This window comes from Panthera uncia (genome assembly GCF_023721935.1).
Source record: "Panthera uncia isolate 11264 chromosome C1 unlocalized genomic scaffold, Puncia_PCG_1.0 HiC_scaffold_3, whole genome shotgun sequence".
NCBI classification, from domain to species: Eukaryota; Metazoa; Chordata; class Mammalia; order Carnivora; family Felidae; genus Panthera; species Panthera uncia.
In genome coordinates, this window is record NW_026057584.1 from 107,921,990 (window position 1) to 108,054,052 (window position 132,063).

The 132,063-nt window shown below is 49.6% G+C and overlaps 1 protein-coding gene and 1 long non-coding RNA gene across 8 annotated transcripts; one reads left to right on the plus strand and one right to left on the minus strand.

The window, feature by feature from the left end:
• Positions 1 to 55,351: 55,351 nt before the first annotated feature.
• BIN1 (bridging integrator 1) lies at positions 55,352 to 110,924 on the minus strand. 7 transcript variants are annotated; one of them, XM_049615770.1, is made up of 19 exons: positions 110,713 to 110,924; positions 83,793 to 83,873; positions 77,704 to 77,758; positions 77,376 to 77,470; positions 76,904 to 76,999; positions 75,707 to 75,814; positions 74,753 to 74,845; positions 70,380 to 70,465; positions 70,104 to 70,179; positions 68,689 to 68,771; positions 65,428 to 65,572; positions 63,963 to 64,091; positions 61,024 to 61,131; positions 60,498 to 60,521; positions 59,427 to 59,534; positions 58,415 to 58,504; positions 58,051 to 58,161; positions 57,647 to 57,748; positions 55,352 to 56,097 (listed from the first exon to the last, which is right to left on the minus strand). In XM_049615770.1, the coding sequence occupies exons 1-19, from the start codon at positions 110,794 to 110,796 to the stop codon at positions 55,990 to 55,992; spliced, it is 1,782 nt and encodes a 593-aa protein (XP_049471727.1). In that variant the 5' UTR covers positions 110,797 to 110,924; the 3' UTR covers positions 55,352 to 55,989. The 7 variants fall into 7 exon arrangements, with proteins under 7 accessions (XP_049471727.1, XP_049471728.1, XP_049471722.1 ...); XM_049615771.1 differs by lacking the exon at positions 74,753 to 74,845 and having other exon boundaries at positions 110,713 to 110,923; XM_049615765.1 differs by lacking the exons at positions 59,427 to 59,534; positions 60,498 to 60,521; positions 61,024 to 61,131; positions 63,963 to 64,091 and having other exon boundaries at positions 110,713 to 110,920.
• A 147-nt stretch (positions 110,925 to 111,071) lies between these two features.
• LOC125911699 (uncharacterized) lies at positions 111,072 to 112,487 on the plus strand. Its single transcript, XR_007454417.1, has 2 exons — positions 111,072 to 111,228; positions 112,274 to 112,487. It is a non-coding gene; the product is annotated as an uncharacterized LOC125911699 (long non-coding RNA).
• The last annotated feature ends 19,576 nt before the right edge of the window (positions 112,488 to 132,063 follow it).

The following is a 132,063-nucleotide window of genomic DNA, read 5'->3' on the forward strand; positions in this document are numbered from 1 at the left end:
AGTGCTTCCCTTATTATCCTTTTATTGGTTATAGGCTCTGTATTTATATCCCATTTCATTCCTGATATTGATTACTTGTGTCTTCACTCTGTTAATTTTATTTTTAATCTGTCTTGCTACAGGTTTATCAATTCTATTAATTTTTTTCAAACAGCTTTTGCTGTTTCATTGATTTTCTCTACTGGTTTCCTGGTTTGTTTGTTTTTCTGCTTTTATATTTATTATTTCCTTCCTACTGCTTACTTGACATTTATTTTGCTCTTCTTTTTCTATTTTCTTCAGGTAGGTACTTAAATTATTGATTTAAAACTGTTTCTCTTTTCTTAGGAAAGCATTTACATACAGTAAGCTATAAATTTTCCTCTCAGAATTGCCTTAGCTATGTCCCACATATGTTAATATCTTATATTTTCATTTCATTTTGTCTTTTATATTTATTTATTTGGACTTATCTTTTGACTCATGTTTTATTTAGAAGAGTGGTTTTAATTTCCAAGTGTCTAAAATTTTTTCTGTGGTCTTTGTATTATTGATTTCTAGTGTGATTCCATTACGGTCAGGAAAAAAAAATTTATGATTCCAACTCTTAAATTTTTGGAGATTGTTTTATAACCCAGGATATAATCTATCTTGATAAATAATCCATGGGTGCTCAAGGAAATGTTTATTTTGCTGTTGGGTGGAAAGTTCTATACATATCTATTAGGTCTTGGCTTAATATTGTTCAAGTCTTCTATTTCCCCAAGTTTTCTGGTTCTGTCCTCTGCCATTCCCACTCCACTACTGAGCCCATGCAGAGAGTTTTCTATTTTAGTTATTTTTATTTTGAGTCCTATAATTTCCATTTGATTCTTTTTTCTGTAACTTCTTTCTCCTTACTGATATTTTCTATTCTTTCATTTCCAGGGAAACCATGCTTGTTTGTTGAAGTATTTCACGATGGCTACCCTAAAATCCATGTCAGATGGACCCGACCTGATCCATCTCAGTGCTACTATCTGTTCATTATTTATTCTCATTCCTGTTGTGATTTTCTTGTTTTTTGGTATGATTTTCAATTGTGATCTGGGCATTTTTGAAGTTATAGTATGAGATTCTGGATCTTATTTAATCTTCCTTTTGTTAGGCAGAAAATCTCCCTGTTGAAATATAGCCTAAGAGCCAGTGGTTGTGTATGCTCGGCTTCCCCGTGGGCTTGCTGACAGCACTTTTGGAAAAGCAGGACAGTGACTCACACTGCACCTTTGCAGGTGAGTAGGGTGGCAGTTTAACTCCCCCCTCAACCCCCACTAACACTTTCCTGGGAAAATGGGGTGCTCCCAGTACAGACTCCTTGCTTCCATGTGGGGATGTAAGATCAGCTCCCTGCTGGGCACCACAGCCACCAGAAAGGGGGAGAAGTGCTGACTCACATGCTTTACTGCTGCAGGATGCCATCAGAAGGATCGCTGAGCCTGCTGACACCTGGGAAGAGACAGGGAAGCTGAGCACAGATGCACCCCATTGTTATCGTCTTGTTCCACTTTTTTGACACCAGGTAAGAGCAAAGGCTTGTCTTGCTCCCACTGCCTCATCAATTTTTGTAGGGAAGGAAAAAGCTCCTCTACTGTCTTAGGTTCAGTGGCTGGGGTCCAAGAATCAAACTAATAAAAGACAAATTAATAAGAGAAAAAATGCAGTTTATTTATGTGTGTAGTGTGCATTCATGCAGGAGAACTAAGTGATGACTAATTCAAATAGGTAGTTAGAATTTGGGACTTATATACCATCTAAAAGGAGTAATAAATTTGTGAAGAAGTTCTAAGACAAAGGAAAAGGAATTTGAACTTCTAAAGGCAGTATTTTATAGAAAGGTGAGCATATGGGGAAAACTAATAGAAAATAAGTGTTATTTTATTAAGGTTTGTTTGTTCAGACCCAACCTGGGGTCAAAGACAATTCTGAAGTAGGAAATCTAAAAAAACAAAGCAAACAAACAAAAAGAAAGAAAGAAATACACTCAAATACAGGGAACAACCTGGTGGCTTCGAGAGAGAAAGGGAGGTATGGATGGGGCAAAGTAGTTGAGGAGGATTAAGAGGTACAAACTTCCGGTTATAAAATAAATAAATCACAGGGATGAAAAGTACGGCATAGAAAATACAGTCAGTAATACAGTAACGATGTTGTATGGTGACAGATCATAACTACACTTATCATGGTGAGGACTGCATAATGTATAAACTTGTCACATCACTATGTTGTATGCCTGAAACTAATATAACATTTTATGTCAACTATACTTCAATTAAAAAAAAAAAAAGAACAAAGTGAAGAGACTACCAAATTTCAAGATGTATATAAAACCACAGTAAAGACTGTGTAGCACTGGCATGGGGTGAGGATATAAACCAATAGAACAGAATTTTTTTAATCCCAGAAAAAGACTCACACATATATAGTCACTTTATTTATGGCACAGGCAGCTACCATTCAGTGGGGGAAAGAATGGTCTTTTCAATATATGATACTGGAACAATTTGATACTCATATGGGAAAAAATAAACTTCAACTCTTTTCCCTACAAAAAGGAATTTGTGAAAGATAATAGACCTAAATGTGAAAGGTAAAACACTAAAGATTCTAAAGAAAAATATAGGAGAATATCTTCACAAACTTAGGGTAGACAAAGATTTTCTTAAACAGAGCACGTTAAAAAATGAAAGTTAACATTGACTAAAATTAAGAGCTTCTGTTCACTAGAAGACATCGTTAAAACAGTAGGAATATGAACCACAGATGAGAAGATATTTGCATTACATAAATTCAGCATAAGACTTGTATCCAGAGTATGGAAAGAACTCTTACAAATGAACAGGGTTTTTTTAAGTTTTTTTTTTTTTTATTTTGAGAGAAAGTGAAGAAGAATGTGCATACTCACACGCGTGAGCAAGGGAGGAGCAGAGAGCAAGAATCCCAAGCAGGCTCTGCACTGACAAGGGCTCAGACTCCAGAACAGTGAGATCATGACCTGACCTGAAATCAAGCATCGGACACTTAACCACTAAGCCACTCAGGTGCCCCAAATGCATTATTTTTTAAGACAGTCAGCCTCATAGAAACATAAGCGAAAGACTTGTACTTTCTAAAAAAATAGATCTGAATGACCAATAGGTATATGAAAAGGTGTCAACATCTTTACTCCTCAGAACTATCACAAGATACCACTATATTCCTAGAAAAGCTAAAATTCAATATACTGGCAAGGAGATGTGTTACTGAAACTCCCATACATTGCTGGTGGCAATACAATTAGACAACCACATATATGCTATCACTTGGCAATTCCACTCTTGAGTGTGTTCACTAATAAGAATATAATAGAATTTTTTAATGGCATTTTATTTTTTGTTGTTAATGAATAACTTTTGAGTCTACTAGAAGAGTGTAATAATTATAGCAGATAAAAAACTGTACATTATAGGATAAAAATATTAGGTTATACAAAGTTAACCTGTACAGTTGTCATTCTGTACAGAAGTTTGTATATATGATAGCTCTTAGAAGTTAAGTTTTAATTTTTTGGTCCTTCCATTTATTGTAGTAGGCACTTACAAATGATTCTCAACATATGTTCTTAATTTTTAACTGCTGGAAGTGTAGAAAAACACAAATTAAGTTTATTGATTGTTTTTTTCTAAGCTCCAAAGTCCTGAAAATGTTAATGGACAATGATTTAAAAAGATAGTAATAGAATCTTCTTTGTGGCTTTACGTACAAATGGAAGCCAACTCAATTATCCACCAGCAGTAGACTGGATATATAATTTATAGTGTGTTCATACAATGAAATACTTCTTGGCAATGAACAAAAATAAACTACAGCCACACACAAGTGAATTATTCACATATAATGATGAGTGAAAGCAAACACAAAAGAGTATATAAAGTCTAATCCCATTTATATGAAATTCAAGAAGAGGCAAAGTAATCCTTTTACATATATCAAAGGCATTTGGGGGATAATTAGGGAAACATAAATAAGTACTGGATATCTGGCAGCATTAGATATTTATTTTTTCTTAAGAATGACGAAGGTATTGTTACCTTTCATCTGAAATAATTTCAAGTGTCATGATATTTGCAACTTGCTCTTAAATAGCTCTTGTGAGTGTGTGTGTGAGTGTGCGCAAAGCAAATACTCGGGTCATCTATTATTTTCACTATCAGAAAAAAATAAAGCTATTTCATTTTGAAAAAAAAAATGGGAAAGAACTACAATTTTTTCATAAAAATACAATATAAACACTTCATTTTAGAATAAATTTTTAATCAGGGCATAAAGGGAAAGATTGATCATATTTGACTGTATTAGAGTTAAGAATTTCTTTCATCAAAAGACATTGCAAAGAAAGAGAAAGGATGAAAGAAAGCCACAAAATGGGAGAAGATATCCAAGAGTGCTTGTTTTGTAATAACTCATTTGCCTGCATATTTATATTTTTTATGTACTTCTACATATGGTTTTTGTATTCCACAAAAGCAAATAAGGTAAGAAAAGAAATCGGGCTGTAGAGGACCAGGTGGGTTTGACTCGTCAGTAGTGGCCCTAAGGGGGTTTTTATCATGATTGTTAAATGGGTCATTTAGCTGCAAGGAGGGGTAGCATTGTGGTCTGTGGAGGCATTGAAAATAAACAAATAAATAATAAAACAAACAAGCAATCTTCTCCAAAGTGCTGGGGAAGAAAGAGCCCGAGGCTCCAGGCTCAGAAGAGGTGGGAGCCAAGCCTGGGGAGCCCCACCTGGAAAATTTGACACATCATGAAGCCAATTAATTTTCCCTGATTGGCATGAAAATTAATTTGCCTAGAATTATTCACGCTAGAGGGTTCTAATTATTCATCTCCATCAAGATGCAAATTGAGTTTTGCGCAAAAAGAGAACAAGAGGGAGGCCAGAGGGAAATGGTGGGGTGTGGTGGGCAGGCCTCCATTGAGGGAAAAGCTGTTACCTGGTGGTGCTGGAGCCATAGGACTGCTGAGCTACAGCTTTGGTAGGGGAGACTCAGGGCCAGCTAGCTTGCCTTCTACCAGAAATCTTCTCCCCTGGGAGGAGAAACAGACCCAAACCGCACATTGTGCACCAGCCCTATTACATCATGCTCCTTATGCTGGGAACAGAGAGATGCCTGGTGCTGGGGAGACCCTAGAGATGCTCTCTCAGCTGGTGCTGGTGCTGGAGACAGTTACATAACAAAATAAAAGGGATGTGCTTTCTATGCACCGTGGCCTGATATGGTGTCCAATAAGTGTTTGATTACTCACTGCTACATTATTAATCTTTTGGCAGACCGCTAAAAAAAGTCACGCTCTGTGTGAATAATAAAATGTATTAAATTATGCAAGAAATATTTGTTACACAGCTACTCCAGGCCAGCCTGTGTTAGGTGCCAGGGATGCAGAGGGGGGAAGTCAGCATCTACACCCTCAGGGAACCCACTGTCTGGTACTGAGACCTCAAAGGACACGTCAAGTGCCTGGGGATGCCCTTAGGGAGGAAAGGTGTGCAAGTCCTCTTACTTCTGGTGGAAAACAAAGCACTGTTGAGGAAAAATGAAGAAGGCCTATATTTATGGAAATTCAAAGGACCCAGATTAACCAGGGCATCCTTTAAAAGAAAATAATAAATACAAGTTTACAACAGAACATGACTCAGACAAAGAAATGAGATGTCATTTGTAGCAACATGGATGGGTCTAGAGGGTATTATGCTAAGTGAAATAAGTCAGAGGAAGACATACACCATGTAATTTCACTTACGTGTGGAATTTAAAAAACAAATGAACAAAGCAAAAAGAGACAAACAAAAAACAGACTCTTAAATACAGAGAACAAACTGGTGGTTGCCAGAGGACAGGTGGGTGGGGGGATGGATAAATAGGTAAAGGGGATTAAAGGGATTAAGAGTACACTTATCTTGGTGAGCTCTGAGAAATGTATAGAACTGTGGATTCATTAAATTTTACACTTGAAACTAATATAACACCATATGTTAATTACACTTCAATTTAAAAAAAAAAAGAATTTAAAAAGTGGGTCAACTTCCTGTACTGGTTATCAAAACATTATATGATGGTGTATTAGTCAGATTTCTTAAAACAGAATCAACAGGATGTGTACTTGTACAGACTTGTTTCAAGGAATTGCCCCACATGATTATGAATTTGGTAAGTCCTCAATCTACAGGGTAGACTGGCAGACTGGAGACCCAGAGAAGAGTTGTAGTTTGAATCCAAAGATGGTTTGTTGTCATGATGTATGAAAGTGTTGAATCACTATATTGTACACCTGAAACTAATATAACACTGCATTTTTAATTATACTGGAACTAAAGTTTTTTTAAAAAGTCTGACGGCAGAATTCCTTCTTGCTTAGAGAAGGCCAGTCTTTGCTCTATTAAAGCCTTAACTTATTGGATAAGATTCACCCACATTATGGAGGGCAATCTGCTTTATTCAAAGTCCCTCAATTTAAATGTCAATCTCATCCCAAAAGCATCTTCATAGAAACACCCAGAATAATGTTTGAGCAAATATTTGGGCACCATGACTCAGCCAAGTTAAATCAGCCATCACATGGGAATTAAGAAAGCATAGTATGGCACAAGGACAGACTAATAGGCCAATGGAAAATATTAGAAATTCCAAGAAAAAATCCATAAATATATAAACACTTGATTTATCACAAGTGTGATACTGCAGAGCATTAAAGACAGGTTGGCTTTGCATCAAATGGTGCTAGGACAATTGGAAATCCATATGAAAAAAATAAACTTGGATCTTTACATAGCCCATTCCCAAAAATCAGGTAGATCATAGATATAAAGTGAAAAGTGAAACAATATATATTTGAGAAGAAAATCCAGGACAATATCTTCCATGACTTCAAGGCAGAGAAAGACATCTTAAATAGGACACAGTAAGCCTTAGACAGAGTAGAAAGATTCATAAGTTTACATTAAAATTAAAAACATTCTTTTATAAAAAGACAGTATAATAGTACCAAAAGCAAGCCACTGAGTGAAAGTGATGAATGACAAAAAGCCTGTTACTTAGCAAATGTAAAGAATTACCCCAAACCATATGGTATTGGTCTTTCTCTAACTGACTTATTTCATTTAGCATTACACTCCCTAGATCTACCCATGTCTTTGCAAAAACCAAGAAAGAGACACTTAACCATAGAGAACAAATTGATGGTTACCAGAGGGGAGGGGAGAGGGAAATGGGTGAGGGATATTGTGGCTGCTAACTGCCAGAGCCTGGCAAAGCTCTTATTTTCTCCCTTGGTGCAATTACACAGGTGTTTGCCACAGTTAACTAAGCTGTTATGTTTGTGTTTTACAGACTTTTCTGTGTTTATTATTATTAAACAATATAAAATGTAAACACATTTAAACTTTTATATTGTGCCATAAAAAACAAAACACTCACTGGATGGGTTCAACAGCATATCATACACAACTGGAAAATTGATACACTAGAAGAAAGATTTGAAAAATAAATAAATAAATAAATTAGAACACAATTCTGAAAGCCCAAGTCAAGGTCAATCAGAGAACAGAGGTTAAGATTGAGATTAGTGTGGAAGGGACTGGCTTACACGTAATTGCGTTTCCAGAGTGAGACAAGAGAGAAAAAGTTTAAGAAAGGATATTCAAAAAGATAATGGCATAGAGTTTTTTTCCAGAATTGATGAAAGGCACACATCCTCAGATTCAGTAGTCAAATAAATCCCAAACAAAATAAATGTAACAAAATCCAAACCCAGGCATTTCATAGTAAAAGTGCAGGTAGCTGGAGACAAAGAAGACCTTAAAACGAATGAAGAAGAAAAGAGAGATTGGTTACAAAGGAACAACAGATCAACAGTGAACTTCAAACAAAGGCAATCAGAAAGACTAGAATAACATTCTTCTTAGGTTCAGAACAAAATAGCTGTTGACATGGACTTGTATACTCAGCGCACTCATTTCCTAGGGCTGCTAGACAAATTAGTACAAACTGGGTTGTTGAATATAACAGAAACCCATTCTTCTAACAGTTCTGGAGGTCAAACATCAAGGTGTCAACAGGGCCATGTTCCCTCTAAGGCTCTAGGGAGGAATCCTTCTTTGCCTTGTCCTAGCTTCTAGCAGTTGCCAGCAGCCCTTGGCATTCCTTAGCGGAGCCTACTTGAGATTATCTCTCTCTCCCTCTCCCTCTGGCCCTCCCCCACTCATGTTCTCTCTCTAAAATAAATAAACTTAAAAGAAAAAAAAAAGGAATGAAGTACTGACACATGCTATAACATGGATAAACTTTGTAAACATTATGTTAAGTGAAACAAACCAGTCACAAAGATCACACATGTGATTCCATTTACATGAAATGTCCCTAATAGGCAGTGAATGATTGCCAGGAACTAGGAGAACGGAAAACAAGGAGTGACAGCTAATGGGTATGGGGTTTCTTTGGGAGTTGATAGAAACACTGTAAAATCCGATTGCATTGATGGTTGCACAACTATAAATACATAAAGGCCGAGGAAATAGACATTTTAAATGAGCGAACTTTACAAAATGCAAATTTAATCCCGATACAGCTGTTTTTTAAAGGGCAAGAGAGATCAAGATACTGCCAAGCAATGGCAGCTAGCAGCTAGAGCTTCAGCCATCACATATGTGTTCCCAAAAGCAAGACAGAGCAAAGGGAAGAAAACAAGCATGGCCACACTTTTAGAGATTTCCTGAGAGGACCGCAAAATGTTCTTGTACGTCTCATCATCCAGAATTTTCCCCACATTTATAGAGAGATTTCTTGAAAGGACCACAAAACATCCTTGTACGTCTCATCATCCAGAACTTTCCCCACACTTATAGAGAGATTTCTTGAAAGAACCACAAAACGTCCTTGTATGTCTCATCATCCAGAACTTTCCCCACACTTATAGAGAGATTTCTTGAAAGGACCACAAAACATCCTTGTATGTCTCATCATCCAGAACTTTCCCAAGATGTCACACAGTGAGCAAGGAAAATTGAGAAATTTAGTTTATAACTGGGCACCTTACACCCCAAATTCCTCTGTTACAAAAGAGAAAGAGTAGAATGGATGTCAGGGAAGATGAACAGCAGCGCGTTCACATCCTCTTACCTTTGAAGCCACCCAACAGACAGCTCTCAGAGGGGGCTGCCTCTAATTTGTTTTGACTGAGTGCTCAGAATCTGAGCTGTGGGAGAAAGTCTGGGGCCCACGGTCCACGGTCTGCTAAGGCTGCCACTCACAGCCATGTCTGTTTGAAGCTTTCAACCTTGCAACGCTCCAACTCGCAAGACACTTAGCCAATTTACCCTTCAGGCTGCAAGCAGAGAACGTTCTCTCAGTACAACACAGTCCCTCACATCTGCTTGCAGCCTGGCTCCCTCCAGTCTGTTTATCCTTTTTCCAGTCATTACTGAAAGCCTCATACGCCAACATTTCACAGGCGGCGCATGCGGCCTGCACGTGAAGGCTGTAACAGACAGTCTGCTCCCATGCTCCCACTGCTGCGGAAAGGGCAGTCCGCTCTCCCACCCACCACGTCTGTGCGCCCAGTGACAGAAGACAGACCTCCTCCACTCTTCGATTCTGTTTCTTACAGCCTTCACAGTCAGTGAAGAATAGATTTGGAAGGTCATTTCAAAATATTTCGCCCTAGGAGATAACAACTTTACTTAACAACATAGCTAAATCATACAAAGCAAAAGTTGGCAGAATTACGATAACAAAATGAAGAGTCACAGTCCTAATGGGAGGCTACCTACCTTGGGTAAGTCAAGCTAATGCGGGGAGAGAAAGGAAGGATATGGAATCATTAACAATATAATAACGATTTTGATTTAGTGAATATAGTCATATAAATCCTGTTACTCAAAAATTACAGATTACATATTCTTTTCAAAACCTGATCATTGAAGAGACCGAAAAAAAAAAAAAAATAGAAAAATCCCTGACAAGAACGACTAAGGGAGAAAAAGAGCAAGTGCAGAATAAACAATACTGGGTTGGAAAGGGGGAAGGGACCTAATTACAAGTATGATAAAAACAATCTTTAAATCCTAAGAGATTACATGCAATTTTATATCAAAAATTTGAAATTTAGGTGTAGGGGGCAGTTCTCCAGAAATAATATAAATCACCAAACATGGCTCAAGAAGAAAATTAAAACCTTGAACGTGTTCTAGCAATCCTACTTCTGGGTATATACCCAAAGGACACAAAAATAGGATATCAAAGAGATAAGTGCACACCCACATTCACTGCAGCATTAATCACCATAGCCAAGATATGGAAACAACCTAGTGGCTGTGAATGAATAGATAAGGAAGATATGGTACACACACACACTGGAATATTACTCCACCACAAGGAAAAAGGAAGTCCCACCATTTGCAACATGGATGGACCTTGAGGACAGTCTACTAAGTGAGCTAAGTCTGAGAGAGATCTAATGCATAGTATAGTGAACATAGACAACAATATTGTATTATAATCATCAAACTTGTTAAGAAAATAGATCGTCATTATTCCCACCACAAAAAAGAAACAATAGTTATGTGCCATGACAGAGGGGTCCGTCATCACTATAATGGCTATCATATTATACCAATGTATTAATTCAACATGTTGTACACCTTAGATTTACACAATATTATGTGTCAAATACATTTCAATTTAAAAAAATGAATGAGTTTCTCATTGTTAAAGACATTGAATTTGTGGGGTGCCTGGGTGGCTCAGTCAGTTGAGCGTCCAACTTCATCTCAACTCATGATTTCATGAGTTTGAGTTTGATTCCAGCATCAGGAGTTTGAGTTCGTGAGTCTGAGCCCAGCATCTGGCTCACTGCTGTCACCCTGTCACCGCAGAGCCTGCTTCGGATCCTCTGTCCCTCTCTCTCTCTGCCCTTCACATACTCATGCTCTCTCTCTCAAAAAATAAATAAAACATTTTTTAAATAGACGTTGAATTTGTATTTAAAATTTAATTCACAAACTAAACTAAGTCCAGAAAGTTTTTACTAGTGAGTTCTGTCCAATTCATTTTACAGACTAGTAAAATCTTCAATACAAGACAGGAAAATAACAGTATAAGGAAGGAAAATTATAGCCAATCTTACCTTTGAATATACAGAGAAAAATACAAAAAAAAAAACAGATCCAGGAATAAATATTATAAGTATTCAAATTCAGACACACACATGTGTGCACATACATGATAAAGGAGAAAAGCAGCAAAATAATATCAGTAAGTACAGAAGAATCATTTTATGAAATTTGACACTCTTGTGATTTAAGAAAAAAATGTGTAGGAAACTAGAAATAAAAACAAACTTCTTTGACATGAAAAAGTGCGTTTCAAAAGCCTACTGCAGCAAATGTTGTCAATAGTGCAGCAGGGGGGGTCATCCCTTTGGAAACCTAGAACAAGACCAGGATGGCTGGCTATCCTATCTGTGGGCTCAATGCCACCATCGCTTCCATTTACCCTCGTCCTGGAGTTCCTGACTATCGAAATAACATAAGAAGGATAAATGTAAGGATTACAAAGGAAGTTTTTAAAAAATCACCATTTGCCAATGATGATTTGCAAACGTCTCAGAGATCGACAGAAAGAATATGTAACAAATGACAGCACTCAGCAGGTTGCCAGAGCAACCCTTCCCAACAGCATCGATGCATTACAACACCAAATCCTTAAAAGGACAGATTTCACCTTAGCAACACAACAGTCAGGTACCTGGGAGTTCATCTAACAAAACATATGCAAGGCCTTTACCGGTAAGAATTTCAAAAACGTTATTAAAAGGGAAAGATTTAAATGAATGGAGAGAGAAAGGACATTTGTGTATGGCAAGACTCAAAATCAAAAAGATGGTAAATCTCTAAATTAGTCTATCACTTCCCTGTAGTCCCAGCTAAAATTCCAAATGATTATAGATGTGCGGTGTAATGACCTTTATTTAATTATCCTGTGCCTTCACATTTCTTTTCCATTTTGCAAGTTGCAGGCCCCTGTCCTCTCTTTCCCTCCTCTGTGCTAAACAAAGAGTTCTAGTACTTAGCCTTAGAATGATGGCATCTTATAAAATGCTGATTAAAAAAATCTCAATGAGATAAGAAGCGAATTTTGCCTCTTTCCCAACAGGTGCAGAAAAGTGTCATTAAATACCCTTACTTTTTCTTCTTTTTAGCATAGTATAACTGGACTTCAGAAATTATCGCTATAATCTATGAAACTAACTTTGCCTCCCAAATATGTGATTATGATCCCTTGTCTTTTTTAATAATTTATTTTCCCTGGTAATAATATTTAAATATTCAAAATCTTTATTTCTAAAAGATAAATATTTGTTTTTTTTTAATTAAGGCAGAAAATGACCATTTCTACTTTCTCCTTCTTTTGCTTACATAATTTTTTTAAAATAAAATCTTTAAGTCCACAGAATTTCTTATCTATACATAAAAAAATGTGAAAGTTTTGCCTCATTTAAACTAGTAGAGTGAGTCATGGAATCTGACACAAAAAGCCCTAAAATTCACACGGAAAAGTAAGGGAACAACATAGCCAAAACAAGTGTAAATAAGAAGAAAGGAGTGGTCTCTGCCTATCACCCATGAAGGCTTCCTAAGCCACACAAATTATGACAACGGGGTATTTGGATGGTACGACAGGCTAGAAACAGAGCAGGCTGTACCTGCCCAGATGCTTCCATACCTGAGAACACCCTGAATTGATGCCTTCCTTTCCCTACCTCTCCATCTCCCTATTCTGCTTCAAGGTACAATCTCACCTCACTTATTAAATACTTACATGTTTATATAGGGTTTTTTTTTATATCTTTCCGTTGGGTATAAGAATTACCAGAAATAAAGATTATTCATAATAATAAAAGAGACAACTTATCAACAAAGCATAATAATCATAAACTTGTCTACACTTAGTAACAGAGCATCAAAATACAGGACGCAAAAATGGACAGAATAAATGGAGAAATAGACGAATCTACAATGGTAGTTGTAGATCTTAACACTTCTCACAATTGATAAAACTATTAGACAAAATAGCAAAAAAAGCATGTAGAGATTTAAACAGTACTTCAACAATGTAACCCAGAGTTTCTCAACCTCAGCACTATTAACATTGTGGACCAGGTAATTCTTTGTTGTGGGGGCTGTCCTGTACATGATAGGATGTTTAGTAACATTCCTGGCTTCTACCCACTAAATACCAGCAGGACTCTTTCTCAGGTATGACACCAAAAATGTCTCCTGACATCACCAAATGTCCCCTGCTAAGAATGACTTTCTTACCTAGTTGACCTTTATAGAACACTACAACCAACACACTACATTGTCAAGTATACTTGGAACTTTTGCCAGAATAGACCATATGTCCCAAGAGATTTCAAAAAGATCGAAATCATACAAAGTATGTATGCTGACCGAAATTTTGTTCCTCTTTTCCAAGATTGTTTTGGTTATTCATGGTACCTTGAGGTTCCATTTGAATTTTATTTTTTTTATTTTTTTAATCAATAAAATATTTTCTGGAAAATCTCTAATTAAGCCAATTAATAATAAAAATATGAAATATCAATATTTATGGAACACAGCTTATGACCTTATCCTAGAAAAGAAAAAATACTTAAAATCAATGAGCTAAGATTCCATTCTTAAAACTAAAAAGGAAGTATAAATTAAACTCAAAATAAGTGGACACAACAAAATAACAAATGTAAACATAAAACCAATAGGAACAGAAAAATGAATAACCAAAAGAGAAAATAAATACAACTATAAGTTGATTCTTCAAAAAGATTAAGAAAATCAGTAAGCCCTTGGCTAGGCTAATCAAGATGAAGAAAGGAAAGAAAACACAATATATGGACATCAGTAATAGAAGAGTAGATACCACTACTGATGCTACAGACATAGAGAGGATAGTAAAGAAATACTATAGTGGCACCTGGATGACTCAGGTTAAGTGTCCAACTATTGGTTTCAGCTCAGGTCATGATCTCACAGTTTGTGAGTCCAAGCTCTGCGTCAGGCTCTGCACTGACATCGTGGAGTCTGCTTGGGATTCTCTGTCTCCCCCTCTCTCTCTGCCCCTCCCCTGCTCACTCTCTATCTCTCTCAAAAAATAAATAAACTTTAACAAAATATTTTTAAAAAAGAAATACTAAAAAAACCTCCATGACAATAAATTTGACAACTTAGATTAAGTGTTGAATTCCTAGAAAGATACAAACCATCATAACCAACTAAGAAAGAAAAAAAAAAAGAAAATCTGAATAGATTTATTTCTGTTTTTAACAATGTTTTGTCATTAAAAACCTTTCCAAAAAGAAAACTCCAGACCTAGATGGCTTCCCTGGTGAATTCTATCAAATCTTACAAAAGCTATTTCAGAAAAGAGAAGAAATACTTTCCAACCCATTTCACAAAGTCAGCATAATTCACAGACATATTTTAACAACCACAAACAAGTACAGTTTAGCACAGGAATACAAATTTGGGTTAACATTAAAAAATAAATCACCATAGGGGTGCCTGGGTGGCTCAGTCGGTTAAGTTTCCAACTTCGGCTCAGGTCATGATCTCATGGTTTGTGAGTTTGAGCCCCACGTTGGGCTCTGTGCTGGCAGCTTGGAGACTGGAGCCTGCTTCAGATTCTATGTCTCCCTCTCTCTCTGCCCCTCCCACACTCATGCTCTGTCTCTCTCTCTCAATAATAAATAAACGTTAAAAAATTTTTTTAAAATAAATCACCATATTAACACAACAAAGGAGGAAAAAACACACTGTCAAAAATCATTTGATCATATGCAAGGATTTATTTCTGGGCTCTCTATTCTATTCCATTGGTCTGTATATATCTGTCTTTTATGTCAGTACTGCACAGTTTTGATTATTGTAGCTTTGTAATAGGTTTTCAAATCAAAAAGTGTGAGTATTCCAAATTTGTTCCTCTTTTTCAAGATTGTTTTCGCTATTCATGGTCCCTTGAGATGCCACTTGAATTTTTTTTTAAATTTTTTAGAAAGAGAGCCCATGAGCTGGGGAGAGGGGCAGAGGGAGAGAGAGAGAGAGAGAGAGAGAGAGAGAGAAAGAGAGAGAGAGAGAATCTTAAGTGGACTCCATGCTCAGCATGGAACCAATGTAGGGCTTGACCCCACAACCCTGGGATCATGACCTGAGCCAAAATCAAAGAGTCAGGTGCTCACATGACTGAACCACCCAGATGCCCCCCATTTGAAGTCTAAGATGCATTTTTTTTATTTCCGCCAAAAACATCATTGAGAATTTGATAGAGATTACATTGAGTCTATATATCGCTTTGGAAAGTATTGACACCTTAGCAATATTAAGTCTTCCAATCCATGAACATATGATGTTTTTCCATTTATTCAAGCCTTCTTTAATTTCTGTCAGCAATATTTTGTGATGTACATTGTACAAGTTTTTCACTTCCTTGAGTATTTTATTATTTTTGATGCTATTGTAAATGGAACTGACTTAATTTTCTTTTAAAATTGTTCACGTCAGTGTATAACAATGCCACTGATTTTTGCATGTTCATTTTGTACCTCTTACTTTGTTGGATTTGTGTGTTTTTTCTAATCGTTTTTTATAAGGTCTTTGGAGTTTTCCACTACCTAATTACATACTCTGGAGACAGAAATAATTTTATTTCTTCCTTTCCATGTGGATGTCCTTTAGTTCTTCTTCTTGCCTAATTTCTCTGGCTAGAACTTTCAGTACTATGTTGAATAAAAGTGGTAATAGTGGACTTCCTTGTCTTGACTCCTGATCTTAGAGGAAAAGCTTTCTGTCTTTCACCATTGAATATGATGTTAGCGAAGGGGTTTTCATATATGGATTTTATTATGTTCAGATAGTTTCTTTCTATTCCTGGTTTTTTGAGTGTTTTATCATGAAAGAATGTTGGATTTTGTCAAGTGCTTTTTCTGATTCAGTTGAGGTGGTCATGTGTTTCTCTTTGCTTCATTCTGTTAATGTGGCATATTATATTGGTCAAGCTAATCCGCTAAAGCATCTTTGAATAAATCCCATTTAATCATGGTGTGTATTCCTTTCAATATGCAACTAAATTCAATTTGCTAGTATTTTCTTGAGGATTTTTGCATCAGTGCTCATAAGGATATTGGTCTGTACTTTTCTTTCTCGTGGTGTCTTTGTCAACTTTGTCATCAGCAAAATTCTGGCCTAGAATAAATTAGGAAGTGTTTTCTCCTTTACAATTTGTTGAGAAATTGGAGAAGTGTTGCTACTATTTATTCTTTAAATGTTTGGTAGAATTTGCCAATAAAGCCATCAGATCCAAAGACTTTTCTTTGCTAGGAGGCTTTTGATTACTAATATAATGTTCTTATGAGTTATAGGTTTATTCAGATATTCTGTTTCTTCATAATTCCATCTAGGTAGGTTCTGTGTTTCTAGAAATCTGTCCATTTCATCTAGGTGATCCAATATTTTGGCTTACCATTGTTCATAACACACTCTCACAATCCTTTTTATATCTATAGAATTGGCAATAGTAGTCCCATTTTCATTTCTGATTTTAGTAATTTGAGTCCTCTATCTTTTTTTTCTTATTTAATAAGCTTATTTAATAAGCTTATAAGCTTATTTTCAAAGTGTCAGTTTGCTTAAATTCAGCTCCGACAGTAGGTGAGCGAATGTATCACATAATTCCCCTCTTAATGTCCCAGTGCCCCCACCCACCATGTATGGACATTGAAAAAAAAGAACGAGGCTCAGAAAAGAATAAGGTTCTGAATAAGGTTCTGAAAGCCAGTTTTTCTTAGAGACTCATTCAGAAAATCCACACCAAGCTCTGGACCTAGACTCTCAGCCTTATCGTCTTCTTTCTAGCTCTTTGAAAAGTTGCTCACAATTCTGAGCCAGTTTCCCATGGGTAGTGGAAAAGCAAGCACCTCCAATTCAGCACAGACTGGACAGCTGACTTGAGAAGAAAGTAACTTGCCTCCACACCCCTGGGGCTCATTCTTGCCTTGGCATGGCCAGGGTCCTTTTCTACCTGGTGCAGCCTCACACTGTAGTCTTCCCTTCTCTCCTCCAAGCATAAGTTTCTGTGTCCCAGGCTGGGGTACTGCTTCAGGGACTGACTAATCCAATGAAGTTATCCAGGCTAACACTCTAATGAGCCATAACAGCTTAATGGACTCTGTCTTCCATAAAACACTTGAATTTTAATTCAGTCTGAGTGCATTAAACCAAAGGAGGAAATAATCGAGTTTCATGTGCCATGGCAGGTCAGAGGAAGGAGAGGCTTGGGATGTAGGAAACACCTTCTTAGTAATGGCCATGATATTGAGCAACAGCTAAGAAACTGGGAGCATTGGAAAATCTAAGGGACATCAGTGGCCAGCAAGGGGCAGGGCTGGAAAGTGGGAAGGCAGAGGGATGATGAAAGCAAACTTTGGGAGCAATCCAGACAAATCACAAAATATTTCCAAAACTGCCTCATCTATCTTTTCAGAAGAGCATCTCCAAAGATTTCGGAAGAGGGTCTCAACACATATCATGCTGGGTACATTGCCCCCACCTGAGAGTCACTGAAATCAGTTCTGACTTATAGGATGACCAACCTTCCTGGTCTGCTTAGGACCTTTGTAATTTTAGCACTGAAAGTCTCATTTCCCAGAAAACCACCCAATTCCAGGCAAATGGGGATGGGTGGTCACCCTAGATTTGAGAGAAACCTTTAGAATGCCCATCAAGACACTCCTGTTTTCCAGAGGTCCACCTGTCTTCCTTGCCCCTTCCCATCCTCATTGATGGCACCCCAGCACAGGCTTTTGCACAGCCAATTGGACCAATTATACCAAATATACAGGCCAACATAAGTTGGGCCAGTCAAAGTCTGGTTCCCAGAAACTCTCACTGGAATTCAGAGAGAGCAACAATGACAAGAAGTGGAAGGAGATTCATTAACACTACTCAAATACTTGCCATGTGCCAGGTTCTAAGTGTTCTGAATGGAGTAACTTGTTTACTCCTCACAATGACCCTGTGAGTGAATGCTGCCATCTTCATCATTTTGTCAGAGAAGTGACATAACATGCTCAAGTGGTACAGCTAGTAAATGGTAGCCCTGAGTTTGAAATCCAAGTAAAGTGGTTCCAGAATTCTCTAACTCAAATATTTTATTTAGTACACAGCTTAACCTCTCTACTCGGTTTCCATGAGGAGCATTCCTAGGAGAAGAGTCAAATTTGGGCTCAGCAGCCATGTTTTTCTGTGTCTGGAGGAGTAGAGAAAGCCGGGGGGGGGGGGGGGCGCAAGGTGGGGGTAGAAGGAGGAAAGCCATGTGCTGCTCCAGGGTTGGCAGGTGGGGCCCTGGTGCCTGACTACATCCAGACTCAGTTCCAGGTGTACTGAGGCTTGGGTACACTTCCTGCCCCATAGCTCTGTGGAGCATCCCTGAACCCTTACATTTGTGGGGAAGTTGGTTGGACTTGGTTTCTGGTTCTAAAAAACAAACAGCCCCAATCCAATGAGACTAGGAGTTGGTGAGGCATGGTAATTAAGAGCAGGCTAAAAAAAAAAAAAAACACTGTCTGTGCTCACATCCCAGCTTCCCACTGCCTAGCTGAATGTCCCTGGACAAGTATTGTGACTGCTTGAAACTTCACTTTACCCCTCTGTAAAGAGAAGCCCAATTCCACCCTCACACTGGTCCTTAAGAAGACTGAATGAGATAAAGTCTGCAGAAGAGATATTCGCCTCTTTATGAGCCCACTCCTTTCTCCCCTCAGGAGTGGGGAGTTGTCCCTCTCTATCTTGCATGGGGACAGCGGGGAGAGGCCAAGCTTTTCCATGCAGCACTCTCTGAATAAGGGATTCACGTGGGGTTGGTCATCATCTCTGCCAGACATCTCTTAGGAAAGCAGTTGCCCAGGGGCAGCACAGGACCAGAGTTCTCTAATTTGAAGCCTGCAGGACTGCAAAAGATGAATTCTTTGTCTCAGGTGGAAATGGAGAAAGGCTTATTCACACAAGACAAAGGAGAAAGGCTTATTCGCAGGAGACAAAGCTGGGGCAAAGACCATCCTGTGCCCTGCCCCTTGGTGCACCCCCAATGAGCATTTCCAGCCAGATCACAGGAAGTTTCACTGGAAAGTTGTCTCTGGGATGCAGCAGGGGAGTACAGGACACACACACACACACACACACACACACACACACACACAAAACCTAGAGACCACGACGAAGGTACAAGCCTTCAAAGTTAGATCCAACTTGGTTCTCAAAGTATGTCCCTGGACCATCAGCATCAACAGCTCTAAGAAATTCTCAGGTTCCTACTCCACACCTACTGGATCTGAAACCTGTGTTCTAATAAGCTCTCCAGACAACTGTGATACAGGCTCAAGTCTAAAAAGCTCTGGTCCAAGGACAATGGCTTGTCATGAGGAGGCAGAAACTGCCAGACTCAAAGATTATAACCAGACAAGATCTCTGACTGTGAGAACAGCCCAAAAAAATAGATGAGAGACTGCACCTGGCTGACCACAACCTGTGACCACTTATGCCCCATGTAATCTCCAAGCCAGCAGGAAGTGGGCAGCATTGCAGCCTGCTGATGGAGTCCCACAGAGCCTGGACCCCGGACTTCACAGAAGTTAGTGGCCACAGAGACCCTCAGGGGGCACTGAACAGGAGCCTTACCATCCCTCTCCATTCCTGTGTACACTGTGGACCCGTGACAGCTGTGAGCACATTCCTATGCTCCCCTTCACCAACAGGTGGTTTTTGTTCTTAACAGACATCCTGTCCTTACTCTGCCATTGCACACCAGGTGTTCCAGGGCTGGAAGACATAGTGGCTGCACCAGAAGGCATTCCATTTAAACCCAGTGGATGAGTGTCCAGATACTGAAGTTCTGGCACAGGGTGCCGGAGGTGACATCTCAGCCTTGACTCCCTTTGGGGAGTCTCCCCTGGGTATGAATGTATTTGAAGGCATAGGTGTGAGGGGTGTTGGTAGCAGAGAAACAGATCCCGGTGGACACTAACAGCTCCCTCCTCTGTATCCATCTTACCCTTCTTGACTGGCTTTCATTCAGATATCCACCATCCAACCCCCATGATTCAAGGGAAGCTGACCTGCTCCCTGGTTCCAGGAGTGGAGCCTTAAGTGGTGTAAAGGTACCCCAACCACCTTCTTCAATAACTGGCTCAGGAATATGGTCCTAAACAAATATAGCCTCCACACCACAAAGCATAGACGTATGGCCCAACTGTGAGAGGCTACTAGAGCTTTCTGGGCTAGTTTTCTTATTCTTAAGAAAGAGCCACCATAATTCTTTCTCTCTTACACCAAAAATTTCCCTCTTCTGGATTAATCCCATCAGCTAAGAATCTCTCATCCCAGCTCTCTCTTTTCCCCTCCCTCTTACACCCATTCATTAGGGTTTCTGAGCCCACCACCCCACTCACGCTGCCTTTGTCAATGTCACAACACCTGATGTGCTAAATCTGACTTCCATCCTCCTCCTCCCTGTCTGCTGGGCAGCACCAGACACATCAGGTAATTCCTCCTTTGTATTTTCTCTTCACTGGCTTCCAGAACATCCTTCTTCCTTCTGAAAACTTCTCAATGAAGCCTAATTACCCTGCAGAGTCCCACACCTTGTCATCCCTTTCTCTTGTCTTCTTCTTATCACTTTCTGACACCCACATAATAGATTGACTTACCCCAGTTACTGCCATCTGCCCCACCCCTGCCAGCTAGAATAAGAGCTTCATGGGCAAGCCTTCCTTACCTGTTTTGTTCACTGATTTAACTCCAACACCTAGAATAGTATAGTTCATGCAGTAGGTACCCAATAAATACCTGTTGGAGGAAGGAAGGAAGGAAGGAAGGAAGGAAGGAAGGAAGGAAGGAAGCAAAACGGTCTCTCTTCCTCTAGACACTGTGAGCACAGACACAAAGGCTGAAATGTGCTCCCAGCCTGAGGGCGGTCCCCACACGAAGAAGTCAGAGTCGAGAGAATAGCACAGGATGGATGTGGGGCTGAGGATCTGAGCCTATGCCTGAGCCAATCAGACCCCCATGCTAGGTAAGCTGCTTGACCAGACATTTTTGCTACTAGCAGCAAAACACCTTCCTCCAGCAGTTGTTCATGAAGACCTCAAGAAGTCACTCCACACCGGTAGAATATTAAAGCTGGGATGGACAGATTCTCCAGGGTTGGGGGGTGGGCTCAGGGTTGGTGGGGCTCAGATTTGCCCACCACATCAGCCTGTGGACCCCCAAACTTTGTTATCCTTTCAGCTGATTCCTCCTCTGGGCCACACTGCAAGCCCCGTGTGGGATTTATTCTAATATCATCCCATGTGAACAGTGGCCTGTCTAGCATTCATCGCAGTTAACAACTAGGCAGGCAGCTGAAAGTAAACCCATGCTTGCAGTTCAGAAGTACCAGCTGTCAGAGGACTCAGCTCCCTCATGAGAAAGGGCACAGGCGGGCAGGCACTTGGGGACTAACTGGCATGTTTGCGGGACGGTATGAAAACATTAGGGTCTTTGTGAAAGCCCTCATTAGAGCCTCTCTCCTCTTCGTCCCACGTTCTGAGCAGTGCTTTCAGCATGCCTGTCCACCTTCAGCCTCTACAGTGCCTCTGCTCTGCCCTGATAGGCCTCCTGGGCTTCCTCCAGTTCTCTGGCTCTCTCCTGACCGTGCACCCTGCCATAAGGCGGGTCTTCCCACACTCACACAGGGACTGGGGAGGCAGCTCACATAGCAGTTAAGGCACAGCTCTGTGCCCAGAGATCTGACCCCCAGTTTGGGCTCCTTCATCTCCTCCTGGATGACCTGAGGTGAACCCAAGCATTTCTCTGAGCTTCAGTTTCTCCCCTGGGAAATGGGCATAAACCAAGACTTTTGTCTGCAATCTATAAGCCCCTTATCTGAGCAGGACAGCCCCCAGGAATGGTTAGACTGTTCCGCTGTCCTGCTCTGCAGCTTTCTGTGGCCTTCTACAGCTCATGCTTCTGGTCTAAGCCCCTCTACCACCTTCAGGCCACCACTGACCTGGTCCTCCCTGGCACCCATGTGATTCTTTACTTACCCCAGGCTGGCCCTCTTCCAGAATGCTCATCCCCTACTCTCTTCCTATCCAAACACCAACCACCTTTCCCCTTCCAGGGTTCTCCTCATGCTCTGCTTCCTCCAGGAAGCCCTCTCTGATAACCAGCTCAGCCTGAGCTCTTCTTTCTCTTGGCCCCTGTAGGGCTTGGGTCTATCTCCTCATATTTAGAACACTGTGTATGACAGAGTAACCCTCCACTTATGCTCCTTAGACTGTTGACCAGTCTCATGCCTGTAGCTTGCAGAAGTTTGCCAGTAAGACCAATCAGTGATGTGACCAGAATATAGACTGCATAACCATGTGGCCTTAGGGAAGCTACTCAATGTCTCTCTGAGTCTCAGATTGGTTGTCAAGCGAAACGGGAATAAAAAAAAAAAAAAAACAGTGCTTATGTACAATGGAATATTACTCTCCCATGAAAAAGAATGAGATTGTGCCACTTGCAACAATGTGGATGGACCTACAGGTTATTATGCTAAGTGAAATAAGTCAGACAAAGACAAATACCATATGATTCCACTTTTATGTGGAATCTAAAAAACAAAACAAACAAAAGGCAGAAATAGACCCATAAATAGAACAAACTGATTGCCAGAGGGGAAAGAGGTAGGGAGATGGACAAAATGGGTGAGGAGGAGTGGAAGGCACAGGCTTCCAGTTATGGAATGAATGTCACAGGAATAAAGGGCACAGCATTGGGAATACAGTCAATGTATTGTAATAGTGTTGTATGGTGACAGGTGATAGCTACACTTGTAGGGAGCACAGCATGACATATAGACTTGTCCAATCACTATATTGCACACCTGAAACGAATAAACATTGTGTGCCAACTATAATTTAATTTTTAAAAAAAAGATGTTTACAGGGACACTATGAGGATTAAATGAGAGAACATATATAAGGCACCTATCAGTTTCTGGAACCAGGCGCTTAAAAGATGGAAACCAACATTGTTGTCACCATTGAAAAGGGCTTCTCTCCTCTCTGTTGCAAAACTCTACATCCAAGTGTTTCCTCCAGTCTGTATTAACCAACTATTTAGATAAATTATAAAGTATTTCAGTGTCTACAAAACTGCCTCTCTTTCTGAAAACGCTAACTATGCAGGGATGTCAAAGAGAGGATATAAGTGCTCCCACTGTCTTCATCCACCGTGCCACTCTCCTCTACTGAACCTGAATCTAACCTCAGAATCTTTCTTAACACAATTCTCAGTGCAGTCACCACTAACAAATCAGAATTGGCATATGTGGAATAATAAAGAATTTGACTGGTCTTTGTCTTTGGTTCTTGGGAGGTAACCTCTAAATCCTTGGGATTTCCTGAGCACTAGTTGTATCTTGACTATTCGTGGTAGGCCCTGATAGTTTATGCTGACAAGTTAACTCCTGGTGGCCACAAGATAGTTTTGGGATGGGGGCTAGCCACCCCGAAAGACCAATCATGATAAGAGAGATGGATGCTTTGAGCCACATGATATCATGTCTTTGAAGGTATGGTGCTAAGTGAAATAAGTCAGAAAGAAAAACAAAAACTATGATTTCACTCATATGTGGACTCTAACAAAACAAATGAACAAACTAAACAATATGAAAACAAACTCATAGATACAGAGAACAGATGGACAGTTACCAGAAAGGAAAAGGATTGGAGATGAGCAGAATGAGTGAAGGGGGTGATGAAAATGACTGAAGTATGGTGACAGACGGTAACTGGACTTTTGGTGGCAATCACTTAATAATGTATACAGATGGATGTCAAATTATGTCGTATACTTGAAACATAATTTTTATACCAGTTTTACTTCAAATAAAAGAGAAAAGAAAAAGTGAGCAGGAGCCACTCTGTGTTTGTCCACCTTTGCAAAAATCCATTATTAATGCCCCTGGGGACCCCAACCAGTGGGGGACAGAAGTAGCAAATGTCCTTTCCAGCTCCTAATCTTCCAGTGGATAATCCTTAGAAGGGACCCAATTACATCCAATGGCAACCCCCAGATCATACCTGATATTAGTTTTGTCTCTTTCCCTGTCTCACTCTGCCCTATCCCCTCTCTCCTGCTTCCCTTTGGGACCTGTTCCCAAATAAATGTCCTGTACCGGCATACTTTCTCAGAGTCTGTTTCCAGTGGAACAGGAGCTACAGCTGAAGGCTGGGCTCTGCAGTGCTGTGCTCTGTAGTATGGCTGGGGAGGTCCAGAGTTCTCTGCCGGCCTCCAGGTATGAGAGTCGGGAGGGAAAGACAATGGTGGGGTGGCCTTCCCAGGGACAACAAAGGAACTCTGAGGACCTGTGGGGACAGAGTCTTTGAGTGGGTCACAAGCACAGGGGGAGCTGCCTCAGTCCCTCCCAGCACAAAGCCAGGGCCGGACAAGAGGACCCCATAGGAGCAGACCCCACTTAGACTCAGGGCAGGCTGCTCTGTCCTGAGCCCATTGGACACCACTCCCGACTGTACCGACCTACTGACCTGGGGACCTTTGTCAACCCATCTGCAGGCAGTCTCCAACCCATGTCAGGGCCGTTTTCCTGTGTGTGCAGATCACACTCTGTCCAAAAGTAGCTTCCAAGGCGTGAGGGGTGGGCATCCGCCCTGCTCAACATCAGCCACAGTGATAGGGGGCTCTCCCGAGCCCTCTACCTGAGGACTTCCTGTCGTAATTCACAGACCCACCCTGCACATGCCAGCAAAGGCTCTATTTATCCGAGAGGGCTCCAGAGGGAAAGACCCCCAGAAGAGGCCTCCAGGAGCAAGCACACCACCATCGACTTCATTCTCTGTGCCCTCTCCAGGGTTTGCTGCCAGTCTCAGACAGGAAGAAAATCCCAGCAGAGATTTTAGTGGTTGAGGGAGAGTGTGGGAGAGGACAGCTCTCTAGCCTCCCAAAAGAGGGCTGTGGAGTGGATGCTTCCCCAGACCCTACCTCCCCAGCTACCTTGTGGGCTCCTGATAGACCAGAGGGTCCTGTCCTCTGGATGCAGGGTCCCCAGGGGGCTTGGCACAGAGCAGGTGCTCCCAAAACGATGACAGCCAAACACCTCGAGACATTCACTCTCCACTGTCACGAAGTGAAAGCCAAGTTTGTCCACACATGGTCTGCACCTCTCAGCCCTGAGCAAATGCCGAGCACCACCCACCCCCCAACACACACACGGGGAGGATGCCCACCTTCAGCTCCCCTTCTCACCGCCCATCTTTAAAGGCCAGGCTTCTCTTGCCTCCACCACCCCAGCAGCCCTTGTGTCTTGACCTTGTTCTCCCTCTGCCATTGTAGCGTGAAATGCATGGTTTATTCTGGGATCCAGCTCTTTTACCGAAACACATCCAATAGTAATGGGATGGGAGTCCTCATGGAATTTCAGCTCTAGCTACTCCCTGTGGCAGATTTAATGCAAAAAGAAAGAAAAAAACACAAAAATCATGATAGACAAAATACCAAAATTTTCATTAGAAACAACAGATCAATAATACTGATTTTTTTTTTTTTTTTGCCTTAGAGGCCAATATGATTCGGCCCCAATCCTGTCTTTATTTAAAATTTATTATTTAAAATTATTTAAAGTGATATTTTGCTCATGATGGAAATTTTGCCCCTGTTTTCTTTTTTTAAATATTGCATTAAAATATTCTGTATCTTGATTTCTCGGGGTTTTTTGGGGGCGCCCTTCTAAATTTTGCAGCCAAGGCAATGCCCTCACTCCCCTCACCTGAGTGCCAGATAAGCATTTCCTGCTGAGTTGTATTGTGCAAATCAACCGGAACCCAAAGAAATTAAGTCAGCCTTGGGAGAGCAGACAGGACGGGAGAGAAAGGGAGAAAAGAGACAATGACTTAAAAGCTGAGAGAGAGAAGTAGAAAACACAAAGGATTAAAGATAAGAGAAAGGACCAGTCCAAGCCAGTGACTGTGGGATTTATGCAAATGACTCCACCCACTGGTGCAGGCTTCCTCCCAGCTCAAAGCCTTTCCCTTCAAAGAACTAGTATTTGTAATCGGCCAGACACAGTAGCAGGACTAACGTGTGTAATTTAGTGGCTTCCTAAAATAAATCTACTTTCATCTTGAACTCTCTAAAGAGTGGATATAATTTCTACAGGGACCTAATACACGTATCAATTTACAAACCCACGTCTCCCTCCAGCCCCCACATGGCACAGCCCTGCCCACCTTGGCTCTTCCCTGCTGGGTTATCTGTAAAAGCAAAAGCCACAGTGTAGAGGAAGATGTCCCTCTACACGCAGAGGGGCCAGGCATCCCAGCTTGCTCCTGTTGTCCCTCTGTAATTATGAATGGCACACAAAAGGAGGCAACTTCGCAGCTAAAATAAGCCAGTTTGGTTTCTCAAAACCCACTGTTCCCACTAATTGCAGATGCCCTGTTTCCAAGCTGTAAATTTGAGATAATCAACAGGACAGACTCTCTTCTGAGGTCTATGCTCCACAAGGCTGGTACCAAACAACCCATTCTTGGCCAAGCCCATTTTCCTCAGTGGAACTAGAGTCAGAGCAGAGAGTGGGACAAGAGAAGGCAGGAGAGGTGGGTAAGGGTTAGACGTGATTGGTCTTGAAGGCCCTATTACTGAATACAGTTTTTAATCCCAAGGGCAAAGGACAGCTACTGCAGAATTGTAAGTGGAGGCATGCTATCAGGACATCCATGTCTTTGAAAGATTTCAGGGGACCAAAATTGTCACCTGCTAGACCCCAAGTCCTGAAATTTATGGCCCACCTGCTTGTACTCACCGACCTTTGTCTCACATTTTCCTTTTCCACCTTATCTCTTAATTCAGGCCACTGGAAAGAAAAACCAGCCTTCCAGTGATAGCAGCCGCCCTGACAAGAACTCCCTCCAGCCCAGACCACCCAAATCAGTTCTAGTGTAACCCCCCCAATTCACACCTGTGCAGATGGACTATAGAGTGACCTCTAGAATGACCCACAACTGCTTTACCACAACACCTGCCTTCTTTATCTCTGCCCAAGGAGGACACGAACCCCATTTACATAACATGCAATGTATATATAAGCGTGTTTCCTTAAGGGGCATGTGTGACCTTGTGCCCCTCTTTACATACCATGACAAGGATCTCCTTTTCAAATATTCATCCTGATGGTACATAAAAGGAACCTATCCACCCTTGCCCAGGGAGTCATGGCTTCGGAAATTATTCCCTGTGATCTCATTTGCTGCAAATAAAATTTCCTTTGTGCGCCCACTCACCTGGTATAGTTTCTATGACTCACCAAGGAGTGAGCTCATGTTAGCTCCCGTTACAAAATTGGGCCAGTGCATGCCATCTGGCAATAGAGGTGAAACTGATCAGGCTTGGTTAGGATGGCTCTGAGAGGGAAAAAGAGGAGGAGGAAGGAGGTCCAAACAACTCCCAGCTTCTGGGTGGAAAAAGATGCTTCTCGTTGAAGGGGAACCAGCTTTGGGGGGCGGAGGGGGGCCTCAAGCCAGGCATTTTGTCTTATGTGGTGGGTCAGATCCAGGGTGCCTTTGAGAAATCTGATAACAGCCAGGTAAGCAACTGGGTATTCCTAGTCAAAGCTGAGGAGAGGGTCAAGTTAGAGATTGAAAGAAATGTGAAATCTGCATATATACACGGTAACTACACCAAATAGCTCCCGGGCAGTGGGTTCACTGGAGCCTCCAGTGGAGGTTGGAGTGAGGCGACAATCGGTTCGTTCCTTTGCCCAAAATACAGCTGGCCCAAGGCCTTGAAGCCAATAAATTGCTTGGAAGTTAAACTATTCACTCACCAAAACAGCTTCTTCAAACTCACATGCCATCCTCTTTGCTCAGACCATTTAGTCTTTCTGGGCTACGCTGACCACCGCTTTGGCCGCTCCCGGAGCCATCCAGAATCCTCCAGCCCCTTAATCTCCTCTTGTGCATTCCTTCAGTGGGCTTCGTTTCCGAAGCGCTCCCAGAGAACCGGGAGGCGCAGGAAGCTTTGGAGATACCGCAGGCACACCCAGTATTTCTCCTGCTCCAGGGCCTCTCAAATACAGCCTCGCCTGCTTTGGGGTCCACAACTTCAGCTGCCTTACTCCTGACCACCTCCTGGGAGACCTGGGAGCCCCCGTGTGACAAACAGGAAGTCCCGGAACCCCGCGCACTGCACAGAGGTAGGGAGATCAGCCTGGAACCCGGCATCTCCAGAAGAGAGGGCACGTGTGAGGCCTGGAGGAAATGGCCTGGATCGGCCAGTTGGCAGTGACTAAGAAATGCCCAAAGTTAGACCTTCAGCTCTGGCTTTGATTTCAAATGAAATTCTTCCACTTTCATTTTCAAAAGGACATTTTTTTTTTTTTAGAATTCTTGTAAAGGTTGTAAGCAACTTCATCCAGGTTACCAAAGATACTGGCAGAAAAAAAAAAAAAAAAGTCCACTAAAGGTGAATCTGCTTAAAGCAGAAACTAAAATTCATAGGAAATAATAGGGAGAAAAGCTTATATTTAGAAGTTATTTTAAAAAATAAACTAAAAATTATCAAAACAATACTATTTCACCATATCTTTAAAAAAAAAAAAAACCTGGTTTATAAGTATAATGGCCCCTTACTTCTGTGGATTATTTTTACTTTATATTATAAAAAATTTCAAGCAAAGCAGGAAAGAGAATGGTGTAACAAAACTCGATATATCCATTGCCTAGATTTAATAATTAACTCTCTCTCTCTATATGTGTGTGTGTGTGTGTGTGTGTGTGTGTATTGGCTAAAGTATTTTAACAGGTATTGTGACATTTCAACGTGAATCTTTTTTAAATGACATTAACCTACATAGACACAATGCTATTATCACGCCTAAGAAAATCAACAAAAATTTCCTAATGTTATAAGAGACTCTTAAATACTGAGAACAAACTGAGGGTTGATAGGGGGTGGGGGAGAGGGGAAAGTGGGTGATGGTCATTGAGCAGGGCACCTGTTGGGATGAGCACTGGGTGTTGTAGGGAAACCAATTTGACAATAAATTATATTTAATATAAAAATAAATAAACATTAAAAAATGTTTTAATAAATAAACATTAAATAAACATTATTAAATAAACATTATTATTGTTTATATTATTACATATTTATTACATATTATTACATATTATACATATTATACATATTACATACATATTATTACATATTATTACATATATTATTACATATATTATTAAATAAACATTAAACAATAAATAAACATTAAAAAATAAATAAACATTAAAAAACATAAAAAAATAAAATAATAAAATAATAAAAAAATAAAAAAATAAAAAAACATTAAAAAAATAAACATTAAAAACTTTAAAACATTTTTTTTTCTGTACCCAGAACACATTTAAATTTCCCCTCAAATATCCCCCCAAAACTGTTTTATGGTTGGTTTGTTCAAATAAATATCCAATCATATATACAATCATATATACAATTAGTCATAGAAAAAGAATGAGATTTTGTTATTTGTGACAATATGGACGGACCTGGAAGGCATTAGCTAAGTGAAATAAGTCAGTCAGAGAAAAACAAATATCGTATAATTTCACTCATATGTGGAACCAAAACAAACAAAAACAAAAACAGAATCATAAATACAAAGAACAAAATGGCAGTTGCCAGGCCAGGGGCAGAGAGGACTGTGATGGGCAAAAGAGGTAAAAAGGATTAAGAGGCATAAACTTTCAGTTATAAAATAAGTAAGTCACGGGGTGCCTGGGTGGCTCAGTCTGTTAAGGGCTCAGTCATGATCTCACAGTTCCTGAGTTTGAGCCCCAAATCAGGCTCTGCGGACAGTGCAGAGTTTGCTTCAAATTTTCTATCCATCCCCTCTCTCTGCCCCTCCCCTGCTTGCATGTGCTCTCTCTCTCTCAAAAATAAATAAACATTAAAAAAATAAAAAATAAAATAAGCCACAGAGATGAAAACTACAGCACAGGAAATATAGTCAATAATATTGTAATAACATTGGATGGTGACAGATGGTGACTACACTTATGGTGGTGAGCATTGCATGGTGCACAGAATTGTCAAGTCACTATGTTGTACACCTGAAACTAATATAACATTTATGTCAACTACACTTTAATAATAAAAAAGAAAAGATCCAGGGTGCCTGGGTGGCTGGGTTGGTTAGGCGTCCAACTTTGGCTCAGGTCATGATCTCACAGTTCATGGGTTCCAGCCTCATGTTGGGCTCTGTGCTGACAGCTCAGAGCCTGGAGCCTGCTTCACCCCTGCTTGAGCTCCGTATCTCTCTCTCTCTCACTCTCTCTCTCTCTCGAAAATTAATAAATGTTAAAAAAAATTTTTAAAAAAAGAAAAGATACAATCAAGAAGCACTCCTTGCATGCAGCTGCTATGACTTCAAGGTATCTTTTACTCTGGATATTGCACTTTCCAAAATAGTGGACACTGGCCATGTGAAGCTATCTAGATTAATCAAAAATAAATAAGTAATAAAGATGAGGTAATATGAAAAACGCAGCTCCTCAGTCTCAGCAGCCAAACTTGTGGTGCCCAATGATCACACCTATGTGATAGAACATGTTCATCATCACAGAAAATTCTACTTCACAGGGCTAATTGAGAACATTCCCCTTGCTCTTGGTACCCTGACTGTGTCTTCTTTTTATCTATAACATTGACCTGTTGAAGAGATCCAGCCGGTTGTTATGTAGACTGTCCCACCTTCTGGACTCATCTGATTGTTTCTTTGTGCTATCATTTCATTTGTTCCTTTACCCCTTATATTGCCTATAAACTCCAGCTTAGAGCTAAAGACTTGATTAATTTTAATCATCAGAGCAGAGAAAGTAGCAAGTATTGTTTGGGGTGGAGGGGTGGTTTTTCCTTAAAAAAAAAAAAAAAAAAAAGGGTCCTGGCAGTATTGTAGGATGGTCAGGAGCTCTGCCTTCACACTGAACTTGTCCAGTACAATCACACCCCATCCTGGCCTTATGGTTTTAACATTCAAGTTGCTTATTCTGTTGCACATAGCATTTTGCCAGTCACGTTTGACTGCTTCATAAAACTTTGTGCCTTCTACAAGTCCCTAATTTGGCTCAGCAGTATGTTTTCACTGTATCCATCCAGCAGTGGAAGGCAGGATAGTAAAAGACTCCACCACCAGGAGACAGGCTCCCCATAGCAGTGAGAGATGCTTGCATGAGGGCTAGGGTCACACGTGACAACCCCAGCAGGGGCATTCTCCTGTGATGGCAACAGGAAATGCCTCGTGCACCCTCAGAGTCTTTTAAATATTGCATTTAAGGAACTCTGACAAATGAAAATCGAAAATTTTAAGATACTCATTTGTTTTGTCTCTTAAATTCCGCATAACAGTGAAGTCATATGGCGTTTGTCTTTCTCGGACTGACTTATTTCACTTAGCATAATACCCTCTAGCTCCATCCATGTTGTTGCAAATGGCAAGATTTCATTCTTTTTATGGCTGAATAATATTCCATTGTATGTGTGATATAATATACTATATATTATATATGTTATATAATATATATTATATACATACACACCACATCTTCTTTATCCTTTCATTAGTCAATGGACACTTGGGCTATTTCCATAATTTGGTGCTATAAACATCAGGGTACATGTAGCCCTTTGAATTAGTATTTTTGTATTCTTTGGGTCAATACCTAGTAGCATAATTGCTGAATCGTAGAATAGTAAACAAACAAAACAAACGAACGTAGGGGGAGAAAAAGAGAGAGAGACAAACCAAGAAACAGACTCTTGACTGTAGAGAATAAACCCATGGTTATCAGAGGGGAGGTGGGTGGGGCATGGGTGAAATAGGTGATTCGGATTAAGGAACTCACTTGGGATGAGCACTGGGTGTTGTATGGAAATGTTGAATCACTATACTGTACACCGGAAACTAATATTACACTATATGTGAACTAACTGGAATTTAAATAAAAATTTTTTAAAAAAAGACTTTGAGGTAAACCATGGGGGAATTTTTTTTATTTGAATTCTTCCCTTCAAAAAAATTATTAAAACAGCTTGAAAGGTAGAAATTATAAGGGAAAAATCACTGTAAGTCTTAAACCAGTGCAGGGATCTGGCTGAATAAACTGTTTCAGCCACACAATGGAGGACTGAGCCCCCTAGAATTAGCAATGAGAAATCTATGTGCCAATATGGAGAAGAAATAAGGTGAAGGTAGTAAGCGAGAGGGTAACGGTTATAATACAATACCTTTTATGTAACAAAAGGGGGAAACTGGATAGAGAGACACATAGATAGACCATTTATTTATAGTATCATAAGACACAATGGAAGGATAAACCAAAAACCAATATTTTTAAATGGTTATTGAAAGAAAAAAGAAAGAGTGATCGCTATAAAAACCAGACTTCTGTGGATGTAACTTGTTAAATGCTTTTTATTTTGGACTGTAAATGTCTTACATAAATTTTTAAAGTTTAGTCACAAAAGAAAAACAAACAATCCCTTAAAATGTGAAAGCACACCTAAATGAAGGAGCCTTAACTGCGTATAAAGCATGTGGCATAACCACATAAAGAAAACAATTACTTGAAGTGGCTTTAAAACACAGTGCTTTGACTCTACTTCCCAAGGAGGAGATATTCTATGGACAATAAAAAAGGAAAGAAATCATAAACTGCATTCAGTAGCTATGTTATTAGTATTGATATTTTTATTAAATGACTGTGTTGCCATCATTAGGTACCATAATTCTCAGCACAAAAATGATAACAGTATAAAATCAAGGAAGTTAAGTAAAAATCCTGCAATCTTGAAAATGAATCAGAAATAGCAGTTTGAACTCATGTGGTATTTTTCTCTTTAAAAATACATGGATCCTGGCTCTGTCCACTGAAAGGCCTAGAAGCAATGACCATCAAGTAACGAGTAACACTAAAAGCTAGGCTGTGCTCTCTAGATACCCTCTACTAGGGAAATGGGCTAATACCAGGTCTAGGGCTAAAAATGTACAAAATGAGACTGGGTCGTCTTGCACTGGAAAGCAAGGGAGCCACCAAAGACTGATGGGACCACATTAAGATGATATAGGACAACACAGGGCACACACTCAGCAGCTGCTGCTCAGTGATGAGGGGGTCCATTACTCCATGGTTGCAAGACTCATCAGAGAGAGGGGTGAGGACTGCAGGGCAGAGATGAGAGGAGGGTCCCAGCACCAGCAGGGATGGAGGGATTTAAACCCAGCCCTAATGGGCAGCTCCTCTGAGGGAGGAACAGAACAAGAATGAGGATACAAGAACCTGAGTATCTCAGGGGCCCCCATCAACCCCAGGTCCTGGGCAAGGAAAAGCAGCAGGCACTGGAGACATTTTGAAAAAGAGAGCTCCCTTAGCCCAGGAGGAGCTAGGGTGGGGGTGGAGGGATCCTGGGCACCAGATCAACCAGCAGGAACACCAAGAGCAGGTTTCGTTCAAGAACTGCAGGACCAAATGCTCTTAAAAGCAGAGGCCGTCAGGACAGCCAGGCCAGTAGCCTGGAACCCAGGGGTGCACACACATTGTCTGAGTGCCTGCCTCTGCAGACCCCTATTCCCCAGGGTCCTACGTGTCTGCGGGACCCCCCCCACCACCACCACCACCTCGCCCCCTTCCTTTCCACTCCAGGGCCAGCCCTTCGGGAATCTTCCCAGCAGCAGAACCCACTGCCTCCAGCCCCAGCTTGGACTCAGAACCCCTCTTCCTGTGACCCATGCCAGACTCACTGTCATTCCTTGACCTGGCGGGCTCCTCCAACCCAAGACCCCTTTGGGGGGGGGGGGCTCCTTGTCCCCAGGTTATCTGGATACTTCGGGGAAGCTGGCTTGGTGGATGGAAGGATTCCCCCCCAGGAGGGTTACTAAATTTCTGGGGGAGTCTCCTTGCACCGCCCTGCAGCTGCCGCGGGAGGCCCAGGGGACCCGGTGCGCGCCCCCTGCGAGCTGCGCAGGGAGGGGGGGGCGGTTGAAGCTGTGGCTGCTGGTCGTCCCCGTTCTCACTCTTGTACAGGTGAAAGCACCTCCCTTTATCCGTTGGACCTGCGGGAGGGGAGCTTTGCTTGTGTGCACTAGGCAGCCTAAATGGGCGCTGCCGGACGCATCCTACCTAGTCACGTGGGGTTATGTGGGTCTCGCAGGAGCGTTCGCGAGGGCGCCCAGGACTACCGTTCTGGGGCGATCGATGGGAGCGTGCGGACATTTAGATGCCCGGAGTGGGGGGGTGCTCTCCCCGCCGCGGGGTTTTCGGAGGGTGCCTGCCTCCACCCCCACCCGAGCTCCTCTAGGGTTGTGGGACTTTTCAGCGTTTGCTGATCTGCTGACCGGGCCCTCCTGGTGATTTTAGCGTTCATGTCCCCGAAGACCGAGAGGCTGACTGGTTCTCACGTGTCGATGTGGCATGAGAAATCCTCACGTAAAGTGTTCACGGTTTTCTGCCCACCTTTGTTGATTTATTTGAATTGATTCCTATAGCCTCTTCGCACCTGATGTGTTGTAACCATTTTTTCCATCTACAAGTCCTTTCCCGTTAGTGGAATTTCTTGATTTCTTGATTTTCGTGTTACCTATTTCAGTGCTTTCAAATGGTCTGTGGTGATAGATCAGTTGCTGTTTCTTGTTTTTATTTTCAACAGCGGCAGACCAATAAAAAATAAAATAATACAGTTAATACAAATTTTAAAATGACATCCAGTCTAAGATAGAGAGGGAGGTCTAGCTACGAAGTCAATAAAATGATACAAAATAGAATCACCTAAAATATGAAAATATTTTAAGAGAAAATAGAAATAAATTTTTAATTATAGATTATGCAGATATAAAATACATTGTCAAAATAACATAAATGTTTCTAAAAGCAGACTTGCAATGTGTCAACTTACCCAGTCACAAACTAGAACCAGAATTTACAGATGCCAGCAGTATGAAGCTTTCCACCTACTATGTTGAAAATAGCACAGTTTATCTTATTTTTCCCTTCTAGCATTAATGCTTCTTTCTTATTTAAGAAATCTTTCACAATCTCGAGGTCATGAAGATATTCTACTTGAGTTTCTAAAATTTTTATAGTTTTACCCTGCATCTAGAAGAGATTGTGTATTGTGCAAGATAGAGACTCCATTTTATTTTATTTTTTCCTCGTGGATTTCCATTTGTCACTGTATTAAAAAGCTTGTAATTTATATTATCATAAATCAAAGGTCTATTAGTGTATAGGTCTGTACCTAAAGCCTATATTTTAGATCAATGGCCTATATGTCTCTCTTTGCACCAATAACATGCTGCCTCAATTACTATAGCTAATTACTATTATATTACTAATTAGATTAGGTCTTGGTATCGGATAGCTGAAGTCCTTCTACCCTGTTCTTTTTAAATAGTGTCTTTGGCCATTGTATTTCCATATATATTTTTTAATTAATTTGACCAATTCTCCAAAGAAGCTTATTGGAATTTTAATTAAAATTGCATTAAATCTGTAAATGTATTTAAAGAAAATGACACATTTAACACTACTGAGTCTTCCAATCCATGAACATGGTTTATCTCTTCATTCATTTAGGTCTTTTGAATGTTTCGACATAAGATGTTATAATCTGAAAAAAAGCAGGGTGGTGGAGGGGGGAAGTTACAGGATTCAATTTGAAAAGTCTACACTGGCTGAAGATGGGACCATTTGAGCCAGAAAAATTGAATGATTGAAATGAAATGAAACATGACAAGTATATAAAAGTTCATGAATTCATTAAACAGTTTTTTTAAAATCTTCAGTCATAATGGGAATTTGTTAAGACATCAACTCATTACTCTGAGAATTGATAAATTGATAAAGGGACAAAATCAAGCATTCATTCCACCTTTCCCTTATAAACTATATTTCAGAGGAACCAAAGAATCTATTAGGTGAAATTTTGCTGGAGAGCTTTATAACAGAGGAAACAGGTTGACCCAACCTGAACCTATGATCAATCTTATCGTCATTAAAAGTCCAAGAGATATGATGAGTCTCTCCCCAACACCACCACAGTGGGCTGCAATAGGAAGCCACTGCACCATCTATGAAGGGTTTTTGCCTTAAAAAGGAAACCTGAATCTAATCAAATCGCTGGGATCCAACCACCACTTTATAAGAAATATAGGAGACAGAGGAAGAAGTTAAAGAGGCCCTCTGTGCAACAATCAGCCAAATTTAGGGTACAGGACATTCTAGAAATCCGATGAGCTAGCTTCTGTGAGCAACCAATGGCATTTTCCATAGTAATAGTAATAGTAATAATAATGATAAAATAATAATAATAAGTGAAAAGAACAAAGGATATTTAAGATATATCCCAAAACGATGTGCCAGTCTTCTTTGCATCCTGATCCAGACAAATAAACTTTAAGAGACAATTTTGGGTAATTTGACCATGAACTATGTACTGCATGATATTAAGGAACTATGGTTTATTTAATTTGGTGGGTGAGATAATACGCGATGTTTGTGTTTTTTAAATGTTCCTGTTAGTCCCAGATGCATAGTGTAGTGTAGTATTTATAGGTAAAATTACATGCTGTCTGGGATTTGCTTTAAAGGACTCCAGCTTTGAAAAAATAATGTGAGAGAAGTTGTAGCTCAAATAGAGATGGTAAAATACTGACAGTTATTGAAATTGAGGAATGGATACATAAGAACACTTCATTACATCCTCTTTAACTTTTGTATATGTTTAAAATTTCCAAGTAAGCATCTATGGTTTGTGTAAGTTAAAGACGGTCAATAAATTCAAAAGGCGGATAAGAAACCAGGGCAAATATTTGCAATTTATATGATAGTCAAAAGCTTAATATACATTCTAGGTAAACAGTTCTTATAACATGGTAAGATAAAAGTGAGCACTCTAACAAAAGGATAGGTTGAGGACAATGAAAAGGTAACTTACCTAATTACAAATGGCTAGTAAACTTACAAAAATTAAAGAAAGTCACTAATTACCAAAGGAATCAAATTAAAAGTGATTAAAAGTATTTTTAAATATTTTTTAAAAATTTTAATGTTCATTTTTGAAAGAGGGAGAGAAAGACAGAATGTGAGCTGCGGGGGTGGGGGGCAGAGAGAGAGAGGGAGACACAAAATCTGAAGCAGGGTCTAGGCTCTGAGCTGTCAGCACAGAGCCCAATGCGGGGATCGAACTCATGAGCTGTGAGATCATGACCTGAACCAAAGTCAGCCACCCAACCAACTGAGTCACCTAGACACCCCTGTTTTTAAGTATTTTTTTTTAAATCATTGCAGTGTGATGAGCAATAGACACACATATACTGATGGCTAGATTATAAATTGTGTAAACTTTCTGCCAGGTAATTTAGCAACTTGTAATAAAGACCCTTAAAAACGAGTGCCCTGGGCATCTTGGGAGAAATGGCTGCTTCTTGGACTGGGAAGGGAAAAATTCAAGATGAGCCTGGAGCATCTTGTAGTGCCAGAAAGCAATGAAAGAAAAAACAAAAGAACACACAATAATGGGGTTATGTCAAAGGGACCCAGGAGTCAATTGAAAGAGCTCCAAATGACCAAAACTGGAACCATTTGAGCAGACAAAATAAAGTAGCATTGGATAATAACCCAGAGTATAAAATCAATAGCCATGAGTCCATTCTGATATAAATGAACAATTGAATGAATAAGTAATTAAATAAATGAGGAGAACAGGCAAATCACCCATGCATTCCAAATAATTTGTATAACACTCCTCCCTCAAGGAAGTAGAGCATAATTTCTCATCTCTTAAGTGTAGATTGTGCATAATGACTTCCTTCCAGGGACATGAAAAGAAGGGGGAAAAGAGAGCAACTTTACAGTGGAGAAACCTAACAAACACCACCTTACCTCAGCCAAGTGATCAAGGTCAATCCCTACAGTGAAGGTATATCAATAATATGTGCCCCTGATACAGCATAATGAAAATGGCACCTTACCTCTGTGGTCTTCAACCCCAAAACACATAACCCCAATCTAATCATGAGGAAAACATCAGACATATCCCAACTGAGGGACATTCTACAAAATACTTGAACACTTCAACACTGTCATGGTCCTCAAAACCAAGGAAAACCTGAGTACCTGTCACAGCCAAGAGGAGGCTAAGGAGACATGACAAATATAATGTGGGATCCTACATGGGATTCTGGAACAGAAAAGGGACATTAGGGAAAAATTGAGGAAATGTGAATAAAGTATGAATATCAGTTAATAATAATGGGCTCGTGCATCATAACAAATACATCACACTCAAGCAAGATGTTAATAAGGGGAAACTGGGTGCAGGTTAGATAGGAAATCTATACTATCTTTACAACTTCTCTGTAAATCTATAACTGCTAAAATAAAGAGTGGTTTTTTTTTTTTTAATGCATGACCTTTGACCCAGAAATTCCATTTGGGGAAATGTATCCTGAGGAAATAAATAAGGATGTAAACAGAGAACAAGTTATGCATGTGAAGTCTGTAATACTAACATTAGAAATAGCGTAAGAATTCAGCAGAAGATATTGGTCAACAGTATATCCACATGGCCTAGAGACAGTTATCAGACTTACAAAGCGTGTTTCAGATATAGCCAATTTTCTCCATATTTCATTTTAATTGCAAAATAGCAGATAGTGTTAATCCATATTTGAAAGTAGAGATGTAATGAAACACAGATAAATAGAAAACCTCAAAATATAGGCACAAAATATTAATTGAGGCTGTATTCCTTTAAAGCATTTTCCAATTTTTCTGGGATGAGCAAGCTGAAATTTCCAGGAAGGAACCAGATGACCAAAATGAATTAGTGCGTCTGCAGCCCACATCCATTCTCATTGGTCAGTATGGGGACTTAATTGTCACTGTCTGTACCATTTTGGTTGTTAAAAACTTTTTAAGTCACTTCTGTAATAAGAAAAATGTTGTATTTATTTTTTAACTATTATACTGTTCACTTCTGTGTAAATTCCAGTGCATTCAAAATAAATGTTTGTGAAGAATGTGCAACTTTCCAGAGAAACTGGGGGAATAGGGAAACAACTCTATGTTCCCACAGGAAGCCAGCAAACCCACGTCCTTAGCAGGTGTCTCCCTATTTGACCCTACCCTCAGGAGTTCTCTTTCTCTCCCCTATTTAACCCTACCCTCAGGAGTTCTTCTCTTTCCCAGGAAAACAGAAGTCAACTCAGAGAAGTCAGGGCACGAGCCAGGTCTGGACAATGCCCTGGAGCTATGGTTCCTTCCTGCCTGAAAAAATTGTTGACCACCTGATGACTGCTAGTCACTGGACTTGACCAAGCGGTTGCCATTTACCTGGGCTATCCTCTGTGACAGGTGAACTTGGGTAAAAAGATTACAGGGTATCCTTTCAGCAGAATTCTGGCTAGCAGACCTTCCAGGAACTATCTGATTTTATGAGGACGTGGGCCTTTGGTTGTTTTTAGTTGGGCTATTTGGCAAGCCTGGAGAGAGAGAAATTTTCAGAAGGCTGGTGGTGATAAAGATTTTTTTTTTGTCCTTAGCAATGCAAATGGATTGTATCCAGTGGAGAATACAATCTCAGTAAGCCCAATTGTCATCTGAACTGGCCCCCTTGTTCACTAGTAGTTAAATACACTCTTCAAAGTATTTACATTTGTATGAGAGTCATAATTAAAATTAAACCTCTTTGAAAATGATTCTTTAGTAGTTTCCAAGGTCCCATGAGATACCCAGTAGACTCACTGGCCAGACCCGGGTAAATGAGCTGCCGGAGAGGGCACTTCCTGGGTTGCTGAGCTCAGACCTAGCCCTTCTAGGCCCCCAGAGTGAGTCCTAACCAGCAACAGAACTTTGCTTTTGCTCACCCTCTGTTTCTCTGGTTCTGTTTTTCTAATCTTTACTGAATTTGTGTTTGTGTTTTTCTTCTGGTTCTTGCATGACAGCTAATGTCTCCATTCTTGGCAATAGTGGTTGGAAATTTGGTTTTCAGTCTGACCATTTGATGATCGCTGTAGACAGATGATAGTGATCTAGCCACTTTTGGGTGAGAAACAACAGAAAATCCAGCTTGTTAGTCTTTGTTTGTCTGTTTGGGGCTCAAGTCCATTAAGAATTTCATGCCCCCTGAGAAGAATATCTCTTTGAGATCTAGGATATGTCAAATTTTGTGTTCATTTTTGGCCTGTGGCTGAAACTATGGAACAAAAGCCAAAATCTCTTGATGAGTCTGTCCATCCATGTGTCTAGGAGCCTACTGTGAAAAAGGCCTTAACCTCGTGGTGTATGAGTGTAAAATACATTAGGTTCTTATGTTTCTTAAGTCAAAGGAGCCCTATTCTGATTCATTTATAGGAAAGAAGTAAGCACTTATTAAATCTTAATATTCCTGACTTAACAATACTTTTGAGTGTTAATCTTTGAAAAATATCCTTCATAAAGAAATTGCTAACTTAGAAATGTTTTGTAAATCCATATTCACATAAAGTAAATCACATTAGCTTAACAACTTTGGTTTTAAAGGAAAAGGCATGTCTTTTCTTCGATTTATTATTGTTAAGTATAATGCAAGTACCTGTTTGCTTTCCATTGCTTTATCATGAAGAGAATAGTTCATCTGAACTTCCTAAATATTTACTGGTGAATGATCAAAAAGTTGGCCTTCTTTTACACTATACAATGATGAAAACCGTAAATTGATGATCCTCTAAATGGAATCATTCTTTACACAAATTTATCATATATTTTCTGGTATATCTGATTAAGTAAATTTCCAATATCTTCAGATAACTTAAAACCCTAAACTGATATTGAATGGAGCTAATTAATGGATGATCATTAGCTACCTAGGTAATTTCTAAGATACGATGCTAAAACATAATTATTAAGCATAATTTTGTTTATATTATTTTGCTTCTTATTTTCATATGCTACACAAAGACTATATATTTAGTTACATTGATAAATGTATTCATGTTTCCCACTTTAAGAAGTAATATGGGGGCACCTGAGTGGCTCAGTCAGTTAAGCATCTGACTTTGGCTAAGGTCATGATCTCGCAATTCGTGAGTTCAAGCCCCACATCAGGCTCTGAGCTGACAGCTCAGAGCCTGAAGCCTCCTTCGAATTCTCTGTCTCCCTCTTTCTCTGCCCCTCCCCGGCTCAAACTCTGTCTCTCTGTCTCTCAAAAAGAATAGACGTTAAAAAATTAAAAATTTTTTTTTAATATTTTTTATTTAAATATTTATGCACGCGGCTGCAGAAATATGTGCATGTGTGTTCGCGCACGCTGCACATCTGCTCACAGACTGGCCAGAGGTAGTTCTCAATTTTCCCCCACCTCCAGGTTTTTTTCCGTAAAACTGAAGTTGGTTACTTTGGATAAAAGTCATCATTAGTGTGGATGGTTGATGCTATACACAAGCAATACCAACAAAGAAGTACAATTGTGTATGAGCTTTTGTTTTGTGAGGCCATAGAGAGCGATTTCATTCAGGAATGTGGAAGAGAGCAGTGAAGGACAAAAGTGAAAAAGTACATTGTGTTTGCCTTTGTTTATAGCACATGAGTCTGAAATAAAACAATGAAGTACGTTTAAAAATTTGGCAAAACTCAGCCACTGTTGATGGGTTTGCTGCCTTGGTTTATTGGTAAGTGCCTTTGTCTACAATGCAGAAGGTGATTTTTTACCTGTGTGTAATCTGCCCAAATAGCAGATAGCTTGAGTGCTACCATAAAAACAGATGTGCTTTATGTTGACTTTATTATGTCCCTGGTTATTAAAAAACGAAATACATACAAAACCTCACTTGTGAAATAGATGTAGGTCTTCAAAATGACATCACCTAGTTGTATGTTCACTTTACAATACATTCCTTTCTTTCTTTCTTTCTTTCTTTCTTTCTTTCTTTCTTTCTTTCTGTTTTTATTTAAATTTCAGTTAGTTGACATACAGTGTAATATTAGCTGCAGGTGTATAATATAGTGATTCAACACTACCATACATCACTCTGTGCTCATCACAGCAAGTGCACTCCTAAATCCCCATCACCTATTTCACCCATCCCCCCCCCCACTCACCTCCCCTCTGATAACCATCAGTTTGTTCACTGTAGTTAAGAGTCTGTTTCTGGGGTGCCTGGGTGGCTCAGTCAGTTAAGTGCTTGACTTCATCTCAGTTTATGATCTCACAGCTTGTGGGTTCAAGCCCCACATCCAGCTCTGTGCTGACAGCTCAGAGCCAAAGCCTACTTCAGATTCTGTGTCTCCCTCTCTCTCTACCTGTACCCCCACTCACACTCTCTCTCTCTCTCAAAAATAAAAGTAAACATTAAAAAGAGTCTGTTTCTTGGTTTCCCTCTCTCTTTTTTTCCCCTTTGTTCATTTGTTTTCTTAAACTCTGCATATAAGTGAAATCATATGGTATTTGTCTTTTCCTGACTGACTTATTTCACTTAGTATTATTCTCTCTAGCTCCATCCATCCATTTTGTTGCAAATGACAAGACTTCATTCTTTTTTATGCCTGAATAATATTCCATTGTATGTGTGTGTATATATATATATATATATATATATATATATGTATATACCATATATACATGTATACCACATCTTCTTTATCCATTCATCAGTCAGTGGACACTTGGGCTGTTTCCATAATTTTGCTATTGTCAGTAATGCTGCTATAACTTTGGGGCATGTGTACCCCTTTGAATTAGTGCTCTTGTATTCTTTGGGTAAATATCCAGTAGTACAATTGCTAGATTGTAGAGTAGTTCTATTTTTAACTTTTTGAGGAGCCTTTATACTTACTTCCAGAGCGGCTGCACCAGTTTGCTTTCCCATCAACAGTGCACAAGGGTTCCTTTTTCTCCACATCCTTGCCAACACTCGTTTCTTGTGTTGTTGATTTTGGCCACTCTGACAGGTGTGAGGTGGTATCTCATTGTTTTGATTTGCATTTCCCTGATGATGAGTGATGTTGAGCATCTTCTCATGTGTCTGTTGGCCATCTGCATACCTTCTTTGGATAAATGTCTGCTCATGTCTTCTGCCCATTTTTAACTGGATTATTTGGGTTTGGGGTGTTGAGTTTTATAAGTTCTTTATATATTCGGAATACTAACCCTTTATCAGATATGTCATTTGTAAATATCTCCTCCCATTCCATAGGTTGCCTTTTAGTTTTGTTGATTGTTTCCTTCACTGTGCAGAAGCTTTCTATTTTGATGCAATCCCAATAGTTAATTTTTGGTTTTATTTCTCTTGTCTCAGGAACATACCTAGAAAAGAAGTTGCTGTGGCTGATGTTAAAGAGGTTACTGCCTATGTCCTCCTCTAGGACTTTTACGGTTTCAGGTCTGACATTTAGGTCTTTCATCCATTTTGAGTTTACTTTTGTGGATGGTGTAAGAAAATGGTCCAGTTTTATTCTTTTGCATGTTGCTGTCCAGTTTTCCCAACACGTTTTTTGAAAAGACTGTCTTTTTCCCATTGGATATTCTTTACTGCTTTGTCAAAGATTAATTGGCCATATAAATGTGGGTTTGTTTCTGGGTTTTCTATTCTGTTTTATGGATCTATGTGTCTATTCTTGTGCCAGTACCATACTGTTTTGATGACTACAGCTTTGTAACATAACTTGAAGTCCAGAATTTTGATGCCTCTGGCTTGGCTTTGCTTTTTCTTTTTGCCTACCGCTTTGCCTTGGCAGGGCACCTGGGTGGCTCAGTCAGTTAAGGATCGGACTCTTGATCTCAGCTCAGATGTTGATCTCAGGTTGTGACTTCAAGTCCCTCATTGGATTCTGTGCTGAGTGTGGAGTCTTCCTAAAAATATATATGTATATTGCTTTGTCTTTGGTGGTTGCATACAAATTTTAGGATTGTTTTATCTAGCTCTGTGAAAAATGCTGTTTGTGTTTTGATAGGGATTGAGTTGAATGTGTAGATTGCTTTGGGTAGTGTTGACATTTTAACAATCTTTGTTCTTCTAGTCCATGAGAATGGAATGTCTTTCCATTTGTTTGTGTCATCTTCAGTTTCTTTCATCAGTGTTTTACGTTTTCAGAGTATAAGTCTTTTACTCTTTGATTAGGTTTATTCCTAGGTATCTTATTATTTTGGTGAATTTGTAAATGGTATTGTTTTCTTAATTTCTCTTTCTGTTACTTCATTATTACTGTATAGAACAGATTTCTCTACATTGATTTTGTATCCTGCAACTTTACTGAATTTATCAGTTCGGGCAGTTTTTCAGTGGATTCTTTCAGGTTTCCTACAGACAGTAACGTGTAATCTGCAATAGTGAAAGTTTCACTTCTACCTTACCAATTTGGATGCCTTTTTTTTCTTTTTGTTGTCTGAATACTGTGGCTAAGCCTTCCAGTACTATGTGAAATATAAGTGGTAAGAATGAACATCCTCGTCTTGTTCCTGACCTTCAGGGAAAAGCTCTCAGTTTTTCCCCGTTGAGAATGCTGTTTTCAGTGTGTTTGTCATATATGGGTTTCATTATGTGGAGGTATGTTCCCTCTTGACCTACCCTGTTGAGGGCTTTTATCATGAATGGATGTTGTACTTGGTCAAATGATTTTTCTGCATCTACTGAGAGAATCATATGGTTCTTATCCTTTATTTTATTAATGTAATGTATCACATTGATTGATTTGTAAATATTGAACGACCCTGGCACCCCACAGTTTTCTATTAATACTAAACAGATGAGCAAGGATTCTTTCTGGGTGCCCATGGTACTCTTTTAATCAAGCACCCAAATATTCCCTGACAACTCTTTTGGTTCCTCCTTCTTAAGACCAAATCCTAAATACAGAAACAGTAAAACAAAACTTTCAGATATCTTCAGTGAAAACGTTCTTTGAAACATCCCAGAAATCCCCTGGAAACTCACAAAGATTTGTTCCTTAATCTTATGAGATGAAGACAAGAGATGCTAAGTAATTATGTTTGTTTAATGGGTTCCATATTCCCGTATCAGAGCTGCATTGGAAGGGTTATCACATCAGAAGAGACCCTCAGCCTTCCCTAGGTTAAGTTTGTCTCCGTAAATGTCATCAGCATGAATATTCCAGATGTCGCCTGCTTTACAGGAAGGCCCTGAAGCCTTGCCAGTGCCCTTGCTGTCCATCATGTCTTTTATTCTCAGGGAAACACTCATCAGAACTCTTGTGAAATAGTTACTTCCAATATAGTATTTTACTCTCTTCTGTCTTTGTGTTACTGGCTACTGTACAAAATTAACCACAGTTTTTCCACCAGTCGCTCTTAGTTTCTCTGCTGTTTGTCTGGGAGCTCTGCTATCCTCCGCAGGCTGTGTCCAGCACAGAAGGCAGCCTGAGGTCGTCATGAAGGGACTGTACCAGTGGCTCCGACTGCCGACACCTGATGAGTCACCTCTGGGACAGGCTGCTCAGCTGACCTTGCCTGCACAAACTTCAGCCCACACGAACAGATGGATCAGGAGTTCTAGGACTTGGTTCAGAGCAGAAGCTTTCAGCAGGGTGCCTGGGTGGCTCAGCTGGTTAAGCGTCCAACTTCAGCTCAGGTCATGATCTTGCCTCAAGTCGTGATCTCACAGTTGGTGAGTTCGAGCCCCCACACTGGGCTCTCTGCTGTCGGCTCAGAGCCCCAGCTTTGGGTCCTCTATCCCCACCCTCTCTCGGCCCCTCCCACTCTCTCTCTCTCAAAAGTAAAAAATAAACATTTGAAAAAAAAGAAGCTTTCTGAAAGCCAACAGCAAACAAGAATTATTTTTTATTGAATGAGGCTATTTTACTGTGATTATTTTTTGGAGCATTGTTGATGTTGCTTTAGTTATCTTCATTTACAGATCTGTCAGGAAGCCCTTTCTCTTCCTTCTTAGCCTACAATTTAATAGACTTTGCTTTTGTAAATTGAAAAGAAACATTTTTTCCCCTAGAAATGGCCAAAGTCCCTGGGTGCCTTTTCTCCCATGTACCTCCCTCCTCAGAAGCTGCTATTCATCTGAATTGAATATATATTCTCCCCATGTATTTTTAAACACTTTGTTATGTATAGATATCCATCAGTGATATATAGTGCAGTTTTCAAGCTTTTAATCTTCATAAAATCGGGAGCAGATTGTACCTCTCCATCTGTAGCTTTCTCTTTTGGGGAAAAGGTGATGAACACTGATTTTTGAGATGTGTCCATGTTGATATATACACTCCTGCTCATTCATTTCCCCCTCGCATGACTATACTTTATCCATTTCCTGTTGGTGGACATTTAGGCCCCTGCCATTGTTGGTCAGTGCCAGTGGTGCTCACTAGACATTTTGTACAGGTCTCATGACCTGCTTACTGAGTAGAAGCACCTCCCATGGAAAACGGACACTGTGTTTAGCTGTTAAAACAGCTCACAGCTGAGCATGAAAAGAAACATTTTCCTCTGATTCCCACTGACAGCCCCCTTCCCCTCAGAATTCAGAAGCTCTTACTTCATTCTTTCAACTTTTCATGGAAGTGTAGTTAATGTCATACGTTCAATGAGAAACTGTCCTCCTTTTTACCAAAGTATAATTGGATTGTGCATTTGGGATGCCATACCTGGGGATAACTCTCATTTATCCAGGTACAATGAGCCATTTTACGTACAGAATCAATGCCACAAGGCCCTCCCGGGAGAGCGTGGCAGGGCCAGCCTCACAGGTGGGAAATAAGGTGGTTTCCTGCAGGCCAGGAGCATTCCCCAGTCTCGGGAACTTTGAACAGAGAGGAAATCATCCAATTATGTGATGTCAACGGTTCCTTGGGCTCCATTTCCTGGGAAATAATAGAAGCTTCTAGATATCAAGGCTGAGAATGAAACTTCTAGACACACAGGAATTCCAGGGCCTTTGCCGTCGCACAATGTTGTACAGCTCCCTGGATTTGAAAGCCCAGTCAAGGAGGCCTGTAACTTAATGAACATTTTTACTGCACCTGTGTAAATAATCAGGCCAAGCCTGATGAGACCCATTGTTTTAGGATCAAGAATAATTTTCTGAGATTATTATGACCCTGGGGGAGAAGGAGGAAGACTTTTTTAAAAATATGAAACACTTTAAATAGGCAAAAGAATTACTGTGTGTCTCTTCACTGGAAATCTGGGCATGACCTAGTGGGCCTTGGGGTTGTCTGACTCTATGGGGCGCACAGCGTTGAGTGTCTGGGGCTGGGCTGTTTTGCAGCTCTGTAGAGATAGAGTTTGTTAATGCAGGCTGACTGAGATGCACATAATGCAGTTGTGCGGGAGAAACTATAAATCTCTGTAAATCCAGTTCTCATGTAAACTGCCTGTAGCAGGTCACTGGCTCCTCATTAGTTAAATAAAATATGTTGTGTTTCTATTTGCTTAAGACATGTATATATAAATGCATGGTTTTACTTTTTAAAATTATTCTGTAATGCTTCTTTATTCTAAGTTTATTTATTTTGAGAAAGAGAGAGAGAACATGAGCTGGGGAGGGGCAGAGAGACAGAAAGAATTCCAAGCAGGCTCCATGCCACCAGCACAGAGTCCAATGCGGGGCTAGAACTCATGAACTGCGAGATCATGTCCTGAGTCGAAATCAAGAGTCAGATGCTCAACTGACTGAGCCACCCAGGCACCCCTGCAAAGCTTCTTAATTCCCACTACCTCTATGTGAACTAAGTGTTGTCACCACTATTTGATAGGAAACAGAGACCCAAGGTGGGGTCACACCATCAAGCCTATATGCCTCCAGTGCCAGAACCCAGTTCTCAAGCACCCTCACGCCTGCTTGCAGGGGCCTGGATATAACCCACACATCAGCTTTTTTAGTGCCTTGAGCCCTTGTTCCCTCTGGAATCACCCTTCCCTGTGTTCCTGAGTCAAACAGCTCACTGTCCTTTCCCTTTGTATTTTGAAAATTTCAGTTCCTGCCCCACCATCTCCTAGGGCTTCCTCCTCAAGGCAGAGGGCTGGGGGGATGTGGCTTTTTTCCCAAGCACTGCTCTGTCCCCACTCTGCTCCCAGCATGACCTCCGTCCCCGGCAGCTCCCCTCTCTGCCCTGGGTCAGCTTCTGCATGCAACTGGGTCCTGTTCCTTGGTTTCCTCAAAGCAACATTGACACACTAAAGGTGTAGGATCAAAAGGTGGGGTTTTCAACCCAGCACAGAATTAGAAGCAAGTTAAATTGAATGTTAAGAAGTCTCCACTGTCTCACGAACACCAGGTGTTTGCCACCGAAGATATTTCTTGCCCTTGGTCCTTCCTCAGGCCTGGCTCACTGCCACTTCCTCAGGCTCCTGTCTTCTTCCAGACTCTTCCTTTCCCTCCACCCTTCCCCTTGCGGGGTCCTCACCTCCCTCATCTCCCACAGGCACAAGTAAAATCACTTTATCATGAAGAACAACTCACCTTTTGGCTTCTGCTACTCAGGCCATGTGGGAGAGTGTAGAGGAATCATGTTTCAGAACTAAATACGATCTTAAGCTTCCCCACCCCCCCAACAAATGACCTTTTGACTCTGTTAGAGGAATTTTTTTGTTTCTTGCTAGCCCAATCCATTTCAGCTTCAAACTCTAGGCAACTTTTCTAATAGAAATTGTTTTCTTCCTATGACACAAAAAAACGAATTCCCCGTCAGAAGGTGATAATCTGTCAGCATGGAATGCATCCAAACAGTGTTGCCGCTAGCCTGAAGATGCTTCCCAGAGAGGAAATTCTAGAATGTGCTGAGCAACTGCAGTCTTTTGTTCAAAAAAGGACACATACACACAGCATACTATTTTGGAAGATCATATTCATTTGCATGAATTGATGGCTCAAGAAATTACCGACACTCATCTTGCCTGTGGTCTCTCGGAAAACTTTTTGAGCAAAAAAGAGAAAGATTCACGGCTCACAGGACAGTGGGGCAGGGGGACGGGTGTCAAAGTGGGGAAACCAACATTTCAAAAGAGAATATCTGAGCAAGTGTGAGTCTGTAGTGGTGTGCCTCAGGGCTCTGCAGGGGGTGGCTCTGTGGAGTTCAGCGATTTTGTTACACCTGATCTTGTCATCAACCTCCTTACTTACATACGGAGAACCTGGGTTCAAGGCCTCTAACCAAACTGCTGGAGGTCCCACAGAGGGCTCTGAGCAGAGTCAGGACGGGTTTCCTTGTCCATCCTGGGTGCCGGGCTTCACCCACATTAGGACACAGGCTGAGCCAGAAGTCGGCTGTGGCAGACTCAGAGCCCACAGAGGGCTGATAATCAGACTATCATTGGGTCAAATGAACCAGGTGAAAGGCAGCCAGGAGAAGCACCAGTCTGCCCTCAAGTATTTAAAAACCCCACTCCAGGGCACCTGGGTGGCTCAGGCAGTTAAACATCAGACTTCAGCCCAAGTCATGATCTCATGGTTCCATGGTTCATGAGTTTGAGTCCCACGTCAGCCTGTCAGTACAGAGCCTGCTTCAGATCCTCTGCCCCCCTCTCTCTGGGCCCCTTCCTTGCTTGTTCTCTCTCTAAATAAATAAATAAATAAATAAACTTAAAAAAAAAAACTAACGATTAAAAATTTTTTAAATAAAAACTACACTCCAAAACAGGCAAAAATGAAATAGGTCACTGGATTGGGGTGATGGGATTGGCACTCACCTGTTCTCATTTTTAGTAGATGATGCCCTGTGGCTTCTGCAATACTCTGGTGGCCATGGGGCAGGGTCCAAGCAGAGAGCATGGTGGAGCACCACACTCTGAGCACCTGGAGCCAAGGGCCACAGAGGGCTCCTGCAGGTAGGGGGAGGGAGCAGCAGCTAAGCTCAGCCCACTACATGCAGCATGACAAATGCTGGGACAGACAGACTCATGAGGGTGATCCCGGAGGAAATGGCTGACCTCCGGGGCTGGACACCCAGGTCTAAAGGGGAGTGGGTTTCAGAAGGAGAGGAGAAGGCCTGTCTCCGAGGGCACTGGGCCACAGCATGGCAGCCAAAAGTGGGACGGTGGGAAGAGGCCATGTGGCTCAGCCATGTCAAGGCAGGGAATAGTGGAAGACAGAGTGGAGAGATGGTCAGGGGCCAGATCCTGAAGGGTCTGGGTGAGGGACCTGGACTTGTGTGGGAAAACACAGAGCCATGTGGTCAGGAATGAGTCTCTGAAAAATTGTCCCGGCAGCCATGGTGTGCTCCTGGGATGGGCCAGAGGGAGAGGCTGAGGTGGCAGTGAGACCACCAGAACAGTGTCACATTAGTGCAGGAAGAGGTGACAAGCCTCGACCAGGAGGAAGGGGAGATGGACAGAGAGAAACTGGTTTCAAAACTCTTTAAGAGACCAGTCAGAGGACCCGGTGACAGACACAGGAGCATGGCACTGTCAGGAACACTTCAAGTAACAAAACCCCCCCACAAATGTGAGGGGCTTGTTTGTTTCACACTCAAAGTCGGAAGATGGAAGGTGGGTTGGAATGAGCACAGCCCTGGGATGCCATCCCTCCACCTGGAAATCCTCAGCGAGTGGTTCTTTGTCCTCAGGCATGTGGCCTCTGGGTCACAAGATGGCTGCTGTACCTCCAGCCTTCATTCTAGGCAGGGAAGGAAGCAAGGACCTTTGTCTTGAGGAAGTTTTGGCTTTTTATTTGGGAAGGGATGTCCTTCTTTATCTTATTGGCCAGGACTGTATCATAAGGCCCCCACCTCTAGCTGCAAGGAAGGCCCAGTGACCTTAGTGGAGTTCTTCAGTAACCTGAAAACAAATCTGTTTGGTTAGAGAAGAGAAACAGTTGAGTATTGGCTGAGTACCCAGCAGTGTCTGCCCCAGGGGGATGTGGGATGCAGGAGATGTCTAGGGGGTACCCCAGGTTTGACAAGCCTGGCTTAGAGGCACATACACAGGTGCCCATGCACATCCAGAGAAGATGGGCAATAGATGCACCTACCCAAAGCTTGAGTGAGCACACTCATCTGAAGCCATAGATTTGGAGTCGCTGGCTCCTAATGAGGATGACCATAGAGAAGTTCCAGGCCATTTGTGACTCCACCCTATAGAAACTACCCACCCTCCAGAACTGCCAAAGTAAGAATGGCAGTGTTGCACGAGGCTTCCAGAGGAAAGAATCCCTATTTCCTTAGTTCTGGGTGGTTCTGTGTATGAGCCCTGGCCTACCCTCAGCTTCTCATCTCCCTGGGAAGGGAGCTGTGCCTCCTTCCTGGTGGCCATCTGCAGTTCACACAGAGCAAGCTACCTCGGAGACGTGAGATGAACACTGGGGGTTGACAGGCTGTGGGGCCAGGGATGGTCCGCCCTGGGACTCCAACAAAGCCTTTCCTTTAGCAAGACTCGATGTCCCTCTTTGCGGTGACCTTGGCTGACTGGGAGAGAGGATCGTCTCCCCATCTCCTGCCTCAGCCGGGGTCCTCATCTGTAATCAGGGGCTGTCAGGAAGGCATTCCTTGCTTGTTAATTATCCTTTTTAATTACGCTGAGAAACACCTTTCCTCAGCGATTTGCTCTTCCGCAGCCAGAGCGGGGCCTGGGATGCCACTGGTGGCAGCCTGCCGTGTCCACCAGGCCCACGGCAGCCCCTCCTGGGAGCCCCGGCCAGGTAGGTTGTCTTGACTGCCTTCCCCTGTCCAGCCTCACAGACCGTAAGTGGCTGCTGAAGAAGGAGCTTCTCTTTAAAATTTTTTAAAATGTTTTTATTTATTTTTGAGACAGAGACAGAGCATGAGCGAGGGAGGGGCAGAGAGAGAGGGAGACACAGAATCCAAAGCAGGCTCCAGGCTCCGAGCTGTCAGCACAGAGGGGGCTCAAACCCACGAACTTTGAGATCATGACCTGAGCTGAAGTCAGAAGCCCAACCGACTGAGTCACCCAGGCACCCCAGGAGCTTTTCTTACAGGAGAGCATTTCTCAGCTCCTCAGCAGTCCTGCCTGGAAACCTCTTCCTCCCTCCTGACATTGGTGATCAGCCCCCCACCCCAGCCCCACCCCTGCCGGGGCCCTCTACCTGCCTCCTCTACACACGTCCCCCCCCCCAACCCCCGCCTATACCCTAGTGCTCTCATCTCTTCCCTGGTCCCAGTCTCCACCTCAGTGCCCCTCAGTCTTGACCTCTCTCCTGAGCTCCGGGCCCCCCAGTGAGAGCCTGAACCCCCACACACCTCTGCAACCACCCCCCTCCTCTTGCCCAGACTTGCCTCCTCTTCTATTTGCTTCTCCCTGCCTGAGAAGAGCCTCCCTCGCATCAGCTCCTGGGGACACCCATCACCTTGACAGGCTCAGGGGAGACTCCTCCTCCCATGTGCCTCCAGGGCGCTAGCTGCTTTTTGTCTCCAGAGCCTTGAACTCACAACCATGACAGCCCCTGCTGTGGTCCTACCTGTTCTTGCCTGCTTCCCCCACCACCCCGCCCCCACTCCCCAACTGCTGCGAACTGTGAGGGCATCAGGGTGGGAATAACACCTGAATCTTCTCTGTAATCTCAGTGACTGTGTGGGAACTGGCTGAGTGAATGAATGAATGAATGAGCAAGTGAATGAATGTTCAGGAGACTGGATCTGTACACTTCTCTCCTGTATAGATACAACCACATATGCTGAAGAATGTTGCACACTGTCTACACCATCTCCCATGGTGGGACAAGTTCTGGGCTGGGGGTGAGATGACTTCCTCCTGGATCATGGAAGAACATCCCCACATGGGTTATGTTCCCTGGTCACACCTGACCCTTTTGAGGTCAGCCCTAGTTAGGCTGCATGGAGTGAGTAAAGTAAGGGTCTCCCAAGTCTCTCTCTCTCTCTCTCTCTCACACACACACACACACACACACACACTCACACTCACAAACACACACATGTAGCCTCTATCCATTCACATTCCCTGATCTCGTGGCCTTTTCTGGAAGACACCATGCAGTGCACATTCACTGGTTTGGGCTCTTACAACCCATCCCCCTTCTCCTTGGAAGCCACGCCCCAAATTTGCATTCAGGTGTCCACCCTCCTCCACTCAGCCCAGTCCCACCTCCCACCTGTAATTTTGAGGCCAATTAGAGGCCTGCCCCCAGCCACAGAAACTGGCTCAGCACTGGGGACCCAGGCCAATGAGACAAAGGAGATTTGCTGAGGGGCTCCCGGGAAGGAAGACTCATGCCTCTCTACGGAAGTCTCTTCTGCACACTGCAGTGCACAGACATCACACCCGGAACTCTTGGGGAATCTGTCCAAAGATAAGCCAGCGCCCAGGGAACAGGGGACCCCAAAGCTTCGTGGAGGGCTGAGCTGTAGCCTGGGCACCCACCTACTTTGGATGCTAAGAACGCCCGGCCGAGGCTTTGTGAGCAAATGAACCCAATGTTCTGTCACAGTGTCCCAGTTCAGACCTGGTGTTTGGGACTGAGTGACACTAGGAGAGCGAATACTTAAATTCCCAGAGGCAGAACCAAGGGTGTCAGGGGGAGTGGACCAAGAAAAGCAATGCCAGTGTGGTTACCAAACCCAACCAAGAATGAGAAGCAAGAGACCAGCCAGAGCTGGCCAGTATCTGGGTCACTGGGAAGGGCTTGGGAGCTGGCAGAAGGGAGAGGAATACAGAAGGGTTTCCCTGAGATGGGCCAGGGCCTTCTGAGACAGCCTGGTGACTGTGTGTGCACAGTCTGTGGCCTTGGGCATAGAAAGGGAGGGACCATTAGCACCGACAAGGTGTGCGCTGCTCGGCTCTGAATTTCCAATTTCTCTCAGGTGGACATAAACCTGGTAGCGTCCCAGCTCCCACTTAGCCCCACTCAGTCTTCAGGCCAACTGCCCACCCACTTGGACAGGCGCACTGCACCCAGGCTCCCGGCCTCTGGGAGCTCTCTCTGCAGGTTCAGTTTCCTCCCACTGCCCGCAGGGAGCTCCCTGCAGACCCCACCCCTGTGATACAGAGGAGGGCTTTTCCTGACAAATTTAGCCCAGGTGCAGGGGGCAGGACCCCCTTGAGGGTCAGGGGGTGTTGCTTAAAGCTACCATTTGAGACATCCATGAATCTCATGTTGGGATAAACCTAAGACAAACGCTTTCTCCTGCATAATGTTTCTGTGTTTCATCATGAAATAAAAATGAAGATTCTCGTGGCACACCCCCAGGCCCCAGGGACCACACCCCAGGTTCTCAAGCACAGTGGAGCTGACCAAGTCTGGGCTTCAGGCCCGGCTCCACTAGCAATTGCTGTCAATGTGGAAGGGACGAACAAATGAAAAGGTAAAGCTTTTGAAGCGGGGGTAACTGACAGGAAATGAGCTCTGTGCCTCCCTGTGCTCATAGAAACTATGGTTGGCAGGGCCCACACTGCGAACCACAGACAGGGCAGGGCCACAGCAGCGATGATGCCACCACCTGAAGCACAGCTCAAGGGTGTTACCCAAAAATAAATCTAAGACTCTGACGTTCGTCTCCTTCACTGGCTTTTTACCACCATACAGATTTCTGCAGAGACAAGTCCCTTGCACCTGGAGGTCCAGCTGGTCCCTAGGCCCATGAGCACAGCTCCGGTGGCTGCTGGGAGGGACCCAGGCCACCACAGGCATGTGTCACAGGCTTCTCAGCAGCCCAAGTCTACTGAGGAGCTGAAGAACGGGGCTGCATGCAATGGGGACCTTCCTATTGGAAAGGGAAGCAGGTGGCACGAAGGAGCAGTTGGGTGGGCTGACTTGTCTTTACTGCCACCAGGCTCAGACCTTCCCATGCACCCGGGGCCAAATGTTCGGGTTCAGAACCTAGTCCCGCTGCTGATCAGCAAGCAACTGAACCTCCCTGGGCCTCAGTTTCCTCATCTGGGAAATGGAGTCTCTGGCACCTGACCTCCAAGTTCTCACATGTATTAAATTAATAAATAAGGCGGCAGGCAACTGAGTCTTCAAGCCCCTGATCTCCTGTATCCCAACCAACCACCACTAAAAACGCTAGGGGGCAGGGGCTGAAGGGCTCCGCAGGGTCCAGACCCAGAAGAGCTCTAAAGGAAGTGTTGTCGGGCACACCATAGCTGCTGGGGGCACAGCCAGAATGCAGCCTCCGGCCCAGCAGCACCTGCCCTGGCAGCAGGTTAAGGGGGGGTGGACTGTCCCAGTAGAAAAAGCCACCGATAATCACGGTTCCACTGCACTGCAGACAGAAACGGAGGGAGAACAAATACAACAAACACACATTTTCTGAGGGTTTTTGTTCAGTTTGTTTCATTTCGTTTTGAACACTAAGGTTTATTTTCAAACAGCACACAGACGGTCTGCGGGGCAGGGCCAGGCCAGCCTGATGTCTGGGCCCCCAGGTCTCTGGAGAGACCCGACCCCACCCACAGCAGCTGCCAGGAGAAAGAGGACACTTGCCCAGACTGCTTGGCCCGAAGCTTCAGGCAAGCGAGGCGGTTCAGCGGCCCCCAGGCCCCGGCCCTGTGGCCAGGCACACATGCGGGCGCGGTGGGAGGTGGGGGCGGCCAGGTACTCAACTAGGGGACACGGCAGCTTCAAGAACACTGGTGATGCCACTGGAATCGCCGAAACCAGACTCTTTGGAACACAACCTAATCCCTGGGAGAACACCTCTTGGCTTAGGTCTCTCTCTCGATTTCCCTTCGCTTTTCAAAAGTTCAAAAACAAAATCAGGAAAAAAAAAAAGAGAGAGAGAAAGAAAGAAAGAAAGAAAGAAAGAAAGAAAGAGAAAGAAAGAAAGAAAGAAAGAAAGAAAGAAAGAAAGAAAGAAAAGAAAGAAAGAAAGAAAGAAAGACACACACATTTTTCGGGAAAAGGTGTTCTCCACATGCCCAGACAGCTGCAGCAGCTGCTGCCCTCACTGAACCCGCTCGGTGAAGTTCTCGGGGAAGACGCCCCGACATTTCTCCAGCTCTAGGTGCTGGTTCCAGTCACTCTCCTTCACGCCCATGAGCCAGCCTTCATCCTGAGAGCAAAACAGGGCACCCAGGTCACGCAGGGATGGGGACGGAGGGCACTCAAACCCTACAGGACATGGGGCTCACTTAAGATCTGCTGGGAGGATGTCCCCTCCTCTGCCTGATCGTTTCCTCTAGCCTGTCACACCCAAACTGAAAGAATGCCTCCTCCAGGCAGCATTCCTTGCTATCCCAGACCCAAACCTGCCCAAGCCAGGAGACATCCGCCCTTCAGCATGTGGATTTAACTGTCATTGGGTGAGTTCTCCTCTCTCTACAAAGGCAACCTAACTGCTGTGCTGGTCTGAATGTGTCTAAAATCTCTCAATCCCAGGCCAAGGAGTTTCTCACTGTCTGGTGCTCACAGAGCACATTGGCTGTCCTTCCAGACTTCTACAAACAATACCAGAAGTTTCTGGTGAGCACTGACCAGTTAAACGCACCTCAAGTGACCCAAGGCCACCCCATCAAGCCCTCAGACTCAAACCTGGCCTTTGCTTTCATATTGACCCCTCACAGGGACCATCTACCCAAGTTCTGGCAGTGTTCCCAGCCCCAGACCCCGATCCCTAGGTCCGCAGGGGCCATACACCTCTGGCCGTGGCAGATGCCATCACTGACCTTGCTCTGCCTGGGACCTCCCTAGGCCTTTGTTACGTCATTACCTGCCTGTCACAGAGCCTATGTATGTCCTTTTTGAGCCTCGTCCACCCACCCACATGACCCCCACTGTGGGTTGGGGGCCAGGACTCCACTTAAAATCCCGCCTAGCCCAGGGCTGGCCCCCAGAAGACCAGTGGAGACCCAAGGGTTGAAGGAAGCTGTTAGATTTAGTACTGGGCCCAGGAAACCCTCAGCACTCAAACCTCCCAGCCCGAACCAGCAGCCTGTCAGAATTTAGAGGGCAGTCCCCGCTCTGCACCAGCCCTAGTCTCGGCTGGAGCTCACTGTGACATTAACTAACCAGGAGAAGCCACAGCAGGGGGAGGGTCTGGGAGTTATCTGGCCTGGGAAACAGCTGGGGACACAGTTGAGGGTGTTCAAGGGGGCCTGCTGGAACCCACACACTGTGCCTGTGGGCAGAGGGCAAGGCCAGCCTGGAGGAGGCGGCCCAATGTGATGCTGCAGAGTGGGCACCTCGCCAGCTCACTGCCGGGCAGGAGGGCTCACAGAGGGGTGGCCAGGGATCCTGTCCCAGGAGAGAGGAGGCCGTGGAGGACAGGGGCAGGGGAAGGAGGAGGGGAGAAAGAAAGCCACTTGGATGCAAAAAACTGAGAGAAAGGCAGAGCCCAGGAAGAAGGAGAGCTGACCGAGGAAACAGAGAAAGGAGACCGGGGTAGGGGATGTGATGGCCCAGGAAAGGGGCCAAAGGGAAGGGAGAGAGTGGGGGAGGTGAAGGGAGGGGAAAACGAGTCAGGGGAGAAGGGCACAGAGACAGAGAGAAGGAGCTAACAGGAGGAAGGAAGAGCAGCTGGCGCTGTGCCTGCAGGTCTGTAGCTGGCAGGTCTCTGCTGCCCCCTGCTGGCCACTCCCGCCTCAGCCAGCCAGGGCCCTCACCTGCTCCTCAGGGTTCTGGAAGGGGATCACCAGTACCACATCACCAGCCTTGAGCTGCAGCTCATCCGTGTCGGTGGCCACGTAGTCGTGCTGGGCCTGTACCTGCAGAGGTTGGGGAAGAGCTCAACACCCCTTCCCGCAGACCCCTTTGGTCCCCCCCTGCAACCTAGCACAGTGCACCAGGCCTTGTGGGGGCTTCAGCGTGCTGACAGGAGATCCTAAAAGCTCAAGACGCCACCCCGCCCACTGGGTAGCAGCGGGAGTGGGGGCAGGGGAACTCTGGGCAAACCCACATAGCCTCCCAGCTCAGGGTCTTCATCTGTAAAAGGGGGTGACCACACCGCCAGGGCACCGTCGGCTCAGATGGCAGCAGAGGCTGTGGAGTCAAGCTGGCCCGGGCGTACCTTGAACATGAACCCCGGGGGCAGATCCAAGCGTCCTGCCCCACCGCTGCCCTCCACGGTGCCATTCACGGTCGCTGAGAAGGTCTCTACCACCACGGCAGGGAGAGAGCTCTGAGGGGAGGAAGCACAGTCAGCGTGGTAAGGGAGTGGGTCCCAGAGGGCAGGGGCCACAGGGGCAAGGGAAGGGGAGGGTCTCTGTGACTGATGCCAGACTGGTCTGCCTCCGGGTTCCTCAACGGGAACTATGACCTGGACCAGCACAGAGCAAGGAGCACAGGGAACACACAGGGCTAGGGAGCCACAAGCGGGAGGGCGGGCAGACAGCAGGAAAGAAAAGACAGGGTCTTGGTCCCTGTCGTCTTACGGAGGCTGCTTCACTTGCTGCTGTCTCCCCGGGCTCCTGGGCTCCAGCCGCAGGTCGGGTCCCACCCGCCACCTCGGAGGCCTCTGCTGGCTGCAACACAAATGCCGGCATGGGGTCAGACACGGGACGGACGCTGTGACCAGGACAAGGAAAGGGCCATGGACAGCAGCAGTGTCTAGAGCTGGGCAGTACAGGGAGCTCCTGGAGGAGAGGCTGGGTGCCTGTCACGGGAAGCTGCTGGAGAAGGTGCTGGCAGCACAGAGATGCCAAGTGACGTGCCACACGGGCCCCTGGATGCCACCCCGACCTTCCCTCACAGGTCCTGTCCTCTAAGCCCAAGGCCTGGCCAGGCCTCAGCTTCTTCCCACCTGCCTGGCCTGCTGGCTGAGCCATGAGACCCCCACGCTTGGGGACAGCAACAAGTGCCTGTCCCTGGCCAAACAACTCAGGGCAGGCTGGAGCAGCCTTTGCCCAGCCCTGGACACCTGTTCCCCAAGGAGGGGGGCAGCACAGTGATGGGCACCATGGGGGGAGGGGCCTGGCCAAGGCAGAGTGGACACTGTCCAGCCTCAGTCAGGCTGACCTGGGCCAACACTCACACTCGGCCACTTCCGAGCTCTGGGCACAATCAATCACTCAAGCTTTCTAGCCCCCACTTCCTCATCTGTAAAAGGAGGAAATGTCTAGGTTAGGGTGAAAGTTAAATGAGAAAATTCTGGAAAGTACCTGCCACAAACAGAGAGATGCTCTGAACGCTCCTCCCTCCCACTGCAGGAGGCCTAAGCTGGGAGGCTGGGGTGGGGCTGGCAAGGGGGAGAGGGGCCAATCTGGCCTAAATCACAGCGAGCAGGAGTGGTAAGCCCCATCCTAGGGGCCTCCTGGTTCACCGCCTTGACCTCACCCTCAGGCCCACAGTGGCCTTGTCCATCCTGTGCCTCCTCCTCCAGGCTCTTCCTCACTGCTACACCCCCAGGGACTGGGGACAACTGGGAGCTGGCAGATGGGCACTTACTTGGGCAGGCCCCGGCTCGGCCGTCTGGCTGGGCCAGGCCACAGCAAAGGTGCCCTCGGCAGCACTGGGCTCCCCGGAAGGCAGGCTGCCAGCTGGACTCTCTGTGGGCTAGTGATGGGCCACCAGGGAGAGCAGGGCGGGAAGGGTGGAAGACCAGGGAGGAGGGGGTGTTGGGCAAGGGCACAAGACAAGAGAAGAGAGTCATGAGCGGCCCAGCGTTGGCAGAGGGGAGACTGGGTGCCTGTGGCGGGCAGCCTGGCCCATCAAGGGACACACGTGGACCTTCTGAAGGGAAAACCACTCCCACCTCCTTGCTCCTACTCCTAACAAAGGGATGAGCAGGCGCAAACGAGCCACACGCGGCTCAGCACCCACCAAAGGCCCCTCGCTAAAATGGCTGCCCGTGCCAGGCTTTCCTCTGGCCTCCTCCACAGCAAGGCTATTCGGAGCCTTCAAGCTCCTGGGAGAAGTGCTCCCAGCACTCGCACACAGCGGCTCCTGCTCCTTCAGAAGCTGCATAGTGGTAGTGCGGCCCCACGCCCTCCCTGAGCCTCGTGCCTGAGCCCCCAGGTGATGAGGACAACTGCCCAGCAGGCCTGCTCGCATAAGGGCACCTGGCCTCACCCTGCTTCTCCTGTCCCTCGAGCCACCCTCCTCCTGTCCTCTATCCCAACATCTCCCCGATGCCGCTGCCCTGTAGGATCCCCACAGGCACAAACCTTCTCAAGGACGAAGACCCTCCACCCCAAGGCCGCCCTGCCTCGCAGGCCGCAGCCCAGCAGGAGGACACCACATCCATCCTACGGGGCCACTCACAGACCCCACGACTGAGCCAAACCACAGAGGACCTTCTCTGGCTAAACCGAAGAGCCCCTTCCCCGCAGGGCCTGGCAGAGGGGAAGCAGTGGGACACCTGGAGACAGGCAGTGACGGCCAGCTCCTGCGCACACCAGCACCAGCCCGGGCGTGCGTGTGTGTGCACCTGTGAGCAGGCCAGGTGCAGGACCAGGCAGGGTGGGCCAGGGAGGAGCAGCTCCCCCTGCGGGTGGGCACAGAGCAAACACAGCTTACCTCCCAGAGGTCCCATGGAATTGACTAGGCGCAGCAGAAGGGGAGAAGGACAGAGTTAGTGCAAAGGTTAGTGACAGGGGGCAGACGAGCAGTCCCCAGGGACCCCCACCCCAAGGCCCCGGAGCCCAATGGGCTCAGGGCAGCACGGAGCCAGGCTCCAGGGTCTCCAGGGGGCCAAGTCCTGGACACCTGCCAGGGAGTGCCCAGACACAGAGCCACTGCGAGGAGAGGGGCAGGAGGCTGACCGAGGCCGCAAGTTACCAAGTGAGTGTTCAGCTGACCTTCCTCCCGAGGGCCCTCTCCCTGACACGTGTCTGCTCTTCCCCTCCTCTTGCGCAGGGCCAGGGGGCGGTAGGGGGCCAGGGCACCAGGGGAAGGGCAGTGAGTGGGAGGAAAGCCTGTTGACCCCAGGACCCTAAAGGCCTGGTGGCTTAGATGGGCACCCATGGCCAGACATGAGCCCACGGCCCGGCGCCCCAGAGACCCGCAGGTCCGCAGGTGGTGGTGGTGGTGGGCTCAGACCAACCTGACCAGAGGGTGTGGGCGCCTTCACGGGGCTCGCCACAGGCGGGAGGGGGTCAAAGTCCAGGTCCAGCAGACTGGCCTGCTCCGAGAAAGGCCCCGGGGCCTCAAACTTGGCAGCAGTGGCAGAGGAGGAAGGCAGTTAGTGACAGGCTGGGAGCACTCCACGGGGAGCTCACGGCAGGCACACATGCTCACGTCTGCCTCACACGTGGGAGCACTGCCCCCACCACGACCCTGGCACAGGCTCCACGCACACAAGGACCGCACCCGCCACCCCCCTCAGCAGCAGGCCCACTGGGGTAGCCACCCGCCAGCCCAGCCCAGCCAGAGGTCTGTCTTGTCCTGCAGACCGTGGTGGGCTCCCGGTGCATGCTCCTCTCTGCTCCCCACACCCACAGGTTCTCCCAGCCTCACCCTTGCCCCCCCAGAAGCAGCACAGTCCACCGCCCTCCCTAGGACAGGCCCCCCTCGCTGCCCCACACAGCTCACCTGTGGTGACACCCACCCACCCGCCAGCTCCACAGAGTGAGGACAGAGCTGAGCCAACACACACCGCCTGGGAGCCAAATCTTAGGTGTGGGTTCCCCGACACTGGGGGCACCTGTACTCAAACCGCAGGTCCCACCCCCAGAGACTCCCATTCAGCGGGCCTGAGTGCAGCCCAGGAATGTGCTGGTAACAGGCATGGCCCCAGGAGACTGTCCACGTCCACCTAAAGCCTTGCGTCTAGAAGGACCCAAGACCTGGGTCCTGGGGAAATGGGCTCCCCAGACGGGACTTCACAGCGGAGCTGCGGCCTGTCAGCAGAGACCTGAGACTCTCAGTTCTGAGAACACTAGGTGCCAGCTGTCCCACAGCTCAGGGGACAAGGCACAGACCTCGGAGAGCCCGGGCTGAGTGGTCTCACTTCCTGGACACGGGGCCCTAAGTCCCAAGCCCCTGCCCCAAGCCCACCCCCAACTAGTGACTTTCCCTGGGTTGATCCCTGTCTAATGAGGCTGGGGTTGGGGCCACTGCTCTGTCCCCATGACCCTGCCCTCTCTAAGTGAGTGAGTGCTCAAGACACCGTGGGTGCATGGCCTGTAGGTGCCCCACCACCCCTGCCAGCTGGTAGCAGTGTTTCTCTCCCCCAAGTAGCCCCACCACCAGCTCCTTCTCAGAGGTCACTCAAGCCCAGACAGCTGCCCTTTTGTGCTCCAAGGGGACAGGGGCACCAAAGGGCAGACCACATCCTCCCTCCCTGCCTCCCAGCGAGCCAGCTACCCACCATGCAGGACCACAACTGTCCTCCGGTGCAAGGATGCAGGCTATTCACCTCAGCCCTGCCCAGCAGCCCTGTGAGCACAGCATCACAGACAGCCCTCCCCAGCCCCCAGCAACAGCACCCACGGTGTAGGCTTCCCACCCCGGGCAGAGACCTGGGTCCCTGGAGTGGGCAGAGGGGGTAGCAAGGAGGCATGCAGTGAGCACAGAGAGGCCAACACGCTCGGTGAGGGTGGTGTGGCTGCCGGGCAGGCCCACGGGGTCCTCGCCTGCTGAACGGGGGCAAGAACCCCCTCCTAACAGCTCAGGTGAAAACCCAACAAGGTCGTGTCAATAAGGGGCTGGCACCATCCCCTACTGAGCGTTTCTTAGCGCTCTGTGTGACCCCGTGTCCCTCATGTGCACCTCTAGGGCGGAGGCCTACTCAGGCTGGTGAGTGCTCCAGCAGCGAGCTGTCCCGGAGGTCATGCCACCCGGTGTCCTCCCCTCTCAGGGGCCCCTGAACCGGCCTTGGTCACCTTCTAGACAGGGGCTCCCAGGCCTGCCGGGCCCGAGCCAACAAATCGCCCACCTGCCCACCCAGCCACCCCATACCGGAAGTTCCTATTTCTAACTCAAAGAACTCTGTCCCGGCTTGAAGCCCACTCAGCCTTAGGCCACTCTTAGCAGAGACCACCATCCTCAGTTCCCAACCGCCTCTCCTTCCACACTCACCCTCTGCCCTGCACCGCCTCTCCCCACCCCCCAAACCCAGGCCTCTGAGCTTGTGCAAAGGAGCAGGCAGGAGGCAGTAACCAGAGGCCCTGGGCAGAGTAGTTCTAGGGCAGCCCTCCAGCACGGGCCAGCCACAGCCTGGGATCAGCAAGCCTGCACCACAGGCGAGGCCGTAGTGGGAAGGGCCCTGGCTTCGAGGCCTGGAGGGCAGGCTTGGAGGGCTGAGCACACAGTGGCCTCTGCGAACCCATCTGACCTTGTACAGCCCACATCCGTGCCTCCGCAGTAACCTTCCTGCTCAGCCCTCCTTCTGTCCACTTATGGATGAGCATTACATGCCTTCTCAGGACACTTCCGAGCAGCAGCCCTGCTCCGTGGCCCAAGCACTGTCCCACTCCTAAGGCCAGTCGGCGTGTCTGGGAGCTACAGTCTATGTGCCTTGGCCAGACTTTCCAGGGCCTTCCCAACTGTGTTCCCCCCTGCCTCCTCTCACTGCCCCACTGCTGCACTCTGCACACACTGAACTCTGACCTCCTGAGCCCATGTCCTACCCTTCCTGACATACACACACACTGTTGACTCTGGCTAAAGCAATGTGTCTACTTGCAGCCACCTGGCAAATGTCACTTGCTCCAGGAGGCCTTTCCTGGACTGGCCGGGATCCTCCCTGCTGATGCCTCTTCACCCATCGCACCAGTGGAAGCATGAGGCCACTACCAAGCTGACCAGCTGCCCGAGGACCACCCGACTGTGTCCCTGCATCTAGCCACAGTCCATGCTCAGAAATGGATGGGGAAGGATGAATGGAGGGGTGGATGAATGAGCAAGGGGGAGGCTCTGGGCCAACCTCTCAGGCCAGATTCTGGCTCTTGAGGCAGAGGCGTAGGGCGTGGGATGAAGGAAGAAGGCCATGCATGTCCCGAGAGAGTAAGAGAGAGCTGGGCCGCGGTGGCCGCGGCTGACCTGGGAGGGGGTGGTCACGCTGATCTCAGGGACAAACGTGTCATCAAACAGGCTGAGGATCTGCTCCTGCTTGACCTCCTTGGACGGGGTGTGTTTGGGAGGTGGAGGGACTGGTGGCCCTTTCCGGAGCTGTGGGTCGGCAGCAGGTGAGGGGCCGCACAGCGAGGCACAGCAGAGCGTGGGGGTGGGGGAGGGGGGACAGACAGAGACAAAGCCACGGTTAGTCACACCCCAGGCCCTGGCCCCACCCAGGTAACTGAGGAAGACAAGAAGAGTCACGGCTGCCTGAGGCGCAGGACCACAGCGCCACCCCTAGAGGGAGACGGAAGCAGGAGGTCCAGAAATGCTGTGCAGAGACAGAGTGGATGACAGAGAAGGGGACAGGAGGGGGAGGAAGTGGAAGGAGAGAGACAGGGAGGGAACAGAAAAGAAGAGGAGAAAGAAGGGAGAGCCCGGGGGGCAGGGCGGCGGGGGAGGGGCTGCAGTTCTGGGCTGTCACCCACCTGGGTGAGACACTGAGGAGAGAAGCTGTCGCTGAGAAATAGCTATGACCTGGGCTCTCTGCCCTTCCAGGACCCTCTCTGCATCTCCTGCGGGAGGGGCCCAGGCTCTCTTGTCTGTCACCCGTGAAGGCCAGCATGGAGCAGGAGCCAGGGCCCAGCAGAGGGCCAGGCAGGATGGCCACACACCTGCCCATGGAGGGCCTCCGGCAAGTCAGGAACCATGCCCCGCCCCCCAGCCTTGGTTTCCTCACTTGTTGAGATGGGGTGGGCATCTGCCTCACAGGGTGGCTGTGACGGTTTAATGAATGAAAATGTGGGAAGTGGTGGCATAGTGCTGGGCCCAGAGCAAGTACTATTCAAGTGTGGGCTCTTGTCACACTCTTCACATCTAATCAGCTGTGGGGAGGGTCATGGCCAACCACCAAGAGGGCTGCTGCCAGGAGCTGACAGCTGGGAAAGCCTATCAGTTCAGACGGGGCCGCAGGCCAGCTCCTGGGGACATGGCAGAAAGCTGGAGGAACCCGGTGGGGGTAGGAGTGGGGGCCAAGCTTCTTGGGGGAGGCTTCTGGAAGCCCAGGGCCTGTGCCCCTTGGCTACCTCATGCTCCCCTCCCCAAGCCCTTTCCCTCGCTGACCCTGTGGAGGTCCTGCATGGCATCATGCCAAGAGAGAAGATGAGGAGGACAGAAAGCAACGGCCTCTGCAGATCTGGATGCCCTGGGGCTGAGGGCCCCAAGCCCCTTGTAGGGGGGGGAAGGAAGATGAGGAGGTCAGCAGCCCCAAGGGTCAGGGAGAGAGGGAAGGAGAGGGTGCTGTGGGGGAGCAGAGGGAGACACACGGTCACAGGCGTTCCCAGGAGAAGGCAGGGCCGCTGAGGGGAGCCCAGGCCGGTGTTGGGGAGAGGACTGGGAAGGAGAGAGAAGCAGGAAGAAGAGGGAGCAGGGGAGGGGGCACGGTGCCTACCTGAGACGGGGACTTGGGGAGGGCGGCCCCTGCTGCTGCTGAGCTAGGCGGCTCAGGCTCGTGGTTGACTCTGATCTCCGGGGCGGCCGGGGAGCCATCTGGAGGAGGCGAAGGGCTCTTGTCCCCTTTTGCAGGGGCGTTGTCACTGTGGAGGCAAGACGGGGGAGAAAGCTCAATGGAGGGAAGTCACTGCGTACAAAAGGGAATGTGCAAATGCACAGGTGTGCCTGTGATGGGATGTGTGCACGGATCCGTGTGGAAATGCATGTGCATGCGCGTATGAGCATGTGTCTGTTAACATGTGAATTGGAGAGCGTGTATGTGTGTGTGTTCACATAGATTCACCGTGAAAATGCGATGTCCACGTGTGTATGAGTGTGTGTCCCCGTGCTTACAGGTGAGAAGTTCGTGTACGCGTGATTCAGAATGGGTGGAAACGAAGGGTGTGGGCACAGGGCCTGCCTTGGAGACAGTGATGGCCCGGGAGGAACTCCAAGCTGGAGGTCTTCGGTCCTCAGGGAAGCCACCCACAGGCCACCGCTGGGCTCCACCAGGGAGCCGAGCTCCACAGCACGAGAAAGCCAAACATCCTAGAGGCGAATGAGTCTCATCCCACACGTCTGCAGCGGCCCCTGTACCTAGCTGGGCCCCCCTCCTCAGCCAGCCCCCAAAGGCCTCGGCCGGCCTCCCCGCCAGTCCACCCACTCACACCGGGACACTGACCACTGCCCGACTCACAGGGCCCATGCTCCCACCCACACCGCGGTCACCATCCACACCTTTGCGTCTACAGGCCCTTTGGGGCAGAGGGCCACAGAGTGGCATCCGGGGGTGAGAGGCTGCAGTCTCTCACATGAGCACCACTTGGGGGCAAGGGGGCAGAAAATGAAAATGTACGTTTGTTCTTGCATAAGGAAACCATGGGACGGTACCGATAAAGACTAGCCACCGGCCGCAGATGGCTGTTGAAGGTTATATTTACATTAAGTGAAACCAGAAGTTCAACTGCTCAGTCACACTGGCCACATTTCAAGTGCTCACCAGCCTCCCGGGGCAAGTGTTGGACAGGGCAGTTCTAGAAGGATCTAAAGAAGCTACTGACCACACAGCCTGGGGGGTGGGGTGGGGCTGGGGGGTGGTGTTGAGATGATGGGACAGGCGTGTGAGAGACATCGTGGTCCCTTCTCATCTCTACTGAATTTGTGTTTCGTGGGAATGTATTTGCCTCCTTAAAGCATACATATAAACATAGTACACACACACACACACACACACACACAGATTTTAAAACCCACCACTGTGCTACAAGACCCCCTTCCCCTTCCCCTCTCGCCGAGGCTCCTTTCTGGCTACATTCCTCCCGTCTGGGGACGCATGTTCCCATCTGGAACCTCCTGGTCTGGGCCACAGCCAGGTGGACGGGCTGTGGCACACAGAGGAACCCACTCAACCGAGTTCAGGCTGTCTGCCCTCCTCATTCCCACCGGATAGCCCCTGAGCCCTCCGACCCCACGACACACACACACAGGCCACAGCATAGCCCTGCCACCCCGCCGGCTCCCTCCCACAACAGCCCTGCCCGCAGCACCAAACAGGGGACACAGGTTAGGGGTTAGTGGCACCCTCGGAGCAGGATGCTAGGCGCATGCACAGGGGTCAGCCGGCCAGGTGCCGGCCCCAGACACCCCCACAATGCAGCACTCGGTGCCGGTACCTGTTCTTCTTTCTGAGCAGCCGGGAGAGCAGTTTAGTTTTCTTTCTGTGGGAACGGACGGGACGCAGAGGCCTTCATTTTGGGGAAACGCCCAATTTGAGGTTGGCCTGCTCCCTTTCCTCATCAGCAACCCCTCTGCTCAGAGGGGTGCCAAGGGGCAAAGCCTCCCCTAAAGCTCAAAGGCCATGAAGAGGTCCTGACCCTGCCCTAACCCTAACCCCCATCGCCCAGTCCCAGGAACCCCACTGACCTGGGCATGCAGCCAGGCGCCTTGGAACAGAGCTGACAAAGTGAGAGGGTGCAGCCCCGAACCAGGGCTGACCAGCTGAGGGAGACTGCTGGCCACCCACCCTGCCTGTGGTTCAGTACACAGGGGCTCTGGGGGCCCACAGTGCCTGGAGGGGGGTGCAGCTGGCCGCTGGGAGGCCTCTGAAAGGAAGCAACCAGGCTGCAAAATGGGCCACCTTGCAGTGAAGGAGGTTCATAGAGCTCCACTCCCCCCATCCCCTCCATTCCCCTCCCCATCCGCTCACACCAGCCTTCTCCCACAGGAAGCCTGGGTCCAGCCACTGCACTGCCCAGGTGGCCTCCATTCACCACCCTCCCATCTTACCTGTAGGCCCAGCACAGGGAGAGACCCTTCCTCCCCGCAGGGACCTGGCCTTGATTCCCCACCCCTACCCTGCCCCCTGCTCACCCCTTGGCCTCAGGGCCCCCTGTGGGCTCCTTTCTCTCAGTCACACACATTCTGGTTCATTTTCAGGGAGAAGAAGAACAACATTCCCTGAATAACTCCTTAGTCCTCCGTGGCCCCCCAGTTGCCCCAAGACACAGATAAACGTTCCCCGTTTCACAGAGAGGAAGCTGAGGTCCATCCATACCCTGTGGGCTGTGCTGTCACAGGTGCAAGCCAAAACGGAAGGGAAATCCCAGACCGGCTATCATTTCCCTTGACCCGCAGCCAGAGGGCAAGGCACTTCCCTCCTCCCTCACGGTTTCCCCTCAGGAAGCAGGAATCTCCTCGCAGCTGGAGGGGACCCTGAGAGGCCAGACCAGGCCAAGGACAGGAACAAGGATGATTTTGTGCGTGCGCAGGATGCCACCATCCAGGGACTTGGGCTTTCCCAGGAGCAAGGAAAGGAAAAGGTGGCACTATGCCCCTGCTGGGGGAGGAAGGCTCCCCTTCCAGGTGGCTCCACATCAGCACGGAAGCTTGGAGTCCCTGGGCCCCACCTCCAAGGCTTTGCAGGCACCCTGGCTGCTGGGCTCCACAGGAGGGGAAGCCAGGCCCAGGCCCAGGCTCAGGTGTCAGGTGACGCTCAGACTGTCCAGGAGTGCTCCTTCTCTGATGCCACACACCAGAGGAATGTGGGGTACCCTAACCTGTCCCCCTGAGCAGAGAGGCCAAACCCCCAGGGCGGGGCAGACACAGCCCTGCCCTGGTCTTTCAGGAATGAGCAAGCTCTGCCCCAGGACCCTGCCCCAGACCACACCTCCCTCCACCCCACCCTCAGCCAGATGGCCAGACAGTGCTGGGCTACACGCACCTGGGCTGGGCCTTGACTGTGAACGTGTTGCTCCCGTGCTGCTTCTCCAGGCTAACCAGCACATCGTTGAGGTTCTGGTTGAGCTGCAAGGGGAAGCAAGCAGGTGGGGAGAGCCTCAGGGGCCACCAAACACCTCTGTCTCCCCAGTAACATCCCTGCTCCTCCCCATACCTAACCCCTTCTTGCTCCCCGTCCCTTACCAGGAGTAGGGAGCTGGGAATTGCACACCAAACCCAGAAAAACGAAGGGGAAGAATGAAGGGAGTGGGCTACATTACAATCGTTACTGCTTCTGAGGACCATCCTCTCTCTTCTTTCTACTTGTAGAAATTTCCTAAAATGCCTCATGCAGCTTGTACGGTTTTTAAATGTTTTTAAATTGTTTTTGCAAACTAACTGTTGATTCTAATTGTTAAGGTCATTGTGCCAAGATGTTTTCAGGCCACCCTACAACTGCCAAAGATTTCACTAAAACCACAGACAGGATAGAAGAGGTTTATCCCATGTACACAGTGATTCTCACTGTTGAAAAAAATTTCCCTCTTTCGCTTTGGCTACTAGGAAGCTCAGAACTGAATTTTCCTCCTACTTTACATAAATGTTTTCTTCCCCCAAACACCTCTTCCCTTTTTAAACTTTTCATAAGTTGTCTCAAATGTTTAAAGGCAGGAAGGAAAAGAATGGGAAGACCTAAAAGGCAGGAAATCATAGTCAGGGTGGTGGCTCAGGAAGAGGCTCCAAGCTGCTGCTTCTCCTCCTGCCCTGGGCCTGGACTCCACCGCCATCACTTGGTTCCTTTGGGCCCAAGAGACAGAGTCAGCGACCCCTCGAGTGCACGGAGGGAGGGGCTGCCAACACTGGGTCTCTCCAACTCTGCTGTGTAGTTTAACTGCCAGTTAAAATGAAAATAATACAACATAGGAATTCAAGCTAATCAGACCCCTTCTTACCCCGGATTCTGGCAGATAAAGCAGATGCGTTTCAATGTCTTAAGAAACATGAGAAAAAAATTGAGAAATTCTAGGAACTTACTGACTATTTGCCTACGAATGGGGAAAGGGCCAGCATTCTCAGAGCTCCCTGAGCCAGTGTCGCCTGAGAACACACTGAAACCTCAGGAGGGGCTGGTTCCATCCAGGCAGGGAGAATAGGATGGGGCGAGGAGGGCCCAGGGGCCAGGCATGTGGGCCCTGCTCACAGCCTCCCCAGCACTCCCACTGGGCCTGGACGCTCTAGAGCGGGGAGCTCCTGGAGGCCAGGACCAGGCGGCTCTCCCCAAGGCCCAGAGGCAGCACTATGGTCACTAGTGTGCACCAAGCCCCAGCAGGAAAAGAGGGAGCTTGGCCGGCCCCGTCCTTGCCTCTGACCCTGGCCCTTGGCAGCAGAGTGTGGCCCAAAGGGGTCACCGGGACCTACCTTACTCATCTCCTTGTGGAAGTTCTCCTCCAGGCCCGCAATGCTCTGGAACGTGTTGACATAGAAGCCTACACGGCTGTGGGAAGGAGGGAGGGAGGGGCAAAGAGAACACACAGGTCAGCGGGCGGCCCAGGAGACACACACACACCAACACACCTCCACCTTCGCCAGAGACACCAACCGTGGGAGGGCACAGGGCACAGCGGACAGACATCCTCAGAAGGGAAGCCAAGGCTCAGCGCCACCACCTCTGGGGACTCACCCCTGGGGACTCACCTGTTCCACAGGGACGGCAGCTCTTCCTGTAGGTCCACATTCATCTCCTCAAACACCTTCTGGGCTTTGATGAGCTCCTCCTCTGCCTGAGGGGCAAGACCCGTCACTCCCCTCCCCTCCGCCAGGCCTCTGTCCCAGCCAGCTGGGACCAGGCCAGGCCCACCCGCCCCCCAAGACCTGCTTCCCCCAACCTCCCACCCCCGAGATCTGCTCCCCCAACCTCCTACCCACCCGCTCAGATCTGTTCCCCCAACCTCCCACCTCCCGAGACCTGCTCCCCCTAACCTCCCAGCCCCAAGATCTGCTCCCCCTAACCTCCCACCCCCATGGTAAAAGGGACACCCCACCCACCCCCATCCCCGTCAGGCCAAGGTGAGTCAGGAGGGAGAGGAGGAATGAGCAGAGCACAACAAGAAGGCTCCAGACAAGGGGCCCAGAGGCTGGGGCACAGGAAGGTCACAGACCCAGCCCAGCAGGGACCCTGACCACTTACACATGAACCCCTCTCAGACTAAGTGTCAGCCTGCTGCCCAGCTCCCTTGGCCTTGGCCTTGCTGTCCCTGCCTGAGTACCCCTTTCTCAGAGTAGGCTCCTACTCAGCCCCAGCCCCCAGCCTGCATTTCACCTCCTTATAGGAGGTGGTAGCAGCATTTCCTCTGTGACTTGTCCCCACCACACAGAGCCCAGAGGCAGCTGCTCAGGCATCCAAGAAGGACAGGGGAAAGATGGGGGTGAGGGCAGGGCCAGGGGAGGAGGGAGCTAGGTTGCCGGGCAGGGTTCCAGGGCTCACCCCCAAAGCCCTCACCCTGGCAGGCCCAGCGCCCTCCAGACCCGCTGACACCCACCAGGTGGCGCTAAGGCCCCATCCCAGAGCCGAAGGCGGAGACTGGTGAGGGTGGCAGTGAGTCACAGACACCAGGCAGAGAAGGGGCTCTGCTAGCTCATTGGGAGGACACTGCTGGAAACAGTGACTCAGGGGGGTGACTTGGATTCAGAGTCTGAGTCACATCCCAGGAACGCAGCAGGCCCCTCCCCGGGGGAACACTCCCCGTCAGCAGCCTTACATTCTCAGGCCTCTGGCAAAGGCAGCCACCTGACCAGAGCGACAGACCAGAGCCACAAAGCACACGATTTCCGCAGCCCACCCAGCTGTCCCATCCAGCTCCGGGCCCACTATCCCTGCTGTTCCCTGCCAGCCCAGCCTCGGGGATGAGCGTGGGGCTGGAGGAGTGAGGGACCACCCTGCTCCTGATGACAATTATCTTCAGGTTGCTGGAGCTTGCTAGAATAAGCTCCTTGCCTAACTGTTTAAAATCTAACTTAAAAATTAAAGGTGGAATAGGGAAAGAGAGAAAGAAAGAAAGAAAGAAAGAAAGAAAGAAAGACAAAAGAAAGACAGACAGAAAGACAGAAACACGAAAGAAAGAAAAACAGAAAGAAAGAAAGAAAGAAAGAGAAAGAAAGATAAAAGAAAGACAGAAAGACAAAAGAAAGACAGACCAAAAGAGACAGAAAGACAGAAAAACAAAAGACAGAAAAGAGAGAAAGAAAGAAAGATGAAAGAAAGACAGAAAGAAAGACAAAAGAAAGACAGAAAGACAAAAGAAAGAAAGAAAGACGAAAGACAGAAAGAAAGAAAGACAGAAAGACAAAAGAAAGAAAGAAAAACAGAAAGACAGAAAGAAAGAGAGAGAGGGAGGGAGGGAGGGAGAGAGAGAAAGAAAGAAAGAAAGAAACAGAAAGAAAGACAGAAAAACAAAAGACAGAAAGATGAAAGAAAGACAGAAAGAAAGAGACAGAAAGAAAGACAGAAAGACAAAAGACAGAAAAAGAAAGAAAGAAAGAAAGAAAGAAAGAAAGAAAGAAAGAAAGAAAAGAAAGAGAAAAGAAAAAAAGAAAGAAAGAAAGAAAGAAAGAAAGAAAGAAAGAAAGGAAGAAAGAAAGAAAGAAAGAAAGAAAGAAAGAAAGAAAAGAAAGAGAAAGAGAGAAAGAAAGGAAGAAAAGAAATGTCTGCCTGAGCATGCACGCCTCCGGCAGCTCTTGGAGAGGACCAGACCCAGCAGGCCCACCCTGCCATACTCCACTGTCGGCCACTCAGGTAGGTACTGTGGGTCTGTAGAACCCACAGAATGAGTTCTGGCACTGTCACATACCCCTCCCACCCAACTGCCACGGGTCTGGCTGAAGACCCACGTTCCCCAGGAGCTCTGGCACAGCTCCCGTACCCCCAGAGACCACCTCTCCATGGCGATTCGGCCACTACCCCACGACACTGGTCCTGACTCCCCAGACGAACAGTGGTGACAATGACACTGAGGATGGCCTAGCAGCTCATTGCTGTAGGCCAAACTCTGTTCGCACACCCAGCAATCCTGTGAAGAACAGGGTGGCTCCGTTTTAGCGTTCCTGGAAGTCAGGGCCTGTGTCTGTCATTCCCTTTGGGTCACATTCTTCATATTCTGGCTGTTTCTGAAGCACTGGAGGGGGCAGGGGGTCGGGGAAGAGCTTTCCGTTGCTGGAGAGATCTTGAAGCCCCGGTGGCTTGGCTACACGCCAACGGACACGTGGAACAGATGGAAACAGGCCCGCTCACCATGCCACGGGGCACTGGGGTCCCGCAGGCAGGTTTTAGGGGACTGTGGCCAGTACGGAGAGCAGCTCAGAACTGGCCCAGGGAATATGTGGCACTGGTCAGCTTAAAGAACACAGCCTCACCAGGTCACACTATCTCCCCAAAGTCAAGTCAGCCAGCAGGGCAGCCCCGGGACCACAGTGCCCCAGCTCACAGCCAGACAGCTGCCCGTGGGAACTCAGAAGACTCCCCAGCTTCCAGCCAGGCGTGAGGCAGGGTGGGGGCAGAAAGAGGATCTGCTCAAATAAAAATTGGGTCCAAATGGGAAAGCCAATTGGGCTGAAAGGCCAAACATCTGCAGTCCAACATCCAAAGATGAGATCATATGCCTTAGCCTCCCTAGTGGCTCCCCTGAGGCGGGGGGATGGGGCCCTCCCAGCAGGATCCCCTATCCACACCCCACCCGGGAGTTCAAAAGCAGCCACAGGCACCACCCCAAGCTCCATAGACTCCCAGAGGCAACAAAAATCTTCACCTGGTCTCCTGCCAAACCCATCTCAGGGAAAATTATGCAGAAAGCCTGGGTCTGGGTCAGTGGCCCCAACCCCCTCCAGCCAGGAGTCCTGAACTCTACAGGCAGGGATGGTGCCCCAACCTCTAGCTCCTCCTTCACCTCCTGAGGGCCATCTCCCCCAGACTTTAGAGATCCAGGGTCAAGCCACCCTCAGGGTAGGACTGTCAACAACTCAGTGCCTCCAAAGTCACCCCATAACTCTAGTCTAAAAGAAATCAGGCAGCAGGTCAGATAAGAAATTGGGCTGCGAGCCCATGCTGAGCCCAGAACACTCCACATTACAAGCGTTCAACATGTGCAGGTTGAAGATGATGAAATCAGGAGGTGGCCCAGAAAAAATGGGGCCACTGCCCAAAGAGAAACCCAACCTGCTGGGTCAGGGCTCTGTTGCGCACCCCCACCTCAGGACCACGAAGGGGTGCTGGAGTCCTGCCAGTTTCCCTGGAGAGAAACCATGAGGCCACCTCTCCCAGGGTGTATCTAGCCGTCCCTGGCCACACTGCGCTCACCAGGCACCCAGTCCATCCCAACGGCAGAGGTCTGCGAAGAGCGAAGTGTTACCAGGGTATTAAGATCAGTCAGGAGTTCTGTACAAAGGCCTCCTCCAAGAAGCCCTCCAGAACCACTGTGGTGCACAGTTTGCCCTTCGAGAAACTCCCAAAGAGCCAACCCTCCAGGCCCCAGGTCTCAGATCCCAAACACACTTGCAGAGCCTTCCCAAGGTTTCCCCTCTAGGGGCACCATGAGGGCCCACAGTTCCCAAGGGTCCCTTCGAGCTGGAGATTTCGCCTCTCTGGGCAGGTGGGTCTCCTCAGCAAATTCTGGATAACCTCACAACTTTTACTAGGCTTGAAGGACAACACATGTTCGGACAGGAGCCCTCAGAGAGGGCAAATGGCTCGGAGGCTTTCCTGCATTCCCAGAGGCTAGGATTTCATAGATTCTCAGGACTACCAGAGACCCAGGCATGAAGCAACAGACTGCGGTCCACCCCAGGTTAACCGGAGCCCCAGGCCCCTCTGAGTCACCCACATTTGACCTCAGGTCTCCTCTGAAGCAGGAGCTCTCCCAGCAGAGGCATTTGAAAACAGTCCTGCCCCCCACCAACCCAGGAAAGAGACTGAGCCCTCCCCCCGCGCCGGGCAGTGCAAGACGGGCGCCCAGCGCCAAGGACAGGACAACAGACCAGAAGGCGCCAGCACGTGCAAGGTTAGAAGCCAGTGTCACCTGATTTCGGAGCAGGTTAGTTTGAGCTACGAGATGAGCCTGCAGTTTGCCTTGGCACCACTGGGGGGCGGCTTTCTCAAGCAGCGAGACAGGCTGGGGTTGGGGAAGGGAGGTCAAGGCGAAGGAGAGTGGAGAAACAGGAGGGAGATGGGGAGAGAGAAACAGAGACACAGATATTAAACACCAAGTCCAAACGTCCCAAACACAGTGACAGACAAGCTGGCCGCCCCTCCAGGGGGCCAGCCCCCCAGCAGGTAAAGGCCCCTCAAGGTCAAGAGAATTAAGGGGAGCCCCAGGCAAGGGGCAGAGAAGGGGGTGCAAAGCAAACTGTGCAAGCAAACTTGCACTCCAACTGCAAAGCAAAATGTGAGAATCGTTAGCAGGGGCAGAGGGGCTCAGCAAGCTTGGTCCTGCTCCAGGGTGGGGGTGGGCTGGGGAGGGGAGGGGGACCCACCCTCGGCCCCTCACTTGTGGACAGTGTGGCCAGCCCAAGCCCTGTGCCCCCAGGCTTGTTCCAGCTGAGATAGGGTCACATCGGATCCCATGACAGAATTCCACTCAGAGCACGCCAGGTCGGGCAGGGCCGTTCCAGTGAAACCCAAGCCAGGCCTGTTCTCATCCTGGAAAGTGGCCTCAGAGTGGGGTGGAGGAACCAAGGGCCAGAGCAAGCACCAGAGGATGGGCAGGAAGTGGGCCCTCACCCAGGTGCCCGCAAGGGCCTTTCACTCGCCGCCGTGGGTCCAGCACCATCCTCCACCCGCCTCTGCTACCTGGGACTAGTCACCTGCTATAAAGCCATCTGCAAGCGAGATTGATGGTTCCTGCCCCTGGGGAGCAGAGACAGTCAACAGTGCAAAGGGGTGCAGGGAGGGCAGCACAGAGGAAGGCCCCTCCAAGGGACGTGGGTACCCAGCCTGAAAACTCTCCCCCGCAGCCCTGCCATCCAGCCCTTACCTTGGCAATTTTGGTTTCATCCTTCTTTTTGGCGGTTTGGAGGGACTCGTAATGGTGCCGGGCGCTGTCATAGTCCACCAATTTCCGCCCTCGCTTGGCAATGCGTGACTGGAGGACAGACGGGGTGGGGGAGCGGTGCTGAACAGGGCCTCACCCATGCTGAGATGCTGACCAGGCTGGGCCCAAAGAAACTGGGGGAAGACGAAGGGCCCAGGGCAGTCGACCCCGGGCTCAAGAAGGGCATCTCATACATGCTTGAAACACGTACTCCAACATTTCCGGTGGCAAAGAGCTCACACCTTCGAGGCAGTCCCTGCCCTCTGGGGTCCTTTCTCATACAGAGGCGAAACCATGTCCTTCAGTATCCACCCATTGTTGTCAGTACCCTCCAGCCAGTACTGTGGGACAAACCTCCACCCTGGCCTGGCCCTCAGCTCCTTAAAGACTCCTCCTGGACCCCAGGCTTCTCTTCTCCCAGGCCACCACCATTAGCCTCCCTTCCATACTCTTCATAAGGCCTCTTCAGGAGCCTGAGCCATCTGCATTGGGCGGCCATGGGGGCCAGCATGGAGCCTGACTCCCCGGGGATCAGGTCTAGCACAGCAGTCAGCATCTGGGCTCAACATCTCTGCTTCCACGTCTGAAGCATCTGGGGCTCATTGGCCTCAGTGGGGACCCTGGCACACTGACAGTTCCCAGTACCTGGGGGCCGGCTCTCGGAACACACACAATAACACATATACACCCAGATAAGAGGGAATACACACAACAATACATACATTCCCTTCTAAGCACACATAGGCTAATGCAGGACACCTATAGGCACACAGGCCCAGGCCTTACATGCCCTCAATACACCTTATACAACCCTATAGTCGTTCCACAGTGACATGGCCACACACGCATACATGCACCACGGGGTCTCTTCCCCTAGTCCGGAGACCCAAAGGTTCAGGGCCCAAAAGCTGTCAGCTCTGAAAGGCCCAGGGCTGGGGGCTGGTGGGCTGGCCTCAGAGGGAGCAGCCCTGGAGGGATGAATTGCTGGGTGAGGGAGATGCCTGCCTTCGGGGCATGGCCACCTCAGTGCCTGAGCGGGGCAGAGGCTGACCCTTCCCCCCACCCCTCTGTCCCCTCTCCCACTCCCCTGCACAGGCTACCAGGCCAGAGCAGGACCGATCTATAGAGAGTGCCTCTCACCTTGATGTCAGGGAACTGACCCAGGTATGTGTCCATGGTCAGCAGTGCCTGGTCCACCAGCTTCTGGTGATAATCCAGCCAGAGGAGGTCATTGTTCTGAAGGACGTAAGAGTCCCTGAGTATACAGCCGGGCGAGCTGGGCCGCACCCAGTCTCCCGCCCTCTCCTCCCAGCGACCTGGGGTCAGATTCAGCCCCATCACTTCGCAGCTCAGAGGCTTCTCAGAAGCTTGGGTTCCTTGGGTGTGGAATGGGTGTACTATAAAATCACTCCTGCCCTGTGGCCTCTCATGGGGCAACTCTAAGGGAACGGATAAGCCCAGGGTCAGGGAGCCGAAGTGATTTGCCCAAGGGCACATGGCATGTGGATGCCTGAAAACCAGAAGGGCTTGTCCCCGTGGGCGAGGAACAGGCTGGGAGCTGAGACAAGGAGGGCCTTCCGGGAAGGACTGAGGCCACCTGCCTCACGCTCACCTCAGCTATCTTGTTTGCTTCATCCCTGCCAGGCCAGTCGGGCTCGTACACCTCCTGCAGACATTCGTTCAGTTTCTTGGAGGCCTCGTGCATGGCTGTGGGGCAGAAGGGCCATGCTGCAGCCAGGGCTACGGTCACTCTTGCCCCCACCTCCAAAGGCCCTGGAGGTGTGTGGGTCCCCACTACCAGCCCTTACCCCTCCACCACAAACCCTGCTCCCCTTCCCAGCTCTGTACCCATCAGCAGCACATGGCAAAGGTCCTTCAGTGTCCCATGAAGCCCCCCTCCCCAGGCCGGGTGTGCCCCAAGAGCCCCACCTGCCCCTTACCTTTGACAGAGGCCAGGTAGGTCCGGAGATCCTTCTGCAGTCGAGTGCCCTCGGTCTACAGAGAGAATGACAAGGACAGCATGAGGGCCCGGGGCACACCCCATACCTGTCCCCATCCTTCCTGCACCCCAGCGTGGACAAATGCAGGCTGCTCCTGACAGCTGGCACAGATCAGCTGTCCTCATCAGGGCACCAGCGGGATGAGAGGAGACGAGACATGCAGAACAGCCCCCGAGCACAACCCAGCCTGGAGCACCACTCGGAGCACAGCAGCTATTGCCTCTCTGGCGACAGAATGTACTGGGCCTCCAGCGTTCCTCAGCACCACCCCTGCCTCAGGGGCCCTGACCCCAAAGGATATCTGTCCTGAGCCCGTCAGCACCTGCCTCTTGCAGGCACTCTTCAGAGCCCTGTAAGGAAGGCAGGAAAATGGAGACCTTTCCACCCTGAATAAGACACGGGGGCACGGGCTGAATGGCACACACATACAATGGGGTCGGCGGCCCCCAGGCATGCTCTCACATGACCGGGGACCAGGTGACCAATGAGCACAGAACACAGGAGTGGAACACCCAGCACCTTGTCCTGAAAGCTCAGGCCGGCAGGCTCCCACTGCATCGTGCCAGAGACAGAGGATGGCACTGGAAGGGGTGGGCAGGTTGCAGAGGTGGAAGGGAATGGCTTAGCCAGGCTTCAGAGAAGTGCAGGGTCACGCCCGGGACTCTCAGGACACTGGCCCAGCCAAGAGGGAGGAGGCAGGAGGTAGGAAAAGGCTGGCCAGGGGACTGGGCCAGGCAGGGAAGACCCTGAGCTGGGGAGGCAGCCCCAGCAGCTTCCTGAGGCAGCAGGACCGGTACAGAGGATGGCCCCTGGGCAAAGCCTCCAGTCCCTCTGGATAATCAATACCACACAAGGCAGGAGCAGGAAAGCGGAGTCCCAGGGGAGAGAGGGGGCCAACAGGCTGAGGCAACAGGTGACGTACGAGACCACCAACAGTGAGATGCTGAAGTGTCCAGAGGCCATGTGTAAAGTGGGAGAGCACACACACAGGCTTTAGAGTTATGAAGGCCCAAGTCAGGCCCTTACTAGACATGAAACCTCAAGCAAGTTACCGAACCTCTCTGAGCCTCGGTCTCCTCATCTGCCAGCTGGGGTGACCGAGCCCCGCCTGGCAGACCACAAGCTCACATGTGCTCAGGGAACAGCGTAAGTGAGCCAGGCCAGGCCCCCAGCTTCAGGAGATGGGCTTTATGCGGACGATGGTGATGCGGGGCAGGGGGGAAGCATGAGGAGGGCAGGGCCTCTGGAGAGCCAAGGGTGGCAGTGCCAGAAGCTGACTTCTGCAGGGGAGGAGCACCATCCTGGCGCCTCCCTGCCCTCCCTGCTCACGTGTCAGCAACACCCCTGGATCCCCCTGACCTGGTGGAGGGCGAGATAGACACGGACCCGGCAAGCAGCCACAGCCCCACTCCTGGCCTGCCTGGCACTTCTGCAGATGACAGGTGGTCTCTACTCCAGCTGAGGGCAAGCAGGGACACAACCAACCTCCTAGGCTCACCCAGGCACCCTCAAACCTCTCCTGTCCCCACCCCCCAAACAGGCCCTCCCTCCTCACAGCCAGGGCCTCCTCTTCCTCCCGCAGTGTCCCCAGAGCATCACGCACCAGCTGGTTCTTTCCCTGCACCATCTTCGTGGTATCATTTGTCCCCACCTGACCGACGAGGAAGCTGAGTGGTTCAGTGGCTTGCCCGGTGTTCACGGACTGGAAGACCCGGTGAGGACCCCCACAGCCTGGACACTCGGGTCCCACCGCAGCTGCCTACTTATTACAATTAATGCTTCCAGAAAACAGCAGAGGTGTCATGCAGGAAGGGTTTCAGGGCAGTGCATAAGATGTACAGTTAGGGAAGAAAAAAAAACCCTCTCCAAAATTCCTTCAGTCCCCCCAGAGTAGCCTATAGAACCGTGGCCACACCTAATTCTGAGAACTTTAGAGTTTGAGGCTTGTTAATTAGAGATCAAAGGAAGAAATCAGAGATCAAAGGAGGCCAGGCCACAGCATCCAAAGCTCTCTGGAATTCTATCTCGGGCCAGATGTGGACCGTGCGGGACCGGGAATGAAGAAGGGCCATTCCCACTCTTGACGCTTTGGCGGCTGAGGTGAAGATTCAAGTGTGTTCATGATGTGATGCCATTGCATTCATCTGAGCCGGCAGAATCTTCCAGACTCAGCTTCTCTTCCTGCCAAGCTTTGTCATCCCACTCCCCTCCCCAGCATCATACACATCACCCCGAGGAAGGGGTCTCCGTGGGGTGGCTTGCCGTGGTTGCCCGGGCCTCAGGCCGTACCAGGGCTCCTTGTGTTTCCCAAACAAGGCCTCGCTGTGAGCAGGCACACTGGGCACAGATGTGCGAGGGGCCGCCCAGAGCTCTGCCTCGCATGTGCCAGCCGCAGCTGGGCCCCTAAGCCACACTCCCCAGTCAGTCCCCGGGACCAGACACAGCCCTCCCCCATGCAGGCCAGCGCTCAGGCCAACACAGAACCTGTGTGTTTGCTCCCAAACTGGTTCCCTCACCCCCCCACCCCCCAATAGAGCATCCAAGAAACAACTCTCTGGAGGTTCCCAGGGCTCTAACACCCCTTGCAGAGCAGCTGGGGGAAGAATAAAGCTCAAAAGCACAGTCCCTCCAGCCTGGCTCTGTGGGCTCTGGACTCAGAGGATTCTGGAAGGACACAACTACCCAGTACCAAAACCCAGGGCAGTTGCACGGGGGGTGGCTTGGCCAGCACCCCGTATCCCTGCTAGACCTCCCTTCAAAGGGTGCTCCCTGCCTTCCCTGACATCAGCCCCGACCAGTGGTCTGAAGACCTAAGCTCCTATCTTCCCAGGGAGTGCGGGGGGCTCCCACATGGACCCTCTCTGGCTCCGGCTGACTCTTGCTACTTGCAGTCAGTTTCAGAGGATCATCACTCAATAGCCAGAGATGCCCTCTCTGAGCCAAGCAGGCCCTAAGAACGAGAAGGAATCAGGCCTGTGCCCCCTCAGCGAGAAAAGCAAACAGCAGCAATGAGCCCTGGGGTGCAAGCTACAGGTGGCCCCAGGACAAAGAGCATGGCCCACCCGGAGGACCCAGGATGGCTTCCAGAAAGGCCTGAGCTGGACCTGAGCTGCGGGGAGGTAGTGGAGGAGGTGAATGGGCCCTTTGGGGTTCCCCAGTGCAGGGACAGAGGGCAGAAGGGCTAGACTGGCACTAAGTGGGGCCAGGAAGGGGTCTGATGTGCCCCTGTGAGAGCCGGCGACAGCCAGGTGACCTACACCCTCACCTAGGGCACCCAGAGGGAGGGGTAGATTTGCTGCCTTGAAACCCATATTCCCAGCCATCCTAGTCCCCGACTAGCGCTGGGCCCACTCTGCTTGGTATTCCCAGATAAAGAGCAGGAGAACACTCAGCTTCCAGACTTTCCACACTCAGCCTCCACCCCGCCTTTCCTGGGGTCACTCAAGCCCAGGGCCCCAGTTACCCCCACACACCAATCAAATCCAGAACTGCATGGCTGCCTTAAACCCCAAGAGAGGGTCACCCCAAGCTTCAAATGAGACCTCAAATCCACCCCCTCCTGCTCGGCCCCTGAAAAGCCAGCCACCCTCCCCAATCTGAGGACAGACAGAGCCCCAGCTCAAGTGACCACTCCATGCCCGCCACCCGCACCAGCTATCTTTAACTCTGGCCTCACTGCCTGGTCCCTGAGCCCAAGGATCACTGAGTGACTCCCTGTCCAGAGCTGGGGCCCAGAGAGGGTGACTGTGAGGGACGAAAGTGGAAAGCAATGCTGTGGTCATAGCACTGGGGCCAGACCACAGGGAACCTCAGATCCCAAACCTGTGCTTTTTCTCCTTCCACCAGACAGCCCAGCCTGCTCTGAGGCAGCCCCATCACCCCCTGCCCAGCTCAGGAGCCCTAACCCTTCTCCCCAGCCCAGCCAGCTGTCCTCAGGCCTGGGACTCAGCTCCAGAAGGGGTGCCTGAGAGTGGACAGATCTGGACACCACACCACTGTGTGCCCTTGGAAGAGTCGCTTAACCCCTCTGAGCTTCAAGTACCCATCTGTAAAATGGAAGATATCAGCATCCGCCTCAAGAATGCAAGGTTAGTGTCTGTAAAATACAAGCAGTACCTAGTCTATAGTCAAGAACGCAAGGTTAATATCTAGTGCCTAGTCTATAGTAGGTACTCTAGCAACACTGATTCCCCCAAGGGCTTTCAGAGCATCCCACAACCTGAGGAAGCCAGCTGAGTAGGGGACAGACCCCTGGAGCTTTCAGGTGACAGAATCAGAAGCAAAGACTTCAGGGTTCTTAGCCAAACCTCCATTTTGCAGGTGAGAGAACTGAGGCCCAAGGAGCAGGGGCTCACCCAGGGCCACAGAGGCAGTAGATGGCTCTGTCATGGCACCTACTGGGGCCTTGAAACACTTCTCATTAGCAGCCTGGGGGACAATCAGCCATGAGGGCTCCTATCCCTGCCCTAAGGAACCTTTCAACAGAGCTCCTCTGGCAGGCAAGGATAAACTTGGTCCTGGGGACTTTCCAAGCTGCTCTCTGCATCCCCCTCTCCCACCATGCCCCCGGCCCTCTCCCAGCATCCTCCCTGGGACTCTTCCAACATGTCCCCAGCCCTCTCCCAGCCTCCTCCCCAGCCGTCTCCCAGCATCCTCCCTGGGACTCTCCCAGCATGTCCCCAGCCCTCTCCCAGCATGCCCCCAGCCCTCTCCCATCATGCTCCCTGGGACTCTTTTAGCATGCCCCCAACTCTGACCCAGCATGCCTCCAGACCCTCTCCCAACATGTTCCCCAACCTCTCCCAGCTGCCTTCTGACCTTCTCCTTAGCTGCTCTTTAACTCTCCTAATATGCTCCCTGGCCCTCCCCTGTCACCCCAGCCATCTCCCAGCATGGTCCCCAGCCCCCAGCCAGTGAATTGTCAAAGTTCTCCAAAGAGGACCCCCTCCCCCAGGTTGCATTCCAGCTGCAGAGGCATTGGTGGGCACCTTCAGTGCTTTCAGTGGCCTCAGACATGAACAAGGAGGAGGAAGAAGACTGGTCTGGGCCTATTTGGCCCCTTTCCCAGGACAGCTTAGGCCCTAACCCCACCCCCATGCCGATTCTTACTCCTTGTGGCCTCTCCTGGCCTCCACCCCCATCTGTCACTCACTGAGCCTGGCCTGCAGAAGCCATGGGGCCACGGCCCACTTCTCCCTCACTTCCTACTACCTCAGCCCTTCCCCAGGAAGGGAGAGTCACCAAGGTCATCTCATTCCCCACTTCTATGTCCTCAGACACAGCCACAGAAGTGGCTTATTCTAGACTCAGCAGATTCATGTGAGGAAAAAGTTTCAGGGACGTCCCAGTTGAGGCATTCAGGGTCCTTCAGTCAAGAAGATAGAAGAAGTCCTCTCTTGTATCGAACCACTGCCCCCAGGCTGCCAATGTGATTAAGCCCCTTCTGTCACTGGTCTCTGACCTATGCAAAGGGACCTGATAACAGTGCCACTGTAGTCTTTGGGACCAAACAAGTATGGATCTAAATCCACTCCCAAAACAAGATGGCTTTGGACAAATTACTCAGCTTCTCTGAGCCTTTCTGCTTCATCTATAAAAAGGGAACGATGACACCAGATACCTTACAGGGATGTTGGGAGGCACACCGGGCCATGCTTAGCAACTGCTCACACCAGATCCTGTCTGCTCTGCTCCCACAGTACACTCTGCAAATGCCACTCTCCTCCCAAGAAGCTTCTTCAGCTCCCACTTGCCTCGACGTCCAAGGTTTTCTAGAGTGTGGCCAAAACCCCTTACCTGCTCCCACCCGAACGCCACCCCCCTCCCCCAGGCCTCCTTCTTCTTTCCCATGGACTACGCCTGGAACCACTGCTCCCTCCTCCAAGAAGTCCTCTGTAACCTCATCAGCCTGCACGGGCCCCTGCTCCACGCTCTCTTACTCCATAAATTCAGCTCTTGACATTTTCTACCTGGAAGCCACAATTCCATTTTGCACAAGCTCCCTAAGGCCAAAGGCCACCCACACTTACCAGCTGTTTGTTGAAATTCTGGACACACTGTTCAAACTGCTCATCCTTTGTCTCGTCCGCCTTCCCTAGTTTCTGGAGGACCTGCCAAGGCAGACAGAGAAGGGAGTGTTACCATGAGAAAGTGAGTGCGAAACCAAGAATGCCCGATCGCCAATACCACAGACAGCCCCCCCACCCCGACCAGGGTCCTGGAGGCCCACCGCCAGTATCACCCAGCCCAGGGCACTAGGACCATCAGAAGGTCTCGTGGCTGCTGGGATCCCCAAAGGCAACCCTGAGTCCATCAAGCCTTGAGACCTCCCCATCCTCTATCCAGGGCTCGCCCATTGGCCAAGAGGAGCAACTTGGGTCAGGTTTGCTGTAGTGACTGAAACCAGGAGGAGGGGAGCTCCAAAGGCAGCTTGTGGGGTCAGGGCCCCCTCTTTGCTGATCTCACACTGTGACCCTGGGGGCTCTGCCCCAACCCTGGCAGCTAAAATGTGAGCTGAGCACAAGAGGGGCCAGGTAAGGGCAGCCCCACTTCTCCCACATAACTCCATTTCCTGGGCCAAGAGTTTGTGAATACCAGAGGGAGGAGCAGAACAGCCCCAGGACAAGGAAGGCAGCAAAGGGTGGCTGGGGGTCAGGCTCTTTGTGTCCCAATCTGACTAGACTTTCAGAAGTGACCTGCCCCAGCTGCCCTGCTCCCTTCTCTACAGCCCAGCAGGCCGTGCCAGGCCCACTGCTGGCACCACACACTCACGCTCACGCACATGCATTCACACACACACACACACACACACACACACACACACAGGCTTGCAGCCACCCGCTCTACTCCCAGCTAGACATCTCAGAGGTGGACTCTCCCCGTGGTGAGTCACACTGTGCTTTCTCAGCTGTGTGGGGGGAGCCGAGACGGATGGGTTAGGGCAGAGAGACCCAAGGCCAGAAGAGGGGGAAAGACCTAAAGAGGGAGGAGCAGGAGCCAGAGAGGAAGTATGACGAGAGAGATAGGGAGGTGGAAGCTAGGAGGGGTGAAGACAACAGGGGAGGAGAGGGCCAGGAAAGAGAAGGATGAAAGATGGGTGCCGAAAGGGGAAGCTATAGCAGAGACAAGGTGGGTTTATGGGAAGACAGGGAAGGCAGAGAACCCACCTCCCGCCGCCACTTACAGCACCCCCACAGGAAACAGGAGGACCCCGCTGAGACATTCAGCAGAAGCAGTGGCCACAACCCCACAAGAATGAGAAGGAAATGTGGCAGTGGGTGGGGGTGGCAGGTAGAGGGAGAAAAGGTGGCCTGAACCAAGGGAGGTCCTGTCCCAGAACAGAGTCTGGACCTTCCCAGCCCTGACTGGACCTGGGATGGCCCGTGCTGTCCTGCTGCACCCTGTCCAGCTGGCTCGGGGACCACGGCAAGGTCTGTTAGCTCTCAGACCCACTCTCCGCATGGAGAACGTTTAGCCATCTCGTCAAGTGCCTGCTATGTACAACAGCCATGGGCATCTCTGCTGGGGCAACAGACATCAATCAGACATGGATCCAGCCAGACAGAGGGAAGCACATGGGACTATGGAAGCCCGGGGTAGGGATCCCACGCAGCCTGCGCAATCAGGGAAGACTTCCTGGGGGAAGTGGCAGCTCAGACGGCCGGGGAGAGCATGCAGCAAAGCGAGGAGACCAGAGAGATGAGGAACATTACCAGGAAATTCAGAATAGCTCAAGGTGACCAGAAGTCACAGAGGATGCTGGGGGAGGACGTGGGCAGTGGGAGGAGCAGGGTGGGCATGGGAGGGCGGCCTACCAACAACTTTGTGCTATAATGGTCACAACACGGTTTATCAGGCCATGGCAGCTGCAGGCTGATATTGAGGTGAGAGGAAAAGAGCAAAACTAAACCCCCGTGAGCAAGAAGCTTGGCACTTCCCGCCGTCCACGGGCTCCCCCACTCCTCCCTTGGCAGCAATACCCAGCTGGTCCTGGGGAAACAGGGAGGAGCTGTGGAGGCACCTGGCCTGCTCTGCACTGAGCCTGAGTAGGTGACTCACCCCCTATCAGACACCGGCCCCTTGGCCCCACCACCTCCAAAGACAGAAATGGAACACCAGGTGGGAAAGAACTTCCAGAAGTCAAGAGAGGCCACAAGAGACAGTAAGAGGCTCCCAGGGAACAGGGTCCAGGCCTGGTTGGCCCTCGAGACAGGAAGACTGGGAAGGTGGCCCTGTCCACCCCCCTGTCTCCCTTCTCCCCGAGGAGATGTACTCTGTCAGCAAAAGGTCCCCAGTGCCCATCCTGCCACCAGAGCTCCTGAGGGCTCCAAGCCCCCAGATTTACACAGACACGCACACGCGGCCCCCACTTCCCCAACCGGCAATGCACTCCACCCAGACGGCTCCCCACCAGGGACACCTGCAGGCCTGAGGACGGCCAGCCACAGTGAGCTATGCCAGGCAGTGAGAAGACCGTTTAGAAAAGGCACTTCCTCTCTGAACTTCAAGTGCGTTGTCTGATGGATAAACAGAACACCAGCACCCACCTTAAGGCTCATATCTATAAAACATGTGCCTGTACCTGGCATACTCGAGTAACAACAATCTCCTAAAAGGCCTTCAGAGCAACCTTCACACAATTAGGGGCCAAGCCTAACACCCACCAACCCCCACACTGGGCCCAGACTGATAGCATCCCAAGACACGAGACATAATTCAGGCGCACACACACTGAACATACATGCATGCGCACACAGTAAACTCCTATCCACACTTCAAAACTTTGCTCATATGATACCTCTGCAAAGCTGCCCCTGCCCTCTCTCTCCCCAACAACACTCTGTACCACTGAAGGCCCGGGATCCACTCTCCTCACTGCTGTGGGATGTGCCCAAGTGTCTGCCTCTGGCTCTCTGTCCCAGCCATGCAAACAGTCTGAGGTCAGAGACAGTGTCCAGCCTTTTACATGTTCCCAGTTCCTGCAAAGGGCTGGGCACAGGGCAGACGCACAATTTGTTCTTGGTGCCTGATGGCTAATCTAAGCCATGACCTTCAACAGAACATCCCATCTCTCAGGCTAAGTATCCTCTTATGCAAAATGGGAGGGTTGCATACAGAAAGTACTCAGCCAGACACACAGACAGAAAGCTGACCGTGAAAGGTCAACATTAGGATGAGGGTTAGGATTGGCACTCACATGACCTGAGGACCAGTCTTGAATAACCCAGGCCCACTCCAGCGGGTCCCAAGCCTGAAGGGGCCGTGTGCAGGGGAGTGACCAGCACGGGAAGGTGGGGTAGGCTCCTGGCTCCACGTGACCTCAGGCTAACTGCTTAACCTGTCCACACCACGAACGGTAACCACAACCTGTCCACACTGTGAACGGTAACCACGGCATGGCTGCAGGGCTGTGTTTCAGGAAAACGCCCAGTGAGTGAATGCTGGCCTTGGCCTCGTTAATCTCCCCCCTGCACCTACCCCATTTTATAGGTGACAGAAGGTCACACAGCCTGGGTTCCCGCTCTCAAGGTGCTGCTGGTGTGGCTACTAGAGGGAAAAGCAAGCCGAGCACTGCCTGCCTCGGAGCAAGGACAAAGACAAAATTCGGTCCGGTAAAAATCCCACAGCTTCCCGCTACCAGCTTCCTTTTTTCCAACCTCTGTAACTGGAACTCCTGCCATGGCCCAGCCACTGGCTTACAGACCTTTATGACCGGCTGCTGGGGAGCCCAGACCACGACCCACCCCCTCCCTGCCACCTGAAGCTGTTCTGCCATGCTGAGATCTGTCCCCGTCCCCAGGGGAGGCCTCAGGGCTGCTCTGTCCAGCCCCCTTCATTAGGGCCTTCATTAGGACACACATGCACACACTCAGCCCCCTTCATCCAGTGCCTTCATTAGGACACACATGCACACACTCAGCCCTCTGCTCACCAGGAGGCAAGCGTGGCCAAGGCCACAGGCCTTAGGGACACAGGTGCTCCCCCCATTCAATACGTGGTTAGTGGGGCCTCCCTGTGCCCAGCTCACACACAGACTACTGAGAGTGGCTGGGGGACTCTGGGCATCTAGAGGGGCCTGGCCCCCAGGGGCCCAGAGAATGCAGGACAATGAAGATGGCCTTATAGGATGAGCAGGAGGTGGGGACAGAGGCAGGATTCCCATGGTCTGTCCAGGGTCATGTAGGGGGAGAGCCCCAGACACACCAGTGTCACACTTACGCACTTGTCACGTGTGTCTCCCTTTGTAATAAACACAGAGAGCCTTTCTCACGATGGGGCAGAGGACAGGTGCACAGACCCTGCCACACCTTGGTGTTAGCCCGGGGGAGGGAGGGAGGGCAGTTCAGCAGCCCGGAAAGCCTCATCAGTGCCACTGTTTCTTCTCAACACATCCTCAGCCCAGCCCGAGAGCAGTGGAGCTGATGTCCTCAGAAGGAACAGTCCAGGGCAGGGTAGAGAGGAGCAGCTGGTGGCAGAAACAAACCTCCTTGTGACAACATCCACACACAGTTCGGCCTCACTGAGCCTGTGCTGTGAACCAGGGCCAGCAGCCCCTCCTTGCGCAGGGCAGGAGGCTCACCAGGGCTCAGTGGGGGGAGCTTCGGAAGAGGGAGGGGCCCCTTCCCAGCCTCTCTGCTGTGGCCTTTCTCGCAGCCCAGAGCACCCCACTCCCACCGCCCAGTATGGGGAGTCCTGCCAAACCTTCACCTCTCTTCCTGGGGCCTCCTGGGGACAGGCCCATGTGCCTCTACACAGCCATGCTTGCGTGACCACCAAACCCAGAGGAACAGGAAGGTCCCCCCAGGGCCAGTCTTGTTTGAACTAGGAGCAGTTCATCACTGACTGTTCACCGGCACTGAGCAAAGCACTTTACAGACACCAAGTGCTCCCTCCTGTAGGTAAGAGTCTTCACCGCCGTGTGACAAGGTGGCAGGTGAGCGTGGGTAAATCAGGCCCCATAGCCTAAGGTCTTACAGCCAGGAGCAAGCTCTGAGCTGCTCTGCCACTCCTAACCTCCGAAACTGGAGGAGGGGAACCCAGTAGACCCCACCCAGCACAGGACACTCCAGCCCCACAGATACAGTGTGGATAAGAGGTCTGCAGGCACTCACCCACTGGGCTACAGCGGGTGGCCCTGCTTGGAGCCCTGAATCCGGGACAACACCCTATGGGGAGGAGGGGGGGACTCTAACGTCTCCTTCCTCCAGAGAGGGGTTGGCTTCCCCTGCACTGCGGGGACACATGCTCACATCTGAATGGCATGGCAGATGGCAGGAGTAAGTGCTTTCTAGAACCCAAGGCTGAGGAGAAGAGCCAAGTCCAGGGCCCCAGGAGGGAAGCCCAAAGGGAGGCAAGGTCCATGTTCCCAATCAGCCCTGGTCCCCAGCCTCTGGGCCAAGCAGGAAAGCCGGGGGCTCCTCCAGCAGCTACGGCACCCCTTGTCATGGCTACTGCAAAGGCGTCTCACACAGCCAGCTGAGATGGGGACCCACCCACACTTCACCCAGAGCGTCCCCCAAACCCCAACCCCCACACACACATTCACAACACGAGAGGTAGTGGGGAGACTCATCCAGCTCCCCCAGCAAGAACCCACCACCCAGCTGAGACCCTGTCTCAGCTCCCCCACCATCCAGCTCCCCCAGCAAGAACCCACCACCCAGAGCAAGACTCATCTTGCTCTCCCCAGCAAGAACCCACCACCCAGCTGAGACCCTGTCAGGCCTTCACCTTCCTCATCATCTCCTCTCGGCACCTGCCCGGTCGCTGCCTCTGTCAGGGTCGGCGGAGAAGTGAGCTGCACCAGGGGGGCTGAGCACTGCCACTTCACAGCTTCCTCCCAGGAGAGCTTGCGGTCAGGGGACCACAGCGACAGGATGCGCGTCTTTGCACCTCACACACAGGTTCCCAAACAGGCAGGACAGGCAGACAGACAGACAGATGGGCAGGCAGAAAGAAGGCCAGGTTTTCCCACAGGTCGCTCAGCACACACAACTGGGCTCTGTTCTGAGGGAGACACCTCAAGGGTGGAAAGGCCAGAGCTGCCCCCTCCCCCAGGGTAGACATGCCAATCTGGCATATTCTGCCCACTCTGCCCGTGGGCCTCCGGGTTTCTGGTTCACCGCCCCCCCACCCCCAACACCTTGGGGCTTTCTTTCTGTGATGGGGCCTGGATGCCTCCTTCTCCACCCTCTCTCCCACACACAGCTGGGGTGGGCCAGGCTAGGGAGCTGCACAGCTGGCCTTCCGGTCCCCCGCGCTGATGCTGCGAGCCCTTAGACCCGTGTGATGGGCTCTGACACTAGTGGCCTGAACCTGACCCCATGCTTGTCTCAGACCCTCCAGCAACCCAGGAGCTGGGCAGGACCCCAGCAGCACCCACGAGAGAGCAAGGAAGGAGAGGACAGAGGTAGGCCCCCAAGCCCAGCACTCACTGCCACCTGCATATGCCCTTAAAGCCCACCATTTCTCCAAGGAGCCTAGCTGTCTTCAGGGGGAGGTGTGTTCATTGCTATTGAGTATCCTTCCTCCTGAGTATCTCACTTAATCTTTAGGCCATGTTCTGAGCTGCACACTCGTACCCCCAATTTAGAGATAAGAAAAGTAAGGCTGTGACATTAAGTAATTTGGCTGGCCACCCAGGACTCTGTGGCTTTGCTGTGGCTGTAAACAAGCATGGCTCAGATCTCATCTGCTGTGGCAAATGAACTAGACCTCTGGGCCCATCACTGCGCTCCAGCCAAGGCCACACCACCCATGGGCCTACTCTAGCCAGTGACTGAGTGTGCTGGGGTTGCAGAAACAATTGGCCCCTCCAACAGGTGAGTCTGGCCCAGGGATGCCCCACCAGCCTTGCTGAACCCTTCCCAGCGCTGTGCTGCAGGCTGAGCTCCTTCTTTGGCCTCTTCTAACGTGGCCATAAGGCACTCCCACTTAATGAGAAAGAAGACAGAAGGACAGAGTGCTGAGGTGGCCTGTGGCCTGGCCAAGGCTAGACCCAAGGGCTCCTGACTCCTGGGTCCTTTCCACGGGGTGCCACCCCTGAAGTGTGGCTCTTGACCCTGGGCACAAGGAAATAGCTCCATCTTCTCATGTAGCATCCAGCCCCAGCAAAGTCTGCCCCTCCCTCCAGGGAGCCTCACAAGCTCCCTGATGAGCAGTCAGGTGGCTCTGCTTTCAGAGCAAGCAGCAACACTTCCCCCAGAGGCTGGTGGTCTCCCAGTGACTAGTCTGACATGGTTAGCAGCCTCAGAGCTCCTGCTGTGCCTTAGGGTTAGGCAGGGACCAAGAGGAAAGGGATGGAAGGAGGGGCCTGACCTCTCTTGGAAGGAGTTGGGCCCCACTCCAGCCCAGCTGTGGTCAGCAAGAGGGAAAAGCCACTCAGGTCCCTGCTTGGGAGCAGAGCCCAGGGTCCCAGAAAGCAAGTCCGGAACACGTGGCAGAGTTGCCCTGGCCAGTGAAACTCCTAGGCCCTCCTGCAGAGCCAGGCTGGCTGCACATCAGGCTTTCCCTTACAACTTCCCGGAGGCTCCAAGACTTTTTAAGAAAGATAAATGTGGAAACACTGGCCTTGGGCAAGAGCCAAGAACAGCATTCCATCTCCAGGAGGCAAGAACGCTCCCTGGCACTCAGGCCCCCCACGCAGCTCCCATGTGCACACTCACAGGCTCCCATGCACAGGCGGCAGGTACACCCAGCACCCACACGTTCACCTGCTGATGTTCACCCCCATGTCTGTGCATACACACTCGCACACACTTCCTGATGGGGCTCCCTCCCACGGCCCTTTGGTCGCCCCCCAGCATGGTGGGAAGGCAGCGGGAACCACAAGGAGGCCACAGAGCCAGGCAAGAAGCAGAGCTGAGGTCAGGAGACACTGTGCAAGGAGAACCCAGAATGAGGAAGGGGAAATGGAGAGAAAACCAGAGAAAGGGAAACCGACAGTAGCTGAGGGTGGCAAGATGGGCTCCAGACCAGGAACGGGCCCGGCAGCCCCAGGCAGGTGGGTCTCAGGGACGAGAGGGAGCCTCTAGACTCCAGTTCCCTCTCTCTACCCCCAAACACACACACACACACACACACACACACACACACACACACGTACATGTTGCAGCCCCCAAAAGACAAGCCCGGCCAGGGGCCTGCGTCCCTTCTCTTGGTCTCTCTACACCGCTGTCTTAGGACCTCCATTTCCCCAGGCTGGCTGCAAGGTGGTAGCAGGAGAGACTGGCTCTGAGGACAGGCGTCTCACATCCTGCCTTCCTCCCAGGGGGAAAAAATGCTGTCGGCTCACCTCACATTCTGAAGGGCTCTCCTCCCCAGCCGGGCTCCTGGCAGCCTCCAGCCGAGGGCACCACAACCACCCCTCCTTCTAAGCTCCACAAAGATCACATTGCAAAGCATGACCCCAGGGTGCAGGGTCCAAGGACCCCCCTTGAGAGAAGCCCACCACCCTAACCCCCGCTTTCAGCTGGGCTCAGATCAGCAGGACATCCTGAGGTGGGGGCTATTGTCCCATTTTATAGATGAAGAAACTGAGGTTCAGAGAGATCCCCCCAAACCTGATGGTTTTCCAAGGCCCAGACTGCACTTGTCATTCTCAAGTGGGAGGCACCCAGATGCCCGGTAGTAACAGGCAGCACGTGCAGGGTTTACTGCAAAAGATTCATCCTGCTGCTGCATACTTGCCGCCTTCCAGAGATGTAACGGAAGCACTTTTGTGACATAACCAACATAGACAGATTGCGTAGCAGAATGCAAAGCTGTCGAGACTTTTGCAAGGAAATACAACACTAGAAAAACGTTTCCAGGTTCCTCCTGGCCAACCTGACGGAGGCTGGGCTGCACCCGCCCACCCCTCCCCCATCCCAGAAAGCTCCTTGCCTCACACACACAGGTCCTGGTGTTTTGGAAGTCACTGGCCCCTGACACCAGGCCACAAAGACTCATCATCCTTTTCTGTGGGTCCCTGGCTGAGGAAGTCAACTGGCCTTGCTTGGGAGACGGTCAGTCTAAAATCATCTCCTTCCTCTTTCAGCAATTTTCCCTTTCCCTTACAAAACACTGGTGAGAGTAAAGAGTGATGTTTGGTTTTCTTTTTTACGTCCTTAACTGGATACATAAAAAACTCGGCCCACTAACTCTATTGGCCCCACCACACTGCCTTGAGATCTGATTGGTTGGTCAAAAGCCAGAATGCAGAGTCCTGAGGACGCGGTCCATCCTGGGGCTGGAGGCCTAACCCCTGAGACGGCAGGGAGCCTGGAGGGGGTGTCTCCTACTCCTCCACACCCATCTGTCCAGGTGGACCGGAAGGCCCTCACCCCAGGCAACTGTGGACCAGAATGCCCCTCCCCCTCTCCCTTCTCCCCTCCCCTCCCAGGGGGCCTGAAATTCCAGCCTGTTCAGCAGATAAGCCTGTGGCCAGCGGCCAGGGTAGGGCCACCCAGAGCCCAGAGGAAGCTAGGGTGGGCTGGGATAGGGAGATGGGAACAGCCCAGAACAGAACACAGGGGAGCAGAGGCAGCAGGAGCCCACGTCCGGAGGGGGAAGAGGTCGTGTAGAGCCCGGAAGGGCCCAGCTGAGCTTGCCAGAGTGGAGGTGGAAACCACAAATCAGCAGCAGTCACTCAGCCAAAGGCATCCAAGAGGCTTACAAGTGTTCTCTGAATCCTGTGAGAAGAGGGAGGTGTTCCACAGGGGAGGAAACTGAGGCTCAAAGCCCGTGATCTCAGGGCTAAGAAAGAAAAGTCAGCCAAGAGGAGGTCTAGGCCAAAAGAAGCACTACAGCCCCAAGGGGGCCAGAGGGGCCCAGGCTTGGGATGACTCCCCTCCCCTCAGGGGTCACCCACCAGGCAGAGCCCATCCCTAGTCAACAGCAGAAGGAGGCTTCCACAGTGGGTCGGAGGGCTTCTGGAAGGGCTAGAACCACCCAGACCGAGGCTGGCCACCCCCTTCCACAATCAGAAGCCACCCAACTATCCAGACCTCCCCACACAGCACTCCACCTCACCCAGGCCACATTCCCATGGGAGAAAGGAACTTTTCACCAACTTTTCCAGGACAGCCCAAGCTGCTCCCTCCTCAAAAGGCTCTCACTTGATTTTGACCCTCCCAGACTTTCCACAGTGAGGAGTCCCTACCCCCATGGACTCTGGGACTTGGCCCCCTGGGTTGGGGCTCATCTTGGACACCCTCCCCCAGACTGCCTGCCTCTGTTCTGCAGGGGGCAAAGCAAGGTCCCTGAGCCAACACTCCAAAGAGGAGGCATGTCTGGTGGTAATACAAGAGTCTCTGGGCAAAAACACAGCAATGCACAGAAAGAGTGAGGCCAGATAAGTGCTGTTCTTAGGAAGCAGCTCAGGGAAGTGACACCTGAGACCTGATGAAGGGGAGAGAACTTGCCAAGCAGAGGGCAAGCAAGTGCAAAGGCCCTGAGGTGGGAAGAGCAAGGCCAGAGCAAGAAACCAAGGCACTGCTTTAAAATCTCTCCGGGGCCCCAGTCCCCTCTCCCGTCCAGAAGAAAAAATAAATAAATAAATAAAATAAAATAAAATAAAATAAAATAAAATAAAATAAAATAAAATCTCTCCGGGGTCACACAGCCAGCCAGAAGGGTGGCTGGGATCCAAACCCCAAGACTGCCTCCAGAGGCCATTGCTCTAACCACTGCACACACGGCCTTAGCAGCCAGGGCCAGACCTCAGGGCCTTAGCTGCAGGCTCCTGGAAGATTCTGGCTTTGACGCTCTCCATGGAATAGGAAGCCCGGGGAGCTGTGATCTGACTCACAAAGCAGGAAGCCCATTTCAAAGGTGTCTGCAGTGACCCAGGTAGAGCCAAAGCTGGTTTGGCAAGGGCAGGAAATGGTGAGAAGTGGCCGAATGTGGGGTGACTAAGAGAAGTGAAGAAGACTCCAGGGCTTGAATGACAAGAGGGAAGGAGCTGTCATCACTAGAGATGGTGAGTCTGAGATGCCCAGAGATGTCAAGGAGGGAGGTGGGGACACAACAGCCAGGAAGCCCAGGGCAGCCAGGGCAGACCCCGCATCAGGCTTCTGCACTCATTCCCTGCCCACCTCCCTGCTCCGTCACTCCTACTCCGGAGGGCCAGCTCAGAGTATCTGTCTGGTCTGGACAGCTGCCAAGGGGAGGGAGAGAGGGAGGAGCATCTCCGGCTAAGGACCTCTTCCATGGGGAGAGGACTCAGGGCAGAAGGTTCAGGGAGCAGGCCCAGGCTGTGCAACCCTACGCAGGGAGTACACCTTTCTGAGCCCTGAGCCCCATCAGTAAAATGGAGCCAAGACCTCTCTCTCATGGGAGGATTAAGGATGCGGTGTGCTTGAGTAGGTGACTTCCTTTCTGTCCCCTTCCCCTCATCTTAACCTGGGACTCCTCACACCCAGGCCAGAAAGTTCAGGCGGCCTCTCCCACCTCGGCCCCACCCCGCCCTCCCACCCTCAGACCACACGTGACTTTCTCGGTGCCTGCCGCCCAGCGCACCTGTTCCCCATGACTCACGCAGGCTTATGCACGACGCTCCTGGTGGACAGCAAATACCAATCCACCCCACCTCCCCCCAGCAGCACCCTCCGCCCCCCAGCTCTGCTAGGATCCTGCAAGCCACCTCCTTACCCTGGCCCCCTCTGGTGGTAAGAAGGCAAAATGGTAAAGGCCCCAAGGAAACCGAACAGCACTAAGAGTACTGGCCTCTTGTGACCAGCGGCAGCCCCCATGAGCAGCCCTGATGCACCTTGACTTTGCTGGCCCCGAGCCTGGGATGCAGTCCACCCCAGGAAGAGGTCCAGAGAAGGCTCACAGCCAGGGCATGTGAGTGACACAGGGCTGCCTGCTGGCCTCCTGTCATTCTGGGTGGGGCCTGCAGAGGACAGGAACGACCCCACCCTTGGCCCAGCACCCCACACCACCTGTTCAGAGATGTCAGCACAACCACCCCCAGAGCCACCACCCCGCCCCACCTGTCCCCTCCATGCAAGTGTGGGTGCTATTCTCAGCCCCAGGCTCTAGGACACTGGCCATCAACAGAGGGGGTGGAATCTGTCCCTCCAGTGCACGGCCTCCCACAAACCCCTCATCAGCTGCTTGCTTAGCTCGGTGGGGGAACAGCCTGTGCAAAAAAAGCCCACAGCTCAGCACAGCACGAAGCCAGGGCCGGGGGAAGGGAGGATGAAGTCCCTGCCAGCACCCACCTGCATCAGGGCCAAGCAAAGGCCAGCCCTGGGGCCCCCAAATCTCCATCAGGAAACCCTACTTCCTTACTGATACCAGCCCATGCTGCTACTTCACATCACCTCCTCCAGGCAGCCTTCCCTGACTCCACCTCCGCCACAGAGGCTCACTTGCCCCACTGGATGTCCTTAGCCCTTTACTTACATCTATTCCTATCAGAGAAGTTCAACCTAAGTACGCAAACAGGTCATTCATTTATTTCACCAGTTGGAATGCTCTGTGTCCACATCTGTGAAACTGTAACTATTGAATAGTACCTACCGGCACCTGGGGGGCTCAGTTGGTTGAGTGTCCGACTTCAGCTCAGGTCATGATCTCATGGTTCATGAGTTCAAGCCCCCTATCAGTCTCTCTGCTGTGAGCACAGAGCCTGCTTTGGATCCTCTGCCCCCTCTCTCCCTGCCCCTCCCCCGCTCATCCCCCCCCCCCCTCTCTCTCTCACTCAAAAATAAATACTTAAAAAATAAATAAATAGCACCTAAAGGAGACAAGATAGTGGTATTTTTTTCAAATACATTATTGCTACTATTTTGGCTATTGTTGTTATTTTTGTTATTCAAGGGAGTGGATGCCTGGAATCACCTTTAAATAGCTCCCACCCAGTCCAGCCACCAAAGTGCTGACAAGCACCCCTGGCCCAGTAGTCAGGGGAAGGGGGGGCCCTAACCCCAGCCCCTGTGCTGACTCCCAGGCCCTCATCTGCCCGGAAGCTCCCCTGCCACAGCCCTGAACTGTCCACAAGTCCCTGGTACCCATGAGGGCACCACACGGACCCCCAACTTCACAGTTGGGAATCAAGGGGTGGGGACTGGCTAGTTCATGGTTCCCCAGAGGAGCAAGTCTAGTTCGGCTGCATTCCACCAGTGGAGGCAGGAGGAGAAGTGGGAATGGACTAGAGGGGAGGGAGGGGCTGACCACCAGGTAATCCGGTCAAGGGTGAATCCTGGGGTGGGGGAAGAAAGTGGGACCACCGACAGACCAGGGGGTGCCAAATGGCTGCCCCTGCACCTGGCAGGCAGAATGAATGTTCAGGGGCCAGGGCAGGCTTTTCTAGGCTTCCTTCTCTGTTTTTTTTTTGTTTGTTTGTTTATTTATTTATTTTGAGAGTGAGAATGTGTGTGTGCACATAGGGGAGGGGCAGAGAGAGGGGGAGAGAGAGAATCCCAAGCGAGCTCCGTGCACGAACAGCAGAATCATGACCTGGGCCAAAATCAAGAGTCAGACACTCACCTGACTGAGCCATCCAGGCGCCCCTTCAGGTTTCCTTCTGACAACCTTGCACCTGCTTTTCTGTGCTTCTGTGGGGGAGGGGAGGCTAGAGAGATAGGGTGGGCAAGGGGCATACCGAAGGGGAAGGTGCTATCTTCCCCAGCCCCAGCAGACGCAGTGGGCAGGAACAGGGGCCTAGAGCCTCACTGGCTCAGTGGGCAGCTCAGGGGGATCATTCAGGGGCCGCCAGAGGCCTGGACAGGTCGTCACGCTCCAGGTCTCGGTGTCCCACCTCTATAGTCAAAGGAGGGAGGTGAGGACCAGGTGACTGTGAGACGCCCATCCATTTCGGCTTCCCAGGGCTTGTTCAGACCATCAGCACAGGAGTCCCTGTCTCACCGAGTACGGAGGGACCCTAGGGATCTGACCCACATCCCTTCACTCAACACATCCGGGCTCCCAGTCAAGTCTCCAAGAAGGCTGAGGCAGTGAGGACAGGGAGGGGTGGCAGAGACCCCCAGAAATCATAGCAAACACCAGCACACCCTCTATGCCTGCTGGGTTCATGCCTACTGCCCCTTCCTCCCCCTGGGGCCCTCTTTGCCAGGAGAAACACAATTCAACACCAAGGGGAAGTTGAACAGTGAGGCAGAGTTACCAATTCTCAAAAAAAAAAAGAAAAAAAATCACAGGAATGTGCCAAAGGAGGCAACTTTGCGTACTGACGGGGAAGGTTGTCCAGAGAGGGGCAAGTTGGACGGACGCCCAACCCCAGATTCTGAAGGTCGGTCCCTGACCATCCCTTGCTACAGCTCTGGACACTTGTAGATCTTCTAAAAGCTGGAAGGGATTCTGTTGCCTACAAGAAGAAGGAGTCAGGGTGGGAGGGATGAAAGTCACCTGGCCCCCATGAGGCCCTCTCCAAGCAATGCCTCCTTCCATCCTCCCCGGAGCCCTTGGACCCACCATCTGGATTCCAAGCTGGGCTTGGACTCCTGCACTACTGGTGGGCCAAGCATGCCCTGGACTCAGCCAGGATGGCCCAACAGGACACACACAGAGTGCCAAGGCACAGTCGAACACCCCACACCCACCTAAGGTGCCTCAGCCACCCCCGCCCCAGTGTAGAGCTGAGCCCGTGAGCTGGCACGCCAACTTCCAGTACCCTTGGTGTGAAATGGAGACACTATTCTCCATTTAATCCTCACAAATAGGAAAACTGAGGCTCTGGGGGGTAACTTGCCCAAAGTCTAGGGCTTGAGAGGAGGACAGCTAGAATTTGAACCCAAGCCTGCCACCTTGACACACTAGAGAAGGTGCTTTGCAAAACCTTTCCCGTTGCTTCTGCACTGGAGCCTTACACTCCAACTCATTTAGCATTAAGTGTCTACTAGGTGCAGATGCCAGGATCACACACTCACCACGGGACCAGCCTTCACCCTCCAAGACTCTGGGTGAAACAGGGAAAATGGTTACCACATTCTATAAAGGAGCAAACCATACCGGAAGGGGTTAAGTGCCTGGCCCAAGGCCCAGGTAAGGGGAAGGAGAGGCCCCTGGGTGGCTCAGTGGGTTGAGCTTTCAGCTCAGGTCATGATCTCACGGTTCGTGAGTTCAAGCCCCATGTCAGGCTCTGTGCAGTGAGGAGCCTGCCTGGGATTCTCTCTCTTTCTCTCTGCCCCTCCCCGGCTTGTGCTACATAAGTAGATAAATTATTTTTCTTAAAAAAGCGGGGGAGGGAGAGCACAAGCTAGAATCCCAGGTCTCGGGGTGTGCTGAGAGCACGTGGCTGTGCAGAGGCCTCTCTCCCCACCGCGTGGCTCGGGGGTAGCACTGCACCAGCTGGAGAACATGGTGGCAGCCTCCCCAGGTGTCCTGGGGTGCATAGCGGACAGGGTGACCTGTGAGTGCAGTGGCACCAGTGGGGGTGCAGCCGCCGAGTCCCGTCCTGCTGCTGCCCATGGGTTTCCCACAGTGCTGACTCAGCCCTCCCGCCCCGCCCTCCAGGTAGTTTCTGCAGTGCGCTAGGCCAGCAGTGCCAGGACCAGACACGAGGAGGAAGCCCCCACTGGTCCACCAGAGCAGGCCTCCCTCAAATCCACAGCCTGGGCCCCGGGCCCCCCTTTGGTTGTGGCCTCCTCCAGACCCACAGTCCACCCAGCCAGGAGGGGGAGGCAGTCAACTTGGGGAGGGCAGTGACATTCTAGCTGAGCCAAGCCCACTGCCAGGACAGACTGTTAGACTGAATCCTTGAGAGGTGGAGAGAGGATACAAATAAATAAACCCCTGGCTTGGTTTACTATTTCAGAAAAACAACAGTATTTGGGTCCTGTCCCAGGTTCAGCAAATGCATCCAATGAATTGTGGATTTTGTTTCTCATTTTAGATCACGACTCAGCTCACACTTGCAGCAATTAGCTCATCCTCAAGTCTCCCCTGCCCCAGGGTCCCCCAGCTCTTTCTTCATGGGAGGTGGGAGCGATGGTGCCTGTGCTCAGCTCCCCCTCTACCTTTGGGCTCCCCAGGGAGTGCGGATCAGACCCGCTCTCTCCAAACCTGACCCTCTGAGGTCCCTTGGTTTCTGGGGACAGCCACACTCCCACCTCTTGTAAAGTTGGTTGGCGAATGCCAGGCAATGAGGAAACCCCCCAACTCAAGGAAGGGCTAGTTCTGCAGCTTTACCTTCTCCTCTGGTGTGCCAGCCTCCTGGGGCGACCAGGGGCCGCCTTCCCCACCACACACACACACACACACACACACACACGCATGCGCGTGCACCCCATGCCTAGACATGCACCTGTGCACTTCAGCAGTCTCTCCCTAGCCCTGGATTTAGGGAGGGGGGTGGCAGCACCTGGGAAAGACCAACCTGGGGCCAAGTCTGATGAACGGAAGGGAGGAAATCCCAGGGTTTCCCTGAGCATCAGTGTTCTCACCTGCCAAATGGAACCATAATCCAGTCCTGCCTACCTCACAGGTCAGCAAGACAATGCATAAAATGAAAATTGGCGGGTATGAGTGTTCTTCATAAATCACAAAATTCCACAGAGACAGGAAGACTGTGCTCCCTCCTAAACTCTCTAGAGCCAGCTGGAGCCAGCAGGGACACAGCTCTGCCACTAGCACTTACAGGAGTCCCCGGGTCCACCTTGTCTCATGGAGAGGAGAGTCTCATGCTTCCCAACTCCCAGATGGGCACACTGAGGCTTGGAGGCCGAGCTAGGGTTCAGCCCAGGTCTCTCAAGCCTGGAGTCTTCCGTTGCACATCAGGCTCCTCGAATGAACGAATGATGGGTGACCCCTCACCTCTGACCCCAGCTTTGTGCCCCTCGCCCGGTCCCTGAAAGCACAGCCCACCTGAACCAGTTGCCTCCCCCCACCACCACCTCCTTCAATCGGGCTCTGGCTCGGGGGCTCTGACTTCCCTCCTCCAGGAGGTGATACCACCACCTCCCAAATTAGCTTTTTCAACCAATACAGGAAGAAAAAGGGGGAAAAAGTACACCATAGTTCAATGTCAAGAATCCTGTCATAAGCAAAACAGCTCAAAACACCAAAGCCAGAATGGTCCATACGTGTGGGTTCTCAGGTGCTTCCCCAAGATGCTCCCTGGGAAAAAACCCATGTGTCAGCTCCCACCAGGGACCAGGCATTGATTGCATTCACTTCCTCCTGGACCCTCTACACAAGCCCGTGGGGCAGGAACTCTTGTTCCCATTTACAGAGGAGGAAACGGAGCTGCAGAGAGGCCCAGGCCCGCAGAGTAGGCGAGCGGTCACTGGGGCCACACTCCATCCTCTCTTTTAGGGTCTGTCTTCCTCCCCGCACACACCTCTTAACCCCAGTTCAATCTCTGCCCTTGCTCCACTGCCAGTGCCCGGGGCCCCAGGTTAGCACCTGCATCACCCCCACCTGTATCTGACCCCCAAGATAGTTATCATGTCCTGGCAGAGTGATGATGCCCCCTCAGAGCAGAGAAATAGGGGCTCTATAGTGGATGGGGGTAGGGAGTGGGGGGCCCCTTGAGGGGTTTCTTCCAGCCCAGATTGCCTGTGCCAGGTCTGTCCCTGGTGCCCAATGGTGGGCCCAGTCTTGTCCAGGGCTCAGGCATGTTGGCCACAGTCCTGGGGAGAGGCTGAGCTGAGCAGAGGGTCCAAAGAAAGTAGCAGCAGCTGTTGGAAAAGCAGCCAGTCTGACAAAGGCTCTCCCGTTACCCAATCCACCTTCCGGCCTCACAGCCTCTGAGAGCCCCTCAAGCCACAGGCCGGAGCAGAAGGCCAACCGCCTCGCCAGCCAGAGCCGCCCCTGGGCCTCCATCCGTACAACAGTACTATTCCTTTGTCCACTCCTCTCCCTGCAGTCTGCGCTGACAGCCAGAGACCCCACCCGCTGGCATGACCCCTCCTCCCTTGAGAACCCCCCTGGTTGGGTTCCCCAACCCAGGAACTAGGGGACCCCCACGTGGCCATCTGACCAGTGGCCTGGCCATGAAGGGCGGAGCCCACAGGGCTGCCTGGAGAGGGTGAATTGATGCCATGATGGCCCCTCCGGGCTGTTAAGCTCTCCAAACCTAGAGGTGTCACTCACCCTCAGTGTCACTTTGGGGACCCAAAACCCAGAAGCAGGGACACATGTGAGGCAGGGAGTATAAGACGTTGTGCGGTTTCCGGCAAGCTTGGGGAACAGACATCTCCTGACAGGGTGGACTCCAGGATGGCAGCCCTACCCCAGGCCCCCTTCCCGGGCACACCTGGATCCCAGCCCGGCCAAGCTAGAGGCCATTCCCTCAGGGGATGCAGGACTTACCCTGGGGCTCCTTTTCCTCAGAGCCGGGGGCTCCCTGGGCCCTGGCCAGTGAGACACTGGGTCCTCAGCTAAGCCCAGACTGGACAACAGACCCATGGCTCAGGCAACACGTGAGGAAGAAAGGTAAGCAGGTTGAGGTGCATAGGGGTCTGGGGTCCCTCCCAGCCCTCCGGGGCCTGCTCCCCCCCACCCCCCACCACCTATCCTTTCAGTCTCGGGCCACACACCCCACCACCACCCTTACTCACACACATTCCAGCCACCCTCAACAGGCTGCCAGAAACATCCTTGCGCACCCCACAACCCACCTCCTCTGCCTTTCAAACCCAGCTCAAGTGCCACCTCCTCTGAGGAGACTTCCTTGATTGCCCCAGGTGGATGAGAAGAGGCTCTCATGTCCAGGGCACCAGTGCCCTTGCCCTCAGTCTCCCCGAGTGCCGTGATGGGCACTGGGAGCCCCTTGAGGGCAGGGCAGGTTCTCTCTCAGCACCCACCACACCCCAGCATCCTGGCCCTCAGTGGGCAAGCCACAGACAGGGGAAGGACAGCCGGAAAAATAAGCTGAGGGAGCTAGTTCAGTGTGGGTAGAGGCATCTAAAACACGGAGCCAGCAGGGAGGTCCCTACGAAGGTGCCCTGGGAGCCAGGAACAGGGAGCCTTCAGGGGCCCAGAAGGCCTCGGAGCGCTGGCCCAGCACCAGCCGCAAGGAGTCCCTCCCTACGGCCCTGTGGCGCTGTGGCTGGCAGCCGCCCACTCACTCCCAGCCTGTGGGGCGCAACCCAGAGACACTGCGGCCCTAGTGCTGCAGAGGCGGAGGCGGCCGCAGCTCACTGCCCTTGGGGGGGACGGGAGGGGGGGGGGCCAGTGCATCTCCTCAGGCTTGGACACAGCAGGGGGTGGGGCACAAATGCCCACCCGCAGGGCACCAAGTGGCTCTCAGTGCCCTGAGGCCATCCCCGCAGCCAGGCTCCAACCCCCCCCCCCCCATGCTGGGCCCCCAATCCCACCCCATCTGTGCTGCAGTGTGGTTGAAGGTGAGTCCAGGAAGCAGAGGGAGAAGGTCCAGCAAAGAGTACAGCGGGGCTGGGGCTGAGGACAGCAGTTCGCCGGCCCTAACAGCGAGGTCGCGGGTTCAGCAAACCACACAGACCCCCAGGTCAGCGATCCCCAGAGCCTGTGTCACCTAAAAGCTTTCTCAGGTTGGAAGAAGACTCTGGCAGGAGGCCCAGGCCACGTCCTCTCTGGCATCTGGCCTAAAGCCAGGCAGGGCTCCCGAGCAGGGCGCCAGCCCACTCCCGGTTTCTGGGCCCAAGCTCTGCAGCCTCTGGCTCAGGTTCGCCCCGCCATGGTCCTGGGCCATTTTACTGGGGGAGACGGTACTGTGATGCCTGGGTCCCTCGGAATGGCCTGCACGGTGCGGGAGGTGCCCCTCCATCTGACTCCAAGCCCTGAGCTCTAACTCTGGCCTTCTCTGCTCTCTGAAGGCCTGAAATCCTGCAGTCCTGGCTTTCCTACGCCACCCACCCTGCACCCTGAACACTCAGGGCATCTCCCAGGCCTTGGCCAGCCCTGCCTGAGGAATCCACGCACCCATGCAGAAGTTATGCACTGAGCACGTGCCATGTGCTGAGCTGGAGGTGCCACAGCTACCATAGGAGGCAGGACCCACCCGTGTGGAGCAGATATTCTAGGGAGCTTGCCTCAGGCTGCCCTGGGCCAGCCTCAAGCCTGCACCCAAGAGACCTGCCTCCCCACCAGAGCAATTGCTTCTGGCTGGGCAGCAAGGTCCCCCTCCCCCCTCCCACCCCCAGGGGTGGGTAGTAGGTCCCAGACTTTCAGATTCCACTCCAGGAAAAGACCAGCATGTGTGTATGGTCAATTGCATGACTATATCCTCCTCTGTAACATTAAAAAACAACTCTATTAACATCATTTCATAAAAGAAACACTGTTACAATAATACAAACAAAAGTAGACAGAATCTCAGAATAGAGAGTGTCTCTTTATACTGAATGAACTGGATACAGCTTTTATATTTGGGAAAACACACACGCTCACATAAATACACACCACATTGCCTCGTTAGTCCTTATTTGCATGCAGAAACTCTTGCTTTGGGCTACATCAGGAAACCTCCGGCAGTTTCCACACCCCAGAGCCCACCACACGTCCCAAAAGAGTGAAGGTCACACCCCAAGTATACGGCTAGACAGAGGGGACAAGAGCCCCCAAACCTCATTTAATGGGAAAGGAAGAAGGTCTTGGGGATCCAAATCTGTCAGATGATCCACCTGATAGACAAGGCCTTCCTGGTCAGGAGGGGTCAGGAGGGGTCACTAGAGATGCACTTCTCATTTCACATCTCTGCCAGAGACCTGGTAACCCAGATAGTTGACCAGGAGAGCCCGTGGGCAAGTCATACGACTGCTGGGCCTCAGTGTTTTGATCTGCTGAATGGGAATCATAATGACCTCACCTGGTTGCAGTGGAGATGAGAGTTTTCACCAAGCACCTGGCACTCAGCAGGTACACAGTAAACCATGGCTGTTATTATCAAGTTAATATTTGACCAACTCTTCCCTCGGAGCAAGAAGAGGCCTGCCTTTCCCTTTTCAACTGCCCAGCCCTGACCCCTGTCAGCCCTTAGCATGGAGTCCGTTTTGCCTGAAGTGAGTGACCTCTTTGGGAGGTGACAGCCCCTTTGGGGAGGCACCAACACCCCCAGGTGTCAGCCAGTTCCCACGAGGGTGTCCCATCCACAGCACAAGACCAGCTCCTTTGGGGAATGGCGAGCCCAGTGCATTTAATCTGCACAGCACCCCGCAAGGCACACACCCCGATACCAAGGGAGGGAACAGACTCCGAGAGGTCAATGAGTCTTGCCCACGGGCAGTAATGCTAGGGAGAGATTCAGACTCAGCTTTCTAAAAAGTCTTACAAGCACCCACCCCCAAGTCTGGGTCATCTTTGGTGCCTCCCTCCTCCTCTTTCAGTGGCCCCTCTGACCCCCTCATTCTACATTCGAAACCCAGAGCCCCTGCCCCGCTTCCAAGCTGCCCGGGCCTGTCCTCCGTCAGTGCCCTGCTGAGCAGTTTTAGCATGGGCATCCTTTCCTTTGCACTTTTAGTCCCAAAAAGAAACTCTTCCCAAAGAGTCTTTAGAGAAACACAACATCCAAGGGTGACATCTAACAGAAAGACTTCCTCCTCCAGGTGCCCTCTTACCTGGAGCCCAGAAGCTTCCAGTCAGCCTCTCCCTGGTCAATCCCTTGCACTGTGTGAGAGCCCATGTTCACATCCACACCTGAGTCCTCAGCAGTGGTAACTAGGGGATGTTCGGGAAACGCTGAGCCCAGTTCTCAGAACCCACTCCACCTGCCAGTACATGTTTGTTTCTTTACCGTCTCCCCAAGCTAGAATGTCAGCTCCCTGAGGGTGGGGCTTGATTTTGCTCAGCCCTGTACCCCCTGTCCCTAGAACAGTGCCCAACACATAGTGGGTGCTCAATGTTCCTTCCATGAATTAAAGAACAGATGAGCAACCCCCCTCACTTTACTGATGGCCAAAGTGAAGAAGCCCAGAGAGGGGGAATAACTTACCCAGGGCCACCGAGTTTATCTGTAGGAGAGTTGATATTCACTCCAGAGCTGATTCCCTCCCCTGCCGCCGGCTGCCCCTCTAAACACACACACACACACACACACACACACACACACACACACACAGGCATGCACACACACGCACACCGCACACCATCATAAGCCCTGATCATCTAAGGGCTCAGCAGGGATTAGCTGTCTGTAGAGGCCTGTAATGGACACTCACAGGGAGAAGGTTGGGAAGCAGGCCTAGGCAGGGACGGCAGGCTCCAGGGTGGCCTCACTGTACTGCCCTGCCCCACAGAGCTGGCATTTAGTGAGCACTTGCTATGTGCTGGGCACCGTCCAAGGCTTTACTCTCCAACACAAATAAGCGCAGAGGAACCATTATTACCACACTTTATAGATGAAGGTCCTGCCGCTTGCCCAAGGTCCTATAGGGAAACCAAGGATTGCCTGCCTGCCAAGCCCATGCAGGCTGCCTTTTTGACATGCTCCTGTAGTCTCTTCTCCTATAGTAAGAAAGAGGCCTAACACTGAGGGGCGGACCCAGGGATTCTAGAAACTCATGGAAAAAGAACAATGCAAGGCCTGGCCTTAGGTTCCGGCAGGATGGAGGGACAGAAACATTCTCTTCACATCGTGAAAGTCACACAGCTTGTAAGGGACAAGCTGAATCCAAACTGCCTGGTCCAGGGAAAGGGACGTGGTCAGCGAGCTGCTGGCCTCCTGTGCTCACTCTCACCCCATACCTCAGCCCACAAGGACCCTCCCAGAACACCCTCCGTGCCCCACGTAGCCCAGTGAGCACATCCTTGTCTGCAGGCCCCTGGGCAAAACGGCCTTTGCCTCATTCTGAGTCCTGCCATGAGCCAGCAGGGCTCTGCTGAGTGGGGACCCAGCTCACCCCCAGGCCCCAGCCCAGCCAGGACCCCCAGAGCTCAGGGAAGTCTGGAGGCCATGCTTCCAATCTTTCCGTGCCCACGTTCCCTAGCCAAATGTCCTGAGCCCCTATAGACATGCTCCCAGAGATGATGCCTGGTTCAGGAGCCTTCCATCCAGTGGGTGAACCATCTCCATCAATAATTCAGGTTCAGAGACAAGCTGCTCCAAGGGTAGGCGGGTACAAAAGCCTTGTGCAAACTCAGAGGAAAGAGACACAGAGCAGGCAGATAGGAAGAGGCCAAGGAACAGGCGACATGGGGCAGGGTGTGGGCACAGACAAAAGAGAGGGGAGGAAGAGTCCTCAGACACCCAGGGACAGAGCGATGGACACCAAGATGAGGAAAGAGAAATGCAGAATGTGAAGGGAGGGGAGCAATGGGTGGCTGGGGCCTGGGGAAGGGGGGAGGTGAGAGGGGGCTGGGAGGCACCCGGGTAGGCCCCACTCCCAGGGCACCTGCTCCTCCCTATGGCACGGCTCTTCTTACGGCTGCCGTGAGGATAAAGACTGGTCATACAGGCCTGGCTCCAGCTGAGGCTAACACAGCCACTTTGTTGGGAGACCTTGACCACCAGGCAAGTGTGGTGCCATCGGGGCCATGTGTCAGGGTCCTATAAATAACTGCCGCACCTTCCACTCTGACTTGCCAGCCCTGGGCCCTGCCCTCTCCCAGCTGGGCCTCCCCATTCCCAGCAGGCTCTAGGCGGCCTAGGGGGACAGAGTGCATACTCCCACCCCCTGCCGGAGCCTCCTTCCTTGTGCTCATCAGCAGCCCCAGCTCTGCCAGCACACAGCCTCCCTCAAGCACACCGCTCTGCTCTGTGAGGACGCCTGAGCAGTAGGCCTCAGGGGCAAGCAGGCCAGGTTCCACCCCCACCCCAGCTGTCCCTTCTCCCCCACCATCCCCTCCCCCAAGGGGCCCAGCCCGCCAACCTCTAATCCTCTGTCATCTGACCCGGGCTCCACCCTACCTTTGGCTCTGTCCAGCCACCCTACTGAGGCCCAAAAATGGACGCAATGGGAAGGTGACCTCATGACACCCCCAGGCTGAGCTCCAGGCACACGGTCTGCACCCCAGCCCTCTGGGGGCAGCCGGCGGCTGGGAGGTGAGCAGTGTCACTGCCAAGCTCAGACCCTGCTGGCCCCTCCGATATACGCTTACGCCATCCTCATGACCAGAGGCCACAGGACCTTACAACAGTAAGCTCCACGGCAGTCAAAGCCAGCACAGCCCACTCCCCACGGCACCCTCGGCGGGGCCCAGGGCCAGGCACACAGCACATGCCCAAGGCAGAATTTGCTGAACGAGGAGCACACAGCACAAGTCAGCCCACCCACAAGCCTGCATCAGGACTCCCAGGCCAAGCCCTCAAATGCCCTTGTTTGTTCATACATAGTCACTGTACCTCCGCCAGGGCCAGGTGAACATTTGGGTGCACACGCAGGTCTGCTCTCCCCTCAGGGACAGCACCCAGACCAGCGACCCAGGGATGGGGGAGGGTGAGATGGGTAACGCCAAGCCAAGACCCATGCAGAGACCCACTAGGCTGGGGGCACAGGAGAGCTGGCTCCGTAGGCACCAGAGGGCAAGCAAGGAAACTTGAGCACACTGTCACCCTCGGAGTCCTGCTGGATGTTTGGGCTGGGAGTGGATGTGGGGAAATCGGGAAAGAAGAAAAGGAGAGATGGGGCCCTTGAACCTATGCGGATACAATCTAGGCCCTCCACCCCAGCTACTGCTTGTCCCTGACCAGGAGATGCCCTCCTAGGGCAACCGGACAGCTAGAACTGTCCCCATCATTCACTGATATGGCAGAGTCCAGGTGGGGGAAGGGCGGGGGGGGGTGCCTGTGAGACCACTGACACTGTGAATTAGACATGGTCCTGAAGACCACCAGCAGATGACACACTCTGAACCACAGGAGGGCAAAGGGGAGACGCATCAGGCTTCTGGGAAGGGGGTACCTCGGCAGGGCCCACAAGGGAGGGGACTGAAGGAAGGCTACTCTCTGGCTTCCGATGGGGGGAGGGTCTCCTCACCAGTGCCTGAGGGCCAGAACACAGGCAGCACTCAACAACTCTGGTCGCTTAGAGCCCAGGCTTGGGCAGTGCCAGCCCTTGGCCAAGGCCAGCACCCATGGCTGACCAGCTGTCAGCCAACTGCCCATGCCACAAAACAGGAGCCGAAGAGGGAGGGGTGGCAGCTCAGTGGGGTCAGTAATGACATACTGCCACTTACAAGGAGGGGACACAGGTCATGCCTGCTGTCCCTGAAGTTACTGAAAGACACTGCTGCAGAGACAAGGCAAACCAGGACAAAGGGGACACCAAAAGAGCCAAGGGGAGCTAGGGAGGAATAGGACGTCAGTGGAGTGGGGGCGGGGACCTGGTCTCAGCTAACCTTCTGCTTCCCATTCATCTTTCCCAGCCCCTCAGCAGCAGGAAGTAGGCTTAGCCCAGAGCTGCCGGCTCCAGGCACCTAGATGGATTACCCAGTCTAGGGCGAGAGAGGGGGGAGGGGGAGGAAGCAAGGGCAGAAGCATCTGCCCCTCCACCCCCACCGACGCTCATAGAAGCCTTCCCAGCTTCCCCCCCGCCCCACACACACACCAGCTATCTGCGGTGCTCTAATCCCTCCCCCCGCCCGGGGCCCGGAGGGGGGGTGGTACAGCTGCTGGGGCCAGGCCAGATCTGGAGACTGGCTGAGGGCCCTAACCTCCACACACACCCACCTATCTCCTTAGCCTGGGACCTTAAGGATGAGCGACGGGACTTAGGGAGGCGCCCGGGAAGCTCTAGCCGCCGTCCCCCCCACCCCCCCCCCCCCCACCCACCCCACCCCCACCCCCCGGCCCCAATCACGTGGCCGCATCCTTAGGGAGCCCCGCAGGTCTTAGCTGCAAAAGTCATTGTTTATAAACAGCCACAGCCAGGCAGGGGAAGGCCGACCGGTCCCCAGATTCCTCCTCTCGGCTGAGCGTCGGGCGGGAGAGAGGGCTGACTCCGCTGGGGGGCACTGGGGGACCACCCCGGCTGGACCACGGATTCTACAATCCTAGATTTCAGAGTCCGAGGCGGCAGGGGAAGTGGCGTCAGCAGCTGGCGTGATCCAATTCAATGAACCAGAGGTGGCTTGGGAGGGAAAAGTGAGCGCGCGCGGACCCCTGCCCCCGGGTCCCGCACGTCCGGCACGGTCAGGGAGCCGCGGGAAGCCCCAGCTCCGTCCCCCCTCGCCTGCTGCCCGCTGCCCTGGGCGCCGAGGGGTCGGGTTTCCTGAGGCGCCCTCCACGCCCCCCCGGCTTAGCCCCAGCTCCTTCGAGCCAGCTCCCCACCCAGGTGGTGGGCTCCCAAAACCGGAGCCACCACCCCCTCCCCAGCCGCCGGAAACGCCAAGCCGGGGCTGGAGCGGGAGCACCTCCCCGAGGGGCGCGCAGCGCCGTGCTCCCTGAGGGCCGGGCGGGAGCGGCCAGGCCGCGGGCACCTCTCGGCAAAGGAAACTCGATCCCTCCTGCGGCCGGCGGGGACAGAAGGTGGAGAGGCGGGCGGGGAGGAGGGAACGGAGGGCGTAGGAAGCGCCCAGAGGCCTGGAGAGCGAGTGCTCCAGCACCCGCGGGCCTCGGGGCAGCCTCGGGATTCCCGGAGCACGGCGGCCCTGGGGGACGGGTAACAGGCTCCCTCCTTCCCCCTGGAGCCGGCCCCGCCCGCGTGGCTCGCGTGGGGCTGAGGGGCTAGGGGCGCCACCCAGCCTCCCAGCCTCCCGGCCCTCGGTCTCCAACGTTGGGTTTACTGGACCTCGCGCCCCGAGAAGAGCGTGGGCCGCCTCTTCTCTGCAGACAGGCGGAGGAGATACAAAGCGGGGTGGGGGGGGGGGGGGGGGGGGAACGAGGGCGGGGGGTGGGGGGTTGAGGGAACAGCTGCGCCCTCTCCTGCCCCTGCCGGGGGTGGGGAGACAAGACGCGGACCGGAGGGGGCGCCCAGACCGCTGGGGGCTGCAGCCCGTGGATCCCCGAAGACTCCCAGCAGCGGTCGTCCGGAGGTGACAGGGCCTGATCCCGGGTGAGGACCAGCCCCTGGGGGTGAGGGGTTAGGGGGAGGGAGGGGACAGGTGGCCCGGACCGCGCGGAGGCCGGGGATCTGGCTCCCTCACCTTCTCCTGCGCGCGCGTGAGCTTCTTCTGCACGTTGCTGGCGATCTTCCCTGCGGTCACCCCCTTGCTGCCCATCTCGGCCATCGTGGCTCAGGCCTCGCCAGGCGGCGGGCGCCGATCTCCCAGCCCCCAGCCCCCGGCCGCGCGTCCGGCCCCGGCTCCGGCTCCACGCCGCTCTCTCGACAGCCGAGCCGACTGACGGAGGCGGAGCGTTAGCCCGGCGAGCGAGCGAGCGACGCGGGGACCCGGGGAGGGACGGACCGAGGGAGGGGCGGGGAGGAGGGGCCGGGCCTCGGGCGGCGGTCAGCGCCCCCCGCCCGCCCCCTGCGGACCAGACTCTGCCTTTTAAAGGGCCTCCGCGGGCGCCGGAACCCTCGGCAGACCCGGAGCGAGGGGAGGTGCGCGAGGGCGCCCGGTGCTGCGGCGAGCGGGTCTCCCGGGGCACTCCGAAGACACCGCCCCGGGGCGGAGACGAAGACGCCGTCCTCCCGGGACAAGAGACCAGCCTGAGAAAGGGTGCGTTCCAAAACCAGAGGTTAAGGGCGGCGATCGGGGCGAGTCCCCGGGATCGGGGAGCCCCGGCCTGGAGCGCGCGGCGGGAACCCGCTCTCCAGCTCTGGGTTTGGCTCTGGCCTCGCGCAGGACGCTCGGCCTCGTCCTGGCCTATAGACTCACCAGTTTTCACCTGGGTGCGGGGGGGGGGGGGGGGCCCTCTAGGACATCTTCACATCTCTGTCCTTGGCACCTAGTCCCATGCCTACAAAGCGCGCTGTTTTCCCATTTGCCAATAATTATTACTGTAATAACAACTGACCATTAACTGAGCACTTACTGTGTGCCTGGCACTCGGCTGTCTCCTGAACAGGCGGTATAGCTTCCAGTCTCCACAACAGCCCTATGAGGTAGGTGCTGTTATCATTCCCATTTGACAAATGGGCGCAGAGAGGCCTGGAACCAAATCTCTGGTTCTGCCTTCCAGGCTCTCTACCACTATATACTACTGGGCTGCCTTCTCTTCTGTGAGGCGGGGAGGGGGATGATTAATGATCGTTATTCAAAGAGAAGATAAGGTTATTGCTAACTAGCTTTGCCAACAAATCAATGACACTTGTTCGAGATTTATAAATATGTGTTGAATCTACAGATCCCACTCACACCCCTTCCCCAAATTATGTCAGAGGCTATAAAGGATGCCACAGCCCTATGCTGCCCTGGAGGCCAGGGCACCGCCCTGCAAGGTTTCTCAGGCACCGAAGGCTGAGCTGAGTGGAGAGAGGAGTCCTGGACGCCCTGTTGAGGCGGGTGGACAGGTGCCAGGGCAGAGGTCCCTGGGAGGCTCCCAGAAGCAGGAAAGGCTTTGGAGACCATACACCAAGCCCCGCCCCCATATAAATGGAGAAACTGAGGCCCAGGAATAAAAGGTTTTCACTTCCCTCTGCATGGAAGGCCTCCTGTACTCTGGCCACTCCTCCTCCTTCTTCTTCCCATTACTGCTCAGTGCCCATAAGGGATGATCTTAACCAGTCCTCCCTCCTGGCTTATTACCACTCCTATTTTGCAGAAAGACAGACTGGGGATTGCAGCAACTGAAGATCACAAGAGAGAAGCAGATATCCAAACCCTGGTCTTCCTGCACTAAAGCCCTCAGCTGATACACCGAACTGTGTCCCAGAAAAAGCACCAAGCACTGCACAAATGGAAAGCATTTTGTCAAAATTATGATTATAAACTCATGCCCGATTCATGAGTTACAAAAACAAAACGTAAACAGCACAGCCTGAGTTGTTAAAGCGACTTTTTTCTAAAAGCTCAACGTGCTTTCACTTCATGGTCTCTCTTCTCCTAATTTTATGATTGTCGTTTTTCTAACCGTTCTCTAAGAGCGCTGTCTCCCAACACTCCTCGGAGGAAAGGAGGAAATAAGCAGAAGTCAAACCATATTACAATCAGTTCTCAGGGAACAGTGGGAGATTGTGCTTCGCTGGGCTTTGGTGTTGCAAAATATCACTTGACAAAAAAATTGGAAGCAACTTAGATGGTTATCAGCAGGATGGAGTCAGCTAGGGGATCATTCTAAACAACCATCCAGAGATGTAGCAACATGAAAATAATGCTTACAGTATAGTTGTGAGCAAAAAGGAGAAGACAAAAAACACTGTGCATGCACTCTGTCCTTGCAACCACTAAAAATAAATATAAGTGCTCGTGATCCAAGACTCAAAAGGACCATGCACAAAGGAAACAGGCTTTGTTTATGGTCGAGAGATTATGGCTGATTTTTTCCTCTTAATTTCCTAAATATTCTACAATATACTATATGGCCTTAATAACTAAACACACGCATAGCTGTATCTTTAAACGTGATAATCCTTTTTTTTTAATGTCTATTTATTTTTGAAAGACAGAGACAGAGTGTGAGTGGGAGAGGGGCAGAGAGAAAGGAAGAGACAGAATCGGAAGCAGGCTCCAGGATCTGAGCTGTCAGCACAGAACCTCACGTGGGGCTAGAACTCACCAACTGTGAGATTGTGACCTGAGCCGAAGTTGGAAGCTTAGCGGACAGTGCCACGGAGGCACTGAGACACCCCTAAACATGGCAACTCTTAATGTGATATCTACGTTGGAAAAACTTTTTTAAACACAAAGGCATTGGAAGATCTATTGAAATAAACAATGCTAGTTTGAGAGTACATAGAAATTTAAATGTTTTAAACTTCAAAAACTACTATTAACACATAAGGTTAAAAGTTTGGAAGGACATACTCCAAAAATGTTAGTCACGAGTCCAAGGGGTAGGAATGTAGGAGATTTTTACTTTCTTCTTTATGATTTGCTATAATGTCTGATTTTCTTTACCATGATAGCCCATTGTTTTCACGATCACAAACAAACACTAAGATCCAGTATAACTGGGCAAATGGCACAGATGGACAATTCACAAAATCGGAGTTTCAAATGATCAATTAACAGGTTTAAAAAAAAAAAAAAGCATTTATTAAATCAACGAATTATATCATTCCTGCCTCTACTTTCATCAAATCGGCGAATCATTTTTTAAACTACATTACCTACAGCCAGAGAGACAGGCACTCACACATACTGCTTCTGAGATTATGACAGATACTGGAATTTCCAGAAAGCAGTCTTGTAATATGTATTAAGAACCATCAAAATGTCTATATTCTTTAGGGCGTCTGGGTGGCTCAGTCGGTTCAGCGTCAGACTTTTTTTTTTTAACTTTTTTTAATGTTTATTTGTTTTTGAGACAGAGAGAAACAGAACATGAACAGGGGAGGGGGAGAGAGAGAGGGAGACACAGAGTCCAAAGCAGGCTCCAAGCTCTGAGCTGTCAGCACAGAGCCCGATGTGGGGCTCGAACTCACGGAGTGTGAGATCATGACCTGAGCTTAAGTAGGACGCTTAACCGACTGAGCCACCCAGGCACCCCAAGCATCAGACTCTTGATCTCTGCTCAGGTCACGATCTCATGGCTAGGTGCCTGAGATCAAGACTCACAGTTTGTGAGGTTGAGGCCCACACGTCGGGCTCTGCGCTGGCTCCAGGCACCCCAGAGACTGCTTGGGATTCTCTCTGCCTGTATGTCTGCCCCTCCCCCACTTGCTCTCGCTCTCACTCTCAAAATAAATAAATAAACTTTTAAAAATGCCTGCATCCTTCAATCTTTGAATTTCAAGTCTAGGAAATAACTTGAAATTTTAGCAAAGCTTTAATCATGCAGATGTTCGTCACCTTAATTGTAATAATGCAAAATTACTATTTTGGCATGTTCACTGTTTATTGTTTGCTCCCTCTCTCACTCTCCAAACGTTGTCAGCACCTACTAAATGCCAGTGCTGGGCTGGGCTCTGCAGAAACAGTGGTGGGTGCAATGGAGCCCCTCTTCCAGGAGTGTGCCACACCAGGGACAGGAGGGGTTCTGGGAACGGCCTGGGAGGCTCTTTGAGGGAGGGATGTTACAGACCTGAAGTGGGCATTGGCCCGAGAACGAGGAGGGCACCTGATGCCTAGCAGAGCCCTCAAACATCCAGGCAGGAACAAATCAACAGACAAGCAAATATGCAACATATTATGGGCTGCCTTTCCCTCTGCCCCTTCAGGGCCCAGGTCTCCCGCCCCCTGTGTCTCCCCAGCTCTGTGCAGAAGACCCTGGGGGCCCAGCTGTCCAGCTCACTCCCAGACCTCTGCACAAAGGCCTATTACCAGCTGCAATGAACTAAACTCTGGTGTAGCCATGCATGCAATGTCTGCGGAAACAGTGATTCCCAAGTTTTTTTGTGATGGGGAAATGCTGCTAATGTGTTGCTAACAGAGTAAGGCAGGATATTACATTGTATAACAGCAACGGCTAACTGCTGGGTGTTGATATCTCTGGGTAGAGCGATTTTGGGGTGAGGATTTTTTTCTCCCTTTTTTATTTTCCCAATTTTGTGCACGTACTATTTTTGTCATCAGAAAGAAAAGCTATGGAAAATACAAATTGAAACGAGGAAGCTGTCCCTGGGGCTCTGGTTGGGAAACCACAATATGGCAGAGTAGAAAGACTAAACACAAACGCAGACCGTGTGTCCTGTGCCTGCACCTCTGAACCGTAAGGTCTGGGGAAGTGATTTTGGGAATTAGGAAAGACGCAGGCAAGCAAAGTGCCTTCTCTCCCTTCCCTTGGAGAGAAAATAACACCGCCCTCATGTTTTCCTTCTGTTCTTCAAGAATTGAATAGGGGGCCCTGCTCTAGCACCATGACAACTATCATCATCCATCATCATTATCATCCTATCTTACGAAGCAAGATTTTTTGCTTATATTCTTATGACTGTCAGAAGAATCCTGTGTTCTACAGCAGTAGGACATTTTTGCCCTTGTTATATAACAATCAGGACTCAGAGAAGACAGGATGCATTTACCCAAAGGCCCGGGGCACAATGTAGGTCCTATACTGAGATCAGTCAGCACCTGGCCATCCCCAGTGACTGGAATGGACCAGCTTCCTACCTCTCTCCTGGGACAGCAGGCTTCATCTCCTAGAGAAACAGGAAGAATCCAGAAGAATCTACAGGCAGAACAAGAAGGGGATTTGTCTGTCCAGAAACATTATTTCAGGCAGCACATGTGTGATGCACATCCAAGAAAGGCTCCTTGACAGATTACCCTCACTCCCTCTCACATGTAAAACGCCACCAGGACATTGTGGGAGGGGCAGGTAGTTCTGGAGTCAGAGGTCAGGTTCTCCATTGACCACTTTTCCATCCTTGGCTATAGGATTTAAACTATTCAAGCCGCCTCTGTAATACAGGGGTAAATTATACTCTTTAAGTAATTGTGAAAATGATGAACATTATCCATAAAGCCCCTGGGATATCAGAAGTGACAACATAGACAGTGGCTGTATACAGTGGATGGCAGATGCAGTCAATGTGGTCTGCTCAGATAATTGACCTACTTCTTTAGGGACTCCGTCCTTGTTTGGTGTGAACTGATGCAACCTTGCCCCTTGCGCCATGATGTGTACATAGCCTAGGTGAGCTGCCTACTCACCCCAAAGCCATAGCAATTGGCTCAAGGATGTGCACATGACCCAAGCAGAGCCACTCAGACTTCCCTGGACATGAAGGGATATATGCCCATAGGAAAGGAAAGTTCCTCTTTCCGGGAGAGTTGCTAAGATTGGGGGAGTGTGAGTCTAGAGTCTCCAGGGGCCAGCTTGCCCATCAGGTGGATGATCCTGCCTATAAGGTGAAATCAACAGGAGTTGAGAGTTGGAGAGATGGGGACAGAGGAACAGAGACAGAGGGACAGAAGTAACAAAATTGTTTGAGAACTTGGTTCCAGTCAGGCTTGAGCCCTCCAGCTGTCTAGCTATGCCAACCAATACATCTTTTTCTTATTAAAGTCAATTTGAGGTCATTTACAATCAAGAGTCATAGCTAGTGTATGTTATCATAATAATGCCCTTCTGAGAGGCAACTCTAATGACTCCCTGATGTGTATTCAAGTGAGAGTTTCTCTGAAGTGCCTCTAACTGGTCTGTCTGAATTAATATAGACCAAAGGGGGTTGGAGAGGCAGATTACATTGACAGTAGACATAAACCAGGGCTGTCCTGGGCAAATTGGGACATATGAGTACTAGTGATAGGATAGGAATCAAGAATAAAGGTGGAAAAGGAGATTAAACACATATAGTTCACAATCTGTGCTCAATCTGGTGCTGAACACTGACATCTATCCACTGTCCAGGCCTATGAGCCATAATTGAAAAGATCCTTGCAGAAATGGGAGAGTGATATTCCAGAGGACCTTCTGAGAGAAGACCTGTCCCAGGCTTTGCCTCCTCGCCCCCAAACCTACCACCCTAGATGTTGAGCTCCATTCTTGATCGTATTTAACCAGGCCCTGCAGGAAGGAGTCCGGAGAGTAGGCCCGTCACTGGGCCACCAACTGGCTGCAGGATATTGCCAAGGCTTCTGGAAACAAGAAAGAACCAGCAAGAACCAGCTACTCCCTTTTGCCACCAGCAAATGAAGTCTCCAAAAGCAAAACAAAACTTTTAAGATAATCAACTTGCTTGGGGTACCTGGGTAGCTCAGTCGGTTAAGCTTCCAACTCTTGATTTCAGCTCAGGTCATGATCTCTAGGTTCATGGGTTCAAGCCCTGGGTAGGGCTCTACACTGACAGTGGGGAGCCTGCCTGGGATCTATGCCTCTCCCGCACATGTGTGCGTGCGCTCTCTCTCTCTCTCTCTCTCTCTCTCTCTCTCTTTCTCAAAAATAAATAAACACATATTTAAACAACAAAAAGATAATCACCTGTGTTTCGCCTCCATATCTTTAAACCTTTTTTTGTCCTGTGTGCTGTCTATGGTGTGGCCCGAATGCAGTACAGCAAGAAAATGACACCATCGTAAGCTCAGAGCCAGAAGGCCAGGCTCTGCCACCATTAGTCATGTGACCTTGGGCCAGTCACTGCCTGCAGCTTCTAAGTGGGGCAATAATACGTGCCAAGCAAGGCTGTTGTTGAGAATTAGAGGTAACAGGCCCCCTGGCCCAGGGCTCAGTGTCCTCGATAAATGGCAGTTACTATTATGACATGCCGGCCCACAGGCTAGGGACAGTGCCTCTCAGTTCATCTGGTCTGTGGCCCTCCCCGTGGTGAGAAGCAGCAGGCTGACCTTTGCCAGCTTTACAGCCGGGCAAATAGAGGCGCCAAAAAGCAAACAGCCCTTTGCCCAGCCTTCCTTCAATAAATCACTGCTGACTTCCTTTAGGAATAAGATTCCAGCCTTTGGAAATGCTCACTGGAAATTTACTAGCATTTCCTTTGTATTATCTGTGGAAAAAATGGTTTCCCCCACAAAGTGCAGGGACGAAATGGCATATGTATGTTTCTAGGCATATCTATGATATAGCAAACTAACAAGCTAGGGGACTCTTAGGAGGACTGGACAGTCCCTTGAAACCAGGCTTCCCATACACATCACCAGGTGACCTTTGAGACAAGACTTTTCAGGGCATGTACAAAAGCCTTGCAAGTGTTGGCATCCTGAAATGCTTGTGAAACTATCCTCAGAGCACGGTTTTCAGTACAGTGATGTTCCTCAAGATAGGTGAAACAGTGAAAAGTGGGAAGCAGCCTGAATGTCCAAGCATGGCTTGGTTAAATAAGTACCTATCTAAATTTTGGCACCTCGATATTTTGAATATTAAACTCCCATTAAAAATTGATAAATGGTACTTCCTCACAATTAAAAAAATCCGCTTTTCCAAAGATACTATTATGAAAGTGAAGAAGTCACCCAGTCGGATAAAAACTCCTCGTGACACATACGAGCAAAGGACTCGTACTGCAAATATAGAAACAACTGCTGTAGCTCAGTGACAAGAGGGTGAACAGCCCATGTTAACAAATAACAAGAAAGAGCCAGGCAAATGATTTGAAGAGACGTTTCACCAAAGATGGCAAAACACACATGAGAAAATGCTACACTTCATTGGTTTTTAGGGAAATGCAAATTAGAAAACCACGTATACACACACACTCACATATACACACACACACAAATGGCTAAAATGGAAATGACTGACAATGCCAAATGTTGGTGAAGAAGCAGAACAACTAGAACACCATCGGCCGCTTCGCCCCGTATGCCAGATTCCTCCTTTCTTGACGACAAATTTTCCCCTATCGTCTTTTGCTCCTGTCCACTCTACTCAAGTTCATCATGTGTACCTGAAACCTAACTGTGCCTTGCTGAGTGTTTTGCCCCTGAGCATCCCTGTGGCTGTGAGCAGACACCTGGGTGGGGCAGAGCTGCCCGACTGGTGTCACCCTTGTCCAGACAGGCCGTCATGTGTGCCGGGGCCTTGAATGTACTCTTCCCAAAGACACACATGCACATGCCAGCAGACCAGCTCTTCTCCCCTGTGTCTTCACCTGACCACCTGGCTGCCCCTCATCACTCTTCAGACCCAGCTCACAGGTCATCTCCTCCAGAAAGTCATCCTTGACTCATCTGACTCAGGCAGGGATCAGTGACCCTCCTCTGTGCCTCCCTGCACCTGCCTTTCTCCACATCCGGCACCTCCCAAACGTCATTCTGTTATTGTGGGGGGAAGTCACATTAGTACCCAATTCTTGACTCTGACAGTGAGTAGGGATGCACACACTGTGTCCCTCCTGGCCTGGTGGTGGAGGAGGTTATGCTTGTTTGTGGGGAAGAATCTTTTTTTTCTCAGACTGTAAGTCAAGAAATGACAACCTCCTGCACAGAACTGGGGTTGCCTTTGAGTGGAGGCTATGCTCTGTTTGAGAACCACAACCCTCAACAGGTGCCCTGGGGGGGCGAGGACTGGGTCTAGGTAACTCTGACCTCTGCTACTCTCCATGAAGCATAGATAAGACTCTCAGCACATAGCTGCTAGAATGTTGCCACTGCTCCTGGCTCTGGACATAGTCCACCCAAGGCATGGTCAGCAAAGGCATTTGGCACCAATGGGTGGAGACCTACCTGCAGCTGGTGTCTTGTAAGTGGGCAAGCGGCATTCAATCACAGTCACCGCCTTTCTGCCTTCACATATGTCCCACCCATGTCACTTCCTCTCTCTCTTTTACTGACATTTGCTGCATTAAGTATGCTGCATTTGCCTATGGTTTTATAAGTCACTGGTCATGCTTAATTCACTTATTTCCTGCTGACCTGCATTGCTTCTAAAGCCAGCTTCTACCAGCCCAGCCTAGTTCCTGGCCCCAGGAGCTGGTAGCAGAACCAAGGGCATGGCCGAGCCCTGATTGGTGGCCCTGCGGGTGACGGGTGCCGCAGGGCAGACAGTGATGCACATTCACAGAGTGCAGGTGGCCAACATCACTCCTGCCATGAAATCATGTTTCTTGCATTTTATATTTTACGGAGTGGAACACAGAACATAATAATAGTTTTTTGTTCATTCTAAGTAAACATCTGACAATGTCCAATTCAATGGCTCCTGCTCCCAAAACACAATGCTTTCTTAAATCAAAAATGACTGAGGGGAGTCTGGGTGGCTCAGTTGTTAAGCATCTCACTTGATTTCGACTCATCATGACCTCCCAGTTTGTGAGATCGAGCCCCACATGGGGCTCTGTGCTCAGCATGGATTGTTTCTCTCTCTTCTCTCTCTCTCTCTCTCTCTCTCTCTCTCTCTCTCTCTTCTCTCTCTCTCTCTCTCTCTCTCTCTCTCTCCCTGTCCCCTGCTCATGCTCGCTCATGCTCTCTCACTCTCTCTCTCAATAAATAAACTTTTAAAAAATGGCTAAATGTATGGGCATTCATAGCAGTAGGGACAGAGCTCAATCCACAGTCCTGACTGTACATGAACTAATTGACTTCCTTTACTCTTCTCTCTCAAAGCCTTATTTCGCCAGAAGGTCATTCCTACCCCTTTCCCATTTCTCCAGACTTAGAAAGCTCCGGTCCTCACACCTACCTTCTGACCACTTCTACACCATAGTGTGCCTTTCCCTTCTTTCTCCAGCCTGGGGTCCGCCATATCAGCCACACAGCTGCATCCCAGGTCTGGGCCAGGTCTTGGGAGGAACATCCCACATCCCTCACAACTGCAGGTTTAGGATACCTAACATCGTGGGGACCTCTCAGACAGGGGGACAAATGTAAGAAATCTCTTTTGCTTCTCCCTGCATGTTGAGGCCGTGGGTAACCTTCTGAGGCTTCCTTAGTCCACCGCCCAGACAAGACAGCAGAGTTTCTCCTACCTTGTGCATGGCTGCTCAGGGAACTCTGGGAAAAATATACTCTGCTCTCAGGTTCTTCCAGACCGGGCTAGGGTTTCTGTCTCCACCCCCACCCCCTGACCTTGTCCCCAAGGATTGGTCTGGAGAGCAAAGCCAGGGCCTCTATGAGAACCTAGCACATCCAAGCTGTGTTCACTTCCTCTCTGACTCTCCACAATCCCACCCTAAGGGTAGCTTTCTGATCTGAAAGAAGGAAGACCTGATCTAGGCTAACTTGCAAGGCACTGCCCCTAGTCTGCTGGCTTATGAATAGGTCTCTGCTTTCCAAAGTCAGAAGCCAAGAATTTGACCCATTCCCTGAAGCAATGAAAGCAGAGAGCTCATCTGTTTGAACAAGGGAAGTTTGTAGGCAACAGAAATGCCGAGGGACAAAGCAGTCCCTCGCAAAGCAGTGGTTAGCATTCCCAATACTATCCTGTGTATGTCATATATAGTTCATGTACATATATAGTTTATGCAAACTATGTATATAGTATATATAGTTTATGTAAACCCCACCATCCACATGAAGCAAGGAGGTGTTTTTTACTGTCTAATTAGACCCACATCACATCTGCCTGTAAATACAGAAACAAGACTGGCCCCCCGAGGAGGCAGTGAAATCTCCAGATCAGTGATCAGTGAGCGCTGAGCTGGCTGGCCCGGACACTGCGGACACACACAGAGGAGAATAAAGCAGGTCCCTGCCCACAAGGAGTCCTCAGTCTGGAAGCATACGGACAATACTCTATAAACCACCCTTGGTAGATAACAACCCGTAACATACTAAATTGTTGCCTGTTGCCTGTTGCCCAAAATTCCATGAGTGGGGAAAAAACCTGAACAAGGTAGATATTTTGAACTGATTCACTTTTACAGACACCCAAACATATACACCATTGGAGGAAACCTTCGGCCTCGTGTGGGACCCATGCCTAAAGTCTTCACCAACCGCAGCTGCAGCACCCTGGCAAGTGGGAGGCCCCTGCAATGAACACCTTGACATAGCCATTCTAAAATTCTGACACTGGTGCAAGCCATCTACAGAAACGAAGACATTCCCAAGCCATGACCAGGCTCCTGGCTCAGCATCTCAGAGAATGCTATGAGGTAGCCTGGAGCTGGACCCACCCTACCCCTGGGTCCAGGCGGGGACAGTTTGGCTACCAGAAGGAAGCTGTGTTCCAGAGATTCTTGGAGGAGCCCTGGCCTGGGCTCTGAAACCCTTATAGCCTCATTATGTCCACACAGCCCTGGTTAACTGCCCCCACCCCCAGACTGCTTCCTCTGTGCCCATAGCCTGTCCCCCTTAAGACCTCCCACCTCTCATCTGCCTTGCCCTCCCACTTGCCCTCTCCACGGCCCAGGGAGACTTTTCTAAAATGTTATTATGGGGGCCCCTGGGGGACTCAGTCAGTTAAGTATCCGTTGATCTTGACTCAGGTCTTGATCTTGAGGTTCATGAGTTCGAACCCTATGACAGGCTCTGGGCTGACAGTGCGGAGCCTGCTTAGGATTCTGTCTCTCTCTCTCTCTCTCTCTCTCTCTCTGCCCCACCCCCTGCATAAAAAATAAATAAGTAAACATTTAAAATAAAATAAAACTGGGACACCTGGGGGGCTCAGCTGCTTAAGCATCTGGCTCTTGATTTCAGCTCAAGTCATGATCTCATGGTTTGTGAGTTGGAGCCCTGCATCGGGCTCTGTGCTGACAGTGTGGAACCTGCTTGGGATTATGTCTCCCTCTCTCTCTCTGCCCCTCCCCTGCTTGCTCTCTATCTCTCTCTCAAAATAAATTTAAAAATAAACATACAAAAAATAAAATAAAATATTATTCTGACCATGCCACTCTCCTGCCCTTCACTGCCTCCTGAGATTCCAGAGTAAATTCCAAATGCAATAATACCTTGGTTTGCAAGCATAATTTGCTCCAGAAACATGCTTGTAATCCGAAGCACTTGTATATCAAAGTAAATTTCCCTTAATAATGGAAACTCAGATGATTCGTTACACAACCCAAAAATATTCATTAAAAATGATAACAATACTGGAATATAATACAAAATAATAAAGAAAATACAAAATATAAGAAAAATAAGCAAATTAACCTGCATTTACCTTTGTGGCTGGTGTGAGGGAGACAAGAGAGGAGGGTGATTGTGTAGGACGACTTTCACTATCATTAACATAATCACTGCTACCTATTGGCTCAGTGGAATCTTTTTATTTTCATGCAACTTTAACAAGGAACCTGTCCAATGACACCTGCTTTTGCCTCCTTTTGAGGATTGTGAAAATGTGACATTGCATTGTCGTTAAACAGATTCACACTCGCACTGCTACAGCCTTATTCGGTAGTGCTTCTCTACAAAATTCTGCTCTGTTTCCCACATTTTACACATCTCCCTTATCTCATATGAAGTGAGGGATTCCACCGCCTTTTTCTCCTCCTCCTCTGCAGATGAGATGAGGACATAGACTTCACACAGAATCTTGGAATTCTAACCACTCCCATACCTTGTTTGTACTTTTCGATGATTTCCTTCTTAACTTCCACTGTAATCATCTCCTTCTTACCACCTTTCTTTTCAGCCTTTTTCTGCATGGGGGCCATTGTGTACGCTCGCACGGATGTTGACTATAGTACAGTATTAATAAACTCTTGTCATATATGTATTTAATGTAACTGGCAATACAGCAACAGAGGAAAGGGTCTGCCAGACCTAGAATGAAGCAAAGCATTCCTAAGCTTAGTCTTGGATGGAAGAGCAAAGGACTGTCCGTAGGTGCTTTGAAGTGACAAAAAATACAGTAGTGCCAGTTGTGGGCACCTTCCAATGTTCTGAAAAATCACTGATTTCTGCCAAACACCACAGCCTGAGACCAAGCATCCAAGTATGGGAGATGGTCACCCACAATCCTGCAGTGAGAGAGAGAGAGAGAGAGGAGAGAGGAGAGAGAGAGAGAGAAGAACCATCGGCTCAGTTGGGATCACGGGACATTTGACATCATGTACTACTCGTATTGCAAGACATCACTCATTTATCAAGTTAAAATTTACTAGAAATGTTTGCCCATCTTGCAGAACACTTGCAGAACAGGTTACTTGCAATCCAAGGTTTTACTGTATATTAATGTGCAGGTTCCTGGTGGCTCTGGGCACTCCCACCTGCTTCCGTACCTTCCTGTCCCCGAATTCCTAGGCTCAAGCCCAGCCCAGGCCCTCCTGCCAGCTTCCCTCCAAGCTTGGCAGAAGCTGTTCTACATCTCACCAGCCTCTTCCACTTTACCTCACTGTTTCCAGCTCACCTCTAGACTCAATTCAAGAATCCCCCCCCCCCCATCCGGAAAGCTTCCCCAGGTCTGCCAGGCAGCCCCAGTGCCTTTGCTTTGAGATCTCACAGCATTAGGGAAACATTTGGTCTTTCACCATTAAGTATGATGTTGGTTTTAGGGTTTTTTTTAAGATGTTCTTTATCAAATTGAGAAAGCTCTCTCTATTCCTAGTTATCTGAGTTTATCATAATGGGTATTGAATTTTGTCAAATGATTTTTCTTCATCATATAATTTTTATTCTTTAGATTCTGATAGATTACATTGATTTTTTTGTTTATTTATTTATTTTTGAGAGAGAGAGAAAGAGAGAGTAGGGGAGGGGCAGAGAGAGGAGAGAGAGAATCCCAAGGAGACTCTGTGCTGATAGCGCAGGGCTCAACCAGGGGCCCAACGTGGGACTCAGTCTCATGAGCCACCATATCATGACCCGAGCCAAATCAAGAGTCAGATGTTTAACCTACTAAGCCACTCAGGTGCCCCTACATTGATTGGTTTTTGAATATGGAGCCAGCGTTGCATCCCTGGAATAAATCCCACTTGGTCATGGTGTTTAATTCTTTTTATATATTGCTAAATTCTATTTGCTAATATTTTGTTAAGAATTTTTGTATCTAGGGGCACCTGGGTGGCTCAGGCAGTTAAGCGTTCAACTTCAGCTCAGGTCACGATCCCGCAGTTTGTGGGTTCGGGCCCTGCATCAGGCTCTGTGCTGACAGCTCGGAGCCTGGAGCGTGCTTCAGATTCTGTGACTCCCTCTCCTCTGTTACTCTCTGTCTCTCTGTCTCTCTGTCTCTCTCTCTCTCTTTCTCAGGCACGTGCACACTCTGCCCCTCCCCCACTCGCTCATGCTCTCTCTGTCTCTTAAAATAAATAAACATTTTTTAAAAACCACAGTGTTTGACAATAAATTTCATATTAAAAAAAACAACTTGAATTCAAACAAATAAATTTTTAAGAGTTAAAAAAAAACCCCACCGTGAGATATCACCTCACACCTGTCAGAATGACTAGTATCAAAAAGACAAGAAATAACAAGTGTTGGTGAGGATGTGCAGAAACGGAACCCTCATGTAGTGTTGATGGGAATGTAACTTGGTGCAACCTCTATGGAAAACAGGATGGAGATTCCTCAAAAAATTACAACTAGTAATTCCACTGCTGGGTACTTACCCAAAGAAAAGGAAAACACTAATTTGAAAAGATGTATGCACTCCTATGTTTACAGCAGTGTTTATAAAAGCCAAGATATGAAAGGAACCTAAATGTCCATTGATGATGATGAATGGATAAAGATGTCGCATACATACACAATGGGATATTACTCAGGCATAAAAAATAATGGACTCTTGTCATTCAAAACAACATGGACAGACCTTGAGGGTATTATGCTAAGTGAAATAAATCAGCCAGGGAAAGACAGATACCATATGATTTCACTTACAGGTGGAATCTAAAAAATACATCAAACACACACACACACACAGAAACAGCCCCATAAATACAGAGAACAAACTGGTGATTGCCAGAGGGAGGGAGTAGGGGGAAGGGCAAAATAGATACAGGGCACTAAGAGGTACAAACTTCCAGTTGTAAAATAAATAAGTCACAGGGGAAAAATACAGCATAGAGAATATTGTAATAACTTTTACAGTGCCAGATGGTGATTACACTTATCATGGTGAGTACTGCATAAAGTATACAGTTGTCAATCACTATGTTGTACACCTGAAACTAATACAACTTATCTCAATTATACTTCAATCTTAAATGTGTTTCATTAGCATTAATCTTACATTTTTTAAATATTTTTAATATTTATTTATTTTTGAGAGAGAGACAGAATGTGAGCAGGGGAGGGGCAGGGAGAGAGGGAGACACAGAATCTGAAGCAGGCTCCAGGCTCCCAGCTGTTAGCACAGAGCCTGACTCGGGGCTCTAACACAAAAGCTGTGAGATCATGACCTGAGCCGAAGTCTGACACTTAACCAGCTGAGCCACCCAGGCAACACTGCATTAATCTTACATTTATCAATAAATACTAGAATTTCTTTTGGAAAAAATAACACAACAAACAATCATATAGCCATCACCTCAATGCAACAGTTGTGAAACTTGGCCATATATTATACATGTGGTAAAACATTACATATACAAGATATACATATAATATATTATATATAAAATGTATATGCAATATATGTAACATACACATAATTTGTGTATTATATATAATGTATATACAATTTATATATTATGTATTTTTAAATATGTATATATAATATATATGACCCATTTGAAATTTAGCTGCAGGTACCATGACACTTCTTTACTCATGGAGACATCAGTGCGCATCTCATAAATTACACTGTCATTATCACACCTAAGAAATTTAACAATAATGTATCTATACCATCTAATATCCATTCCATATGAAATTAAATTTTACTAGTTTTACCAGTTTAATTTTACCCTTATAGGGTTTTCTTTTCTTTTCTTTCGTTTTTTTAAACAGGTTAAGGTTCACATGTTTCATTTGTTGCTGGGACATTTTAGTCCACCTTGAACAGCCCTCCACCTTTTGGTTGGGGAGGCAGGGGTATGATATCCATTTGAAGAATCCAGGTCAGTTGTCCTATAGAATGTCCCATATTCTGAATTGTGTTTCCTCAAAGTTTGGTTTGACTTGTTCCCCTGGACTTACTACCATCTGGAAGCTGAGTCTAACCACCAGTCAGCAGGCTCACTTGACCCCTAAGGCCCTGTACCTCACACTGCATCACAACAGAGAGATGACCTGAGATGAGATCATGATCTGAGCTGAAGTCAGACGCTTAACTGACTGAGCCACCAGGGCACCGCTTGTTTAAGACTTTTTTCAATTTTTTGAATTGAAGTATAGATGTACTGAATGAAGAAAAAAACAAAAAAACAAAAAAGAAGTAAAGCGTTATGCCTTCCAGACATATGTTAAGTCATTCATTTTCAGTAAAACATGAACATCCCTCATGTTAAATTAATATAATTTGGAAGCTTAGTGGTCTTGTCATGTTGGTTATATACGGTTTCTAAATTTTCTTTGGTTTAACAGTAACGTAAGAGCCATCAGCATAAGAAGTTTATGCTTAATTTTCTATTTGTATATGTATGAGAAACATCATAGTTTCAAGTAAAGATCTCACAAGGAAGCCAGCATACGCCCTTCTTTCTTGAGCAGCAAAAAATATGTACAAAGTTAGTAAACAAGAAAAAAACAACAAAAATACACAAATTGAGTTTTTGTGTTTTTCTGTGGTGAGTAACTTCTTTATAATAAGCCTAGATCATTCTCACAAACTAAAAAATAATGATTAAAAAAACAAAACTACTTTTAAAATGGAATTTAAACCCACAGACGCAGACACTGGCTTTTAGAAAAAGTGGGGGGTGGGGGGGGTTGTGGGCAGGGCGCCTAGTGGCTCAGTCCATTAAGCCTCTGACTCTCGGTTTCAGCTCAGGTCATGGTCTTGCAGTTTGTGAGTTGGAGTCCCACTGGGGATTCCGTGCTGGTAGTGTGGAGCCTGCTTGGGATGCTCTCTCCTTCTCTCTCTGCCCCTTCCCTGCTCATGCACTCTAAGTAAATAAATAAACTTTAGAAAAAGTGGAAAACACAGACAAGCTCAAGGAAGAGTAGACACCCTGACTGCTGTTGGAGCTGGTGGCAATAAATAGGCACCTGCTAGGAAGAGGAGGCAGGAGAAAGGAGTCCAAGATTTGACTCATTCTTTTATGACGAGGGCCCATGCTGCCCTCTGTTCCTCACCAGCCTGGGTCTGGGTGGCTGGAACTGTCTCAGAGGCCTGGAGCTGCACACGGGGTTGACGCTGTCACGCGCAGTTGCGTGTGACAGCTTTCTCACTCTTGCCTCAGTTGACAGGGTGTGGGGGATGCTTTAATCTAGCATTTTTGCTACTATTGCCTACAAATGTATCTATAGCCATGTGCACATAATCATACATGTTGCTTTCAACTCTTTGCCTTCTGAACTACCCTTTCCTCTTTTCTGGTCTTCACATAGTGGTTCCATGAAGCTAGCATGACAGCTGTTTTGTCCAGTTAGGCTCATTCAGGAGCCTAGAAGCCAAAGTACAGAGGCAGGGATGGACTAGCTGATGGACACACATCTAGTGATACAAACCTCTGCCCCTCTCCCAGTCCCGAATCCTACACTTGACTTTCTCTCTCGTGTACTCTAAGCACAATCCTGATAAGCTCACAAAAGCTGTATCCCACAATTCCCTCAGAAAAGGGTGGGTACAGGCACCTCGATCTGGGGCAGACTGCAGTTGGCTAAACGGATGGGATTTCTCCCTTGTCCCTTGCCACTTCCCTTAAAGAGCTTGGGGAAGTTAAATACTTTGCCAGCCTCCCCTGAAACCGGGTGGACATTTGACATAGCTCTGGGAAATGAAACTTGAGTGAACATTTTCTAGGATTGGAGGAGGTTTCTGCTTTTCTTGATTAAAAGGAAATTTCAGTCCTCCCTCCTTCATGCTGCCTTGAACACAAATAAACTGTCTGGAGCCTTAGCAGCTATTTTGTGATCACAAGGCAACAAGCAAAAAATTCGCACATAAGCTTGCACTGATGCCATGAGTTTCTGAACCAATGCGAGCAACATGACTTGGAGAATCTTGTTGTATGACTAGGCCTCTGTAAAGAAGAGTTTCTGTTTCTTGTAGCAAAAACATTCTTGTGTGTGTGTGTGTGTGTGTGTGTGTGTTTGAATATTTTATGCAGAAATCCCAAGTTACAGTGATACTTATGTGAAGCAAAATTGGTAAATACATTTAAATATTATTATTTCAATCAATACCTTTTTATGTTTTATTTTTATTTACTTTTTAAATTTTATTGAAGTGTATTGACATACAATCTTATATTAGTTTCAGGTGTGCAACATAATGATTCAACATTTATATACATTGTGAAGTGATTACCATGATAAATCTAGCCACCATCTGTCACCATACAAAGTCTTTTTCTTTTTTTTTTAATTTTTTTTTCAACGTTTTTAATTTATTTTTTTGGGACAGAGAGAGACAGAGCATGAACGGGGGAGGGGCAGAGAGAGAGGGAGACACAGAATCGGAAACAGGCTCCAGGCTCCGAGCCATCAGCCCAGAGCCTGACGCGGGGCTCGAACTCACGGACCGCGAGATCGTGACCTGGCTGAAGTCGGACGCTTAACCGACTGCGCCACCCAGGCGCCCCCAAAGTCTTTACATGTTATTAATTATATTCCCTATGCTATACTTTGAATCCCCAAGTCTTATTTCTATGATAACCAAGGGGCACCTGGGTGGCTCAGTCAGTTAAGCGTCTGACTTCAGCTCAGGTCATGATCTCACAGTTCATGAGTTCGAGCCCCACATCAGGCTCTGTGCTGACAGCTCGGAGCCTGGAGCCTGCTTGGGATTCTCTGTCTCCCTCTCACTCTGCCCCTCCCCCACTCACGCGCTGTCTCTCTCTGTCTCTCAAAAATAAATAAATGTTAAAAAAAAAACAACTTTATTTCTATTATAACTGAAAGTTTGTATCTTTTAATCCCCTTCTCCTATTTTGCCCATTCCCCAACCCACCAAATATTCTTAACTGATACCTACATACACCATTTAGAAACAAGTTGACTCAATAGACATGTATTGAGCACTTACCATGAACCTGAATCTAAGGATCCATACATAAATAATACATTGTCCCTGACCTCAAGGAATTCCTGGCACTTGGATTATATTTGTGTTCTTCACACAATTCTGTAAGATGAATATTATTGCCCATTTGCAGATGGGGTAAATGGAAGCTCAGAGAAGTGAAGGAATTTGCTTAATGTCACACAGTACTTAGAATTGACACTTGACTTATATAGCACAATCAATCCGTGAGCAGGCCAGCAACAAAAGACAGGAACCTACTCAACCAGAAACTTCCTCAGACCCCACCCCTCATGGTGTCTTTCTTTAAATTGGGAACATGGGGAAGATCATGTTGGGCTGGTCAGTGAGGGGTGCCAAAGAGAGAGAGAGAGAGAGAGAGAAGAGAAGAGGAAGGAGGAAGGAAGGTGGGGAGAGGAGGGAGGTAGGGAGAGGGAAAGAAAGGAGAGGGCAGGGGAGAGAGGGAGGGGGAGAGGGGAGCATACTAACAGGAGCAAGATCAGTGCCAAGGACCCAGGCATGCCCAGGTTCCACCCCTGCCCACTGGCCCCAGCGAGAGGGAGTTGGAACTCGACCTACAGCTGTCTCAGGAGAGGCAGAAGCTGAAGCAACACCACAGGAAGCAAGAAGAGCCCCTGGGGTGCCCAGCCCCACCCCCAGGAGAGCTGCTGGGGACCTACAGTGAGCCCCTCCTCAGTCCATAAGAATGGTGACTAGCCACTGCTCCCTGGAACCAAAACCTCTCTGTCTGGGATTCAAATAGCAGAAACTAACTGAGCTCAACTCAAGCAACCAGGGAGATGGTTGACGTGGACACAGATGGAAATCAAGGACCTTCTGCCTCTGTGCTCACTATGCATCGGGGGACAGCCCTTGCCTCCTCACTGCAGCCCCTCTTCCCCACAACACTCGCTGAGCAGATGTCTGGAGGAGGAAAGGCTTCCTGGCACCCTGGGCTCTGACCTCCATGAAGATTACCTCTTTCTATTCCCTGCACTTACCCTGTGACCTATGCTGACTTTTCTGGGAACCGGGATTTCAAATAAGCTTAAAAAGCAAGCAAACAAACAACAATAACAACAACAAAAACCTCTTCTGCTTTTCAGAAATGCCTTTTTCCCCTTTTCATTTTCAGCAGAAGTAACCAAAGAAACCTGGGGGCAGATGCCAAGGGAAGGTGGAAGGAGAGAAGGGGAAGTCTAGGTACTGACTGGGAGGTCCCCCCCCCATCCTTGTCCTCATCCTTGGGGCTTGCTGGGGGCCAGCCCCACTGAAGTCAGCACCTCCAGGCCTGCAAGGGTCCTCACTGCCCACGCCTGCCACCGTGCCAGGCCCAGAGCAGACAATGCTATTGATAACAACAGCTCCCATGTGAGCATGTGTTCTAAGTAGGCACTGTGTGCAGAGCGTTTCATGCATTATCCACTTTAGCCCTCACATCAACCCTGTGAGGTGGGTAGATGTTACCCCATCTTACAGAAGAGGAAACTGAGGTCCACAGTGGTTGAATTACTTGCCCCACCTCTCTCAGCTGCTCTAGATCTAACTGCAAAGGCTGTGTTTTGGATCCCATGTCAGAGGGGGTCCCAGCGCTGACTCCAGCCCATATACATATTTTGCTTGACTTGCACAACTGGAGCCTGCCCGGTGTTTTAGATTTGATTAAACACATTGACATTTAACAATTGAGAGAGTTTACATAAAAGCTCACATTTCAGGATATCAGGCCCCATTAGGCCCACATTTCCTCTTGGCAATAATTGGCTGAGCTGACCCTTTGTATGAGACCCTTCTCCCTACTTTCTTCCCAGACCTCACTGTTCCCTGTTGCACTTCCAGCATCAAAAGCCAGTGTAAAAGGCTCTGATCATCTTCCTCCTTGTCTGCTCCACTCAGTCATGGTACCCACATGGCCCTGTACACAACAGAGTTTGAAAACCTGCACTAAGTTACATCACTTTATGGATGGATGGATGGACGGACGGATGGACAGACAGATGGATGGATGGATGGATGGATGAACGGATGGGTGGATGGATGGATGG

Excerpts from the sequence above, each read along its gene's own strand:
- BIN1 (XM_049615770.1), bottom strand. The coding sequence starts at position 110,796 with ATGGCCGAGATGGGCAGCAAGGGGGTGACCGCAGGGAAGATCGCCAGC. Across the intron at positions 75,815-76,903 it reads GTCAGTTCCCTGACATCAAG|TCACGCATTGCCAAGCGAGG; the intron begins GTGAGAGGCACT and ends TCTGTCCTCCAG. Across the intron at positions 60,522-61,023 it reads CGCCCACACCCTCTGGTCAG|TCAATTCCATGGGACCTCTG; the intron begins GTTGGTCTGAGC and ends TGCTGCGCCTAG.